General features: G+C 41.7%; 7 protein-coding genes across 19 annotated transcripts; 3 read left to right on the top strand and 4 right to left on the bottom strand.

Moving 5' to 3' along the window:
- The first annotated feature begins 1,282 nt into the window (after window positions 1–1,282).
- Window positions 1,283–52,657, top strand: kifc3 (kinesin family member C3). Of its 9 annotated transcripts, none has more exons than XM_065952617.1 (24): window positions 1,283–1,516; window positions 28,833–28,953; window positions 33,745–33,887; window positions 34,518–34,553; window positions 34,833–34,983; window positions 35,343–35,431; window positions 36,252–36,317; window positions 36,900–37,049; window positions 37,545–37,826; window positions 37,933–38,106; window positions 38,475–38,561; window positions 40,555–40,702; window positions 40,791–40,921; window positions 41,896–42,007; window positions 42,257–42,438; window positions 43,166–43,270; window positions 43,379–43,509; window positions 44,978–45,101; window positions 45,509–45,638; window positions 46,686–46,915; window positions 47,039–47,191; window positions 47,585–47,714; window positions 49,007–49,053; window positions 51,463–52,657. In XM_065952617.1, the coding sequence occupies exons 2-24, from the start codon at window positions 28,872–28,874 to the stop codon at window positions 51,469–51,471; spliced, it is 2,892 nt and encodes a 963-aa protein (XP_065808689.1). In that variant the 5' UTR covers window positions 1,283–1,516; window positions 28,833–28,871; the 3' UTR covers window positions 51,472–52,657. The 9 variants fall into 9 exon arrangements, with proteins under 9 accessions (XP_065808689.1, XP_065808682.1, XP_065808684.1 ...); XM_065952610.1 differs by lacking the exon at window positions 1,283–1,516 and adding an exon at window positions 18,300–19,242; XM_065952616.1 differs by lacking the exon at window positions 1,283–1,516 and adding an exon at window positions 21,558–21,727.
- Window positions 52,658–54,169: 1,512 nt separating this feature from the next.
- On the bottom strand, window positions 54,170–65,373 carry katnb1 (katanin p80 (WD repeat containing) subunit B 1). The gene is made up of 19 exons (XM_020640191.3): window positions 65,230–65,373; window positions 62,239–62,407; window positions 61,845–61,975; window positions 61,599–61,716; window positions 61,309–61,409; window positions 61,080–61,121; window positions 60,765–60,848; window positions 60,543–60,658; window positions 59,678–59,900; window positions 59,390–59,580; window positions 58,348–58,496; window positions 58,018–58,068; window positions 57,433–57,497; window positions 57,113–57,346; window positions 56,873–57,022; window positions 56,715–56,791; window positions 56,199–56,273; window positions 55,656–55,772; window positions 54,170–55,440 (listed from the first exon to the last, which is right to left on the bottom strand). The coding sequence occupies exons 2-19, from the start codon at window positions 62,276–62,278 to the stop codon at window positions 55,299–55,301; spliced, it is 2,106 nt and encodes a 701-aa protein (XP_020495847.1). The 5' UTR covers window positions 62,279–62,407; window positions 65,230–65,373; the 3' UTR covers window positions 54,170–55,298.
- Window positions 65,374–66,933: 1,560 nt separating this feature from the next.
- cog8 (component of oligomeric golgi complex 8) lies at window positions 66,934–73,834 on the top strand. 2 transcript variants are annotated; one of them, XM_065952607.1, is made up of 5 exons: window positions 66,934–67,471; window positions 69,419–69,626; window positions 69,746–70,570; window positions 71,397–71,565; window positions 72,019–73,834. In XM_065952607.1, the coding sequence occupies exons 1-5, from the start codon at window positions 67,143–67,145 to the stop codon at window positions 72,342–72,344; spliced, it is 1,857 nt and encodes a 618-aa protein (XP_065808679.1). In that variant the 5' UTR covers window positions 66,934–67,142; the 3' UTR covers window positions 72,345–73,834. The 2 variants fall into 2 exon arrangements, with proteins under 2 accessions (XP_065808679.1, XP_065808680.1); XM_065952608.1 differs by having other exon boundaries at window positions 67,403–67,491.
- An 846-nt stretch (window positions 73,835–74,680) lies between these two features.
- nob1 (NIN1 (RPN12) binding protein 1 homolog) lies at window positions 74,681–80,192 on the bottom strand. The gene is made up of 10 exons (XM_020640176.3): window positions 80,079–80,192; window positions 79,160–79,292; window positions 78,835–78,968; window positions 78,290–78,361; window positions 78,059–78,199; window positions 77,064–77,228; window positions 76,748–76,975; window positions 75,674–75,771; window positions 75,334–75,478; window positions 74,681–75,164 (listed from the first exon to the last, which is right to left on the bottom strand). Exons 1-10 carry the CDS (start codon window positions 80,145–80,147, stop codon window positions 74,895–74,897), a joined length of 1,455 nt encoding a protein of 484 aa, XP_020495832.2. The 5' UTR covers window positions 80,148–80,192; the 3' UTR covers window positions 74,681–74,894.
- Window positions 80,193–81,264: 1,072 nt separating this feature from the next.
- Window positions 81,265–97,441, top strand: wdr59 (WD repeat domain 59). 2 transcript variants are annotated; one of them, XM_065952605.1, is made up of 27 exons: window positions 81,265–81,367; window positions 82,986–83,035; window positions 83,428–83,563; window positions 83,677–83,762; window positions 83,935–84,015; window positions 84,147–84,184; window positions 84,902–84,990; window positions 85,086–85,202; window positions 85,416–85,493; window positions 85,863–86,019; window positions 86,438–86,517; window positions 86,613–86,739; window positions 87,769–87,878; window positions 88,034–88,198; window positions 88,350–88,445; window positions 89,082–89,186; window positions 89,297–89,418; window positions 89,576–89,729; window positions 91,075–91,131; window positions 92,732–92,865; window positions 93,276–93,357; window positions 93,547–93,659; window positions 93,877–94,027; window positions 94,810–94,891; window positions 94,996–95,116; window positions 95,201–95,343; window positions 95,938–97,441. In XM_065952605.1, the coding sequence occupies exons 1-27, from the start codon at window positions 81,314–81,316 to the stop codon at window positions 96,171–96,173; spliced, it is 2,964 nt and encodes a 987-aa protein (XP_065808677.1). In that variant the 5' UTR covers window positions 81,265–81,313; the 3' UTR covers window positions 96,174–97,441. The 2 variants fall into 2 exon arrangements, with proteins under 2 accessions (XP_065808677.1, XP_020495862.1); XM_020640206.3 differs by lacking the exon at window positions 91,075–91,131.
- On the bottom strand, window positions 97,312–103,423 carry LOC109988644 (WD repeat-containing protein 88). The gene is made up of 11 exons (XM_065952609.1): window positions 103,053–103,423; window positions 101,833–101,943; window positions 101,515–101,603; window positions 100,908–100,971; window positions 100,383–100,521; window positions 100,173–100,302; window positions 99,036–99,220; window positions 98,840–98,922; window positions 98,671–98,739; window positions 97,800–97,898; window positions 97,312–97,676 (listed from the first exon to the last, which is right to left on the bottom strand). The coding sequence occupies exons 1-11, from the start codon at window positions 103,173–103,175 to the stop codon at window positions 97,551–97,553; spliced, it is 1,218 nt and encodes a 405-aa protein (XP_065808681.1). The 5' UTR covers window positions 103,176–103,423; the 3' UTR covers window positions 97,312–97,550.
- A 19-nt stretch (window positions 103,424–103,442) lies between these two features.
- gpatch1 (G patch domain containing 1) lies at window positions 103,443–116,215 on the bottom strand. 3 transcript variants are annotated; one of them, XM_020640157.3, is made up of 20 exons: window positions 116,119–116,215; window positions 112,763–112,897; window positions 112,225–112,310; window positions 111,740–111,900; window positions 111,555–111,652; window positions 110,634–110,692; window positions 110,094–110,351; window positions 109,846–109,996; window positions 108,952–109,031; window positions 108,658–108,874; window positions 108,018–108,359; window positions 107,139–107,317; window positions 106,551–106,678; window positions 106,304–106,392; window positions 105,683–105,882; window positions 105,294–105,600; window positions 104,379–104,456; window positions 104,134–104,249; window positions 103,911–104,047; window positions 103,443–103,614 (listed from the first exon to the last, which is right to left on the bottom strand). In XM_020640157.3, exons 1-20 carry the CDS (start codon window positions 116,186–116,188, stop codon window positions 103,581–103,583), a joined length of 2,925 nt encoding a protein of 974 aa, XP_020495813.2. In that variant the 5' UTR covers window positions 116,189–116,215; the 3' UTR covers window positions 103,443–103,580. The 3 variants fall into 3 exon arrangements, with proteins under 3 accessions (XP_020495813.2, XP_020495814.2, XP_020495815.2); XM_020640158.3 differs by having other exon boundaries at window positions 104,379–104,453; XM_020640159.3 differs by having other exon boundaries at window positions 110,094–110,348.
- Between the last annotated feature and the right edge of the window lie 5,666 nt (window positions 116,216–121,881).

Raw genomic sequence — 121,881 nt, 5'->3', positions numbered from 1 at the left:
ATTGCAGCGTCACCTGACGTCATTGAGCCCAAAAAGACATTTCCATTAGCTGACATTGGGAAAGAGATGTCTATAAAGCAGAGGACAACATTTTTTGAGAGTTGTAGAAAGTTGTAAAATGAAATTAAAGCTGAATTCAGAGATAATTTTGCAAACATAATGAACGCAGATCAGAACCACGGGACTGTGACTCCATGTATATGGGCCCAGTAACGCGAAAGGTCAGAGTACTTTTACAAGGCAAAGTCCGCCTTCTTTTGATTCATGTGCCATTGAGCAGCTTTCAAAGGAATGAACGGGGTATTTATTCTATAATACATCCATTGTGAACACCTCTGGCCTATAGCCTAACTTGCAACCTAACTAAAAATGTAAACAACTGACAGTTGTCATCGTGAAATAAGCTATAGAGACCAAACCCATTATTCTGAAATGTTTTTAAATCTCCTGTTTAATTCAACATGTGGCTCCACAGGAATGGACTCATTTTTGGATCCTGCCTCGAGTGGCCATGTGAGGAACTACACCTTTTGGCACCTCTGCACCTTAGCTTTGAATATTGCCGCTCATGCAGGATGACAACACTTTGGATTGTTGTCATCACTAACTGCATCCAACTACCTTTCTCAACACATTTTGTAGGACTAGCTTTCTATCGTAAGGTTGTGGAAGTCTCTGCACATGTGCAATGAGTGCACAGGTAGAGTGTGCACAGGTATGAAGGTAGAGAGTAAGTGAGCCACCGATTCACAATATTCTGTTTGATTAAAATCAATGGTCCTGTTACAGTCCTGCATCTGCATATTTTTCCAGAGCATTTGAATTTAAACAAATATTTTAATAATAATAATAATTTTAAAGGTTATGCTCAACACAGGGTTTTATAACATTTCGATGCAGTAATACAAATCAAATTATATAAACTGGCCAAACTGTAAAATGACCTCCTTAAACTTTCTATTTTTCAGAGTATATCGATGCCAATTTAATTAAAAAGACAAAATGCAGTATGCCAACATTTTAGAATAGCAGTGTAAAACAGACAGCGATATTTATTTTACCACAACAATCTAGATGTTGAGTAACCGAATTATGAAAGTCATGTAAGAGAAATGTCAACAAATATTCCTTCATTTGAATCCTTGAAGAATATTTTTGACGATCCCACAAATCCCGCCCGCCCTTTTTCTCTATTTCTCTATTGCCCATGCGCGCTCAACCCACTGAACTGACACATGTCCGACAGTCCGTGAAGGCAGCACAGACAATCCAGCAGCAGTCTTGACTTTTTAGCGGCGGGGAGCAGCTGATCAGCGGAGCGACACACGGAGGAGCCTACACCGCTAGAAAACTGGAAACTACAGAGAGTAACAAGCGAGTTTCAACTTCTCATTCAAATTTAACACTTGGACACTTTCTGAGTGACAGTGGAGGGAATTAACTGCGAGGAAAAGGCGAAAAGAAGTGAAGGAAGAGGAGGGAGAGGAGGGAGAGGACTCGCTGCTTGGGACCAGAGGTAAGGAAAAGTTTGGTGTCTTGAAACTTTTTTGCAGTCCTCTCGACTCTTTTTGGTTCTGACTTTGGTGGTTTGCGGGTACGCGGGTTCACAGATGGCCCAGCTGTCCCCGTTGTGTTGTTTAGCTGTTGTCCTTTATATGAACCAGCATTTAAAAAGTGTCACACAGTGCAGATCTGATTCTCTTCGCTGTGTGTGTGACCCTGTGGCTCTTTTCATGCAGCACGTCCAGCAGTTTCCAGCGCTTCAAAGCTCTTTTCTCTCGGTGACAAAAGAGGCCTCACCTGGCCGCCACACACAAACACACAAACACACAATCACACACACACACACGTGTTTGTGCCTCTGATAGTTATGACTGCAGGGCTGGAAAATATCTATATTCATTGAACAATTGATTAAAGTAATGACGTATGCTCCAGTCTGTCCAGTAAAACCCAATAAAATTACATTTGCTAAAATTACAAGTCACTAAAAAGCAGAAAGAATATTACTTTTTTTTTTTTTTTTTTAAATGTATGCAACCAAGTTAATTTACTCATACCCTACTGAAGTATTACTTACTTTGCTAAACTGGGCTATTTATAGTTTATGATGCTGTAAACTTCCAGCTCACCACTTCTCAGTTGTATGCTTACAATAGTTATGATGCAAACAAAGACTCTCAACACTATGCCTCCCAAACCTATTTATTTTCTATGTGCATTATTGTTCCTTAATGCACATAGAAAATTAACAAGTATATCTTTGGGAGCCATAGTGTTGCGAGTCTTTGTTTGCATAGTGATTTTTTTTTTTTTTTAGACCCAGCAACTACACAAGTCGGTGCATAGGCCTACATATCTGAAAGTTACAGATTCAGATTATTTATAGGCTACAAAATAGTTCCAACCAGTCCTTAAAAATGATTTATGCATGAATGGGAGAAATATAACCAGGATAAAATCTTAGTGTACGACCGATATGGGATGTTTTGGACCGATATTGGGGAGACAAAAAAATGAGATGCCGATATGTTGTTCAATCTGTAGAGATAGATATAAACATTAATTGCTTTGATTCCTCACATGCAGTTATCAAACACTTGTGGAAAAGATATAAAACCAAGATTTGATGATCACTCAACTGGAAAGTAGCTGTGCATGAACGTGCATCAACGCTTGAGTGACGATAATCAATTTAGCGCCCTCTGCTGGTGAAAGAGAACTGCTTGGTTATATAATAAAACCCGAATTAAATGTTATTTGACTGGTGAATAAATCTAGTAATATCTGCGATAAAATTAGCCGATACGATAGTCACTTAGCCTTTTAATCCTGGCCTATTAATCGTTCGAACTCTAAAAATTTTTTTTTGCCATTTTGTAGAGTATCCTGAGAATATCCCTTTAATGATGTTAGCCTGAGGGTTAACTTGTTAAAATCAGTGTAGTTCATTTACGTGCACTAAAGTTTATTGCCTTCCACACATTCTTCAGGTGGCATTCAGATTTTCCTAAAAAATATAACATTTGTTCCAAGTTAATCAGTTTAGTATTGAAGTCATTGTCCCTCTGGTGCTCTTTATCAGAAACTAGAAGCCAATTCAGGATGTGAGCTGCGCTGCAATTTAAGTAACATTTGCTCCTTTTTAGCCAAGATTCCTTCAGTGTTGTCTTCAGAGGTGTTGACCCCAGTCCTAAACAACAGGAACCATGATTACAACCACAATCTACACTGTATTGAAATCGTAAAAGTCAATACACTGTAGACACCAAACATTAGGGGGGCTGTGAGCTGAGCTGTAATGGGTGTACACAGCTCTACCTCTACCTCTACCTCTACATGTATGTTATTGCAGAGGTTTTCTTTTCATTTTTTTTTCTGATTGTGTAATATTGGCTGGTTGGTGGGTGGCTAGGCTTGGGGGAGCATTAAGTGTGAGTGTGTGTGGTGTGGGTGTCTCTGTGTTTAAATGTTTAAACCTTTCATTTTGATTTTGTTTTAATGATGATTATATTTATGTTTTGTAAGGACCCCCTCGAAAATGAGATGATGCATCTCAAGGGGCTATCCTTGAAATAAATTACAAAATTACAAAACCACAACCTACACTGTATTGAAATCGTAAAAGTCAGTACACTGCAGACACCAAACATTAGGGGGGCTGTGAGCTGAGCTGCAAACATAAAGCGTGTTTCTTGAAGTTCCAAATGTCTAAAAGGATGTATCAGTAAAAGTTAAAAACCAATGAGGATCTTAAGTGACAGTGATGTAACTTGAAAAACAAAAAGTAGTCTGTCGGAAATGGTTTGACTTGCAGACCTTAAAGCTTAGTATAGACTCTTCTACTTTGTCGCCCCCCAGTGGTGGAACGAACTTCCAAACTCCATTTGATCTGCAGAGTGTCTTTAAGAAAAAGCTAAGGACCCAGCTCTTTCATGATTGCCTATGACCTTAATGATATTGATGATGATGGGCTTGTTTGATAATGACAATGTTAATTTATTTAGGATGGTTTCAATGCTGATTATAACTCTGAAGAACAGCCGTCGATGTTGTGCTTTGACTCTGGTCACTTCCTGTCAGCTCGTGTGTCCGATCAGAAGTGAATGTTTGTTTGCACTTACTGATGTTTCCTCTTTATTTGATCTTTGCTTGTGTTGTACATATGTCGCTTTGGATAAAACCGTCTGCTAAATGAGAATTAGGACTAATACTTTGATCATCTTTCATGCCTCTTGGTTCCTCCCTCTTGCACCTTTGCATAAGAACAGTCACTTTTTCACTGGTAGCTCAAACTATGCTTTTTGGTAGAAAAATGAGCACGTATGTTGACATGCAGACTCAAAACTGCAAACTGATCAGCTGTTGAAGCGTTTATTTCCGCTGTGTGATTTTTAAATCTATTGCTGCACTGATGACACTCTTTGTTAGTCTATCAGATGATTTATAAACTGTTAGTCAGTTTCCAGTCCAGCGCTACATTTTCAAATGTCTTTTTTCATCAGATAATCCCTGATCCAAAACGACAGACTGCAAATATTAATGGACGAAGCCTGAGTGACGTCACCCATCTGTTACTGCAGGGGGCTTTAAAAGGCCCATAGATGGCGGGTCGGCATGCTGGAAATACTGTCTCACACTAACTTTCAGTCAGCCTAATGACAGACTGAGAGCTGGAGCTGAGGCGGGTTTTAATCCTCTTGACTAACGGCTACACCGCGCCCTCCTGTCAATCATGTCAGCTATGTGCCTTATTGGGAACAACACTTATCTTTCATGAATCATAACGGATGAGTTATTAAAAAAATCCACCCCCGTACAGTGTGTGCTGATCGAGACATGAGCGAATCGAATATTGTGTTTTGTGTACTGTACCAGGCTATAAACATGTTAATTTCTGCAGTAAAAACAGTCTTTTTTTAAATGGGTGTGTATGTGACCTATGGTGCTTCTGCAGTCAGCCTCTAGTGGACTCTCGACGAACTGCAGGATTTTGCACTTCTACATCGGCTTCATTTTCCAACACCGGAGTTTGCTGCTCGTCTAGAACTAAAACAAAAATGCAAATTCTCACAGTGGAAAGCTGTAAAAAAAGACAGTTTGATGCTGATGCTTCATAAAGCAGCCCTCTTATTTTGCAGAGACCACCCACACAGAATTAGTATCAGTCTTTGTAGCTCCAAGGAGCCTTTTAGCCTCTTTTAGCTTGTCTTGTTTCACAACACAGCTCCTCTCTGTTTTCATGAGATTTGTGGTTCTCTCACTACAGCGAAGGGATTGGCTTGTAACTAAACTGTCAGATCCTGTTTAGTGGAAAAACACGTCTGTAAAAAAGCAGATGTTCAACATGTGAAGACTTTCCAGGAGCTCCTTTAATTGTGTACAAGATTAAAAACCCACTCCTTATTTTAAGCCTGGGCTTAAATTCCTAAACTTGGGATTAATTTTTTAACACACACAAAGAAGCTGCTCGACGTTCCCAGTCTGCAGGATTTATGTGTTTTTCCGGTCTTCATGAGAACGTTTGGGACACAGACACTCTCCCCAGTTTCCTGTTCATGCTGTGTGTGTGCGTGTGTCTCAGTGTGTGTGTGAGCGCTGTATTGTGGAGTTAAATCACTGCAGTGATGATGACAGTAACGTCAGTGTGTTTGGTTGAGGAGACGGCTGTCTTGCAGGGTGTGTCCGCAGAGACTGACCGCTGCAGCAGAGGAGTTTCTATAAATAAGTCTGGGTTTTGTCTGCAGGTTTTTGTCCAGAGGCCGAGCTGCAGCCACATCACTGATCTGATTCTTTACTGACGTGGAAGCAGCTCAAACTGAATTCCCTTATCTGGATCTTTAACTCATTTAAATAAGAGAGAAGTACCAACAAGTGAAGCTAAAAACGTGGAAGAGAAAACTTAGTGTTTGTTTTGTAAAACATTGAAAAGTACTGTTCTGAATTATTCAAAGTACACATACAACTGCACATAAAACACACACAGTGCTGTAAACGCCTCCCTCTCAAAGACAACATACATTTGTTAAAAAGAAGAGTGGACCAACGTCGATTGACAATCGTTACAGCCCGTTGTAGAGACAACTTTCGCTGTAAAATTAAACAGCCAGCCAATAATAGCGGCCAACATTTGCATATTAAGTAACAACCAGTATCGGGGCATTTTATCGCAGATATGCGTGGAAATTACTAGATTTATTCACCAGTTGAATAGCGTTTCATTGTATTAAATTAGCAGTTCTCTTTCTCCAGCAGAGGGCGCTTTATGGATGACGACAAGCATCATCTAACCATCCTGATTTAATTATATTTGGCATTGGCAGAGAAGATTTGGCAAGTTTTTCACAGGCACAACTCACATACTCGGCTCTGCTGCTTATCCCACAAAATGCATGTTCCTTACAAAAGGGAAATAAACAGGCTTTAACGGTACAAGATTTATTGCCAAGAAGCATTGTTACAACAAAGAAATAATCTACTTAACAGCCAATATCAATATCGGTATCAGGCTCAAGAATCCCATATCGGTCAGGCTCTAACAGAAACTGTCCAGCTGGGAGAAGCTACAAGGCTAATTACTGAGCTACTGTCACGTCCTCATGAGTGCCTCTCTTTGTGACATTTGTACTGATGCCAGTCGTGTTTAAATAGTTTGGCTTTATTTTGGAGAAGATATGATTCATACAGTAACCCTTATCACATGATGCGCTCTCTGGTATTTCATTGAAGTGGATAATCTGCCTCTCACTCTGTTTGGCTGTGTTTCCTGTGCTGCACATATTTCTGCTCGACATCGTAAGTGGACAAACGCATACCAGAAACAGTCGGTCTGTCCTCACAGAGACCAGCTCCATTCACTCCCACTGCTTCACTGAGCTGCAGACTCTCAGAGAACATTAACTGAGTGTTTGCTGAGATCAAGGTTAAAAATGCTAAAGTGTGTGTTAATAAACAAAGGGGGATTTGTGCTAAAACTGCAGGTTCTATTTCTATTAGGTTCTTTTTCTAATCTCCTTTAAACAAGCAGTCAGTGCTAGTTGTTGCCTTGCCAAACCTTTTATTCTTCACCACCACATCCCATTAACTGTTGTAATTATCCCACCACAGTGTTGTGTAACTCGCACAGCTGAGTGGGAGAAGCGTGAGGCAGTGTGTCACCGTTTGAGTCGCTGGAATAAATGAGTCGTGTTGCTTTTAGTTGCCTCTGACTCGAGACGAAACGTTACAGCGGAAAGTGTGTCGCTCGAGGCCAGATGCTGCAAAACAGAATCACTTCCAGACGAGCGAGGAGCCTTTTGGGGAAAGAACTGCTCGTATCATGCTGTGTGCCGTTTGCAAACAAAAGGAAAAGCTATTGTGTTTCTAAAACACCCAGATGTTGTACTGATTAGAGCCTGACCCGAGAGGATTCTTTAAACTGATATGATTTCAATGTTATGGGAGTCAAATTAGTCCTTCATCTTAAAGTCAACTTTTAACTTGAAATAAAAACAGACTTTTGTTTGTGTGTTTTTGCAAAGATAGGACTGTGCAAGGACAAAAAGCTCTGTACTCTGAACAAATGATCAAAGCATAATTGAGATTGTTTTGAACTGCCAACCAATCCAATTGCAAGCCACAGTAGTTAAGCTGTAAGGCCAGCAGACAGCGTTACTTTGAGCCGGCAGCGCCCGTTTTCAATACCAAACCGATGTTGTTAAGCGTTTTCAGCGCTCATCGCCCTGAGTGCTAAATCACCCTCTGCGTCTTCTGTTTTGTGTTGCTGTGCTCACAGCACTCGGTTGAAAGAAGTTCAACTTTAAGAACAGCACCACACTCATTAATGTCACTTCTCCCTCATCGGCTAATCAAAATCAAGAAGGGGCGGGGCTTCTGATATCAGAGAGACTTCTCTCCGCTGACTCCTCCGTGCAGTCCTGCATTATCTGTCATGTTCACTCGCTGTGCCTGGTCTGAGTCAAGGGTTTAATGGGCTGATTGGCGTCACGTGATGATTTCAGACAAATGCGTTTGTGTGATTAATAAAGGAACATGAATTTGTCTTTAGGGTTTTAAGTGCAAGCTGTAAACTTGATATTAAAAGTGCACAATGCAGGGGCGTGCTGGTGGCGCAATGGTTAGGGCGCGCGTCCCATGTGTTGAGACTCTCGCCTCGAGCGGTAGGCCCGGGTTCGCTTCCACCCGTGGCCCCTTTCCGCATGTCATTCCCCGCTCTCTCTCTCTCTGGTTTCCGACTCTATCCACTGTCCTCTCTCTGCATTAAAGGCACGAAAAGCCCAAAAATAAATTTAAAAAAATGCACGATGCAGGGCGCCGGGGGCCTAGTGGTCGGTGCGCACAGCGTGCCCCATGTGTGGAGGCTGCCAGACGGGTGGTATGGGTCGTTGCTCGCTCTCTCCCTCCCTGATTTCTCACTCAACTGTCCGACCCTTAAAGGCTTTCTATGCGATTTTTTTGATCCAGCAGATGTCGCCCTTGAGCACCAGCATGGAATCAAAACAACTCGCATAGTTGTGTTAGCATGCTAATGCTAGCGATCTTTATTATGCTGGTATCTTCACACTGCATGTAAATTTACCTGAAATGAGCGTGATCTAGAAACACAGTTAAGCAGTGAGTACAGTATGTTATTCTTCTTTTCTCTAGTCCCTCAATTAAACTACTTTTATACACGAGGGGAGGAGTCAGCCGGCTGTCCTGGCAATGTAAACAAACTGAAGATAGGACTCTGAAAACATCACAGACAGTGGGACTCGGGTGTTACACCCATTGTAGACAGTCATGACTCACAGAGTTATTTTCAGAGGATATACTTGATTTCTATTATATTTAAGTGTGAAAAATCACATATAAAGCCTTTAAGTAAAGTCTAAAAAATTCAACCTTTAAAAAAAGGTTTGAGAGACAGTTTCAGGGTACAGTAAAAGTACAGATGAGGCAGAGTAACGTAAGCAGAATAGTTTTGGCTGGTTTCCACATACCTGGGGCGGTCCAGCCACAGGAAGTAAACAAGGGGGGACGAGGTGAACTACAGGAACCCAAGAGGAGCTGTGGATTAAATTGAAAAAAAATGAAAATCAAGATTTTCCTCAAACCTGATGTACTGATAAAGTTGATTAATCTTCCAGCCCTACTACACAGTAAGACTAGCTATGTTTGTTTACTTCCTCTTTCCAAAAGTTTGAACTGGAAGAGCCTGGCCCACTACAGCATACATACTAGCATCCAATATGTAACATTTCACACTGCTGCATACTTCCATGGAAAGCTCCACGCATAGAGCTGTTGTTGGTAGAGCGTAGGAGGCGGTTCTGAATCGAGCCACTGTTTGTTTGTTTTTTTTTCCCGTCAGGGTCTATAAGATGTTTGTACGATGTAGAGAAGATCTGATTTGACCTCAAAGCAGCAGCACGAGGTTTAGTCTTATTTGAGGAAATGTGATTTACTGTGTCTTTATCAGATTTCACTCTTCAGTTTGTCGTGTTTCGTCTGTGAGGTTGTGGGAAAAGCTTCAGTTTGAGCAGCGTGAAGATTTGGTGTGAGATAAGAGTTTGTCTGAATGAAACAGGACAAATAATTATTTTTATTCTTTAATGACTAGAAATACTTTTTATAAATACTTTTATTGCTTTTAGTCTAAGCTGTAGCATTTTGTCTGACCTCTGCTTATTTAAAAAGAAACCTTAACTCACTCATAGAGACTACATATCTCTGACAGGAGTCCTAACAGTCGGTAAATAATGGATGTTTCTAAGAACCAAGGAACTAAGGATAGCAACATTTTTGATAGCTTGATACTTTTAGATACCATGTGTTTAATGATCGGTAGGTAGGCTTTAAAGAAAAAGTACAGATCTTCATTCATATATTTTTGGGCTTTGAGGCCTCTGTTTAGATAGGACACTGGATAGAGTTTAACATCAGAGATAGAGGGTATAAACTGCAGGTCAAAGTTGGAACCAGGGGCCTTCTTGGAGGACCACAGTCTCTGCACCAAGCGGTAACCTCCGATGTTGAAAAATTAAGAAAATGCTGAAGTGCAAACTCCTACAGTTCCTCAAGTGTCCACTTGAAGCACCAGAAGTCTCACCCCATTCAAAAAGTCTTTTTTTTTTTCACAGCAGTAATGAACATGTTTACATCCTGATTCAAAACACAAAATTTGATTAGCTCAGTGGCACACACTGTACGGGCGTGAATTATTTCCTAACTCATCCGTTTTGATTTTATGAAAGTGAAAAAACGGTATGCTAAGATGATGTCAAAGATTGAATGTCAAAAATGATTTTTGAATGAGAGATTTCTGACATGGCTGCTTACAAAAATGTTTTATCAACATGCTATCATCATTAGCGAAGTCCACTTTGAAATTCTTGCAGGCAGAGAAAGACAGAAAATGCACAAAATTGCACAAATACATAATTGCAAACCTGTGCAATGTGTGAAGGGGTTAACATTCAAAGAAATTAGTATTGATTTGGTGCTGCACAGTGGTCCAGTGGTTAGCGCTGTTGCCTCACAGTGAGAAGATTCTTGGTCTTATTTGACTAGTATGGTAACAAAGATTAAAATTCTTGTATTGTGACAAACTTATTGGGAACTTGTTCTCATGCGCTGTTACATCACATCAAATGGTCTTAATGAATATTACAAGAACTCGTAGAGTTTCCAGAAAATCAACGTGGAACTATTTTGATGATTCATTGTTTACCTGCTTTAGTCACTTTTCTTGAGCTAAAGAATGTTTGTGGTTATATCTGGTAAATGTTAGTGAAAATCTGTCTTTCAGATCTATTGGCTTCAGCTCTGTATTTGTGGAGTTTTTTTATGTGGCTTATATAAACAATGCTGCACTGTGTTCTTCTTCTGGTTGTTTCATCTCTACACGCTGCAGCACAGCTTTGACCAGTGTTTATTTGTAATGTAACATGTCCTTTTTGGGGGGTAGGATTGAGCTTGGTGCTCATGATGTAGCACATTGTTGGGTTGACTCTGGAATGTGTTTTTGAAAAAGGAAACACCTCTAATGACACAGGACTTCAAAGTGAAACAAAAAACAGATCCCTGACGTCAAATATTAGTGGAGCTTTTGTCGGGCGATATCAAAGTGTCTCCTGGTATAAAAGCCTGTCCTGATGCGGTTCATGTTCTGTGTCTGCGGTCCAGAATCGACTTGTTTGACTTGTCAGACGGACTCTTGAGTGAGCCTGCAGGATCTGCACTGTTCGGGTGTGGTGTGAGAAATGTAACGTCTTTTTATGATGACATCACAGCCTCTTCATCAACACTCTGAATGCAACATGACTGCAACTGTGCGTGGAAAAATACTGCAGCTGTAAAAATGTATTGTGTGTGTGTGTGTGTGTGTGGAGCTCAGCTGGGAAACTGTTATGTAACATGTGTTTGATTGAAACCAGACGGCATCAGACATGTCAGAACTGTTCAGTTGGAGTCCAGCAGGTGGAGCTGTTGAACCACATCTCCCATGATGCTGCGGGGTGTCTGATTGTTTGCTGCTCTACTGTACAGAAGCACATGAGCGTCTTCCTTTAGAGAGGGGACTTCACTGTTAAGAGGCTGACCCACTGTTTGATTAAAGATAACAAACATTTTCCAGAAAGGATATTTAATTATTGAAGTCATTACTTTAGGAATGTCCATACACGACCGCACATGACGCCCAAAGATCCTCAAAGTTTTCCAGAGCTCTCTGTGATTTTTTTTTTTCCTGTGAGACAGGAAGAAGCTGTTTGGAGAAACGTTTGGCCGGAGAACAGTCCGATTTTAAACACATTAATGATGTCATGTAATTATATCAGAGCGATCTCTATAAAGCCACAGACCACCAGACGGAGTGAGGCCTTTGCAGTCAGGGCTGATTTAGCAAAATCATGTCAACAGGAGAGGAAATACAGCTCGATGTATAAGTGAGAGATCCTTCTGGAAAGTTGGTTAGTGTGTTTGACTTGTGTGGTCTCTTTTGGGCTGCGATTTGGCCCCAAATCAAGTGAAAACAATATGTGTACAGTAAAGATGTTTGTCCACGGTAAAACAACCAGACAACCAGACAACATTGATACATTTCTTTTTGTTGTCTTTTTAGCCAGAAAATAAATATATCGATGTCGCTGCAAACATCTGCAGAGGAGAGAGATTCTCAGTTTTTCCAGAAACAAAAACAGAGGATATTTACACGATAGGCTTTACTCTTTAAAGTTTAAAAACCCAATCAATCTCACCCGTCCATCTTTCCATTATCTTTACTGCTTCTCCCATTTGTGGTCGCGGAGGGCTGGAGTCCATCCCAGCTGTCATTGGGTGAGAGGCGGGTTACACCCTGGACTGGTGCGCCCCCCTTAGCAAACTCTAAACATTAGAGTTCTTCCCTTTTTCTTGCAGAGTTTGGGAATTAGATTTCTGAGTTTGGGAATTTGAATTGCAACTGTTTTAAAATGGATCTCAGTGGTTTTTGTAATTGACTTGTTTGTTGTTGTTTTTGTTTGTTTTACTGAGCTGTGAGCTTTACCCACGGTGCAGCCCCAAAGCCCAATCATCTGTGGTGAATCGTGTAACTGAAAGATGATAGTAATTTGATGCATCTAGCGTGGAGAGCTGCGGGTATCTCACCGCCTGCGTCTCTCCACAAAACAAGCAGAGGGTGGAGTCTCCTTCATGTAGGTTTGTATTTCCTGAATTGCGCCCCCTGTTGGTTTTGCCACAACATAACTGTCTTCATGTACTGAGATCAAGCGTTAAATGCAATGTTCAGGTACTGCTGAGAGCGCCCTCTGCTGGATCAAACGGCTTCAGACAGTCTGATTGCTAGCATTAGCATGCTAACACAACAATGCAGCGCGAGTTGTTTTGGTTTCATGCTGGTGCTCAATGGCGACATGCACAAAAATCGCATTTTCTTCCTTTTAAAGTATGAATGTGAACCCCCCCGAATTTGTTGGCCTCAATCTAGTCTTGGAACAAATCTGCCATCATCCGATGATAAATATATATTCTCTGGGAGCAATCAGAAACCTTTGAGGCTTCCAGTGTAGCCAAAACTACAGCGCTGAAGGACTTCCAGCCAAGACTTCATGTTCCCTGTGTTGCCCTTGTTTACAGTCCAACTATCAACTTGAGTCTGAACACACCATAAAACCTGCAATCACTCTTCTCCTACTTTTTGTCAGCGCAGATAGCCCCATGAATTTAACCTCTATTTGTTGCCATTCAGCTGCATTTCAATTCAAAGGTCAACTGGACTTTGTTTTAGTTTTTGAAAATGATGGAAGTTTTGTGTCTCTTTTGGAGAAAACTTAAAACTGTCATACCCTGGATGAAGAAGAACCTTCACAGACACACTTTGTGAGACACCAGAAGCAGGTCTTTGTGCTAAACAAGGCTACATGTTGGCTCATGTGGGAAATCATCGACTGAGAGTCTGTGTTTGTTTTGAGAAAAAAGATGCAGAACAGATACAGGGAAAGGAGGAGATGAAGGCCTCCTCCTCCTCCTCCTCCTTTGGTTCTTTCCTTCACAGTCAGTTTTTTTCCTTTCTCCTCCTCCTCCCTCTTTTAGTCTCCTTTTCTTTTTTTTTTTCTCCAGATGACTGATGTCATGTTGGAGCCATGTTACATGGTTCAGTGTGTGTTTCCACCCTGCTGCTGCTTACTCTGTAATTTCCTCCTGAAATAGCTCAGATGTGGAGCTGAGACGGGTGTGTGCAATGCATTTTGGGAACCGCTAAAACCCAAACAACGCCTCCTTCTCTCCCTCTCTCCTTAAACAAAGCTGCAGTGAGTTCAGGTGCAGTCTGATAATCTGAAAACAGCGTTGTTACTTCTTTTTGTAATTTATGTTTAAAGATTTTAGAGTTAAACGTGTTCTGTCCAAAGACTGTTTCACTTTTTTAATGTTTGCAATTAATTCCCTTTTCAGCTTTTCTTCATGAGGAAGGGACAACAACAGACAAGTTTGCCTTTTGCGCTACATAAGACTAGGAAACACTCGGCTAGGACAGCTGTGGCTCAGTTGGTAGAGTCGGTCGTCTCTCAACCGGAAGGTCGAGGGTTCGATCCCCAGCTCCTGCAGCAACATGTACGATGTGTTCTTGGGCAAGACATTTAACCCCAAGTTGCTCCTGCTGCTTAGTTGGCGGTGTATGAATGGGATTAGTTACTTCTGATGGACACTTTGCACAGCAGTCTCTACCATCAGTGTGTCAATGTGTAGGTGTGACCTGCGGTGTAAAAGCGCTTTGAGTAGTCGGAAGACTAGAAAAGAAATATACAAGCTCAAGTCCATTTCCTCAGCTTTATAAAGAGACGCACAAATGGAGGATTAAAACAGTACATCGTCTTTGCTTTCTGGTTTTCTTGTTGCTTCTTTGTTCATGATCTGAAGCTGCAGACACACCTGGAGACAGAGCTGGAGCACACACACCGTGTGGATGCTCAGACTATTCTTGATATATTGCTCTCTGTGTGAAAAGCTCTAACGTTGATGTTTTACTTTTATGGATGGCCCAAACGTCTCCATAAAGCTTTATAAAATGGGTGCAGTATGAACAGTGGAGGTCTGTAAACCTGTGGGGATGTATTCAGTATTCAGCTGCAGAGAGAGTGCAGCGTCTCTGAGTCATTAAAAGCTCCTTAAATGAAGAGAGGAGCAAGTTTCCATTAATCTGCTTTAATCTGGAGCCTGTGAGCCTCTTACTGTCGCTAACACACCTGATACCCCCCTTCACTAACACACACACCCTGCAGCAGGACCCTCAGACGACCTCCAGTTTGTTTTATATTCCCCTCATTTCCTCTTTCTCAGCCTGCAGTCTGACTCTGACTGATAACTGACACACCTTCATCTCTCTGTGAGACATAAACTGAACTCAGCAGATTATTTTATTCTCTGGAACATTTTATTGTTTTGTTTTTGATTGGTTACTGTTTGGTAGAGTTTTGCAGCTTGTTTCTATGAGCGGTGACTGTTGAACCTAAATGAAATCTATTTGTGAAACATTTCTTTGAGACTGGAGAGACAAATGTTGAGTTTTTCAGCTCAGTTAGAAATCTTCAACAGTTGAGATCAACATTTCAATGTGAACATTTATTTGGATTAGGACCAGATACTTAGAGAAATATTGATTTTCTAATCAGCCTCAGCTCTATATTACAACTGCCAAAAAACCTATATAAATCAAGTTGGTGCATTAAATAGTTTTCATCGTCTCAGCATTCAGCTGTGTGTCTGAGACTCTACTGAGCTGCACATTGTTTACATTTTAATGTGGTTATGTTACATTGAACATGGCCATTTTATAGTTACGTGAAATAATGATGTCAACATACTCAATCTTCTTTATCTTGTTTATGTTCTTGTTGTTCCTCCTCTCCCCCTCTTTCCCCTCCGTCTTCTTTCTTCTGTGGCTCTGTGGTAGAATTGAAGTAAAAGCAGGTAGTCAAAAGCAAGTTTTGACCAGAGGTCTTCTTCAGGTGATTAAAAAAATACATAAATGAACACCTGAAGAAGACCTCTGATCGAAACATTGGCATCAATTACAGCTTGTTTTGGCATTTAAGCGAGTGTTCAGGCCTTTCTTCCTCCTCAGTATGTGGTAGTCGGCCACCTTTATGTATTTCATATTTTAGCTGCCCAATGGGGCCCCAACTTCTGCAGGGGAGAATGATTATTTTTCAGTAATTCACACGTTTTCTTCAATTGAGCACCATGTTCTCAGTCATTTTTCCTTACGTACCAATGTTGGAAATGCATTATTACATTTAAAATAACATGAGTGAGTATTGAAGAAAGAGAGTTGGGACACACTACACGTACAGCTGCTCCTTGGTTTAAATGATGTCTTAAAAAATTTGATGAATGACTGTGAAAAAGTAAATGTATTTCCATGTCACGTTTGGTTTACTATCTAGAGTGCCCCTTCTAGTAACTGTGATCCTGAGAGAGCTTCCTGCGAGTGTTTCCTGCTGTGACAACCCCCCCCCCCCCCCCCCTCATTAGGACCCTGAAAGTGGTCGGTGGACTGGAAATGTTCTCTTTTGTTCTTCCAGAGCATTTTTCAGAAATGGTCCAGTTTGAGGACGGGTCACTACTGGACGCAGCGAGTCCATAAACAGAAACATGCATCATAATTCACTGGCTGTGATTCAGACTGTCAGCTCCCACTGAGTCCAGTTCCCACGATCCAGAATCTGTCACTGTGTTCAGGACGGAGTGGAAGAGTTTTCCAGCACGGTTAGCAACGAGGGCGAGAAAGAGTCAAACCACTCGACCCAGAACCATGTTAAAAACATTTCTGATGTCCTGCTCTGACGTTCAGAACTTCAACATAACTGTAGCTTGTCTGTTAAGACACAAGTAGAGATCCATATGTTTACTTTATCGACAAAGGGAAAGGCAGCATATGTTTAAAACATCGCCAACTGGAGGAGAAAAGTGGCACTACCATTATGCTAACGTGCTAAAATTCAAGCATCAACGTTTACCCTTTAACAATCATAACGTGTCCTCACTCAGAAATAAGAATATGCTCTCCATGAGGCTGACAGGCTCTTTAAACATGGTGATATACATCCATTAAAAATTTAAATACATGCAGAAGAAATATTCAAAGGGGAAGTATTTTAATAGATTCATCTCCTCTCATCATCTCGTCTGCATTAGGGCGGCCATTTTTTATGCAAAGTTCGAGCATTCATTCGAACTTGGGGGAGAAAGTTCAAACTGTAATGAGCCGTTCAAATTCAGAATATTCAGTCCATCAGGGCGTCGTCTGAAGAGGTCTGCAGTTTGACCAAGGCAAAATCGCTTGAGTGTAACTTGACCAGCGCATGCACTCTTGACCTCAGTAAATGAAGACTGTAAAGTTGTGGCAGAAGAAACGGTGGTGCGAATCTGAAGATGCAAACTTCCATGAGGGAGGTTCGTGTCTCTGCAGACAGCAGCCCACTGCTTTGATAGATTCAAACAGTCCACTTCACATGGTAAGAAACCATATCAAGTTTAGTTTGTTCTGCTAAATTACTGAGTGAAAGTTTCCCATTTCTCCAAGACTATAAACTAAATTACAGCTTCAAATGTAAACCAAGTCCAATACAGTTTGTCCTGCTGCTGTACGGGAAAGTTTTGTTGTGCTCTTATTCTCACAATGAGAATAAATTCTCTATCTACAAAACAAACTAGTATTCAAGTTCAAACCCATGTGTGATAGCAAAGTGGTGAAATCTGAGGGTCGCTGATGGCCTAGCGGTTAGGTTGGGCCTAATGTACGGAGGCTTTACTCCTCCAAGCAAATGGCCAAGTTCTAGTCCGACCTGTAGCTCCTTTCCCGCATGTCATTCCCCACTTACTCTCCAATTTCCATTTTTTTAAATAACAAAAAATCTTGAAAAATTGGTGCAAACTTGAATTTTATGATGAAGCTAAAGCTTGTGAAGTCTGACCTGTTGATGGTGAACTTCTCCAGAAATGCATCATGAAGGGTCATCATGTGTTACATCATCGGCGAGTTTTATCCTGCAGCAACGACAGATGGCCCCAGGGGAGGGAGGGAGGGAGGGAGGGAGGGAGGGAGGGATGGGCGAGAGAGGTGCACACTGAGTGTAGGGCTCTCTCTCTCTCTCTCTCTCTCTGTCTCTCTGTCTCTCTCTCTCTCTCTCTGTTGGTTTGTCATCCCCTGATGGAGGTGAAGACCCGACCTGCCTCCGCTCTAATCTGTTTGAGCGTTATGGAGGATAATGGGAAGGAGAGATGAGTCGGACCGGTCTGTATGGGGTCGACACCCGGACCGACTTGGACCCGCTGATCGTCCAATGGAAAGGCAAACTGAACTAACGAAGCAGAAAACGTGAAAGAGACGACTCTCCAGTCGGGGAGCTCTGAAGGAAAGTGAAGTGAACTGTTAAAGAGGAGTTTGGACATTTATGTTTCCTGTCGCTCTGGATTATAAACCTCAAAATGTCTGCGGTGTCTCGTACCCTTGTTGTTGGATTTCTGGATCAAGTCGTAGAGAGTAGAAAGTAAGTTGAGTTGACAGAACAGCAAGTAGAGATTTTGAAAAGTTCCTGTAAGAGACTCAGTTTCCATTGGAACATTTGGCTAAAGATTCTGGTACAACTTCAAACTCATCTGGAGTCTGAATGTCTTTTGCAGATTTTTGTTTTGTTTTGTTTTTCCAACGAGTACGTCTTTTTCCTGCCATGCAGAGTGAGTTTAAACTCAGATGTATAGGTAATCTTTTTTAATTTCTTGTTTGCTTTAATCCTCACCATAAAAAGTTACTATCTGGAAGTTTTTGGTCCCAGTCTCTCACATTCAAACTTTATATTTGTTCCTTTGTGTGACAGATTTTAAACACAAAGCTGGTGATGAAATAAGCGTCCATTCTCTCTCTCTCTTTAAAAGCCAAAAAAAGGACCTTAGAGAAGTTTAGTGACTTTAATTTGACATCGAGTCTGCTGATAGTTGAGGTGTCGTGAAGGCGTTCGTACAGAGAGCGTGTCGAGTCGAGTGTCTTGAGTTACATTGAGAAACTGAAGCTGCCGCCCGCACACTCTGGTTACCAGTCGGCTGAATAATAACGTGGCTGTGACGGCGGCAGCAGAGAGGACGGGACAAGGTCCACCAGTGTTTATCACTTCTGTGGAAATGTGGTGTTGACTGTGACAGGGGCGGGATTCAGGACAGAGGTGAAACAAAAGCGAGGACAGAGAGTCGGAGGATCGGATAAATAAAACCAGACCTGATGAGCCGCGTTCACCTGGACGGGGAAACGTTTTGAAGACCACAGAGCCCCTTCTTCTCACAAACTTTGAGGATGTAATTGAGACACCCGTCGGCTCCCACCTGAACAGGACTGGACTTTTGTTTTTAACCGTTTTGGATTCAGAGACGATGAAGTAAAACATCCACCAAAAACCTCCTTCCTCCTGAGCTGAGCTGGATCTGTGGGACTGGGTCATGTACGTCCTGTGCACTTTGGCGGTCTTGACCCTCCACAGCCTCGTGAAGAGCTGGACCAACAAGGCGGTGGATTCTGATCGGAGCTCTGAGGCTGGGGGGCAGGAACGTCTTCCAGAGGGTGGAGGATGGGGCGCTTCCAGGTCTAAGGGGGTTGGAGGAGGTCGGATGAAGAGTGTGGACTGTGGAGGACAGAGGGGCTGCAGAGCTGAAGGGAAGCGGAGGCGAGGAGGGGGCGTGCGCAACATCCCAGACGGCAGGAAACGAGTTCAGGTGAGGAGATGGAGATCAGGTTCAGGCTGCAGAGGTAACAACCAACTAACAAGAATCATAAAAGAACAAGATGTACTACAGTGGAAAATACTTTGAAGTACATTCAAATACTCTGAGCTTGGATTCAGGTTTTCTCCGTTTTGTTCATTTCATTTCTTGTGTTGTGACCCTTTGATGAAACAGCCTTGAAGAGTTACAGATATGGGATGAGAAGAATAATGGGCGCCGATGGACGACTGTTTAGTTTGTTTGGCCCATGTACCGTCCAGCCCGGGTTAGAATCCGACCCGTTGCTCATTTTCCGCGTGTCATTCCCCTCTCTCCTTAACAAAGGCACATTAAAGCCCCCCCTAAAATCTGATTGAAGTCCGCTGCCGCAGTTGTTTTTCAAATGCAGACAACTGCATTGTAGCCGTACGCTGTAAACTAGCAAGCATCTGTCCATTATTTCAGAGCTCCGATTGGTGAGAATCTGCCGAAAGGATACTCATCACTGTACGGGAACTGGGTTGTGTGTACGGCTCTCAAACTTTAATTTTTTAATCATGATTAGTCGCTGACTTCCAATAGGTAATCACAATTATTCACATTAATTGAAAACGCAAAAATAATGGAAGTTAAAACATGCAAACGGTTTTAGTAATGCTTTTATTTTGACCTTAAGCTAAGGGTACTTCTTGTATGGATACAAACCTGCTTTTATTTTTGGAAGAAACTATGGGAAGTGAGAGGTAACAACATGAACTTAACTATGGAATAAGGAACATCATTGGATTAATGTTAGGTCTCTTAAATCAATACATTTATTATTACAGTCTAGAGGTCACATTTTTGTTCTGTCTGTGTCCTGAGATCACTTTTGTAGTGTTGGAGTACTCCAAATCGGTCTCAGCCTCATCTCGGAGTCAAAAGCATTTTGATTCGTTGCTGTATTGATAGACTGATTGATTGACTCCACTCTGATTAAAACTGAGCAGGTAATGTTACCATTTGAATACACTCAGACTGTGTTTATCAACGCCCCTTCATGTGCACATCCAGTTTAATCAATGCAGTGTGTATGAAGTCATGTCAAGTCATGAACAGACTTTAAAACCCAGGAAACAAAACACCACGAGTAGACCTTCCACAGTCAGGTCATTATCAGGACTTTATAGAGTCTTTTTAAAGGTCTTGTAAGAAACCTTTATGAGGCCTTTTTGTTGGTCCAGAGTGCAGGACAAGCCCTGACCAGCCTCTTTAGTCTCTCATGTCTTTTTAATGCCGACTTTTCTACCTTCTGAACGCCACCTGAAGCTTCATCACCTCCGTGCTGTGTTCAGGGACTTAATGTACATGTCAGTGTTGGTACATTCCAGTTAAATCTGGTGTGTCCGGTTCTCAGCGTGACATTCTTCGATCGTGTGACGCGTTGGAAGGCATGACGGGAAACTTTAATGGCTGAAATCCTGTTACATGTTGCAGCGCTCTGGGTCGAGCCTCTGTCAGTCAGATCAGGAGTTATATAACCACAGATTTATCATCATCTGACCACGATAATCTGACTGCTGAGCGCTGACGGGAGAATATAGGCTCTCCTCCTGCAGGTTTTATTGTCATGATGCGTCCCCTGTTTTTTTTTAATTAAAAAAACTGTTGGGATTGAAGTGGATTAAGAGAATTTTTGCTGATGATTGTATCTGAAATGTAAGTGGCTTGCTGTGAAAAAACAGGTCTAATTGTTTAAAGATGTTAAAGTCATTCAGATACGCCCTCCTCCCTGTCCTCCACATGCTGCCTCTGCTAACTGTCACAAAAGTGTCATTGCTGCTTCTAGAAACCTAAAGGTGCTAATCTGTCAATGTGTTTGTCTATCTCACACTGTGTGATGTTGCGGCTGATGGTGACGGGGTTAAGTTCCCCTTTAAGTTCAGTCCTGTGCATGTATTCATGAAAGATTATTAAGAAAGGACAGAAGCTGGTACTGTTTCAAAAGCCTCATTATGAAACTGATTGAAAAAAAATGATGAAATGGTTAACTTTAAAACATTTGTGGAGCAGAATTAATCAAAATAAACAGTATTACAGAGGGTTAAATAACTCAAACTGAAGCTATAGTTCATTCTAGTGATTATGTTTTTCCATTTTTCACTTTCCTAAAAACACACATGTGTGAACACACACACATTGGGCTGTTTAATATTTCAGCGGGGGGAGGAGCAGCTCCTCACGCTTCAGTTGAGGCTGAAATATTTATCCATGGATGGGATAGAGGGAGGGAGGGAGAGGGGGCGGGCTTCAGGAGGTGTGATGCTGCTGTGCTGTTGCTAGGGGAACAGAGAGGGAGGAAGCTGTTGGTGTGTGTGCTGAGGGGGTCGGCTGGTGGCTTTGACACTGATCCTGCTGTGTGTGTGTGTGTGCGTGTGTGTCGCTGTGTGTCGGCGTGAGGCTGCAGCAAGGAGCGAGATGCAGCAATGATGGGGACCTGGAGGCCGCAGGGAGGGAGGTAAGAGAACCGACCGGACGGACACAAAGATGGAGAGATGGAGGTCTGAGGGGAGAGACGCTGCACAGGGAACAGACATGTTGAATAGAGACGGAGGGTAATCCAGTGAGATGGAGGTCTGACTGTAACCTGATGCAGAGTGTCGTATTCCCTCTGATGACCTCGATATATTCTCCGTATGTTCAGAGGAGAGCAGCTTTCAGCTTCATTTTGTCTTTTATTTTCATCTGTTTGGATTCCCTCACCCACCCTGATAATCCTCCTTTTGTCTGGTAATGTTTTCTCTCTCCTACGTTTTTTTTTTTTCTGCCTCAGCGCGTTCCACATGTAATTTTTTTTTTTTTCCTGTGGTTCTCTAAAGCAGATTTTTGCTTTTATAATCACAAAATTACCTCTTTTTAATTTTTTTTAAAATTAAAAACGAAGCAGCCTGCTGAAAAACACTCTCTGCCAAGCCTCACACCAGGATAGTGTTCACACCCAACCGCAGGTGAGGGCCCAAAATCAGGAAGCAGAGGATAAGGGAGGTCGTCTGCACGCTAAAATTATGAAGTCATCGGGGTCTCTGTAAGGTAACGTGCCGGACAGCATGTGTAGGCCAAACTACAGGAGGATATTTTTAGCTCAGTGAGTGACTTCAAAGCTGCAGGATGCTTTCAATGACTTCAATTGTTTCATGTGTGTCTGGAAACGCTGATGCAGAAAGACAGATCTCTTAAACACATCGTTAATCTAATTGATGTCTGAGTATCTGGATTTAATTTTTATAACGGAGCTGTCCTGCAGAGTATCTGTAGTGTGGTGGTTCAGTTGTAAGAAAGGCTCTGTGTGTGTGTGTGTGAGCCAACATGGTTTGACTCTGAGCACATGGAGAAAACAGAAAGAGATGATTTGACCCAGTTTTAGGGGAGGAAGGGGGGGGGGGGGGGGGGGGGTGGGGGGTATCTTGGAGGGAGGTAAACAGAGGATGTGCTGCACATTTGGTGATTTTTTTTTTGTGTGATGTGTTTTAATATGGTGACTGCATATTTATGAATATTTCAACATTTTAAGATGGTTTCATGTAGGGATGTGCGTAACTAGCTGATTAAATGGTTAAATGTCACCGTCTCTGCATGAAGAATTACATGACGATTAAACATGTGTAACAGCCATATTCATGTTTTTGGGTCAAGCTGTAAACTCAGTGATTATTGTGTCGCTGTCCTATTGCTTAGTGTGCAGGTATATAGGTACATGACTTGTCAAAGGTACTGACCCCGGAAGGGCACGTGGTTTTTGACCGCTGTCCGTCAGGCGGCATGGAGAAACCACAGCTGTATTGTTTGTTTGTTTGCTCAATGAATGGAAACTGTTGGACGCTGAATTCACATTGCACATGATGCTACAATAACATGGATTGTGTTTTTCTGCAAACCAAAAGCACGCCTGCAGAAGTGTTATTGAAGCAACATATAGAGCAAACGGTATAGCGCATCAGCCAGGTCACTCCTGGGAGTCAGAACACATCTGCAGCTTGGACTAAGCTCCTGTAAAATTATAAATTTTTTATTTGTTGATCCACAACGTGGGTCTAACAAAGCCATACGTGGCTAATCTGCATTCTTCTGGCTCTGCTGCCGAGATGTAAACAAGAACAGAGAACGGTTGGCGTCTTGTGGGTGCAGCCCCTCTGGCAGTATTTTGGTCTATTGCATATCGACCACAGCAATAAGTAAACCACATTTAGCACCGGCATGCAGATCTGATCCGGCAAGGAGGAAGCTACAATTTTTTGCTTGCAGACCATTTCAAAGAAATAGTTCTCAATTTTGACTTTTTTCTGAGTGTTGTCTTCGCTTTAGACTAGTCGCGTAATGTGAATTTAAATTTCCTTTTAACACGCTAGAAAACAAGTCACCTGGAACACCCCTAGTTCCAATGTTGTTAAACTGGGGCTCTGACTTTAAAATGACAAAAAAAAAAATTCAGATTTATTTGGGGCTTTTTATGTCTTTTTTTTTCCGAGATGGACGGTGGATAGAGTCCGCAACCAGGGAGAGAGAGAGAGGTTAATGAAATGCGGGGAAAGGAGCCACAGGTCGATATTTGAACCCAGGCTGCCCGCTTGACGGACTTTAGCCTCTGTACATGGGGAATGTGGACTAACCAAACCAAAAGTTTTTAAATTACACCAGTGAATACCTTCAGACTGCTGATGTAAAGACTGTAATTTAATCCTTGGGGAGAAATACACCTGATCATTGTCGTCTCCTGAAAGCACAGGCTGCTCTTACTCTTAGCATCTGAAAGCATTACAGAAATGATCTGAAAAGATGAACCTTCATGTTCATTTAAGATCTTTTTTAAATGAATTGTTGCATCGCACTGCTTTGCAGGTCTTCTCCTGCCGCTTCAGTTTTATTTGTACTATGTTTTTACTTTTATTGTCTTGAATTTTAAATATTTTTTCAGGTCCAACTCTGCACAATATACTTTACACTCTAAAGTCCAGGCAGTGGGAGAAGAGCAGCTCCTGTGTTCTGCAGCTGACTTTGTTTATGGTGTGTCGTCATCATGGGCGTGGCTCAGTCTCTGCTCTCACACATGAATAATGCTGAATATAGCTATGAAGAAAAAAGGCCTTAAGCATCTTTAATACCAGTACTTAAGATTGGATAAGGACATTCATTTTATATCCTTTAGTGATTTTGACTTGCATTGAAGAACATACGAGTTAAAGGAGACGTTACTTTACAAGAAAACTCAATTAAAGGAACATTTCATGTTTAATTTCTTCATACAGATCTGAGTGTGTACTTCCACCTGTGAGCAGTAATGAGCCATCAGTAAATTGTGTGTCAGACTGATCCAGGGTCTGTGTGTTGAGGTGTGTGTAGACAATAGACTGTTAATATTAATGGACAAAGCCTGAGTGACGTCACCCATCTGTTACAGTGGTGGGCTCTAGAGTCCCATCAGTGGTGGTCTCCATGCTGGAAAAGCTGTCTCAGCCTAACTTTCATTCAACCTAATGACAGGCTGAGAGCTGGATGTGACTTCTGGTCCTTCTGCAGCCGGCCTCTAGTGGACACTCGATGAACTGCAGGATTTTGCGCTTCTGCGTCGGCTTCATTTTTCAACACTGGAGGTTGCCGCTTGGTGTGAACAGACGTGTGGACTGTGAAGGTGTCAGACTGCAGCACATGTCTCTCTGCCACTTTTTTACAGCCAGGAAACCTTAAACTGCTGGATGGAAACTGTAGATGGAAAATAACACAGCCTTCCACGTGTTCATCGTTTACTGCAGGAAGAAATGATCAACTGAACTGAACCTCAGTGCTTCAACATACAACCGGTCCTGCTAAAGACGTGTACAAAATCAGTCAGAGCTGTCCAAATAATGTATTCTGCATTTACCTGACCAGGGTAAAATCAGAGTGTGAATATGTGTATGTGTGTTTGGTTGTGTGTGTGTGTGTGTGTATGATAACAGGCAGTTTGAATGGTTAACCTGAGCTCTGCAGTCTGCAGGGAGAAATATGTCAGCAGCTGTCAACATTAATAATACTCTCATATACTGTATATGTGTGTGTGTCATTCAAGCATCTTACTCCATACTCTAAGCTTTAATCCACTTTCACAATGCATCTAGAGAGAGGGTGTGTGTGTGGGTGTGTGTGTGGGTGTGTGTGTGACCTTCCTCTGTTGAGGGTTTAAATATCAAAGGAATGCTGATGTGCTTGTTAGAATTGGTGCTGAAATATTGCTTGGAGCAGAAAACACAGTCTATTTTATATATTTTGGACTGCAAGTTTTAATATGTCGATGATTAGCATTGGGCTAAAATGAGTTTAGGAATGTCATATGTTCTGCGGGTATTAAATAATAATATACACTAGATGTTTAAAAGAAGACCTGATGATTGCATGAGAAGACATTTCACGGAATTAGATTATAGTTTCAGGGAGTGACGGCCTGGTTTTCAGGATTTCTGGAGCAGCCAGCAGTTTGCGATAAACCACGTCCAACCACTTTTTCTGTGCGTTGCCATCGTTTACTGACTGACTAACAATGTAGGAAGTGAGAATGGATTTGTTGTTGATTGGCAAAGTCTAAGAGCAGATTGTTAGCTGCGCCTGTTTGCACATTTGGACAATAATGAATGCTAAATCATTGTTAGATGAGTGTTGATAGGGTATAGGATTGCATTGTGGCATTACATAGACGGGCTGTGGACCAGTGGGCATTCTTCTGGCTCTACTACCTGGATGTAAACAAGTACAGAGAACAGTTAGCATCTTGTAGGAGCAGCGTGTCTGGCAGCAGTTTGATCTAAGAAAACTGAGATGAAGTTGTATGTAGGTTGTTTCAGGTTAAACTGGCTTATTGAGAAAAGCAATAGGTGTCCACATTTAGCCCGAGTGTTCAGACGTGAACCTGCAGACAGTCTAAATTGACTCTGTATTGTTCATTGTTCGTTGCTGTTACCCCATATTTTCCCAGTTTAAGATCTTTTAAGTATAGATATGTATCCATCTTTCTATGGACGGAAGTACTCTTGGAGGGAGCGAGAGTGGGGAATGACATGTGGCAAAGGAGCCACAGGTCGGACATGAACCTGGGCTGAATGTTTTTGAGGACTGTAGCCTTTGTACATGAGTAGCCATGTTGTGTTTGTTTTTACTACCAGGAGAGTGAGAGTTCCAGTCACTCATTAACCTCTTAGTCTGAACCTGCGGTCAGTCGAGGGGTTAACTAGACCATCTGCTCCGCGGATTAACAGATTACACTCGCTCTGAGTTCATCTTTACCCAGGAACGTCTCCCGTCAGCTGGTCTCAGATCAGATGTTGATAATCCTGACGTTATCCAGGATAGAGACTGCAGGCAGGTTAACTGACTCCAGGCTAGACGGAGTTATCGTAGCTCAGCGGCCGGTCAGTGGTTCTGTGTGACTGGACTGACTGGGACCAGTTCAGAGGATGTGAGGAATGAACGACAGCATGTTTGGCTGGGTGGGAACTCTGATCAACAAGAGCCTGCTGGACAGAGAGCGATACGTTCATCCGTCAGAGCTGACACCTCGCTGTGGACATGGACGGGTAAGAAGAGAGAGGGTCAGGGTCAGGTTTGGGAGGCTGTTGTTGGATTAGCGGGGTCCCACAGGTGAGACTGGACACTAGACTAATGAGGCCATTTCATTCAGACAGTGCTCGCTCTCTTTCGCTCACCGCAGTTGTTGATCAGAAATATGACTATGAAATATGATTCTGTCGCTTTATAAAATAACAGAGGTATCATTTTAGAACACACGCTAGTATAGACTCAGTAAAATAATGACAATCTTAGTTTGCACATATTTAGCCACCTTATGTCCCTACATGTGATTTATCTTACTCAGGATTTTTTTTTGTGTAAATCTGAATTTATTGTTGTTTTCACTGCATGATCACAGTGGAACTTGTTGCTAAAAGCTAGCATACACACGCTAACAAGCTCAATATCACAATGCTAACATTCAGGTAATTTTTTTTTTAACCAAATGTCACTTGTTGGTTACCACGTTCGTCGTCCTGGTTCAGTGTAACATGCTAACAATAAGAATTTCAACATGCTAATTTTTAGCAGGTTTGGGTTACATTAGTGTGTTAGCATGCTAACAATCTCACCATGGAAGTTCTACATCAGTGATGTTCATAAGATCATAAAGGCAGATCCTGACCTCCCACCTACATGCAGAGCGTTTAAACCCCTTACAGACTTACCTGAGGACAGGCGTGCAGTGTGAAAGTGTGTGAGGGCCGCATGTGAAGGGTCAAAGTAGAAAAGAGTCGAGGTCTGTCAGTGTGGACTGTGTGCTCAGATCGAAGCTGATTCGATCACTTCTACTCTCGGCCTGTTCTGTGTCTGGAGTCTTTGGTCTCCTCTGATCCTCTTGAGTCTCTGTGGTGAGTTTGATGGCTCTGTTTATGAACATGTTCTGGTTCTCTGTTGTGTTTACTTCTTAGAGTGCAGAGTCCTGAACGGAGGGCTTAATGCAGTAAGCAAACACTCACATAGACTGTGAAAAGACTTTTACAGGCTGAAGTCTGACCCCCTCTAAAGGTATTTTAATCACCATCTTCAACACTTTACAAAGTTTGGGGAGATTGCAGGGTCGCTAAATTTAAGACTTGATATCTTTGCAGTGGTAGAAAGTTTCCCAAGGTGTCGTAAGTGTACGAATACGATTGAGTTCTGTTGAGAATATCTGGTGTCTTGCTCCGGCAGGAATATTCCAAAAAGAGAAAAGAATTTCCCCTCTTCAAACTTTGTTTCATTCATTGGAGATAGAATCGAGCATACTCACAGAAATCTTTTTTGACGTACTTAAAAACACAATCTGTACACTCTGCAACAAAAGACTTACAGTAGAGGCTGGCGGGGAATCATGGGAGTTCTCTGTGCTACTCTCTGCTTTTAATGAAGATATTTTGATGTAAACGTCTTAAAATTCTACATCCTGTACGTTTAAAAATCAGAGTATTGATTGATGCTTAGATGGGCTCAGTAAATAATAAAGAATCATCTCTTTTAGGCAGTGGTGAAACAATCTTTGAATCTTGTGTTGGCTTCTAAAAGCTGAAAGCACCCTGACGATGGAGACAGTTTGACTAAATTAATGAAGGCTGAAAAGAATACGACTGAGGCTGTATCCCTGATTTGATCAAAGTGACACCTTGCTCTATGTTGTGTCAGATCAAATAGCTGATATGTGAGGGTTTTTTTGTGCAGAAACAATACCAGGGGGCTGGCAGGAGAAACTCCAGATTAACTCTGAGAGATAAACCGGGTTCACACATACAGCTCACCCTGAAAGACATCAGGACTTTTTCAAGAGTTTTGTGCAAGTGTGATTTGTTTTTTTTACGTGAATTATTTCAGAGCTTCTCTTCAGATTTTTACTCAGTTGATTTGTAGTTTCTTGATTTTTCTTTGTACAATGAACAAATCATCACAACATTTGATCTTTCCATCCTGAGCCTAATATCAGAGGAAAGTGGCAGCTCTCTGTGTTTCTCTGATTCTTTAAAAAAAAAAAAAAAAAAAAAGAGGTCCAACACTCTTCCTCCCTGTGTCTCCAGCCGGTCCAGCGGTCCAGCGCTCTGCTCAGCCCGGCGGTCATGTTCAGCACAAGAAAGACCTGGGACCTCGGCCACGCCCCCTGCCTGCAAGATCTTTGGAAAAAAGACATCTCATTGGACGGTGAGTCAGACGGAGGAGGGAGCTTTAAACAGAAAAAAAAAACCTCCAGCAGTGTGGCTGCATTTTTTGGCATGACAGCAGAGAGTGTGTGTGTGTGTGTGTGTGTGTGTGTTTGAGTGTGTAGGTGTGTGTGTGTACAGAGAGGTGAGTCAGACCTGTTAGTAATGAATGGAGCTGGATAGTGAGAGGCAGAGGAAACCTGAGTGTGTGAGTGAGGGGGACGAACAGGTGAGCTGAACATATTTATTTATTGATGTGTTTGTTATGTTATTGAGTGTTTCTCTCAGCTGATCGGTTTACAGTCCGAGTCCCCGGAGAGACCTTGGATCAGGTTTACAACACAGGAGCTTTTGTCAGACACAGAGAGAGAGAGAGAGAGAGAGAGAGAGAGAGAGAGTTTAAGTTTCTCTTTCTTTTCCTTCTCAGGCAGAGTTTCTTCTTCAGTTTTAAACTGTTCTGCATCCAAACATATTTATTTGTTAATGAATCTGTTAAAAAAAGTTTCTGACGTTCAGAGCTGCTCAGAATAATCAGCATCTACGTTTCCTGTGCTCAGGTCTTTACTTTATTTTGGGCGTCTGAGAATTCAATCAAAGACATTTGAGGTAAAAATCTCCAGCAATGTTTTCATTGTAAGTTTACTTAATTTACATCATGAAACTAAAAAGAGAATAGCATGCTGACAGCTTAAACTTTCACCTAACACGTTGCACTCAAATTTGAGTCATTTTTCTGAACCGATTGTCAAACACTTTAACAATCATTAATCGATTAATCGTTGATAATTAATGAGCTGAATGATGCACATCTTTTCTCAGTTTATGTTACATTGAAACTATTATAGAAGCACAAGAGTTACATGACACACGAATTCATTCAAAACTAGAGATGCACAGATCCACTCATTTTCAGATCCGATAACGATAGCCGACTGATTCCGATATTTTTATTATCATAACTAATGATGTTGTTGGTGTTGTCTGTGAGGCTACACGAAGCAGTAGTAAACCCAGAATTGCATTGTGTTGTCTTCTTACAGTTCAGTCTGAACGTCTTCAGAGTGAGACTGTGCGAGCTGAGGATGTTTAAAGTGAACAACCATCTTTCTTTATCAGTGAGGTGGATCGGCGCGGTCAGTACGATATCCGATTTGTGAATATCTTCAATATCAGACCCGATATAAGATCAGTCCCATCTCTATTCAAAACAAACAGTTTGAACTAATAAAACAACAACGCTCTCGCTTAAAATCAACGTATGACTGTCCCTATTTAACAGAGCTGCTAACAAAATGATGCCACACTAATGAAAAGCCTTTTTAAAACCAACATAAAGTTCTGTATGAAAGTGAAATAAAACCTTTTGAGCCTCTTCACAGTTCATTTAATTCTGATTTTTTTTGTCGGCTCCTTGAGAAATTTAACATCTACACGTTCAGGAGTGAGCTGAAAAATACTTTTCTCACCATGATACATGTAGCCTACGGACCAAGTGTTTTTTTTTGTTTTTTTTATTGCACACAACAGGAAGAGAGCGAGCAGGGAGGCGTGTGATTGGTTCATCAGATTGGTACCTCGTGGCAGACATTGGTCAACGTTTTTACAGGCTTACAACGGCTACTGATGATGGATTTTCTTTGTTCCTTTTTTCAGAGAACATGAGTTATTAATTTCTGTGAGGACCTAAAGACATCTTCAACCAAAATGTTAAAAAGTGTATCTGGAGAAAATGAAGAATCCTGCCTTTAAAGATCTGTATTCACTGTTAACAGAGTTGGAACAGAATTTTCCGTGTCTGAACCTCATTTCAGGATGTAAACTAACTTTAAAAGTGACGCAACGTTTCATTCACACCGCTAGTTTTTTTTTTTGTTTCTGCGGTCATTCAGGTAGCGTGCTCACAAACATCAGTTTGTTGCCAGCTAATTAGCGTTGCAGCTTGTTTGTACCTGCCGTCCCGACGCGACTCAAAGCTAATTTATGAATTAGGAAATGTTTTCCATGTCCTGACTAATTTCATAGCTTCACTCAGAAAAGTTATGCAACCTTATAAACATGCCTGAGTTGTGCATCACCGTCTCAGAGTAGCCATGGTAACGGTCTTTGTTTTCTATCCGTGATGTTTGACTACGTCTGTTAGCGGAGTTTCAGCATGTGAATCAAATGATTCTCATTGAAGCTAACATCAATAAACTCAAACTGCTGCTGGATATTTGAATCGGAGTGAAAGTCAGGATTATAGTTATCGTCTGCACAGACTCTTAGAGGTGCCTGTTGAAGAGACCCTTTATTCTTACTGTCAAAGGGTCGCTTGTGTTTTTAAACTCAGTCCCTTTTTATTTACATTTTGGGTTGTAGATGACTGATATTATTATTATTTTTGCTGAGACATCATTGGGAAAGAAAGTAGGTGCTGTTTTTTACAGTTGAAAGACATCATCCAAATGAGATTAAACTTTTTGTTTGAGAGTCAGATTCTGTTTTTAACATGATTCACGATGTTGCTCATCAAAGTTCAATTCCTTGTGTGTGTGTTAGCATACCTGGCTAATAAAGCTGATTCTGATTCTCACAAAACCAAAAACTCCATGGACAAAAATACCAAAAAAGTTCACCTCACAGAACACGAGCTGCTCCTGTCCACTCTGATCTGTTGTACAGTACAAAGTAGAGCTGGGTATTTCCCACAACCCCACAATACGATCACGATGCAGAGGCCACGATACGATATCGTGATAAAGATTTATTTTGGATAATGACCACGTCCTACACAGACTCCACTGCAACAGCTGTTCTTTATTGTTGAGAATAACAACAGAGGCGTATTAAGGATCCTACAACTTCAAACACTTCACTTCAGATCCTCAGAGATCCTAAAAACACATTCAAACATTTTAATCCCATGTCCACGTCAATCCTATGGCTACTGCACCCTCGGTCGATGGCCTTTCAAATCTGTCATCACAGCTCTGCAGCTAAACTCTGTAACATCTGCATCCATACATTAACAAGAAGCACATGACGATATCGATTTTCTTTTTAGAGCACAGTCCTTGTGCATAGCAAAATTCTTCAAACACTATTTCTTGTGCTTATTGCTTTAAAACGTATTTACCTTCCTTATTTTACTCATATTTCTCTGAATATTTCTACAGCTATGTTGTTTTTAAGAGTCACTGTGACAATTGAATTCCCCCCTGAGGACGAATGAAGTATTTCTGACTCTGATCTCTTGTTGTCTCCATGGGTTAGCTTGCTTGTTTTGGGTGTTTGAGCGATGTTTCCATGCAGTACAGCATTTGTTTTTAACAGAAACTGGCTTTAAAGAGAGTAATTTAAAGATGTTTACTGATTTAAAGAAAAGGTCTTACCTCCTACACATGTTGATAAATGTTTGTTTTCCACTGATTCAATCTTCTCTAATGTACATTTAAAAACGCTGCGATAGGAAACACACAGACGTTTCAGACTAGAAATCTCGACTTTATTTTCCAACCTTTTCAGCACAAACTGTCAGAAGTCATCATGACAAAGCAAACACAGGGTTTTCCAGCAGGAACGTGTGTGTGTGTGTGTGTGTGTGTGTGTGTGTGTGTGTGTGTGTGTGTGTGTGTGTGTGTGTGTGTGTGTGTGTGTGTGTGTGTGTGTGTGTGTGTGTGTGTGTGTGTGTGTGTGTGTGTGTGTGTGTGTGTGTGTGTGTGTGTGTGTGTGTGTGTGTGTGTGTGTGTGTGTGTGTGTGTGTGTGTGTGTGTGTGTGTGTGTGTGTGTGTGTGTGTGTGTGTGTGTGTGATCCTGTTTTCTAGTCAGTCACTGTGTCGGTTCAGCTCGGTGTTTAAAGTGTGTGTGTGTGTGTGTAAGTCTGTGTAATGCTCAGATTTCTCACACAGAGTGCAGATTGTTCTCAGGTTGATAAGATTGGAGGCCTTATAGAAAACTTGTGACTACACACATGCTCACACACACACACACTGTTACACTCATAGTTTCGAGCAGGTTAATGTATCGGAGCTGTTATCACCTGTTATCTGGTCGGACTGGTTTCCTGGTTTTCAGGACGAGTGCAGGTGTAGTCGGCAGCAGGCGGAGCGAGAACTTCTGAGCTGAGTCAGGACAAGAATTCAGGTTATTTCTCCTTTTGGTGCCAAACTTCAATAATCAGTCATCGCAAATCTGCTTACATGGACTCAGTTTATTTGGAGAACCCTTGTTCTCCTGAGGGACTTAGACTTTTCCCGTGTGCACACACACACACACACACAGAGAGGAAGGTATGTGGAGTTCTTACTCAAGAAGGTTTCAACATTGAGCTACAGGAGTGTGAGCAGAAACCTGCACTTAGCGCTTCATGTTTACTCTGCAAAGGTGTGAGTGTGTGCTGAGGTAGTGTTCACCCTTTAATTCAGACGTTGAGTCATTAAACTTTTATTTACATGAAAACTAGGGCCCGACTGATATGAGATTTTTGGGGCCGATATCGACACTGATATATATGACGATATCTTTGTTTAGATTTGTCTTCGACCTGAACAGATAGATATAGATATATACATTTATTGCATTGATTCCTCAAATGCAGTGTCCACACATGCTTCCCCCCCTAACAGTGGGATGAAGAGGCTCTGATCAGGCGCGGTCTCAAAAGAAAAGCCAGGCAGTGAAACATCAAACTGTAACTGTTCACTTTTTAATCAATTCATAGAACAGATGTTTAGCTGTTCTACTAAAAATGCTTTATAACCTCAAAAAGAAATAAAATGAAGACAAACTGTTTTTGTCCCTCCTGTGTCCGTAGCGAGCTCAGTGGACTTCCTGATGAGTGATGGTGAAGACGACGGCTCCTTCCTGTCTCTGCCAACCGCCGCCTTCTCACAGCGCCCCTCTCTGACCACAGAGCTGAACGAAACAAACGCACCCAGCCAGCAGCTGCTCATACAGGTGTGTGTGTGTGTGTGTGTGGGTGTGTGTGTGTGTGTGTGAGAGTGACAAGGCCAGCGCTGAGTCATCGCTGACCTCAGCACAAACTCTATCTCTGTCTACACCTCGGAGGAGACGTCCTGTCGACCCGCTCATCACATCTCTGACATTATTGTTGATCCAGTCTGATGTTTTTGTCACTCTGCATGATGCTTCACACACACACACACACACACACACACACACACACACACACACACACACGCTGCATCTGGTTAGCTCACAGCAAAATTGAAGGGAACATTTTTGCTGAATTCAGCTCAAATTAAATCCTCCTGAAGATGTCGGTCGGTGTTGAACTTCAGGTTTCATAATACCATTTGGTTTTAGAAAGAGGAATAAAGCAGATATTTAGCTGACAGATGACGTTAATAGATCGATACACTGACTTGTGTACTTGCCTGGACTTACTAGTTCTGATCTGTATGTGGGCCTTTAGATGATGATATCTGCATTGGAAAAAACATTGAATATTTTGCATGTGACACTTTGTGCTGATGTTTTATTGTCTGTCTTGTCTCAGCCTCTCTGTTCTCACGTCTCCTCTCATGCTGTGCTGTCCTTCATTTTCCACGCTGTTCATGTCTGCAGAATGTCACCTGGTCCTACTTGTGGACACCTGCTAACGTAAAGAACCTTCATTGACCTTCTCATGTCTCATAGTTTCTGTTTTGACTAAGAACTACTTTTCTTTTCCCTCCTCTTCCTCTTCATATTACCTTTAGCTTCCTCGTTGTTCTATCCCTTCCTGCATGGTTTCACTGCCTGACAGATGTGTTAGAGCTGTAGATGTGTAAAAGACAAATCTCAGTTTCTGCAGCTTTCTCTCCTTTGAATCAGCTCAAGATGACTACAAAGTTATGCTAACTCTATCAATATGTGACCTGTGTGTGTGTTTGGGTTCAGACTCTACAGGACAAAGTGAGCGAGTTTCAGGCTCGTCTTCGCTCTGAAGAAGTCACCCGTCATCTGCTGCTCCAGCAGCTGCAGCAGCAGAGCGTCTACGAGAAGACGGGCGTCAGTGTCGGAGGAGTTCAGACGTCTGCAGTGCCCAACGGTGAGAAACCCAGCTGTTTCCATCCAGCTGTTTCCATCCAGCTGTTTCCATCCAGCTGTGGAGCCAGTCTTTAACAGGCTGCATGTTCTGAAATGGTCCAGTAGTGTCCATTAGAGTCAAAGCTCCAGGAAATAAAGTTCTATATATCAAGTGAAACCAACAACACTCATTCTGCATAACGCTGCGCTCCTACAAATACTGTAGGTTTTTTTTAATCCTCTTCTTCACCACGTCTTCGGTGCGTCTCTGTGTGTCTCTCCTTCTAAGCCTTTTAGTGTCTTGTGATATATTCTTCATTAACATTTCTAAAAGGTCCTTGTTCTTATTCTTGTCATTAATCATGTGTGTGTTGTTCACAGGTGTGCGGGTGTTGCAGCCAGGTGAGCAGCCATCAGGTCGTCTCAGCTGTCCAGAAGAAGAGCAGCTCGTTACTCGGCTGCGCACACAGGTACGTGTGTGTGTGTGTGTGTGTGTCGGTGGGACACAACACACTGAACAGCTGCTGATAGGGAACAAATCACACGTGTGCAGTTCATCTTCAGGAAGTTTTTCCAGATATTGCAATGCTAATGTTTAGCACGTTAATGCGCTACATGAAGGCAGAGGAGTGGGATGTCCTTAGGTGTCATAAACTCCTCCTTAAGCTTTGTGTCACAGCTGCAGCGCCACCTGCTGACAAACACCAAACTCCTGCTGTAACATGCATGCACGAGTTCCTCCAAACCTCACTCAGTGTCTTTGCACCACATCTCTCTGTTTGTTAAACGTCTGACGTGTAAGATGAAGGTCGTCTTGTAGAGTCAAAGGACGCAGTCATCTGTGTTCACACACTCAGCTTTGACAAACTTTCCCTGACGTGCATAATCACACGTTAGCCGTCATCTGTCAGTCTGATCTGCATGTGTCAGCATCACCTGTGAAACCACTTTGACAGATTTATTATACGATTCAAACTGATCCTTCAGGCTGAGCAGCTGCCGTCATTCAGGTCTGAAGTCATGTTTTTTCTGCAGAGTTGAAGGAGAAGATCTGTGTTGAATTGCTTCTTCCTACCACATTAAATCCTACATGTACATTAGATTTTTTTTTTAAAACAGCAAATCCCACCCAGTAGGATCAGTAAATTAATTTTTTTCTTAACCTATTGTAGATATTTGGATTTTTTTTCACCTGGTTAAACAAATAGTATTCAAAAAATAAGTGTTTATAAATAAAAACGTGTTTAGTGAGTCATTCTTTTTTTCATGTGTCGTTGTGGTTTTTTTCAGGTGGTGGAGCTGGAGAAGAAGCTGTTGGATCAGACTCAGGAGGTGGAGAGACTCCGCTCTGAACTGGTGAGAATCTGTTGGATCACATTCCTGAGGGAACCCTGGGAAAAACCACACACACACTCAGACACTTAAGAACACGTACCTGTGTTTAGGTGAGAGAGTGAGGTCACACAGAGGAGCAGAGATAAAGTATCACTAAGACAAATAGTCGACATAATACCAGACAGGTTATCGCTCTGTTGTGTAACCTCGGTGTAAAATGTATTTACTCGGGCTGTCAGCGTTAACACATTAATTTCTCATAAAGTCTCATAAATCACCTGCTATTTTGTCCCTTTAGGCGCGCCGTAGGTAAGCCACTGCAGCTTCTCCCTGTAGTCATGGTGATGGAAAAGAACACAAGTGCACCTTTGAATGACTCCTTGATGGGTCAAAACTAATATCCACCTTATGACATCAAACATTTGACTTCATTCACGTTCTCTTTAGCTACTTTAACTCCCTAAAAAGTTCCTTTTTCCGTTTTAAGACAAGGCAATTCATCACAATTGTTTTTACCTATCCTTTGAAAGCCCTGTTATTTACCTTTACGTTTTTATTTTACAGTATTCAATTTAAAATGGCATGCCTCATTGTGTCCTGTAGGGGGCGACAGACCTGGAGAAGCAGCTGGAGCTGCTGGTGGTGGAGAACCAGCGTCTGAAGCAGGAGCTGAAGTCATGCAAGAGCTCCGAGCTGCTGAACCTCGACGCTGCTGCAGAGACCTGCAGCTGCAGCCACTGCCCTCACAGTCAGGTATATATACATACACACAGGTACATGAACACACCACCAGGTACATGAACACACCACCAGGTACATGAACACACCTCCAGGTACATGAACACACCACCAGGTACATGAACACACCTCCAGGTACATGAACACACCTCCAGGTACATGAACACACCACCAGGTACATGAACACACCACCAGGTACATGAACACACCACCAGGTACATGAAAAACACAGTCAGGTACATGAAAAACACAGTCAGGTACATGAACACACCACCAGGTACATGAACACACCACCAGGTACATGAACACACCACCAGGTGCATGAACACACCACCAGGTACATGAACACACAGCCATGTATATGAACACAGCAACCTAAAGGTTCCCACATGAGCTTATTTGGAAGTAATTCTAACACATCATAAATCTGACATTTTGCTAATCAGTGAATCTTTTAAAGCCAAAGTTCAAAATACTCAATTAGAATGAAACCTAACTTGTGTGGTGCAGGATGCAGAGTCTCTGCGGAGGGAGGTGTCTCGGTGGGAGGGCCAGGCCCGGCACAGGGAGCGGCGGCTGGCTGAGCTCGAGCGAGAGCTGCTGGAGAAAACCTCCAGAGTGGAGAGTCTCCGCCGGCAGCTGGACGAGTCGACCCGGCAGCTGGAGGACAGCAGGAGGCAGCTGGAGGAGTCGAGGAGGAGGCAGGGCGAGGCCGAGCATAAACTCACCCTCCGGCTGCAGGAGTGCGAGGACCAGCTGGCCAGGCAGGCAGCGTCGCCCCCTAGAGTCAAGGTGAGGAGGAGATGGTCACAGAAACGATTTAATAACCGGGTTGATCTACAATCTGACTGTGAAGTCGAATATGACGTCTAATTAGTGTGTATTTTGTTTTTTTCAGTATGTCACTCAGACGGTGGAGGTGGAGTCGGCCGACTCTCAGAAAGCTCTGGCTGAGCTGCAGGTGAAGAACGCCGGCCTGCAGGAGCAGCTGTCTGTGCAGAGGCAGCTGCTGAGAGAGCTGGAGACACAGCTGCACGAGTCCCAGAGGAGCTGCGCTCAGCTCAGGACGCAGGTAACGCCAACACCGACGATTGTCTGCTCCAGCAGGTAGTTTGCTGCTGTGTCTGCCTCCTGCGCATCCGTCTGTTGACCTTTCTGCTCTCTGTGTGGAGATTGTCTGTGTCTGCTGCTCTGACTGCTAATGCGTCTGTGTGCTAAGATCCATTTTCATTGAAACGTATTATATTCATGTTAACTGTCCCTTTTGATCCTGTAGTAGTTCTGTTGTTTTATTCAAACCTCAGTTGTGTTGAAGCAGCCGATGAGGTTTAAAGTGAGGATGTTAGATGGTGTCAGTGACACTTAAGTTAGTTTTAAACCCCCCCACCCCCTTCCACCTCCTCCGTTAACCTTCTTCTCTCTGCACGCATGCTGCTGCAGCTGCTCACCGATCAAAGCCGTCTGTGCGGCCTCCTCTCCAAGGCCTTCGGCAGGCGAAACAGCGAGTTGGTTCGCAGGTTGTCCAAGGTTGGCGCAGCACTCCCCCCCCCTCCCTCTTCTTTACATCACTGAAATTCAAAGATTTCACAGTCAGAGTGAACCTCTCTGCTGACCGAGAGTTCAGGCTCCAAAGCTGCCGAATAAAACCGCAAATACCTCCTAAAACTCCTTAAGAGCTAAATCTATTTATGTAAGAAGACCTTGATTGAATACGAGGGAGTGAGTATAACTTGAGGCCACGGTCAGGGGGTTGAGTCAGGAAAAAACTAAAAAGTTGATCCTGGAAAACATTTTTGATAGGCTGTTTTGTAGCCCTGAGAAGCGTCTGCAGGTAAAGCCTGAGAGGAACAACACAGGACAGAAAAATCTCAAAATGCTCCAGAGAAAGAGAGAAAGGTCGGCACAGTGTTCAGCTCCCAATGAGCTACTTTATTTCAAACAGGGCTACCATTCTTCAGGTCAGTGTGGCTCATTGGGAGCTGAACAGTGTGCCGACCTTTCTCTCTTTTTTTTTTTCTGCAGAGGAAACTTTAGTTTTGTCCTGCCCCTGTATGCATTTTGATTGGATGTGCACACACTAGTTGTCTCTTTTTCAAGTGATCCAGAGAGACTACAAAGAAATTTGAAATAAAACAATTAAAGAACAGTTTTTAAAAAATCCCAAATGTTGTGAGGCACCTTTACAGGATTAACTTCATGATGTCGGCACCAGGTGATGTGGTTTTACTGGGACCTTTGGACCCTGTGAGACTCTGTCAGATCTCCCAGTCCGTGATGTGAACCCAGTAAAAAAAATCAACCTCCCAGTGCACCCAGCTGTGTCCCTTAACACCATTAAGGAAACCTTGTGCTCCTGTGTGACCTGCTTACCTGTGTGTGGTGGTACCAGCTGGATTATTGTAGCTACAGCTGATGATGAGTTAGTGATGTAGATCAGAGGTTCCCGGTTGGATCGGGTTGGGAGCTTCTGATGTAGATGTTTCCTCAGGTTCTAGGCTGGATGTGTAGTCCTCCTTCTAAATAATGAATGAGTGTTTTGTAGTTTTTAGTAGAGATTAATAAGAACATGGCACATCAGAACATCAGTGAAGTTTTAGGTTTAGTAAAAATACACAAGATACAAACTTCTCTTAATGTTCTGATGTTTTATCTCTCAGATTAAATTCATGTTTTATCAGGAGTTTCTCATTTACTGCTGCTTAGCTCGGGTAGTTTCTTTATGTGAATCAGTTCAACACTCCAAAATCACAAAAGAAGCATGGACAGGGGAGGATGTCAGTAGCCTAGTGGATAGTGCGCAAGGCCCATTTACGGAGGCTGTAGTCCTCTAAGCGGGCGGCCCAGGTTCAAATCCGACCTGTGGCTCCTTTCCTGCATTTCATTCCCCGCTCTCTCTCTCTCCCTGATTCCTGTCTCTAGGATAAAGGCATAAAAAGCTCAAATAAATCTTTAAAATAAATTGATAATAATAACAATGGACGAGCGATCTGATCTTGACCAGCAGCTCCTTTACTGCAGGGTAGACTTCCTGTTTTTGACTCTGGTGGCTTTGAAGATAGCAATGAAAAGGCTAAAGGTTAAAAAAAAAATTAAAAAGTATATTGCTGCTCACACTAAGAATAACAATCTGAGCCTGTGAGCGGCAAAAACAAGAACTTTATAAAAATGGGAAATTTCTGTTTTTCAAGCTCTGTTGGGGCGCTGATAGCCTAGTGGTTATTTCATGTGCCTCATGAACAGAGGCTGTAGTCCTCATCACAGGGGTGGCAGGTTGGAATACGACCTCTCTTTGCTGCCTGTCATCCCCCCACTCTCTCTCCTCCCAACATTTCCTATCTCTCTTCAGCTTTCCTATCCACTAAAGGCAAAAAGCATCCTGTTAGTGTGTTAACACAATGGATCTGATCAGTAAACTCTAGACTCTAACATCTGAAGTGTAGATCTGGATCTCTAGTCCAGGTCGCAGCCGGTCTCTGTTTGAGTTCTTCCTCTCTGATCGTGTCTTTCTGCTCCCCTTCAGATCCTGGTCTATGAGGGAGAGATGGAGCGAGCTCAGGGTCAGCTGGAGGCCGAGATGCAGAACCTGGAGGAGGAGAAGAACCGCGTGATCGAGGAGGCGTTCATCAGAGCCGAGAGCGAGATGAAGGCGGTCCACGAGAACCTGGCAGGTCAGACGCTTGTTTGCTTTCTGGTGACTTCTGTCAGAGTGTGTTTGACTCCGCTGAATGTTTGTGTTTGTTGTTTTTGTTGTTCCAGGAGTGCGGATGAACCTGCTGAGCCTGCAGCCGGCCCTCAGGACTCTCACCTCCGACTACAACTGTCTGAAGAGGCAGGTGCAGGACTTCCCCTTCATGCTGGACAAAGCGATCACAGAGGCCAAGCGAGAGGTGAGTGAGCGTGCTCAGAAGACTTGGATGAATAAATGAGTCCCTGAGCTGAAGTACATGTCTCAAGAAAAAACAGATCCAATGTGTGACTCCTTTTCCCAGAAGTCACCTGCTGCAGAGTCTCAGTCCAAACTCAAAAATACAAACAAACAGTTATCTTCTGACAAAAACAAACAACCTGTCTCTAAAAGAAATGCTTCTTGATAGCTTGCTGAGTTGATAGTTATTTTATTGTGTCTGAGGCATAGAGGTGAGTTTGAAGGACAAGTTTAAAAGCAGGCAGTGTGGAGGACAGACTGACGTGTGGATGCAGACTGTCCAGATCTCTGCTGCTGCTGAAACAACTCAGTCAACGCTGAGCTTTAAACCTCGACCTTGTGACGGTCAGAAGCAAATGATCGGTGAAAATGAACGTCTGTGATGACAGATTGGGATTTAAAATGTCAGAGAGATAAGAAGGAGCCGGCATGTCTAAAGATTGATATCACTTATATAATCCTAAACTGCACAGGGAGCCGCTGAAGCTAAAACAAGATGTGCTCATGTTTGACAGTTAAAAGACGAGCTGCAACGTTCTGAATGTTGATTTAAAGCATTCCTGAAGATATGACATGCCGGTAGATGTCGATTTAGTGTTCATGACTCTTAGATATTATTAACCTGTCTGAGGATCTAATCCCATTAATGACATGCCCTGATACCAATGTTGTGTATGCACCATCTAAAAAATGCTGCATAAAAACAAACATGACTTCTTTTATATGAAACAGTTTTCTTATTTGACCTAGAGGACGTGTACATTTAAAAAAAACTGAATTAATTGTCTGCATCACTGTGAGTTTAAATTTCACTGTGGAAAACAATGTGAATATGCTTTATTTAGTTTGAACTTAATTTTAGGTCTTTATTAAGATGAATCCTTTATCATAGATCATATTTCTGTGTGTGTGTGTGTGTGTGTGTGTGTGTGTCAGATCTGTCAGGTGATCAGTGAGGTGAGCAGCACTAACCAGGAGCTTCTGCGGAAATACAAGCGAGAGATGAACCTGAGGAAGAAGTGTCACAACGAGCTGGTGCGACTCAAAGGTCTGAAACACATTCATGTCTTTTTATCTGATGTTTCCAAAACCAGTTCTCGTTTGTTCACACACTCTCTGTGGTGTTCTTAGAGCCAGGTTTGGATCATTCATTCCTTCGATCCACACACTTCAGTGTTAGTTTATTTTCCACTGTGAAGCGCTGCATGCTGTTTGCTTCTCCACGCCAGATAAACGGAGGTTGTGAAAGTCAAACGTAACGCTTGAAAACCATTAAAACCAGTTCTGTGTCCCTCAGGTAACATCCGTGTTTTCTGCCGTGTCCGGCCGGTCAGTCAGGAGGAGCAGGACTCCGCCGACTCCAAAACAATGCTGAGCTTTGACTCTGAAGACGACGCCATCCTCTACCTCTCCAACAAGGGCAAAACCATGACATTCGAGCTGGACAAAGTGTTCTCTCCTCAGGCCACTCAGGAAGAGGTGGGAACAGAAAACATGTGAAAGATAAAAACTGTGCAGACTGTGCAGCAATGTTTCAAATCCAGTTCTCCTCTTGTAGTTTTTCTTTATACCTGCATTACTTAATCACGCCCAGCTTGCTGTGTTTTTATTTAACTTAGAAAAGCTATGCATTGGTTTTACAGCTCACTGAATGTGTTCTTAATCGATGATGGCTTGTTCTGGCAGCCTGGAAAAGAAGGACAGAAGCAACATAATGTAACACAAACTTGCAGGAGATGATGTAAATTTGTCATGTAATCTGTGGTGAGAGAGTTTTATTAAAAGTGATGAGTATAAGGCTGTCAGGATGTTGAATAATCGCATTGAACGAGAATGGAAAAGAAAATAGAAATTAAATGAAACTCAAAGTAGCGTTGTGTACGTATCATACCTTGATCATCCTCTCCTGATTTTACTTGAATCCTAATTTATTTTTAAGATAGTTTCTTCTTTCTTTCCCTTCTGCCCTACACTGAGTTGTTACATTTCCTCCAAGCTGGTGATTTTATTTAATTTGTTTTAGTTTTAGTTTGTTTTTTTTTGCTTCCCTTACGAGGCAGGAATTATTTGTATGCGCGCTCCGTATGAAAATATAATGTAATCACACGTAGCTTTGTTTGTTTTTGTTCCTGTCACCAGCTCATACTTGGAGTTTTAAATATCTTAAAGGGACTAAATATTCTGTGTCCTCTGATTGGTCCTTCAGGTGTTTCAGGAGGTCCAGTCTCTAGTCACTTCCTGTATCGACGGCTTCAACGTCTGCATCTTCGCCTACGGACAGACCGGTTCGGGGAAAACGTACACCATGGAGGTGACAATAAAACAACTTTAACGTGTTTCCGCAACGCTGCTCAGGTTTAGTGTCCATAGTCTCCCATCCCTCATTTAGTATAACGATTATTCATATTTGTGTTTCCAGGGCGTGTTGGACGACCCCGGCATCAACCAGCGAGCGCTCCGCCTCCTCTTCTCTGAGGTGACGGAGAAAGCTCCAGACTGGGACTACAAGATCACCGTCAGCATGGTGGAGATCTACAACGAGACGCTGCGGTGAGACCGACACACACACACGATGATCCTGGTTGTCATGGTGATCAGAGGAGGAGTCCTCATGACTGCAGGGATGTTAGTCAGTTTAAACTCAGGGTTTGGATGAAAAGGTTAAAAATCTGAACTTTAGATAAAAGTGATTTAAATGAAGACAAGACAAAATCCATCTGTGGTTCGACCTTTTCACACCGGAGAGCTTCCATGAAAAGATTCATGAACTACTGTAGATCAACAAAATGAATTATTTATCATGTTCACTATAATCACAAAAAGTGATGGAGGGTGATTTTAACAACTTTGAAGTAAATGGGATCAGAATAAAAGACCACATTCCTTTATGATGGGCTGTGCATTGATTTTAATGTTAGCATAGCATGCTAATGTTTACACAAAACAACCTAAAATGGCGCGCTAAAAAGTTAGAGCTACATGTTAAATTCTGGCATGTAAAAAGGTTAAAAAGTGGGATGTCTTTGGTTCTGCAGCATCAATTTATCGTTTTTCTAAGTGGTTGCAGGAGTGTGATAATAAACCTGTGAGGAGATCATAAGCACTAATGATGGTTTGAAAATGTTTGCATGATATTGTAAGTAAAGGTGAGCCTCATAAATGTAACCTTGGCAGATGCAGTAAATGCAGAGTCCTGAAAGACCTTCATACAGAGGGTATGACATCATCAGGTCAAAATCCCCCGTTAGCCCCCTCCAGTGGTAAAGATAGAAGACGAGTTAAATTCTCTATTTTCATGAATGCCTTCCTCGTGTGTAGTGAAGATCACGTCCCGATGAGGACACTTAAGAAACATTGTGCCAGGTTTCCTGCAGTTTCTGAGAAGTTATATAAAGAGGATCATATTAAATGCCATCTGTTTATCTCCGCCGGTCCAGCTGTTGTGTAACAGAACATCTGTGCGCTGGAGGGACAGTTTTTGGCGAAAAGGTTCAGAATTCAGAGAACGTGTATCGGATTAAACACTCAGATTATCAGACAGATCAGGACAGTTTAAAGCAGTTTATTTTTGTACAGAAAGTATTTTTTTAAATCAGCAAATGTGGAAAATTAATCTCACTGCTTCAGCTCCTGCTGAGTATCATCATTTATTGAGATGTCTACCATCACTGGGAACAGGTTACGCTAAAGTTAGCTTCACAGGATGTTTTAAAGTGCTGTTTCTGTCTTGAACCCGTGTAAAATGTCCATGTTATACACTCTATGATATGTGCTAACACGCTAACGAACCAGGGCTAAAGCTGACAGAATCAAGGTTAAAGCGACCTGCATGTGGCTAAAATAAACAGAGCCAGGTTAAAACACTGACATACCTGCTGTCACACATTCCTATGCTGTAATATCACTGCTTGAGGGGAGGGGTTTAGTTAACTGTAGCTCTCTCTAGTTTGTGTTGTGAGGTGTTCTGTGAGCCCTGAGTCATAGTCTGCAGGTTGTAAACACATCTGTTGTTAATCAGGAACCTGCTGGGAGAGAATCCCACCGACAAGCTGGACATTAAGATGAACCCTGACGGCAGCGGACAGCTCTACGTCCCCGGACTGACCGAGTTCGTTGTGCAGAGCCCGGAGGACATCAATAAGGTGAGGATTTCCTGCTGCATTCATTCATTTACAGATAATAACTTCTTCCTGGCCTATAAACCCTGAAATATCAGAAAAGAAGCTCCTAGATGTTTGTCAATCTCCTGTTTTTCTTCAGATTTTGAGGGAATCAGCTGAAACAATAAGTGGATGAATTAATGGCTTGTGCTTCTTACATGTGACTATTTGCTGGCTTTGTTTTCCTTAAATGAGAAAACTGGAAATCTTTGAACCTTTGGTTAAAAAAGAAAATAATGATAATAAATAAAAATGATGGATTAATTACATTTCAGATGTCATGATGATGTAAATAATAGTTTGTTACAGCTCAACAGAAAGTATTTAAATAGTCCTCTACATTGACCTCTGATTTTGATCGTGTGTGTTTGTGTGTAACCTGCCCTCAGGTGTTTGAGTTGGGTCATATGAACAGAGCAACAGCGTGCACCAACCTAAACGAGCACAGCTCTCGCTCTCACGCTCTGCTCATCATCACCGTGTCTGGATTCAATGCTTCGACTGGAAACCGCACACAAGGTACCAACAACAAATGTATTTCGATGAATTGTGGTTCAGATATTCATGATCAACATTTGAATGTGCACACTACTTTGGTTCTTGACAAATGACCTGCAAAACTAATGAAGTTTTATCACAGTGCCATCACAGGCTACTCTAACCATGGTAAAATTATATCGGCTACACTATAGCAATTTATCACTGTTATTGTTATGCGTATACATGATAGTAGCTTTAAATTATGAATATTGGCCTTTGACATACAATATTGTATCATCTGAATAGAGGAGTATTTATCATACAACATTGTGTTGTCTGCATAGAGGAGTATTTATCATACAACATTGTGTTGTCTGCATAGAGGAGTATTTATCATACAACATTGTGTTGTCTGCATAGAGGAGTATTTATCATACAACATTGTGTTGTCTGCATAGAGGAGTATTTATCATACAACATTGTGTTGTCTGCATAGAGGAGTATTTCACATCAAACATTGTATTGTCTGCACAGAGGAGTATTTCACATACAACATTGTATCGTCTGCATAGAGGAGTATTTCACGTAAAACATTGTGTCATCTGCATAGAGGAATATTTTAAATACAACATTGTATCGTCTGCATAAAGGAGTATTTTACAAACAAGATTGTATCAATTGTGTGGCGGAATCATCAAAAATAAGATTGTATTATCTTCATTGAAGAGATATTTGCATAAAAGGATACATTTTAAGTCTATGCATGAGTGATAAAATATTTATATAGAGAATATAAATTGTCAATAAGTGTTTTTTTGCAGCTTGCATAAGTGTAGATTATAATTCTGTGTAGAGTATCAGGACCCAGCGCAGACACTTTTGGTACTTCCTCATTGCCAGAAATCAACTTCCTTTATTAAACATCAATGATGTGATGTCAAAATGAAACCACTGCTAATCACTATCTTCAAAACTAAGATCTTGATATGAGTTCAATGCAAAAATTGTGTATTGTGTATTAGGTATTTTGACCTTGCCTGTATCAGAGGAGTCAGTACTGAGGTTTTTGGTCTCTTTTGGTTGCAGGTAAGTTGAACCTGGTGGACCTGGCAGGCTCAGAGAGGATCGCTAAATCAGGGGCGGAGGGCAGTCGCCTCAGAGAAGCCCAGTGCATCAACAAATCTCTGTCGGCTCTTGGTGATGTCATCAACGCGCTGCGGGGCAAACACTCCCATGTCCCGTTTAGAAACTCCCGCCTCACCTACCTGCTGCAAGACTCTCTGAACGGAGACAGCAAGACCCTCATGATGGTGCAGGTGAGACCAGATCAGACATTATTAATTACTCTGATTTTTTCAATGTTAGCTTAAACAAACAAACTTTAATGGACTTTTGATCAAACTTGAAATAATGTAAAATAATACTTGTGTTGTGTTCAGGTGTCTCCCCTTCCTAACAACATGAGCGAGTCGGTCTGCTCGCTCAAGTTTGCTCAGCGTGTTCGAAGCGTCGAGTTGAGTCTCTCCTCCTCGTTCTCTAGAAGACACGAGAACTCGTCCACCTCGTCCTCGCCAACACACGATAGCGTTGAGGTAGCACACACACACACACACACACACACACACACAGCACAGTCGCTGAAGCATGAGTCCGCTACATCATTAGTCTTTCATAAACTGTTTATTTTTTATTTTGATTAGAATATGAAATAGTGATATTACATTTATTGTTGTTCATTTTTTTTTTGACATTTTATATTACATTATAATGAAATGAACAAAAAAAAGTATACCATACACAAGTATCACGTCTAATTTAAACTATGTACAATAAAGCTTCATTTATTTATATTATTGTATTATATTCAAATAAAGTTTGAAATTGTACAGAAGCTCACATTCAACACTTACAACAGAAATGTAACGAGACTTTACCCTTTAGTGTCAATGATCTTTAAGACTTTTCAAAATGTGTCCTCTGCTCAGCTGGACTCCCCCCCGGTGACCCCCGTCCCCCTCCCTATCTCTCGCGCAAGCAGCGCGGGCTCCACCCTCTCCTCCGCCTCCAGAACTCCCAGTATATCCCGGAGGAGGTCCCAGTCCCAGCTCTCCACAGGTATATAGAGTATGATTTATTTTATCTGATGTGTTGTTTTATCATTATGCTAACACACCCTCAAAATGAACAAGAATATAGTTATGATGCTTTCAATTCACTAAACTAATTTATAACATAATCATGCACAACATATACAGATGTGATGCCTTCAGGGACCTCCAGTAAACTGCAGAGAGAAGCAGGTTGTAGTTTGATATTAGAGAGCAACATTTCTGATTTCCTTTTTTAATTAACTGTTACAAACAAACTCCATGTTTACCTCAGTGTGTGTGAGTGTGTGTTTGTGTTTGTGTGTGTAATACTGATCTTTTCCAGCAGCCTTAACTTCATCACTACAACAGAGACATCTCATTGACATCTTCCTCGAGTTAACGATCACTGTTTTGACTCAGAGTTTCTCTGCCTCCTCTCTTCTTCACTGGTTTTAGTCTTAAACTCCCGTTAACGCTCTGGGTTTGTAATGTGACACACCTGCAGGACTACAGAGGTAGTTATGGTGTGTGGACTGTAGCTTGACTAGTTTCATTTTAGGTGATTACACGTGGAACAGCAACTTTTATCCGTTTCTGTTATCTCACCCACATAAGACGAAGAACACCAGAATATGTGTGACTACATTGGCCAAACAATTGTTTACATTTACTATTATTTAACTGTTTTATGTCTTACAAATATTACTGAACAGATCCCCTCAGAGAACGACACATTGCTTAAAGATTAAGACGTATTTCTTAAAAGTAATAGATCTTATATATCTTTAGAGCAGTGGTTCTCAACATGTCTAGCCTCAGGACCCCCACCAACTCCTCCATGAAAAATCTCGACCCTAATTTTAATTTCTGACATTTTTCAAGCAGTCAGATTCATTTAATGAAAGATGGTACCGTTTGGACCTCAGGCATTCAGAAACACGTGACAGAACAGGAAAACCTGTTGAAAAAGCACTTCTGGAATTTTTGACACCATTTTTTTTCCAGATACAACATTACAGCGTGTTCTGCTGCTGCTGGCTCAAGGGATTTTCTCAAAGAGATTTCAAGCACTGTTGAGCCATTTTTGTATTTTGACAGCAAATGTTTGTAAAATTAGGATGCAAAAATACCCAAATTCCACTGGAGACAAACCCACGAAATAGGAAATATAGGAAACAAGTAGCTGACACTAAAGCAGACAAATTCAAGCTCCTGAAAATCACACGTGTGAACTATGAGAGTGAGGCAGGACTTTTTACAGACCTTCTTCTTCCTCTTCTGTCTCCTCACTCTGTGATCTCATTGGTTGGTTCACAGACAGACAGGTAGACAGAGCCAGCCCATTGGTTGGGGACGGTGGGCAGGTAGGTTGGGGGAGTATGCTGATTGGTGGATAGCTTGGCATGGAAGCGCTCAGCATGGCATGGTGCCCCCCCCTCCCCCCTCCCCACATCCATCTAACACACCCCTACCTCTAACCACAGAGCTCCACCTGGCTTCTGTCTGTGCGCCTGCTGGGCCGTGAGCAGGGCCCACGCAGCCCACAGGCCTCCTGTGTGCAGCGGATCCTGTTGTTTGTGTCGCCTGTTTGAATGCTGGAGTCTTAATCTCGTTGAATCTAAACTTCTGTGCAGATTTGAGTTCATGTCACAAGGAAACTAATTCATTGTCTTAAGATCACAGCCTTAAAGAAAACAGAGGGAGCTTTTTTTTAAAGTTTTAGAGTAACAGTTTAATCTGTGTGTCCTAAATCGAGAGAGACAGAGGACGTTGTTAATCAAAGAGAAACTCAGAGAATGGAAGCAGAGGGGATGCTAGCCGAGCTTAAATCTGTCTGAAGATGTTTCGAGCACTGTACCAGTTCAGATGCTGCGTTCAATGACCGCTGACAGCAGAGTGTTTATCAGCTGCATTTGAGCTTGAATGAAAAGGAGCATTTCCACATGATTTTGCAGAATTAAGGGTTTATAAAAATGTCTCAAGGCCTTTGTCTAAGCCTATATATATATATATATATATATATAATTTTTTTTTTATTTTTATTTTTTTAATTACACTAGTCAGCTCTGATGTTCTTGTTATGCTCCTGTTCCTAAACCTGTTGAATACACAACAAACATTACAATTGAAAAGAGTTGGAGTTTGACATTTTTTTGTCTTATTTTTGGCGTTAAGTGTAGCTAGGCTAGCAGTTTCCCTCTGCTTCCATTCTTTATGCTAAGCTATGCTAAACAAAGCCTGGAGCTCTGTATTGGACACACAGGTTTAAACTGTGCCGGTGCTTTAATGTAACTTCTTATTGAAACCACGAGTCTGTTCCTTGTGACTTCAGTGTGTGCGGGTGTTACGAGTGAGTTGGTGTCCTTTGGTGTCCCCAGCCTCCCCCCCCCCCCCCCCCCCCCTCCCCTCCCCTCTCCCGCCTCTCTTGTTGCTGCTGCTCTGTGGCCTGGGCGACCTGCTGATGAGCTGAGGATTGTGGGATATATGGCTCCATGTCCACACTGATAAATCTGAAAACATCTGCTGGTCTTTGTTTGAATAGTTTTAACAGGACAAACTCGTTTTAACTGCTCGTCTAATGTCCAACACAGAGTGAGTTAAACTGCAGGTAACCATGACAACAGCGCTGACGCTTCAGATATGTAAACATAGAGGTGGCTGGAGGGGGGCGCTGCAGATCAACTAGTGATTATTATTATCATCATCAGTTCACTTCTGTAAGAGAATAGGTCTTCAACATCAAAATATGTCAGATACATCTTATAACAACCAAATGTAAGAATAAAAACTAATTCAACCCAATGAGGTTAAACTTAAAATGTCTGTTTTAACTCGTCGAGGGGCAGCAAGAAAAAAGAATATCAACCTTACACTTAATTTTAAAGTGTTTTTATCTGTTTAAATAACATATGTTGTTTAATTTAGAGAGGAGGGTCATTCTACAGATCACAGAAAAAAACTTGACAAATTGAAAACAGAAGGAATCCTAACCTGAATACAAGCCGAGCTCTTAAAAAGGAGCCCTTGTTTTTGATGTTGAACTCCTTCAGTCAGTGTTAATTTGCTTTACATGATCAGATAACTCCTAATAGTCTGTGAAAGGAAACAAGTGAGCCCTGCCTTCTTCATTCCTCTACGATGTTTTCAAGTCTCCACGAAGAGGGAAAATACACTCTCCAGGTTTTATACCTGGTGTTAAATGTTAAATTTGATATGCCAAATATATTTAAATAAAGCATGGTCTGAGTATTTTACATCTAAGTAACTGTATTTCCTCTTCCTGTGAAGAGTTTCAAATGTCTGATGACTCGTCCTGCACTAAGGAGAGCTCACTCACCTTTCTACCAATCAAATTCATCCAAACGTTGTGTCCCACCTCCTGTCTTGTGATTGGTTGAATCCCATATCAGTCAGAAATACATCACAACACGGCAGATACTCTCAGAGTTCATGTATCATCAGGACCAATCAGGAGCTTTTACAGACTTTAGTTCATGCATGCTGCAGGGTTAAGGCTCCGTGATGCTGATACATTTCACAGGTGAGGCAGGAGAGTAGCTTTGTTACAGGTGTTCTTTAAGACATATTAAGAACTATGTTGAACTGAATATGTCATCAGGAAAGATAAAGTCAGAGGATCCCCAAAGTTTGATGCTGGTCGGTCCCCCGCTGATAGAGTTTTCACATTTATGAGCAGCAGTGTGGACATGGTGTGACGGCTCACATGGCGGCTGACTGATGGGATGTTTTTTGTTTTTTCTTTCTTTCTGCAGGACGACTGAAGCTGACAGCCTGAGAGAGACGGAGACGCCCACAGGGTGCCTGCCAACACCCTGAGGCGTCTTCCTGCTGGGACATCAACGACTGCAATCTGCCCTCACTGGATTCATCCCGCTCCTCGACCTCCGACAGGAGCAGGATGAAGAAGAAGAAGCAAAGACTCATGGGAACTTAACAGGCGAATATCAGACTCTTATCTCTGCGGAGTGGCCAAACATTCTGATTTCTGAAGCTTTCTTTCTGAGGCCGATGACGGACTTTTAAAAGACTCGACCGCTGAAGCCCAAACGTTCACAAGCTCCTCCCACCTGGACAGAAATCCTCCTCGCAGAGTCTCTCTAACAGTATACACTTTCCAATCACAGTATTTCTTTTTATTGTTTCTTTGTAAAGTTGCACTTTAACCTTCTAGATTATTTTCTAACCCACAGCTCCAGATGTGGTCGATTCTAATATATGCATAAAATGGTTCTATATTTATGTTTGACATGCTTTAACTTTGTAGCACGTTTTATTTAGAGTTTACTCCTTTTTTTTTTCTTTTTTTTTGTCGAGGATGCACACCACCTGAACATTTCTTCTGACGTTTAATTGGATGATTTCTCGCTGAAATCTCGGTAGCTTCAGATTAAATTAATTCTATCCCCCCATGTTGTGTCATTTTCCAACCGAGGCTGTCTGTGTCCTCGCGGTCCCCCTTGAACCAATCAGGGTACGCCACTTGATACCAAGCTGTCCAATGAGACGCGAGCAATACGAGGAAACCTCCCGTGTACATGATTGTTGTTTTCCTCTCCTCTTCCTGTGGATTGTTTGTTTTTTCCGATGCTGATAGAGCGTCGTCTTTTCTTCAGAGACGCTCGTATCTTCTCCTCGGTGTTTCTCCTGCTGTCGTCCAGTCACCTCTGTGAAGAAAAAATAAACTGCTTTAAAAATACACCACAGGTGACCTCTGACCTCTGACAGAAGCGAAGACCTGTAGCTGATGACCTGGTGCTGAGTGTGACCTGAAGCAGGTGGAGCTGATAGTTAGCTGTAGTCGTAGTAACAGGAATGCTTAAAAGGCGATGAGCTGCTGTGTGTTGTTGACCTGATGATCAAATCGTCTGCTTGCTTCGTGTCGCTGTAGATTTCTACAGTTAGTTTTTTTTGTATTCCCTTTTTAATAAACAATCTGAAAGATAAAAACGTGTTACTGTGTGTCCATGTTTCACTCAGGAGAATCTAACATATTGGGAATTCCATCAACGTAGTTTAAGAAAGCCAGGATAACCTGAAAAAAGTCAGGCTGAAACTAACACCATCTCCCAATTAAAGGTGCATTCAAGTACTGTCAGACACATCGGGAAAACAACTTTGAGTTGTAAAATGCACATGAACGCCTGCTCAAGTCGGGACAACAACCCTGAAATAAAAAGATGGAGGCTGGGCATGAGGTGGTGGAATTTATAAACTTTATAGCTATTTATATGTTTATTTCAATTTGCTTCTTAGACTTCCCCTCAGTTTAGATCATTAACTCCAAAAATATGATTTTTTATTAAGTGTATTTGGTTATAAAAAAACACTTCTATAAAGTATGTTAATTGTAGACAGTTTTTTTTCATTATAGTTCATTGTTTATATCATTGCAAGTTTGAATCAATATAAATATTTTGTATCATACTTAAAGGTTTGCATACATTTAAAAAATGAAAACGTTTTTATCGAGATGGACAATATATTTTGTGCTAGTTCAGATCATAGATATTTCATAAATCTTACTGTTTATAATAACATGATTTAGTCAGATATAGATTAGTAGTTTGTACCATTTATAACATCGTTATAGAAATCATTTTTAAGACTTTAAATGATCAGTGATCTCACTGTTCTGGGTCATTTAGACCTTGTGTTGATCTCGTTGAGTGACCTCCTGTGGACGAAGCGCTAAAACTCATCACTCTGCTGATCCTGTAGTTCATATGTAAAAAGTCCTCTGGAATTTAAAGAGTCAAACGTACCACTAACTGTTCAAATGTAAACAAAGGCACTTTAGGTCAGCACACCGTAATTTAACAGTTTTATATCCTGTTCAGAAGATGGTTTAACTAACTTAAAGGGGACATATTATAAAAATCCACTTTCAGTGTTTTTGAACATATATTTGTGTAACCTGAGTGTCTACTGACCCACAACATGTGAAATAAAACCAATCCAGTTCTTTGTTTGTGGTCTGCATAAGTCTTACAACACAGAGAAAAATGCTCCATTTCAAATGTGCTCTCCTTGTGATGTCACAATGGGATTCTGGTAAAAAGAATACCATCCCGTCCCCTGGTATCTCCACCCATGGACTCCACCTCCAGCCTAGTGCAAAACTTTTGCACAGGTCCGCCATTTTTATTCTCTCTACAGAGGAGTGATGTCTACCATGAAAACTCAGGGGGGGGGGCTCATTGCATTTAAAGAGACACACACACCAAAACGGAGCGTTCTGAGAGAGCTGGTTTCTACAGGGTCACAAACCTCCTCTGGTGCTTGATTCATAATATATTTTGACCAAAGCACAGCACAGATGTTTAGACCACAGGGGGACTGTTTGAAAAGGTGGAAAAATGGATAATAAGCCCACTTTAACAATTATTATCAGAAAAGACTAGACAAATGATCCGTTCATGAAGATCATTTTGGTTTGTCTCAGAAAGTGAATTCTCTTCATTCTTCTTCCCAACATGAACACTTTATTTAAATAAACACAACTGTACATTTAAAACAGTCAAGAGTGGCTCTAACAGTGAGAAAAGTCGAGAAAGTAGAAAAGGACCGTGAAAACATTTGAACATCTTCAGTGTTTATGAACGTGGTTCTGTTCGGTTCTCCCCTCAGGTGAACTTCTCAGTTTGTTATGAAAGTCGGTCGATTATCTTCAGAACCTGAGAACCACAACGTCATCTCAGACAGTCCGTGTAAAAAAACAAACAAATCCACATCAGGTGGAACAAAGTGATCTGATTGTTAGAGCTCAAAGTGTAAAAACAACAAATCCACGTTCAGTGATTCTGTGTGTCGATCTATTTCAAAGCTGTGAGCTGAAGTCTGAATGACCTCGCGATGATGACACTAGTGTTCAACAACGGAATGTGTTCATTAGTGAAATGTGCGGGGGTAAAGACAGATTTTGGTCCACTAGATATTCCCGTTTCCAGTCATAATGCTAGGCTAAGCTAACCGACAGCTGGCTGTAACTTCTGTTGACCGGACAGACACCTCAGAAAAGTTTTGTATCGATCAATTATTGTAGGAAAATTTATTTCGATTAAATTTGGATTTTTTTCAGGAATAAATGTTGTTCACACTCAAATGTTTCTGATTGTCATTTTTCTCAGGGAGGAGAGCTGACTGACACTGAGCTCTATCAGCTTGTTGGGAGCTCAGGTGTTCATGATGCCTTTGTGTTTGGAGCTCTTCAACCTGTAGGAGATGCCGACTCTGTGGAGAAGTGTCTGCTCTACGGTCAGAGAGATTCAGACTGTAGCCTGCAGGCTGCTCATCAAACTGCAGCTCGTCTTCGTCTCTGATTGTGAGTGAGATATAGCTCAAACTGTCGGTGTGTTCCTTTGAGTTGAAGAGGATTAAATAACACTTTTCATCCACATAGTTCTTCTCCCTACACCGGGCGTGACAGAGGCTTCTGGAGGGTCGGTGTCCCAGGACCACGTTGAGACTCAAAGTGCAGAAATGTTCAACCAGGTGAAGCTGTTGATGAGCTCCTGAAGTGTCAGCTGACTCCTTGTTATCTCAGTCAGATCCGTAGTCTGGGAAAACGGAGGGTTGAGTTCAGTCACTCTCAGAGAGCGTCGTCGAGCGGCGCCATGAGCAGCTGCAGCTCTTTGAAGGCGCTGCCGTGACGACCGACCTGCGCCGCTTTGTTCTTCACCACGTTGCTCAGGTTCTTCAGCTGCCTGCAGCACGCTCGGCACTTCTGGTGTCTGAAACACAACACATCATCAGTTCAGTGTATGGTGAACAGGGAGATCACCTGAGCTATTAAATGTGTGCTGTTAATGTCATTTCTCTAGACGAGTCAAATATAAACAACTTCAACTCGAGCCATCTGAGTCTCCTGAGTCTTTTATTGTGTGAAGTGAAGTATCTTCACCCTGGACAACAGGATGACACAGATCCTCTGACTGCTGGGACTCACCGCTCTTCTCGTGTGATGTCGACTCCCACAGACGGCGTCGCCTTCAGCGTGTCGGAGATCAGCATCCAGAAGTGTTTCATGACCAGCTTCAGAGACGTGCAGCCGGTCTGCATGTAGCTGATCACACAAATACACAAACGCACACATTCAGACACACTTCTCTTTTAAATGTTTAAGCTACAAATTTGTCAAACTAGGATCAATATTGTTGATGCTTTTGAAAAATACATTAATGCAGAGCTGGCTAAACACTGAAGCTTCAGTGTCCACCACATGGAAACCTGCGTGAGCATCGAGTCTAGAGAGGAGGGGGGCGGGGGGAGACAGCTCTCTATAATGTTTTGAATTTGGACTGCAGTATTTTAAAAGTGTCAGAGTTACATATTGCTCCTTTAACACTTTTATGGCTAAAACTAAAAGTTGTCAGTTGTTTACCAAGTAGTTGACCTTTCTGACACTTCCCAGATTAAATTTAAATCAAGTCACTTAATTGTTGAGTCTAAAGAAGAGTAGAACGAGTGAAGTGTGATCAGGAACACTCACCTCTCATATTTACTCTGCAGCAGTTTGTCAATCTGAGGAAGAATGGTTGTACACAGGTCCAGCTTCCACAGAGACCTGAAATATGAATTGTTTGAAACATCATGTCAAACATGAGGTCAAAGAGTTTATTTTCCACAATTATTCACATACTGTGTTTTTCCATTACAATTAATAAGCATTCACCGGCAATTTAGAGTCACCAGTTAACCTAACGAGCATGTCTTTGGACTGTGGGAGGAAGCCAGAGAGAACCCACACATGCACAGGGAGAACATGCAAACTCCACACAGAGGCTCCGGTCAGACGGGACCAGGAACCTCCTCGCTCAGAGGCAGCAGCGCTAACCAGAGCACCACTGTGCAGCCCATATCAAGCGTTTCATTATATCATGAAATAAATCAAGTGTCATTTCTGGTATATCAACAACATTTCCGTTTATAGAAGTGTCATAAAGACGGCTCTAGAATGTGATGTCAGGTATCGTGAAATGATTAGTGGTACATTTGTGTCACTCACGGTTGGAGGTTAATAATGTTGAGGATGTCCACCACAATCGACAGGTCATTCATGGAGACGGCAGCATCCAGAGCGCTCTGCAAGAGAGGAAGAGCACCACATATCACAGCTGCTTTTTCATTGGTTTATAGAGTAATGCGTAGAGTCTCAGATCTCACCTTGATGTCCTCTCGGGCCCACACGGCTCGGACCGTCTGCAGGTTCTTGTGTCGGCTGCTCAGCATCACACACATAGTGTCGTGACCCTTCTTGATCTGAGACAGCGCCTCCTCATCGCTCAGAGCGACGGCTCGGTTGTTTGGAGGAGACTGAGGTAAATGTAGGTAGGACATCAGTATTTAAGTCATGAGTTAATGAAAGTCCAAAAAGTTTAGATATAAAATGTTTGAAGTTTTTACCGGCAGGAAGTCAGCCACGTTGAGTCCGATTGGCTCGTTCCTGGTGCTGAGGATGATTTTAGGTTGCTGTTTAGACTTCGCTGTGATGATTGGAGGCTGAGAGGGAGGAGGCGGGCCTAAAGAGGGGGGGTTTGAGGGTATTGGGATAACGGCTGAGGGGACAGGGCGCTTAGCACAGGAGACCACTGTAGGCTCCACCCTCTGGACCGGTGTGGAGGAGGCCAGTGGAGCAGCCTGCAACACATCAACACCTTTATTTAAAAACTATTACAAAACATATCAAATGATCCCACTGAAAAGAAGCTGCTGCGTCCACTGACCTGCTGCTTGTCAGGTAAAGGAGAGATCATGTCCTTCAGCTGACGGCCGATCGCTAATATCGTCTCTAAGAAGAAGGAAAATCAAACATTCATCAGTATCCTCCAATTATTACATGACACATAAGTATTATTACACAGAGTTTACCAAACTGTACCTTTAAAACGCCTTACTTCCCTTTAAGATGTTAAATTCTGTCCCCACAACAGAGCTTTAAAACTGAGCCTGGAGATAACATTCACAGTCTGTTGAAAACTAAAGACATCGAAGAACCTCAACAGACCAGCAGGTGGTGGAAGAATACTCACACACTATGAATAGCACCAAATGGTAATTAATACTTTGAGTAGTGCAATCACATTATCCTACCCGCCCTAACCACTGTTTTAGCATCTTTGGGGAAGTAGAACAAGCTGTGAACATGTTCGTTATAATCTCATAAAGATGTTACATTTCTGGAAAAACATGATCATTCATGTGGTGTCTTGTTATCGTGACTAATTCCTGCTGGTGTTTGTGTTTTACAGCGACACAATAGAAACCTTCAGTGTGAGATCCTGCTTGTGATGAACCTCTGATGGACTCACCGTCTTCTGGAGGAGCGGGGAAGGGCTCGGACATTTTGGGAGGAGTACGTGCTGGAAGTCAAGAAAAATGAGTCAGTAAATCAAACTGAGATAATCTAACAATTCAGCAGACCGTTAGTGAAATTAATTTAAAAAAAACATCCTGTAAGACTAATTAATCACTAGAACATGTCAGATATTTAAAGTTGTTTTTAAGTCCAACAAAAGTATTTTTTTTTTTACCAAAAATCAAAGAAACACAAATGGAAGTTATAATTTTGACATGTATATAATAGATCATTGTCCTAATTTAAGGTAATTCATTGATGGATCAGCTGATGGTTGACCTACAGATGGCGGTCTTTGGCTGGAAGATCTCTTTGTAATCTTCTGCATTGTGGATTTCGGCTGATGACAATTTCTCTTCCGCCTCGTCCTCACTGGGGCTCCGCCTCTCACCTTCAGGGCTCCGCCTATCAGCATCTGAACTCTGCTTTAACCTGATGACATCACCACAACATTTAACCGAGTGACATCACAGCATGACTGAGAAAACTGTTTTTACTGAAGCAAAGTTGTTGAGGAGCAGACATTTAGGGCGCACTCACACTAGGCAAAGTTATCCCGTACTGTGATTAAGCACAATTCCCCCCCCTCCTTTTTGAAAGCCCCTTTTACAGTTAAAGCTACTGACGTGACCAAACACTGCTGTCTCCAGGGGCCCGAATGGGGGTATGCATGACGTAAAGGTTGGTGGGGAAATGACGTTCCCCCTCAGATTTTAAGGTAAGGTATTCAATGTTTTGTATAAAGTGATTCATGTGGCTGTTTTCTGCCGTTCCTTCAGCATGTTTATTAAAACAAACACATTCCAATGTGCTGACAGTGGGAAACTTTATAACTAATAGGAAGACATGATATGGGGATCGTTTCCAAAGAAGTGTTTTCATCTCATAGCGGCTACAGGTATTCTGGATAACTTCCAGAAGCTGATTAATGTTTTTATGAATTACTCTCCACGCAGCTCAGTCCCTTTTTCAGCCTGGGCCACTGATTCAGGGTTATGGTCTGTGTAGTCTGTGTGTTTTTTCCTGCACACAGGAGGTTCAGCCAGCACCAGCTGAGTCAGATTCATACAATAAGTAAGTCATGATGTTATGAAATGATCCAGAATACATTTATGTTACAGTTATATTGAAAAAGAAATTGACATCTAGCGATTGTTTATTCTACAAGACACTTCAACTACAACCGAGAAATGTATGTAACTTCTTGTTGACATGATTAACAGGTTGGTAATCGTCGGGTAAAACTGATTATAAATAGCACCGTCTCTCTGTGTCTCATCCGTAGCAGGTAAGCTGTATAAAGTAAATGTGATGGTGGGTCAAACCTCTGTGAGCTGCAGGTGGTCGTGGGTCTCTCGTAGTTCTTGCGCAGTGCAGCTCCTTTGGGATCTTTCGGCTCTGCGAGCGGCTGGTTGTCCTTAATGATTCCCTGGATCACAGAGCCGCCGCTCTTCTTCACCCGCTTCAGATCCACAACGTAGGAGGACACACTGGAGAGCTCATGAGACACACCGATCTAACCAGACAAAGAGGTTTGAGGTGATATTTTTGAGTGGACAGTTTTCATGTTAGTTTGTTTTTTAAATAAATAATCTGTAGGAGGAGCTACACACCAGCTGCTGGTTGCAGACTGCCAGGTCAGCTACTTTTCCCCAGCCCACTGGCACCACGTCGAAGCAGCGGTCAGGCTCCCAGCCGAAAACCCGCAGAGAGTCTGTGGCACCGCTGTACAGACAGCTGCCGTCCGGGCTGAAACATATAGACCTGACGGGGGTCGTGTCCCCCTCCAACGAGCCGATCATCCTGAACTTCTCCAGATCCCACAGCTTGATAGTCCTGTGAACAGCATGAACAAACACAGAAACAAGAAAGATAAAAAACACACTCAGATCATACATACTGTATATACACATACGTTAAGATCCGGGACTAGGTTCAAAATAATGCAGCTTAAAACACTGGGATGGTCACATACAGTAACAGTACATGTTTAGTCAGAACTTGTAATTACACAGCTTCAACAAGGGGATAAATATTGATGCAGCGACTGTAAAAATCCTTTGTTTATAATAGCTATACTTGTTTGGTGTAAGACTCCTACAATGCCAACATTTTCTCTCATGTTTGAACATAAAAACAAGTCAGAGTGTTTCCAACAGGTGATTTCTTCTGCCTAATAAAAAACTATTCTCTGAATAAGTACTTAGGTGTACTAGACTACAGCATTAAGTTGCTACAACTCAAGAGACAAACATCAGCTGCTGACATTGGTTCATGCAACATTATTTCCCGAGCCAGTAAATTCTACCACAAACTGATTAACTTTCTGCGCTATAATTAATTTTCCAGTCAACATGTAAACCACTAAGTTCTTTTCAGTAGCAGTGTGGACTGTAGCTGAAACAAAGACCTGACTAAACAATGACAACAATCCCCCCTCAGGGGTTTGAAAAAGGTTCTCAGGTTGTGGTGTCGTACCTGTCAGAGCTGCCTGAAGCCAACAGGTACTCGTTAGGGTGAAACTGAACGATGTTGACGGCTGCAGTGTGAGACTTAAACTCTGTGATTGTCTTCCCCTGAGTGAGGTCCCACAGCTGAAAGAAAAAGGGAAGAGGAGAAACACGTTTGTCTATGAAAAACAGAGTAACTTTTAAAACCACGTGGTTTTAATGTATCAGCGCTATGAGGTCAGTTTGTTACCTTGACGGTGCAGTCGTCACTGGCTGAGGCCAACCACTTCCCATCTGGACTGAAGGCCAGACTCCTCACTGCCTGAGTGTGACCCTGCAACACAAACAGGTATTTCAGGTATTAAAAAGGCACTGTGCAAGATGCATCCTAAAACACACACTAGATCTTTGTGCTGCACATGAAGTTAACTTTAGATATGAAGAGAATCCACTAAAAGATGTGATTTCTTTGTGAGACAGAAGACACTCTGAGTAAACGCACTTTGAACAGTCTAATTTTACTAAAAATAAATGTTTGATTTCCAAAATCACACACACATCTCACCTTGTATCTGAACACGTATCCTTTCCTCCGCACGTCCCACAGCTGATAGAGGGACCGACAGAGACATTCAAAAAAGAGAAATCATGTTGTTAATGCAGATAGTGAGTATACACAGCCATATTCTCAAATGCATGGTTTTACTAAGAATGCAGAAGTCCTCACAATGTGGAAAAAAAAAACTCAGTTTTCATCCTGAAAAAATTGGATACCAATAAACCTCCACACTTACCTTGATGTTTGTGTCCATAGAGCTTGAGGCAAGAAAGTCTCCAAACGGATGGAAGCCCAAACTGGTGATGTTGGCTTTGTGTCCCATCAGAGTCCTTAAACCTGAAAACAACAGGAAGCTGATCATGATTGCTCACTGATATTACAACTCGGTGGAACATAAATTAACTTCTGAGAGTTTTTACAACAATGTTTCTATCATTTCATGTCAACCTGTGAGCAGAAGTCTCAGATTACAGAAGAAGTTATTTTCACCACACACACACACAAAGAGAACAAACTAGATCTCACTCTTGGCAGCCTCCAGGTCCCAGATTCGTACCGAACCAGACCTGGACCCGGCGACGACCTGCTCTTCTGACATGTTGAACAGGACACACTCCACTGGGTTCTTGTGACCAGTCAAACTCTGAGAGACAATTAAAAAAAACACACACACACAAAAGGTCAGGAAACAGACAGATTGTTGTCAAAGTAGAGCAGTAACAGGTATGTGCAGGTGATCAGGCAGAGGATGTTGCAGTGAGGATGTCTCACCATGATGCAGTTGGCCTTGCTGACAGCCCAGATGTTGACGGTGCAGTCCTCTCCTCCTGTGGCCAGCAGTCGGCCGGAGCTTTTGGCCAGAGCCAAACAGGAGACACTGCGGGAGTGAGCCTCGAACTCCTCTGTACAACAATACAGGAGGGACAAATTAAGTTTGGTTCTGTTTGTAAAGAGGCTGCTGGTGACGCTGGAGGAGCCGACTCAGGGCTTAATGGCCCTTCAAAGTCGAAGTCGATTCATGAAGACGAGTGGCAGCAAATGGTAATCACAAATTAACAAAGAATGTCAGGTTTAAAGAATCTGTATTAGTGTTGCACTGATGCAGGTGAAGTTCCATCAGTGTTTTCAGTCAATTACAAAGAAAACATTTAAAGGTTTGACTCACGTAGTCTCCATGAGATCTTGGTGGTGTTGGCAGCAGCCATACTGGTCACACTGGGACACCAGGTTGCTTTGTTTGAAATCCTCGACCACTGTGAGGTTAATTCATCAAGTTGAGTCAAGACCGCCAAGGACAGACATCAGCTTCTCAATCACTCGCTGCGCCGAGCGTCCTGCAACACAAGTACATAAGCCTGTTGTCACTCATTGATCTGCCGACTGTCCATGTAGCATCGTCTGTTAAATCAGGTTCTGAATCAGAATCTGTGGTTGTTTTGATACCACCTGAGTGCCGTCCTAGAGAATGTTCCCAAAATCAACAACCACTAAAATTACAGTAGTGGTATATAAAGTTACTGGCCAAACTTTTACCCTTGTTGGAACAGTGAAGTAGGAAAAAGGAAGAAGAAATTAGCTTTTCTATCAATTTTGACTCTCATAGTATTTGACAAGTCTTGATATCAACTTCAACTTGAACAAATCATTGATGTCTAAATATCAGATTACAAACTCAGACTCACAAAAAAGTAGACGTAATGTAATAATTTCCATGCTGTAAGAATTGACATATATCAGGTATGCATGATAATTAACAGTTTTCTGTTTTCACTACTTCATCTACAGTGTGAGAAAAATCTCATATTAAGAAGGGTATAATAGAAGCACCGCAAATACGCCTCACTGGCCTGTTGGCCTTAGGGAAGCTGTGTACTCTCCAAATCTATTATAATTAACTCTGATCGGTCTTCCGGGTCCTAATTATTGGACTGCAGTATTACAGGTACCTCTTAATGTAATGTAACGTACTACAACAAGAGACAAGTTGTCAAACACAGCAGGTTTGTAGAAAGGTGTATTCGCGATTCTGTGAAAATGCAACAACACAGGCAAAATAAACTCAACACATGCATATAAAAGCAACAACACAAAGCTTGGACAACAGCACTTCAGTAGAGTCCACAGTGGAGGAAGGGGGATGTGAATGGTCTCAGTGTGGTGCCTTTAAGAAGATAAAGAGGGGCTCTATAACATGTTGGGCTTGAGGTCGTACTCCAATACTAAAGCTGATTATTTTAGCTTTTACGTTGCATTCCTGGAGACTGAACTTTACAAAGAAGCACTTTATATCCCATCTCAATAACAGCATTTTAATGATGGCTACCTCGTGTTAAACATCTTAACAGTGTCTTTTGTATGAGGCCTTTTTTTTGTTGTTTTATTGTTGGTTCTAAACTGGGGAGAATTTGCCTATTAACGGTTAGATTTTTATTGATTGGTATTTTTAAAACAAGAAACACTTTTCTGCTCTTCATCTTTTTAAGTCAGTGCAGCTTAAAGAAGTTAATAATGATATGATGTCAAAGGTTGTCAAAGGATACACCTCAGCAGGTTTCACCTTCTCAAGAAGACTTGGGGAATACGGCCAAAAGGTCAGAAAATAGCTAATCAAGTGAACATCGTGTTTAGCAGAGTTTATTTTAAATGTTCAACATTTTATACTTCCAGAGCATTTCAGTAGATGACTGATATCCTTAAATGTACTTGACCTAGAGGTTAGGTCGCGCTTGGAAGCTGTAGTCCGCGGTTTCCTTCTCTATGCACTGTCCTATCTAATACAGGCAAAAGCCCCGACATTTTGAAAACAAAAGATAATTGAGATTAAATTATGACAGTGCCGCATTCTGTGCTGATGTGCTCATTTGGTTAGGGGGGGTTACTCCTATATATTTATATTTTTTGACTTCAGTTCACTTTTTATCTCATTGTTTTTAAAAATCATGATCTCAATATCAATTAAAACAATTGACGATTTTTTTCCCATAATCGACAACAATAATAACCTGTTTGTTTAATACGTTATATTTCTTTGTCCGTCAAAGCACTTTGTGATCATCTGTTTTTAAAGGTGTCGTATAAATAAAATGCTGATTACATTCAAATCACTGATCAAGACAAATGAGCTTTTAATGTATGATTGTGATGTGTTGTTTAGTTTATCTGTAGCTTTATCTTATATGTTGTTGTTTTTATGATTTGATGTTGCAATGTCTGTTAGTTTGTCCTTACTGTTCTGTTCCTTCTGTCTTTTCTAACACATGTAAAGTGTCTTTGAGTTTACAAAAGCACTTATAAATTAAATGTATTATTATTATCATCATCATCATCATTATTATTATTATTATTATTATTATCATTACTATTATTATTATAATTATTAGTATTATTATTATAATAATTATTATTATCATTATTATCATCATTATTATTATTATTATCATTATTATTATTATCATCATTATTATTATCATTATTATTATTATTATCATCATTATTATCATCATTATTATCATTATTATTATTATAATTATTAGTATTATTATTATCATTACTATTATTATTATAATTATTATTATTATTATTATAATAATTATTATTATCATTATTATCATCATTATTGTTATTATTATTATTATTATTATTATTATTATTATTATATACAGTCACAACTTCAAATCAAGAAACAGTTCAATCAAAACTCCCCCTCAGGTCACATCTCTACCACAGGGGGAACACCATAATCAGGTATCTAACTTCAGCTTTGTTCATGTTTAGTTAATGTTTAGTTAATGTTTAGTAAATGTCTAGTTAATGTTTAGTTAATGTTTAGTAATCTTATTAAGATACACATCTTAAGTAGTTTACCAAACCTCCTCTGATAAACACTGAAGATGAGCTAAAGAGAAGACACTAAAAGACTCAAGTGACTGAAAAGACATTGAAGACAGCTCACTTTGAATAAGATAACAATATATATAAATATTAAGGTTCCCTGGACACTTTAAAGTATTTCTTCAGCCCTCTTGTTTGGGGCCGACAGCTAACGTGAGCTAGCAGCGTAAGTACAGGGTTAGCTAATTAATGCTAGTTGTAATCTGAGCGGTTTCGGTGCAAAACAAAAACAAAACAAACAACAAACACGTCGCTGTCCGGTTACCTTGGTCTGTCCGCCGGTAATCATCTGAACGGGGGGGAGGGGGGGGTCAAAGTTTAAACGTGAAACCGTCGGCGGCTAAGCTGTTTTAGCAGCTCATGATGACAACTTGTTGACAGCCTGGTCTCTCCTCGGCTGCAGCTTAGCAACTGAGGGACAAACCGCGGACTTCCGCTGATGTCATCGACCCACTATTTTTTTCAAAACAACTTTATTTATTTTTTGGTAGTCCCTGTACATAAACTGATTCAGGCATATTTACATGGATGCTATTTGTTGATATGTTGATTAATGTTCACTATCCTAATTAAATACAAAAATAATAATAGAAAACAACAAATAGGAAAATTACAAATACACAATAAGTGGCATCCTTTTAATATTTTTTTTAGAAATAATTATGCAAATTTAAAATGTTAATCATATTTTAAATTCACGTCTTCCCTTTAATATATTTTCTGTAAATTTCCCCATTGTGGGATAAATAAAGGATTATCTTATCTTATCTTAATACTGTGTAAAAGAGTTTAGCAATAGCAATAACAATTTTATTTAAAAAGGATTTAACTACAGGTCAGCTCACTTTGCTTTACAAAAGAGTAATGTCTTTCACCTGCTCTTTAGTAACATGTAACTAAGAGTAATGTCTTTTACCTGCTCTTTAGTAACATGTAACTAAGAGTAATGTCTTTTACCTGCTCTTTAGTAACATGTAACTAAGAGTAATGTCTTTCACCTGCTCTTTAGTAACATGTAACTAAGAGTAATGTCTTTTACCTGCTCTTTAGTAACATATAACTAAGAGTAATGTCTTTTACCTGCTCTTTAGTAACATGTAACTAAGAGTAATGTCTTTTACCTGCTCTTTAGTAACATATAACTAAGAGTAATGTCTTTTACCTGCTCTTTAGTAACATGTAACTAAGAGTAATGTCTTTTACCTGCTCTTTAGTAACATGTAACTAAGAGTAATGTCTTTTACCTGCTCTTTAGTAACATGTAACTAAGAGTAATGTCTTTCACCTGCTCTTTAGTAACATATAACTAAGAGTAATGTCTTTTACCTGCTCTTTAGTAACATGTAACTAAGAGTAATGTCTTTCACCTGCTCTTTAGTAACATATAACTAAGAGTAATGTCTTTTACCTGCTCTTTGGTAACATATAACTAAGAGTAATGTCTTTTACCTGCTCTTTGGTAACATATAACTAAGAGTAATGTCTTTCACCTGCTCTTTAGTAACATATAACTAAGAGTAATGTCTTTTACCTGCTCTTTAGTAACATATAACTAAGAGTAATGTCTTTTACCTGCTCTTTAGTAACATATAACTAAGAGTAATGTCTTTTACCTGCTCTTTAGTAACATGTAACTAAGAGTAATGTCTTTTACCTGCTCTTTGGTAAGATATAACTAAGAGTAATGTCTTTCACCTGCTCTTTAGTAACATATAACTAAGAGTAATGTCTTTTACCTGCTCTTTAGTAACATATAACTAAGAGTAATGTCTTTTACCTGCTCTTTAGTAACATGTAACTAAGAGTAATGTCTTTTACCTGCTCTTTGGTAACATATAACTAAGAGTAATGTCTTTCACCTGCATTTTTGTGTCTTGAGATAACATTTATGAAGCTTGATAATTGAAACTCTACAAACTCACACTAGGTGGCGGTATATTACTTTATGAGTCATCACTTCAAATCCGCAAAGTGTGAGAGAAGAAGAAGAAGAAGATGCCAGAAGTGGTTGTCAACACTGAACTGTCAAGCTTGAATTCCTGTTTTGAGAACCCGGCTGACTTTACTAAGCAGCTTATGCATTAACAATCTTATTTCTGATCTTTTAAATGAGAGCATACCGCTGACACGTCGCCAGCAAGAAGCAGCGTTTACATTTGAAATCGCGGCGGTCACAACATGGCGGCGGTAGACGTGGAGGACGAGAGTATCCTGGCGTCGATCTTTAAGGACAGCTTCCCGGACAGCTGGAGGGACAACCCGGACTTCACGGCCTACCTGTCCGAGCTGAGCTCCTTCGGGGTGGAGAAGCTGAGCCGGGAGCCGGAGAGGCTGTCGGAGGAGCGGGCTCAGATCCTGCAGCAGACCCGAGAGCTGGCCTTCTCCAACTACCAGACCTTCATCCGGACCGCCGACTGCACCGAGCACATCTACCGGGACTTCGGCCGGGTGGAGAGCAGCGTGTCCCGGCTGCTGGACAAGCTGCCCAGCTTCGGGGAAAGATGCAGGTGAGTGCTGAAAGATGCAGGTGAGAGGGAGGGTTTTTTTTGTTGTGCAGCCAAATGAGTTGCAGGCAGAATAATTGGAAATGTGGCAATTCTTTGTCTTTTTAATGAGGTTATAGGATAGGATAATACTTTATTGATCCCCAGAGGTTATTAATGTTCATAAAAAAAAATCTTGAGCTTAAACATGACCTTTGACCCTTATTTGGGAAGTTAAGGCACTCTGCCTTTGCACTGCCTGTATAATAATAACGAGGTCAAGGCAAAAGGCATTAACTTCCATTTGTTACTGTGTTTCACTTTGTTAAAATAACACAACCAAACACTGTTTCTTTGCTACACTGTAGTCAAGCTGCCGTGTGTGTGTGTGTGTGTGTGTGTGTGTGTGTGTGTGTGTGTGTGTGTGTGTGTGTGTGTGTGTGTGTGTGTGTGTGTGTGTGTGTGTGTGTGTGTGTGTGTGTGTGTGTGTGTGTGTGTGTGTGTGTGTGTGTGTGTGTGTGTGTGTGTGTGTGTGTGTGTGTGTCAGAAGTGCTTGATGACAGATATTAAAACAAAGATATAACACCTGAACTCCACTGCAGTGAAACAGTGACTTCACTTTGATCTGCACGTAAAACAAAGACAGAAGACCTTCACTCAGTTTGAGGCAAAGACCCTGATGAGTGAAGTTACTGGACTCTGCCTTTGTTTCTTGAGGGCTTTTGGAAGTTAAGGCAAATACAACCTACTATTTTCTCAAAACAACAACAACAACAACAACAAACACACTATTGACTCAAGATATCTGTCCTCATGATAAAGCACATCTGTAATGTTCCAAAAATGACAAAAAACTCCTTTTTGAAAAAATTGAAGTTACTGCCTTTTGCCTTTGTAGGGCAGTGTAGAGGATTACATCACGATCATTTGATTTCTGACATATTTTCTGATTCACAAAGAAGGACAGAATTCAGATTATCATTGTCCGTTGAATTCAACAGCCTGGGATCGACATGAGACCATATCAAAAGTCTCACGTACGCTGAGTTTCATTGACATCAGCTCTCAAAAACTTCATCTGAACTCCTACAGACATTGAAAATCAAAACAACCCTTTATTGTCCATTAAGAACAACACCGTATTATAACAACTTTTAGTTTTCCTGAGTATCATGATAAAGTATTGCAGTGTTTGAGTGGTATAATTTGCAATATAAATGTGACAGTATCAATGCTAAACGATTGTCTGTCCATTGATGACATTTTGCAACATGATATGATGATAGATTTTGTATCGAAGTATGAAAAGTGTTGGATATGAAGACTGAAAACATAGAGGGACGCCACACAAGTTTGAAAATAAAATCCAGAGCTTTACTTAACATGCATTTCACCCCAAATGCTTAAAAGATAAAGAATAATCCAAAGAAAGCAAAAGGGACTGCAGACCCGTACTAAAAAGAACAAGAGATTGGAAGTTGCTGAGCCAATGATGTAATGGACCTCCGCTCTCAGAACCTCCTAAAAGTACCAAAGAAAAAATAAAAGACCGGAAAACAGGACGACAAATGACCTCCAGCACCAAACTGCAATAACAAAAAAACAAAGCAATCTAAACATGCGTAGGGGGAACAAATACTTGGATTGGGGAAAAGATGAAAATAGAGAAACAAAGCTCCTCACCACACGTTGACCGAAGTGTTTCTCAAAGTCTCTCCTCCCTGCTCCTCTAAATCCCCCTCCTCCTCCCTGAGTGGGCAGGTACAGAGGGAGGAGGGAGACCAGAGAACCAGAGAGGGAGAGGAACAGGGCCACATGTAACAGAGAGACAATTGTGGCCTTTTTTAAAACCCTCGAGACTAGACGTTCCCCGACATCTTCTAAATACTAAAATCCCGGATCAGGTCACTGGATAAACTGTCATTCATTGTGTGTGTGTGTGTGTGTGTGTGTGTGTGTTTTTGTTCATAGGGGGTTCATGAAGGAGGCGGAGGAGATCGGGGCCAGCCGACGGATGAACAGCCTCACTTTGAACCGTCACACAGAGATCCTGGAGATCCTGGAGATACCTCAGCTCATGGATACCTGCGTCCGAAACGGATACTACGAGGAAGCTCTGGAGCTGGCAGCTTACGTCAAGAGGCTGGAGAGGAAGCACTCGTCACTGCCGGTCATCCAGGTGAGTCCGGGTCAACCGGAAAATGTTATTAACCTTTTTTTTTTTTTTTTTCACACCTGAAAACCAACAACTGCATGTCGATTTAATCAAATAATCGTCTTCTACGTCTGTGTCTTCAGGGTATTGTACGTGAAGTACGTCAGTCCACTCAGCTGATGCTCAACCAGCTCCTGCAGCAGCTGCGCATCAACTCGCAGCTTCCCGTCTGCCTGCGAGTCATCGGCTACCTGCGCAGGATGGACGTGTTCACGGAGGCGGAGCTGCGGGTGAAGTTCCTGCAGGCCCGTGGCACCTGGCTGAACTCCATCCTCACCGCCATCCCTGAAGACGACCCCTACTTCCACATCACCAAAACCATCGAGGCCTGCAGAGTCCATCTGTTTGACATCATCACCCAGTACAGAGCCATCTTCTCCGATGAGGACCCTCTGCTGCCCCCTGCAGGTGGGCAGGTGGCGGTGAACGAGGCGGCCATCTTTCACGGCTGGGTGGTGCAGAAGGTGGCTGAGTTCCTGGATACTCTAGACAGGGACCTGCAGCGAGGTGTGGGCGGCCGCTTGGACTCCCTGCTGGGTCAGTGCATGTACTTTGGCCTCTCCTTCAGCAGGGTGGGGGCGGACTTCCGCGGGCAGCTGGCGCCCATGTTCCAGCGGGTGGCGGCGGAGACGTTTCGCGTTGCCGTGAAGGAGGCGGTGGAGAAGTTTCAGGAGGACATGAACCGGTACACGCTCATCTCTCTGCCTTCAGTGCTGGGAGGAACAATCCCCCCTGTGGCCCCCAGCACCCAGCCCGGATCCCTGCAGCCGCCCATGTCCCTGCTGGACTTTCAGCCGCTGGCGTGCTTCCTCAACAACATCCTGACCGCCTTCAATGACCTCCGGCTCTGCTGCCCCGTGGGACTGGCTCAGGACGTCACCAAATGCCTCGAAGACGCACTCAAGCTGGTACGCCGCCGTTCAAATGGTTTCTATCAGTTGCTTTAGGAGGCAGTTTCTATAAAGATAAATAATTAAATCCAAATTGGTATTTTTTCTACATCGGAATTAAGAAACAAATATCTTTTTAAAACAAATTATTGAAGCACATTAAAGGTCACATGTAATATTCACTCATTTTCCCTTCATGACATCACAAAGGGCAGTAACCCCTCCCCCAGGTGGGTGACACTCCCACAGCTAGGTGTTTGTTCTGCCCTCTGAGTCTGCCTTCTCACCGTAAACAATAGGACATGGAGCGAGAAAGACCGAGACACCCAAGCCCTTCCAGAGAGGGGGCGTGGTCAAACACAGCTGATTTACATATTTAAAGGTACAGACACAGAAACAGCCTGTTCTGAGCAGGGCTGAAATAGAGGGGTTTATAGGCATGATCAAATACAGGATCAGAGTGGATTTAGAACAAGAAACTTCACACACATGTTTTAGGGAGCTCTGAGACTTATTTAAACTGTTTGAAGAGGAGGAGAATATGTCACCTTTAAATGTATCTAGACTATAGAAGTACACATCTCATTTTAATATTAGGAGAAAATCTCTTGACCCTGGTCCAGTCATGATTTTTATTTACCACTCTGATTGTGATGTGGCTGTCTCCTTCAGGGTGGGAAGTTCAAATGCTGTAAATCCGTGCACAGTCTGTTTGAAAACAGGCTCAAAGAACTGTAGATTTCTCAGACCGCCCAGGAGTGAGCGTGTTAAATCCACGAGTAACGACACGATTCAGTCCGTGTTGGCAGGCGTATTGACTCCTTTGGTCTTGTTCCCCCGTTAGGTGACCCGTAACATTCTGGTGTTTCACCGGGCGGAGGAGTCGGCCTTCAGCAGCAGAGAGAAGGAGCTGTTTGTTCAGTTCTGCTGTGGGTACGCTGAAGACCTGCTGCCGTTCCTCAACCGCTGTCTGCAGGTCCTGTTTCCTCCGGCTCAGCTGGCTCTCATTCTGGGTGAGGACGACGACTTCTTCTTTCTCTTGCTCTCTCTCTGCTTTTTCTATTCATTAAAAATTGAGGCAGCAGTAGACCCCCACGTGTTGAGAGGGGTCAATTTAGAGTATTCATGTTATATTGTGTGTCACAGATACATTTTTTTAGATCAGAAGAAGAAAAAAACAAAGACACACTATAGCACAAACTAACCAATTGAGGCAGCTGTTGTTGTCAATGTAAGAATCATGTCCGACACTCACAAGTACAATATGAGCCTGTCAGTGGAAAGTCAGTATGGCACCGGCAGCTGTAACGATGACATTGCGACCATTAAAAGCCTCTTTCACATTTGTCAGCAAAAACAGATCTCCTGGAGCAGTTTCAAAATGTTTTGTTTATATCTAATTGTTAGGTTTGTACTTGGAGGTACAGTAACTTGATTTCTGATTTGGTTCCTTGCTGCTCCTGCAGGTGTTCCTGTGACTCAGCTGCACAAGTACGATGGTCTGGGCTGCATCGACCTCCCCGCCGTCCTCGAGCCGCTGGACTTTGTGCTCCCTGAGAGGATAACAATACCGGATGCAGCACCCGCGCCAGAGTTCGACATCTCCTCAGAACTGGGCAGCCTGTCGTTTGAGACCCAGCCGACAGACACAGTAACGGACCCTGACCTCAGAGTAGAGGCGGGACCTCCCGACCCAGCACCGAGCGGATCTGTAGAGTCTGAACTGACAGAGACGAAGACCGAGGAACAAGATGAAGAGACGATGCTGGACGAAGAGTTTTCTTTGGAGTGACGGGATGAAGAGCTGGTGGAGATTTATTGACTTGTTTCTGCAGTTTCAGGTTCCACTGCTGAATATTTTTTGGGGTTTTGTGGAACTGAATGAGAAGTTTGACGGATGATTTTGGGCTCTTGGGACAGGATTATATATCTTTGTGGACATTTAAATAATAAACTTTATGCTTCAAGGTACAGGATGACGGTAAACTTTGTCTAACTGAATCTTCAAAATGAATGAAATGGATCAAACCAAAGCAGCCCTGAGTTAAAGACATGAGTCGATTAGGAAACAATGACCAGATGTTTCACTGTCACATATTTCAACCTCTGTCTGAAAAGAGTTGAGAACTCAAAGTAATAAAAACACAACACTGTTTGGACTAATAATGAACCTGTGTTTACTCAGAGGAAGTATTTAGGTCCTTTACTGCAGTAAAATACCGTAAAACTTCAAATAAAAGCACATCCTAATTTAAGGCCCAGTCCATTTTACTAGCCTGGTGTTGACGTATGTTTTGACAAATAGAGGCGGGTTTCTGAGGTGCCTGTGCATTTAGTGTTGAAATAGTTGTACAGCACAACAGAAAATAAAGATGAACTTCGACATCTGTCCAAGAGAGACAGAATTGTGCTCGTATGGAGGCTGTGAAGCAGGTTTGCATGCTGCTTTACAGGCAAAACAAATCAGTGATATTCATTTTGTTTATTGAAATCCTAATTTTGTACATCGTTGAATATTCTTTCTGGTTTTTATCTACAATTTCATAGTCTTTACCATCTTTGCTGTGCACGAGTTTTGATTAAAAATAATTAAAGACCCGTCTCGTAGAGGTGGGAAAAAAAATTGATTTATGTAAAAATCAAGATTCTTATCTTCTGAGATTTTAAATAGATTCATAACTTCCAACAATTTTATTTTTATTTTGGCTTCAGTCACTCCCTGCTAAGTGCTAATGCTAGCTCTTTAACTCAGTAGAATGTTAAATGGAGCAGCAATAAATTCACAGATGACTGGAGGAGATCCTGAACTATGTACTCATTCAAAGAAATAGACTTTGAAACATGAAGCCAGAATCGATTGAATAGAAAATAGATTCTCAATCGAATCGAAATTTAATCGTGAGACACCCAAAGATTCCCAGCCCTACCGTCTCGTATTGATGCCTGTCACAAATAAAGGCCGCCCGGGCTATTAAAAGAAGTTTTACGGTAATTTATTACAGTGTGCACAGACACTGCAGTGTAAATGACCTGTGTTGAAAATATGACATCAGTAAAATGATCCAGGTGTATCAGGTGAATGAAGAGAAGGTATTAAACCATCTTTACAGCAAACTAAACAATTTGCATCTTTGACCTCTAAACTTCTTTTTAATGTATAACTTCAATTTTTCATTCTCATCTTTTCAAGTGCCTTCATGGATACAGCTGGGAGTTGTAGTCCTAACATGTATGTTGAATATTAAATATAATACAGTAAAGACAGACACGTCTGAAGGAGGATTCAGTCTGAATTGTCAGTGTTTGTTTAGCGCACACACACACACGCACGCACACACACACACACACACACACACACACGCACACACGCACACACGCACACACACACACACACACACACACACAGGATGTAAATACTTCAGCTGTTGGTTAAATCGACGGCTGTGACAGACTTGTTTAATCTCTGCAGGGAGAATTTGGTTCATCCTGCGGCCCCTCAAACATTCCTTCAAGCTTGGACAAACTTTGTGAAGGAGCTGCTGCCTAGCTTAGCACAAGGACTTAGCGCAGGAGGAAACTGCAAGCCTCCACCTTCCAACTAGTCAAAGGGCCTTTCTCAGACCACTCTCCATTTCACCCTCTCCCTACATACACACCCCCACTGCGTTCATGCTGGCTGACTGAACAGGTTTAACACCTTTCATTGTTCAGCATGGGAGACACTAATGCGCAGAAACGTTATCGCTTTAAATAAGATATAAATCATAGTATCATGGGCTTCCAGTAGTCTAGTGGCTGGATTCTGTAACGTCCTCATCGATACAAATGACAACATATTACCACATTGAATTTTTGAGCACAGCCGTAATGCATACTGCAGATTTTTCCTGAATCAGTACGACGTCCGGGTTTTTTTGGCATGCTGCCGATCTCGCAGTATCTTCATGCATTTGGTATTTTGGCCAAATCCAAATAAGTGTAGCAGGCGGTTTAGAAAACAGCCTGAGTGATTAGTATGATGCATTTCTTTAGAGGATCTAAATGAAGGGATGGTGAGAGAAACATAAATGTGCATCTTTATATTCAAACAAAGTGGAAGAAAATTAACTAAGTCGTTGATTCTGCAGATTAAGTTTAAAAATTTATTGTGATACATTACGTTGAAGAGTCAGATTAACATGACAGCTGGGGGGGGGGGGGGGGGGGGGCTGGGGGAGGGGGGTGCTGGTTTTGTATTTGAAGGACCAAGACTCCACCACTACACTCCTCCTATATGGTCGTTTAATTTAATGTCCAAAAAAGTCCACTGACGTCGTGTTCTTAAGTGTCCACATGTTCCCCTTCACTTCTTCTTCACAAACTTCTTGTGGACGGCGTTGGGGTTGGCTCGTCTCCTGCCCCCGCCACACTGGCCGTCCTTGATGTGCAGGTTGGCGGATCGGCTGTAGATGTCGTTCTCACTGAAGGGCGAAGATCCAGCCACGTAGTCCGGGTTGAAGACGTCGGTTTTCTGGCGAGCTTTGCGGGAGAGTCTCTGCTGGGGGAAACGCTGATCCTCCACCAGCTGGGGGTTGTTTCCGTGTTTCCCTCCCTGAGGCAGAGGCAGCGAGTGCTGCAACAAAACACACACAGAGGGGGGGGTCACTAATAATCATGTGAATACATCCCCTCATAGTTACACTCCACCTTCCTGTCCTGGGTGTCCTGTGTGTGTGTGTGTGTGTGTGTGTGTGTGTGTGTGTGTGTGTGTGTGTGTGTGTGTGTGTGTGTGTGTGTCTCACCCTCAGTCCCTTTGAGTTCAGCACTTTGGGGTTTTTGGAGAAGTGCATCTGCTTGCTGCCGTCCTCGTTGATGGTCACCGCCACCTTCTTCAGAGTTTTGTTTCCACAGTGAGGACAGAACACTCTGGTCATGTTGCTCGACGTCCTGAAAGTTCAAAACACTCGATTTTAAAAACAGCTAATTAAACACATTTAATTGAACCACTTTTTTTTAAAAAAGAAAACCTCTTTATCTGTATCTCCAGATCTTCACTCAAAGTACAAAGCTAGCGGCCTTTGGTTGTGTAGAGGGCAGTATCAGGGCTCGATGTGTTTGTATTCACAGACTGAAGTAACTCACTTGAAGCAGGCGTGACACCTCAGGATGTAGTTCCTCGCCTGTTTGATCAGCATCCCGTTCACCGAGAGAACATGGAGTCCGATCTGAATGAGAACGTTCTGCGAGGACAATAAACCAAAACATTCAAATCAATCAATAGATCATTTAGATGTTGATTTACAGAAACATAATCAGCACAGATTACCACAGCATTTTTAAAGGTTATGACATCATCTTTAAACTGAGAAAACACAAAAATTAAGATTTTGCTGCATAGAAACATTTCAGCAGTTTATAGACTTCATGTTTAAAGGAGCGATATGTAAATGACTATAAGATCAGACATTAAGGAAACATGCTGTGTTGAAGTGCTGACTTCTCTGACAACAATGCAGCAGACAGTATGTCCTCCTTCTAACTTCAGACTCTGGTTCTGAATGCTCTGGATTTGTTTGGACCAGAGAAGGTTGGCGGTTTTTAGGCGACCCCCCAAACCGCCGTTTTGGAGGCCCCTCGGTTTGCCAGATATGAGAGCAGTTATCAGGTCAAACCAACAGGTGCTGCAGCGATGGAAGCGGGTAAGAGAAAAGATTGTTTATTTCTATAAAAGTTATCTTTAATGCCCGCAGGTGTCAGATGAGTAGATTTACAGCATGCTGAAGAAACGGCCTTTCTTTGAATTTCCAGAGTAAATATTAACAATGAAGTGAGCATCTGAATGTCGATAAAGAGCAGTGTGAGAACACTAGCTACACATGTACAGGACAAGATCATCAGAGAGATGAGAAGCATCACTTTGTCCACAGTTGGTGCCGAAATCGAAACAACTGAAAGTTCCCTATAAGAGCTCTGATTGGTCGAACTTTGATCAAGCGGGTGTACACCACAGGATTATGTAGCATCCACCACTGCCTCTGTCCTGTTTGCTGTCTGAGGTTTCCTTCTGCAGGAGCTTCAAAGCTGTTTGTACCTCTCCGTCGTTTAGATCCTAAAATAACTAAAAACAGGGCCCATGTTTAAAGAGACCAGAAGTCGTCTTCAGGGTGCGTGTGCTCCATCAGGTCCAGGTGACCTTCCTGAGAGGTGTTCTGTTACCTGCATGGCGAAGTCGGTGGTCAGACATCCGACTTTGACATCAGCAGGAGCTGTCCAATCACCAGAGTCCATCTTCAGCTGTTTGATGTTACTGGGAGTGATCCAACCACCTCCATCATCATCATCATCCTCCTCCTCTTCTTTATCTTCATCCTCGTCGTCTGATTGGTCCTCCTGCTCGTTTGTCTGCAGTGACCCGCTCTCTGATGTGGACACTCGGTCCACTTTCTGCCAAATAAACAGAAAAACTTCATCACAGGCTCAAAACAACGACACACCAGTCGGTGAGTCTGAAAGGTTTTTTTTTTAAACTCACCAGTAAGTCCAGCAGGCTGTCCTCGATGGACTGCAGCGGCTCCCTCCAGAAGTGGAAGCTGTTGAACGTGTCGCTGTCAGAAGACGTCTGTGTGTCTGTTTGTTTTTCTGTTTGTGTTTCAGTCTGTTTCTGTATGTTGTTTGAATTCAAAGCATCGACGTTATCCTGAAAAATACACGGAAAACGGGAACATTAACAGGAAGCAGGACGTCATGAACTTGAGGGAGGTTGTGTCACACACATTTCTTTATCCTGTTTTATTTTGTAAATGTGGTGTGTGCAGCAATGCAGGTGAAACTTGTTCTTATTTTGTTTTTTAATTTGCGTATTTAATTTATACATTGACATTATTGTTATACCATAAATATTTGACAAATAACTTTTTTATTTTATTTGATTTTGTATTTTATGTTAATCTCCTTTCTTGATAACGGCTTTGCCTGTAAATTATAAACAGAAAAGGATTTAGCCCATCATTATCGTTATTAGTGACAACTTTCTGAGATGTGATGAAAAAGATCAAGAAACAGGAAAAATACCTCCCAACACACACACGTCACAGATTAAGAAAAAGTCAAAAACTATTAAGTGTTTAAAGGAACAAATACTCTGCCCTAAAAAGATTACATTTCCTACGGCAACAACTTGTTGGATAATGCCATTTAATCATTAGGACTATCAGTTAGAGGTGGGGGGGGTCTCCTCTACTCTTGTGTTTTCTTTTTTAATATTCATCAGGCACATTTTCAAACAATGATCTATTAGGCTGATGTTGTTGAAAAGAATGTCTGAGACTTTCTATCTTTGTGAACAAGAAAATGGGAAAAGGGATTTCTGCTCATGTGTACACAGAGTGCAAACTGCTTCTTTATGTACAAACCTCCTCCAGCACCACAACAAAACCCTTTCTGCCTCGGACACTTTCTCCTGCACAAACTGCAGGGATGGAAGCCACACGTGAAGCTCCCGGTTGTTTGATCTGAGTGAAGACTCACCAGTAACTCCAGCAGCTCGCTGTCGATGGACTGCAGTGGCGTTCTCCAGAAGTGAAAGGCGTTGTACTCGTCGCCGTCGGCAGGTTTGGGCCTCTCCGTTCTCGTTTCTCTTGGAGTCTGTTTGACGTTCAAACTGTTTGACTGGAAATCAAGATGTTTAGAGACTCACTGCACATCTGGACACTTGTTGGTTTATACTCTCCGGGGAGATGTTATCAAAGAGGGTTTTACCTTGGAGGGGAAGTGGAATCCTGCAACATTGATTGGAGTCTCTGGGTGGCGCTGTGTGCTCTGAATATTCACCTGAAATCAGAAACCATTCAGCTCTTACTCTGTGCTGACACGACAGTCAACAAGCTGAATAATGTGTCAAAGTGTTTTGAAAATTAATCTTGTCGTTAGCCTCTCAGGTCACTTTGCTAAAGAAGTGTGTTTACTGTCTCTCTTTACATTGTACTTTGATAAACACCCTTAACCTTTAATGTAAACAAAAGGAAAAAAAAACACAAAAAAACAACACACACCAACAAATATCTATATTGGACGTATTTACCCTGAAGAATCAAAATGTCAAAGTTTCCAATTTAGTTGAAATTTGAACTGAATTCCTAAAAAAACTATTCTTCAAAGAACATGTTACTGCTGCTGCTCTCCCTTCCCTCTTGTTGTAGATTTATAGATTTGATTGGCTGCTTGAGATAACAGCAGGTAAAGCTTATTCTCCAGTCTTTGGGGGTCACACACTTTAAAGTAGTGATCCGGGGTCTCTCAGGTACCTTGACCTCCGGCTCTTTCTTCAGGTGCTGGGAGCCGACGTGCTCCAGTTCCAGCTGGTAGGTCAGAGCCAGGACTTTGATGTCGGTGGCTGACAGACTCGGGTAATCTCCGGTCTTCTTGGAGAACTCGGTCACTGAGACGAGAGATAAAAGTTTCTTTAGAGGAAATCCACACGTTGGACACAACAAACCTCACCGAGCTGCCAACATGTCAGGTAAGATGCAGGTACCACACACACATGATCAAGTGGAAATATAACTCAATACTTATGAAGGCTATCAAACCCCGACCTGACTGATGGATTTAAGGTTAGGTGTAGTTTACCCAGTCTGATGTGTTCAGGATGTGGCTCTTTAAAGTTCAGCTGGTACGGCAGGAAGGACAGACTCCTCCTGGTGGGTTTGTCTCTGATCTCATCCACCACATCTTTCAGTGTGTAGATGGTCTTACCGATATCCTGCAACACAAACAAACACAAACAAAGTGTCAGAACGACCAAGTTAAGATCAGGGAAGAACCTTGTTTGTCTCTATAGCTCCTTTTCAGACTGCCATTCTGCTAAAGAATGAAGCTCCTCATCTTCACACCTTAAGACATTCATTGACTCCTCAAAGGTGAACTATCGGTGTCCCAGTCTGTCAGGGAATTCATTTGTCTTCAGCCTCAAGTCCTCATAAAAAAAGAGAAAATGGTATCTATTCTGTATCATATGTGAGCTGAGTGTGTGTTACATCCCTCTTCCCCCTCTGTAGAGTCATATTCTCTTAATTTAATACCCACAATGCAGTCAGATAATTTACTATTTAAATCCCTTCGTACGAGCTCAGTTTGTGTCAAAGTGGACAGAAGTGTAAAAGAAAATGAGAAAATTGTATATATTATAATTGTCACACTTATCTAAGGACTCCAACCAGAGAAATAAAAACAATATTGATTTAAATAATTGATTGTGTAATCAAACAGAGTAAATAGAGAAAATTTACCATCACTGACTAAAATGTAAACTTGGAATATAATATAAAAGACAGGTCTGTTAGTCTCAATATAAAAAGATTAGTTTTAGTTTTAGTTGCGCATCACGTCTCTAGGCTGGCTTTCTGTGTGCGCAGCTACGGGCCTGACAGTGTGATGAACTCTCCCCATACTCTGATTAACGGACGACCCTGAAGGCAACACGAGGACTGTCTGTTATTAGCTTTTCCTGAAAGCCTGTGCGTCCTTCAAAACTTGAGTAAAATCTCACCTGGAGAGGGGCTTTCTTTAAAAACGCTCCTGCATCTGCGACAACATGCTCCACTATGGTAGGCGCCATGTTGGATTGGAGACCAACATGTGAAGCGACCAATCAGAGGACTGGGGAAGAGTCTCGCGACATCTTTTTTTTTTGTAGTCGGAAATATGACAACTTCACATTAAAAACAATTAAATAAGATGCCTTAAACTGGCTTCAGACCTTGAGCATTTTGTTTAGTGTTGAACAAAAAAAGGGATAAACATTAAAGATTGAAATGTGTTCACTCTGTAAAGGCAAAGCAAGTTTATTTCTATAGCACATTTCAGCAACATCGCATTTCATAGTGCTGCACACAGGACATTAAACGCATCACGACAAGAGGAACAGAAGATAGAAAACTTAAAATCCTTTAAAAAACAATAAACAATCACAGAGATTAAATATGAAAATATTTTAAATAAATAAGATCCACAAAGGAATACAGAAATATGACATTAAGCGAAAATAACATCCTACACAGTCCAACTCTCACCAATTGCAACACGAAATGCCTAGAATTTGTTATAATAATTCATCAAAATAAATTTAAATAAAATAGGAAAAAAAGGTAGTTAAATAAGAAGTTAAAAGTCATGTTGTTGGGTTCTTGTGTTCCTGGGTTCTTATGATGGTTATTATAATGGTTCTTATGATGGTTGGGTTATATATGTCTGGTTGTGTATCGTGCACTTTGGGTTCTTTTCTGTTGAATTGTATTTAATTATTTTTGGTATTTTGCATCTGTTATATTCTTACTGTTGTTAATGTTTTTCTGTGTTTGGTTTAGTTTGCTTTGTTCTTGCTGTTTGTCAAAGCACTTTGTAAACCTGTGTTTTTAAAAGGTGCTATATAAATAAAGTTATTATTATTATTATTATTATTATTATTATTAATAAAATATTTACAGTGCAGAGTTATAGTTAGAAGTCGTATTAAAATTCTAATCAGAGAAAATATATTTAAAAAAATAAATAGATAAATAAGATCCAAAAGAAATACAGAGATAAGATATAAAGTAAACAGAAATACAAATGTCTTAATGCCAAGAAAGCATTTTAGTTTGGACCACAATGTAGCTGTAGCAGTGATTGATACAGAATCCTCGGGGGAAAATCTGTGTTCTCCCACCGTTTCAGTATTCATGAACGCAGCGTCGTCTCATTCAGGTCACGTGATGTTTTGTTGACGGTAGGAGACGGAGAAAGATGGCGGCCCGCTGGAGCAGTGAGAATGTGGTGGTTGAGTTTCGGGATGCTCAGGTGAGACAGTGAGACAGCTCAGGTGTGAAACGAGAGGCCGTCAGCTCAGGTGGACGGTTAAAAACTTTCAGGAAAAGTTGAACGGAGGGAAACAGCGCCGGGAAAAGAAACACACAGTCAAATTTAACACAAAAAACCTTCTATTTACTTTCTTTAATTTCTGTGATAAGATGATTAAATGGAGTTTACAGCTGCTTCACAAAGGATTCACACATCAGGAACACTTTCTACAAAGAATCAGCGTCTTAAAATCAGTAAAGTCAGACAAAAGTTAATAAATTGCTCAAACCTCCAACAATCAGCTGGTTGACTTTAACTTTTCTTTGTTGACAAACTAAAAAGTTTTCAGTTTTTGACTGCTGGTCAGACAAACATGACTTTAAAAGAGGTGTAAACATGGAAAATATAAAGGCTATTTATAAAACAGGACAGTTACTGTAGATGAGCTCTTCAAATTGATAAATCACATTTCTTTTGTCTTTGAAAAAGTTAAATTCTTAATTAGTTTCTTAATTAATTCTTAGTTAAGTTCATAAAATTGGAGTACTTATAAATATTGCTGTTAAATAAGGCTTAAAAAATGAGATTATTTTATGGGTTGTGAATGTACAGCTACAGCGAGCAGTGACGTAATGAAACACCCAATTCACAATACAAGACACGTCAAGATACTTAGTTTACGATACGATTTTATCATGAATTATACATTTTAACAAAGAAATTAGATTTATAGTTAAATAAGGTTCTATTATTTAAATGATCTGATGATTAAAATATTTCTTTATCCATGCTACTGACCTTGAACGAGAGAAGCCAAAAAATGGCGCCCTCTGCTGGTTTAAAAAGAGTATTGCAACATATCTTTCTGTCAAATCGTTTTAAATTGTCCATATTTGTATCAATTTTTTTATTGAATTGCAAAGCAGTGTTAAACTTCTAGTGAGTAATAATCAAATAGAGGCAGCGTATATCCTTTGAGGCATCACATACAGAGTAGAGGGAAATATTTTCAATCATAGACCAAAACTTTTACAGGAAATATTCAAATCCCAGTAAAAGTATCCTTGAAATGTTATTACGTCGAACATAGTTTGTCCTCTCTGGTGGGTTGAAAATAAAATAATTAAATGGTTACTCCTGAAGTCATTGGTGCCTTTCATTGTATGTATGAGCTAAGTGAGGATAAATTAAATTGAATAGTTTGGTAGTGTTGTATCGCAAAGATGCTCTTTAAAATTATCTTCTTTTTTATTGATTTATTTTTGGGCTATTTGCCTTTATCTGATTGGCCAGTGGAAAGAGTAGGAAACCGGGTAGAGTGAGAGTGGGGAATGACGTGCGGAAGGTCGGACTCGAACTCGAACTCGGGCCACTTGGCTGGAGGACTACAACCTCCGTACATGGGGCACCAACTCAACCGCTAGACCATCTGCGCCCCAAAATGATCATGTTCAAAACAAAGTTTCTCTAATAAATCACTTTCAAACTCCTAAAACTATTATTATTAGGAGTACTGATATCACAAAGTCCAGTTTTTGTCAGACTATAGACTCTTAAAAAGAAAAGCTAGAAAGATACCATCACCTGTTAGATTATCAACCTCTCCTTCTTCTTTCAGGCCACCGCCATGTCAGTGGACTGTCTGGGCTCACACGCCGTGCTGTCCGGGTAAGTTCAAATCCCCTGAACTCACAGCGGGACAGAAATACAGTTTTTTATTTGAGTTAAGAACAAAAATCATTTGGACACAGTGAAGTTCTTTGAGTTGAAGTAGGAGATTTTGAGCTCTCTAAAGAAGAAGAAGAAGAAGAAGAAGAAGATGATATCCTTTATGATTCCCATGAGGGGAAATTACATTTGCACTCTGTTACTGAGACACGCTGCACACACTGGCTGAATATTTACACTATGCAGACCCACGTTCATGAGCATCATGTGGCAGAGACGATGTTGTTTGATTAATTATGTCTGGTTGGTCTTCTTCATCAGGCTGTCAGCACTCATCAGACGACTAAAATGTAAAACATCACAAACTGTTTTCTTCCTTAAATGTTTTCCAGGAGACGTTTCCTCTACATGGTGAACCTCGAGGCTCCGTCTGAGCCTCCAAGGAAAATTGGTCGACAGAGTAAATGGGACGTGGGAACGGTCCAGTGGAATCCTCACCGCTCAGAGTCTCACATCTTCGCTGCCTCAGTGAGTTCTTTATTTATTTAATATTTATTTATAAAGAAAAACATGTATGAAGAAAATCTGCTCTGGAAATAAACAAACCCACCTGTGTCACTGAGAGTTTGTGTCGTCTGCAGAGTAACCAGCGTGTGGATCTGTACTCGTGGAAGGAAGGCTGTGGAGAAGTTCACACCTCCCTGCAGGCTCACACCCGAGTCATCAGGTAACAGCAGACGACCCGCCGGGACGTGTTCATGTGAACTTTCTGTGATGTGTTCATGGACTCTCTGTGAGGTGTTCCTGGTCCGAATGTGGTGCATTTAAAGACTTGTCATATTTACTCAGACTCTGTGATGTGTTCAAGGACTCTGTGTTTGATCTGGTTTTGTCCCCAGTGATCTGGACTGGTCCTGGTTTGAACCTGAGTTCCTGGTCACCAGCTCGGTGGACACTTACATCTACATCTGGGACACCAGGTGAGAGGAGACAGTTGTCTTTAAGTCTCATCAGCAGATCGCTCTGATCAACACAATGAGAATAATCTTTGGGATGTCATTCAGTTTGACATTTGAACTCATCATCAGTGTTTCTGTGTTCGACTCTACAGAGACACTCGGAAACCCACTGTGGCGCTGTCTGCTGTCGGTGAGTGTTTAAAGGCGTTTCTCAGTTTGTTGGTTGATCTTCCTTCTTTGAGTGTCAGTTGAAAATCAACTTAAATTGAGAGTTTAACCTTTACTGTTAAAGTTACTCTGTCTGTGAGCTTCTGTGTCAGTCCATCAAAGAACATGTATCTGGATGTTTTTTAGAGTTTCCTACATTCAGGTATTTTTCTGCCTTTATTGTCAGTGGATAGAGTCGAAAATTGGGGGGAGAGAGAGTGGGGACAGACATGCAGGAAAGGAGCCACAGGTCGGATTCGAGCCCGGGCCGCCTGCTTAAAGGACTTCAGCCTCCGTACATGGGCTGCTGGCACACCTGAGTTTCCTACATTTGATTATAATTTATAAAGTAAAAAACTTAATGCACACAAGATGAATGACTTAAATTTAAGAGTGTATTTGGAAGTATACCCAAAGAGAATCACTAAGAAATGCAACATGTATGCCTACTTTAGTGTCCATTAAACAGAGCTTGTTAGTTGGAGGGTCCTTGAATGCACCGCGATGAAGTGTTGTTTCTTCATAGTTTTTGGTTTTGGTTAAATGTGTCTGCCTGAGGAAATTTCATAAAAATAAAATGAAGAAGACTTGTGTATTTTCAGGAGGGAACATAACTAAATAGTAACTAATAACTTAACTTAACAATTTAACTAATAACCAGCGTCCTCACCCCTTTACACATCTTGTCTCTCGTCTCCAGCTGGAGCGTCTCAGGTGAAGTGGAACAGGAAGAACCAGTACCTGCTGGCGTCCAGTCATGATGGAGACGTTCGAATCTGGGATAAAAGAGTAAGCAGAGTCCATGTGTGGTACCTTCGATGCACAGTGAGCTGTTTGTGTCTCTGAGCGGAATACAAGTGTACCCTCTGATTCTCTCTGAGCAGAAGCCAAACACGGCGGTGGAGTACGTGGCGGCTCACCTTTCTAAGATCCACGGCCTCGACTGGCATCCGGAAAACGAGTTCATCTTTGCCACGTCGAGCCAGGACAACTCAGTGAGGGTGAGAGAAACAAGCAGCCTTAAACGCAACAGTTATAGTGGAATTATTATAACAGTTTAAATCAGGGAGTCAAAGATCCAACCAGAATCCACAAAGAGAAAAAGGAAAGAGGTCATCTGACTACGACTGGTCACTCAAAATACAGGAATATCACTTGAAACCCTCCGCTTAGGAATATCCTTAAATAAAAAGTGTGTGTGTGTGTGTGTTTAGTTTTGGGATTACAGACAGCCCAGGAAGTATCTGAACATCCTGTCCTGCCAGGTGCCGGTGTGGAAGGCCCGGTACACGGTGAGTATCAAAGATTTTATTAAACTTAATTTATCCTGAGAGGGAATTTAAAGTTTACACTGACACAAGAGCATGTCTGTACAGAGAAGAATATTCACTGGGATTAAATACATGTTACAAAAACTAACCATGATTTGCTATTTCCCTTTTTTTGGTTAATATATATACGACAATGTTGTTAAAAAAATAAACAAATCATTTTTCATTTTCCTGAGCTGATTATGAAAAGAACATCTGACACACAGATTATCTTCTAATGTCAGATTTATAAAATACTAAATAAGTGAATGAAAACAGAAAAAACACAGCTGTATAAAAATGACCTGGAGTAACCATTAAAATGGTATTTCATGTGTGTGTGTGTCACAGCCGTTCTCAAACGGTCTGGTCACAGTGATGGTTCCTCAGCTGAGGAGAGAGAACAGTCTGTTACTTTGGAGCACGCTCGACCTCAACAATCCCGTCCACGCCTTTGTCGGACACGATGACGTGGTGCTAGAGTTCCAGTGGAGGCCGCAGAAAGAAGGTGACCAGTGACACGTTGAGAAGTTCACACACTTATTCTTCAAGTAACTTTTAAATCCCCTCAAGCAACTTCAGTTAAAAGTCCCAGAAAACAATAAAAAAAAAGTGGTCGTCCGATCGTTCAAATGGTTTGAATCCCCATCATACTTGTGCTACTAAAACTGCTTTTTTATGCTGACGGTGTCATTTCTAACAATATCCACAAAGACCACGTTTCAGACTGACTGTCAGAGACTCTTATCAGACAATTTATTTTGTACTGACTCAAACATATTCAGTGTAACTAGTAATGACGTATTCTGTTTCCTGATCTCTCTAGCTCAAACGTTGTACATAATCACTTTAATTATTTTGTAAACACATGTAAAGTGTTGTTGTTGTTGTTTACAGTGTTTTCATGTTGTTTGTGGACTCTATAGGCTCAAAGGATTACCAGCTGGTCACCTGGTCCAGAGACCAGACTCTGAGGATCTGGAGGGTGGATCCTCAGCTGCAGAAGGTCAGTGTGAAACCTCAGAGAGAGAGATGCCTGTCGTTGTTTGTCCGCCTTCCTCTGGTCCAGCCTGATGTCTGTGTGTTGCTGTCGTTGTGTAGCTGTGTGTCAGTGACGTGGACGACCTGATGGAGGGGATGTCGCTCACCGTTGAGTCGGAGAAGTCTCTGTCGTCTCATGAGCCGGAGAGCCAGCACGGCATCGGCCTCGCCGCTGAAAACCTGCACGGTGAGAAAAGTGTCAACGAGACATTCAGTCACAAATTAAACTTTACAAACTTTTATTTTTAGGTCTTCTGTTGATTATTTATAATAAAATTAACACAATTAGACAAGCTGTGAGCTGATTGGAAATACATACTCAATTTTATTAAGATAACTTGAAAGTTTTGAATCTAATTGGCTGTACCGGTGTCTCCTCCTTACTGTTAAAGGAAAACCGTTAAATACTTCCAGTGAAGCTAACTGTTCACTTTTCAAAATAAAGTATACTGGCTACTTATTTAGCCTGCACTAAATTTAGAGGCCATAGGAAAAGGATGCGGTCAAAAGTGTTTGTTAACAATGTTTTGTAACTTGTTCCCAAGCTAAATGATAAATATGAAGATTTTTACTTCATTTTCTACATCCATGTGGCAGGAGAACTCACATGTCACATTGTTAAACATCTCGTGAATGCAGTGTGTTTTTGAGTTTGAACCTTACAAGCATACAGTTCTCTGACTGATTAAAATGTGTAACAGTTTTCCTAAAGGGGTTCAAACCCTCATCTTGCATTACTGTCCTGATATGCAGAATTATTCCTGGCCTAAATGTTGACCTCTTTGTACTTGAAGGCTTTTTCACCCAGGAATATGTGAGACCTTTTTGTGTTTAGTTCACAATGAACTATTTTCTTAACCCAAGCCACTGTCTTTTCTTAAACCTTATTGGGTAATGACGGTGCCTTAAAGGTGGAGTCAGTAGAAATGTTTTCTGCAGCTTTTGAACACTACATTCAATCTGGGCCCCTCCTTCTGGGCACAACGCTCCTAGAGGCGCGCACTCACTGCAGGACATAGTGTGTACATTTCCTGCTATACCTACACTGCAAGCTACTGCATGTCCAACAGGAAGCAGACCAACTCTCCGACAGATAGACAACCATAATACTGTCAGTTTTAAAAATCAAATTAACGTTGTCCGTTGGAGTCTTTGCATCATGTTTCTCCTCCTGGTTAAAGCTGCACCTGTTGTTTCCTGCTCTGTCATCTTTCAGATCCGGACTCTGGAGGTCGTCACGACTCAGCGGGGGGTTCAGGTGTCCCTCAGACTCTGCAGCAGGAGTTTTCTTTGGTCAACCTGCAGATCAGAAACGTCAACGTGGAGGTGAGAATGTGACATTTACTGTCAATTTAACCTTTGCATATATGTATCTATAATATAATGATTTATTATAAAGGAGACCTTATTTAAATATTCAGCAGTCAGTGTGTGTATCTCTCTTAATGAGGTGACATCAGACTGAGATGTTTTCTGTGCAGATGGACGCAGTGAACCGCAGCTGTGTGGTGTCAGCTCACTTCGGCAGCCATCAGGTTCACCTGGTTGTGAAGTTTCCTGCTCAGTATCCCAACAACGCCGCGCCAACCTTCCAGTTTGTCTCCCCAACAACCATCCCGTCTGTCATGAAGATAAAGATCCAGAAGGTACGGATGCTCCTGAACGCACCACAACACCCTGTTTAGTTCATCTAGTTTTTACCTGTAATTTAAACTTTTAAAAACAACTATACATGATTTTTTTATCTTCTCAAAATAAAGGGGGATCTTTATTCTTTGTTTTTTTCTTTGCATTCAGATTCTGACTGACACATCCCTGCAGAAAGTGAAAAGGAACCAGAACTGTCTAGAGCCGTGCGTACGACAGCTGGTTTCCTGTCTGGAGTCGGACATGGTGGGTCACTCCTTTTCCCCTCCCTATCTTCTCCCACTTCTCAGCTGCTGCCTCTTCTTCTCCTTTTCAAAGTTAGAGACCAAACAAAACTTTTAAATATTTCCCAACTCTTAAGAAATTGTTTTATTGCTGCAGCTTTAGTTTTTTTTAGTAAGTCGCACAATCTGTGTGGAAACAACCTATTGTTTCCTCCATGATCACCCAGTGAAATTAGCACATTTGTTTTGCTCCTGTGTGCAAGTGAGTAACTCTCCATACCAACAGGTGTCAGTAGTCTGAATTCATCATTCAAAGAGTGATGCAGCTGATATCGCTGATGCATGCCTATTGGGCCAACTATTTCCAAAGGCTTGAAACACATAATGAAAAACAAAGCTCTTTCCCTGTCAAAGGCTGACTGTCAGATTTGTGTGTCAGGACCGATGGAACAATGGAAGATTGTTGTTGGTTTTGTTCAACATTTAATACTGTGTCTGTAATGAAGTTTGCCAGCCTTTAAGGAAACAAGCAGGCCTCATGCTAACATTTATTCTAATTATTTTTTAATGCTACTTTCATTGACTTCATTGCTGTAGGACCAGAGGTCAAAGTTTACTCTTACAGGTCCGTCCTCATGATGTGTATTTTCTCCCACAGATTCAGGAGGATGGTCCGACCTCCAGCCCCTTTGTGCTGTCCAACCCCGTCACTCCGGCCCTGCAGGCGTTCCCCCGAGTCACCAACACATACGGCTCCTATCAGGTAACAAAACACATCGACTCTGCTGCATGCTGAGACGTTTAACAGAAAGCAGGAGAGAAGTTTTATCTCGATCAAACTGTGCATTCAGAGAATAATCCTCTTCTTTCCAGGATGCAAACATCCCGTTCCCTCGGACCTCTGGAGCTCGTTTCTGTGGTACCGGCTGCCTTGTTTACTTCACCCGACCAATCACGATGCACCGCTCTGTCCCACCCACTGAACCCACTCCCAGGTAAAAACACACACAGGTGTTTGCCTTTTACATGGATGTCACAAAAAAAGGGGGAGGGTTCCCACAGTTCCTGCAATCCGAAAATGCCATTGTAGCTTTCCTATTTGATAAATAATGAATTGACATCGCCTGTGTGTGTGTGTGTTTGTGTGTTCAGGTCGCTGTCAGCTCTGTCGGCCTATCACAGCGGAGTGCTGACTCCGATGAAGATGCGTTCAGAGTCTCAGAGCACTCTGCGCTTGTACAGTGGCAGCCCGACCCGCTCCGACAAAGACACCGTCTCCATCTCCTCCTTCTACTACAAAGAACGGGTAAGACACACACTCGATGACACACAAATGCTCAGCTGAAGTTGTGTGTCTGTCTAAATTAATGGGCACTAAAGATGTTTTTTTTGTGAGCATTGTCTTTGTAGAGGCCATTTTAATCATGTTAACTTTAGTTTCAGAAGTATGATTTAAGTTTGTGTTAATAGAGTAAATTTTTTGTGTTGTTAGAAATAAGTATTAATTTATGAGAAGCACTTGATTTGACATGGAAACCTTTATGGTGAATAATGGATTTATTTGGGCATATTTTGGCAGGTATTTGTGTTATGGGTGGAGCCCAGTTAGTTAATTTGGGTGCGATGCACAGGTGGTGAGACAAAAAAAAAGATTGTTTTGTTTGTGGACTGTGGTGGAGGTCTAGGAGCCACGCAGCAAATGTTTTTTGATCGGGACCTTTTGTTATGAGTTTTGATATATTCGTTTTGGATCTGTTCTGGAAACAAGTGGAATTACGAATAAAATAAGAAATCAAGTGAAACAACAGATCTGTGAGTATATTTAAGTGGACACGCATCAGGAACGAACAGGTTGGCTCCTATGACACAAGTGACAATTTTTATATTACACACAAGAAGAAATTGCCACTACAGTCTTATTAACCCTTTCTCTACATATAAAGAGATGTATGAAAGTTTATTCAAGCCAAATCGGTTGAGTCAGCACAAAACAGACCTGACCCCAGATCAGTCATAATTCATGGGATGTGGAAGGAAACTGTTGCCATATTAGCATGCTAGCTTGACTCATAGTGTCATGGTTACTGCCTGAATGTACAACAAAGACCCCGGGAGTTTTCAAACTGAAAAAGGGTCACAAGTCTCTCTAAAATATCTCAAAGTCTATGGTTCTAAAATACCAGAGTAGTGTGGGTTATGGTTAAAGACATGTTGCACAACACAAATGTATTTATGTGAACTTGGCCTGAACAGTTCTGAATACTGAGATAATTCAAGTCACTCTTGTCCTTGGCTTGTATTTTTTGTGATTAGGAGTCCAGATCAAATGAACAACCATCTCTTATGACTTCAACATGCTTGCATTCTACTTGGTGGTTTTGCCTCGTTACTGACCACAGTCTCTGCAAATACACTGAGCCTGTGGGTATTGTTTCAGCAGCCAATGAGGTTGCAGCAGAGGCTTACATCTGAGGACTTCACTTATGTTACTTTTTTCAAACAAAGTCAGCCCCCCCCCTCTGGCTGTCTCCCTGATGGGTTACTATGTGTTTTTTTTTCTTCGTTATTTTCCCTTTATTTATTTTCTCTGGCCAATCACCTGCCCCCATGCTGCTGTGGGCCACGCCTTCTTCCTATTCTCCTCCAATCAGAAGCTCCCAATCTCTGCCTCCCGTCGCTGGTCTGTCCAAACCCTTCATGATTGGCCGGTATTGAGCTCTGTCCTTCATGAAACCATCCATCACCTCCTTCATTTCCTTCTCTCTCGCTCTTCTCAGTTTCCCGTTATGAAATGTTAACCTTTTCTTTGCACATCGCTGCTAACGTCCTTACAGCTGAGCCACTGACAAAGTGAAATAACGTTGTTTGTTCCAAATTTGAATTTTGATGCAAGTCTGTCAGCAACGGTAACAAGTCATAAGACGGTAACAAGGAAGTCAATTGAAGCAAACTGGAACTGGAAACATTTCCTCATCTCTGTGTGTGTTAGATTAAACAAACCTTAAAACACATCTCTTCTAGTGATAATGATGAATGGAAATGCTAAATGGACTTGAGCTTGCACAACACTTTTCAAGTCTTCTGACTACTCAACGTGCGTTTTACCCACGCAGCTCACCCTTACATTTACTCACAACACATTCAAACACTGATGGTAGAGGCTGCTATGTAAAGTGTCCATCAGTATTAATTAATCCCATTTATGCACATTCATACCCAACTGACGCAGCAACAACAGCAACTTGGGGTTCAGTCTCTTGCTCGACATGTGTCTTCAGGAGCTGGGGATCAAATCCCTGACCTTCCAGTTGGGTGACATCTGACTCTACCACTGAGCCACAGCCGCCTCTAAATAGTGCTACACTGAGCTAACTTCATCCTGACTGCAGCTCTGTAGATAAATCAATCAATCAGAAATCCATATTCTCTCTTCAACTGTGAATAAAGAAACAAAACAGGTCCCGTTGTATCATTAACTCAGAGTGTTTGCAGAAAGCCGTACATTTCCCACCCGTCTCCAGTCGACCATTGAAGCTGTTAGTGCTGCAGCATTTAGCACAGCTGATTAGCATGGCATCTTAAAGCCGACAAAGTGTCAACCAGTGGAGGCAAAATTCAAACTCAGAACATATAACCACGCTTTTTGACTTCTTGTCTGCTCTTTAACTGAGTCTAAAGCTTTTAACGTTCACTAACATTTAACGATAACAACAACAGGAGCGTTTCTGTGATCACCAGAAGAATTCATGTCTGTGTTTTTACCCTTAATTTAAACCATTTTTAACGTAATTTGGCTTTTCAGGCTACATATGAGTTAGTTCATAATAATCTGTACACTAACTGTGTGTTCACTCTGCGAGAAACACAGAGTCAAGTGGAGGTTTTCTGGAACCCCAACTAGTATGAGATCCAGAACTCTTCAGATATCCTGAGAGCGCCTCTGTATCCCTTCATAGGAGAGGGGCGTCTGAAATATCTCACTGAAGAATCTTAAATTGGTCAAAGAAATCCCAAACATTCAGCCTATTCTTTGAGTAACAGACATACACAACACACATTTGATAACTCCATGAAGTCTCTGACCCTCTTAAAGGGACAGTAACAGCAGCCCTATGTTGCAGAAACAGTCGGCTCTAAGGCCTCGTCCACCATCAGTCAGTGTCTCGCAGTGTGAACCGTCTCTAACAGTAATTTGTCATCGAGACCACTTTTAATTAAGTGGTGCTTTTTTTGTCTCCTCTGGGTTTGCCGTCTCCCCCCTCCTCCCGTCTGTGTGTCTGTCTGTCTGTCTGTTTGTCCGTCTGTCAGAAATCTCGGCGGTTCAAGACGAAGCGAGAGGGGACAGACTACGGGAACCGTCCCATCAAACTGGCAGGAAAGGTCATCATCCAGGAGATCTCCTGTCTGCTGCCCGTCCACAAGGCTCTGGGAGAGAGCTACATGTGAGAACTCCAAACTATCTGTATAAAAACCTCACCTTGGAATGGGAGGGTCAAAGGAGGGTTCTGAACTGAAAAACTGTTAGATCTCACAAAAAGTTGCAAGTTAATCGATTGAATTAGGGGGACTTTTTTTTCCCCAAAAAGGGGGGAATTTGGGAAAAGATATTGCAAAATGACATTTTAGCAGTCTGAATTAGGGTAAATACTGAATCATTAATTTATCTTTAGTTCCCTGTGTGAACATTCAGCTGCTTCCTATTGCATAAAAAAACAATCCATTAGTGGTTTAACCTTAAGACTTTGTTTTCTTGGATAGTGCACTAAAGTCAGTTGTATAAAATTATACTTTTTTTGTACCGCATTTAAATGAAGTCATTTTAATAACTGCTGTTTTTTTCTGTCTTGTTCAGTCTGAACATGAATGACATCCAGGAAACGTGTCAGAAGAACGCAGCAGCGGCGCTGACAGTTGGACGCAGAGACGTAGCAAAGGTAAAAAGTGTTGCTGATTAAATGTATGTTTTCTTTTGAAGTTACCTTCCTTTCCTTAAAGAAAACAGCTATAGCAAGAACACATATTTATATGACTTTTTTCTAAATGCTCAGGCTGAAGCTTCTCAGTTGTCCCGTGTCTGATAAACAGTAACTCTGTCATATTTGTTTGTGTGTGTGATTTTGCAGGTGTGGGCTCTGGCATCTGCAGCAACCAATCAGGATTTGAGTCCAGACTCAGACCCCGACACAGAGACCCCCTGGGCCAGACACCCGTTTGGACGCCAGCTGCTGGAGACCCTGTGAGTTTATTTGTTTCCTCCAGTCAAAGTTTCATCAGGAACAAAGCTCTAAATGTTTGCTTTGTAGAGAAGAGAATAGTGTAAGGAGGGACGATGTTAGCCGAGGCAGGATAGAAATATCTGGACAGAAAAATCAATGTGGGAGAACAGGATCAAACTGAGGATCCATGTGTGACTAAAAGCTGTGTATGTTTGTGTTTGATGAAACATCCGACAGTTTGGATCACTACAGTCAGATGAGCGACGTTCAGACTCTGGCCATGCTGTGCAGCGTGTTCAGAGCTCAGGCTGCTCCTGCAGACTCTTACTCTCTGTACGGACACCACCCATCACGCTCCTCCATGTTCCCCCCACACCACTCAAGATATGTAAGTCCCTGCTCACCCAAAATACAAAAAAAATACACATTTCACAAACTTTCTTCAGCAGCAATTATTCCAATGGAAGTACTCAGCTTCATGTTTGTATTAATTCTGTAGTCATTCATGAACTGTTGGTCGAACAACACAAGATTTTTTACAATCTAATGTTTGTGATTTCTCATGAATCTTGTATACATTTAGACTATCAACTGGCTACTCAAATATTAATTATTGGAACATATTGTCCATTGCAGCTCTGATAAAATGAATTTCTGGCTTGTTGTCTGATTGGTTCAGAGTTCATTCTGACTTCACTACACTTGGTGTATTTCAGAGTCCAGCTCCAATAAGTCAGTCTAATTCAAATGTATTCACTCTTAGCTATTTTTCAAACATGCAGCTATAAGTCTGTATTCTCATGTTGTCAGTTTTTCAAGAACAAAGCAGCTAATGAACCAAAAGGACAAGAGAAATAAACAGGACCTATAAAAAGCAAGTATCGAAAATATGTAGTCAGTAAATGTGGACAAATATTATAATAGAACAGTTTAAGTCTAAGAAAAGTAATTATTTTGTTATTTATACATACACAAACACAAACAAAAAAGAAATCTGAGATACAGTTGTTTCAGTTTCACCAAAGCATCCATGCTGCCTTCAGTTCTCTTGATTCTGTTTAATGTGTAATGAAAAGTAAGGTTAATTCCTGATGTTTTAATAAAGGTATGCTAGGGGCTTTTAGGCTGCAGGAAGTGATGTACTAATAAAGTGATGTACTAATGTTTCAGCCGAGCTTCACATCCAGCTCCGTCACCTCGGGCTCATGCTCCAGTACCTCTGACTCCATCACAACCACCAACTGGAACACAGGTGAGACTCCACAGCGCCGCCTACAGGCCAGCTGCTGTACTACTTCATCACTCTCTTTACCTTCTATAGATTTATACATGCATTTGTTTTCTTGTTGTTAACAGGTAGAGAGCCTGAACACCCTAACCCCTGGGGTGAGTCCTCCCCTGATGATTATCGCTATAGTAACCAGGGTTACAGTGATCCACGGGAACGGGAGCGGGAGCAGCACGATATGAACAAGAGGTGATGTAGAAAGACAGATGACCGTTGGTAGGATGTTGTGACATGCTTTCTGTTTCTATAACACAACCCCCCTCCCCCCTGCAGGCTGCTGGACCCGGCCAACATGCTGCAGTTTGATGACTTTAAGATATGTTACGGTGAAATTCTGTACCGCTGGGGACTGAGGGAGAAAAGAGCCGATGTTCTCAAGTTTGCCTCCTGCCCGCCTGAACCTCACAAAGGCATCGGTACGTACATTTATCTCCAAACTTTCCCTCCTGTTTGATGTCAAGATGTTCTCATACCATCCCTGCCTGTTTAGCAGAGTTTTTAGCCAATAAGGAAGCTTCTTTTTATCCAGCTTTATTACAAATGTTATCTCGAGACACTTTACAAGGAGCAGCTAAAAGCAGGCGCCCCATGTACAGGCTACAGTTGCACTGGTCACAGGTTTGACCCCCTATCCTGACCTTGTTTGGTGCATGTAATCCCCACTCTCTCGCCCCCTATCTTCTTTAAAGAATAGTTAATACTTTAACTGAAAAGGGGATATTCCTCTATTTTTTATCTTGGACTCTATGTTTGCATCTTTATGTTTTTGTACAATCATGTAACTAAACCAGGCAGCTGCAGACCAGTAACTCCTAGTTTTATCTCAAGCCCCCTGTGTTTGTTTGTTTCTGCTACCAAAACATCCAAAACATTTCACACACACCGCTGCCTCTCTTAGTTAGTTCACTTAAACATAACTATCAGCCAACAGATCAACCTGAGTGTCACTGATTGTTCTAATACACACTGTGTTGCTAATGCTAACCCTGTTTCTCTCTGTCTGTCTGCAGAGTTTGGAGTGTACTGCTGTCACTGTCGCAGTCAGGCCAGGGGAACTCAGTGTGCCGTCTGCAAGCGTCTCACTTTCCAGTGCGCCATCTGTCACGTGGCTGTGCGCGGCTCCTCCAACTTCTGCCTGAGCTGTGGTCACGGAGGACACACCAGTCACATGATGGACTGGTTCCGCCGACAGGACGAGTGCCCGGCTGGCTGCGGCTGCCACTGTCTGCTGCAGAGCACCTTCTGATGCAGCGTAGGCCCCATGCTGAATAAAACCTAGGCATCTCCAGAGAACGGAGGGGTCTGATCAGCAAGATTTAAGGGGGCTGATGCACAGCTCGGACTCCTCGTGGTCGCAGAGGATCCGCTCCACTGACAGATGGTGACAGGACAACAGAGTCCATCCAACAGTTTGCCCCACAACACAAAACACTGCTCAGACTGAAGGACAATCATGGTCCCTTGACCCTCCAGACTCTGTCCTCTGGACTGCATTTAAACTAGGACACTAGAAATGCCAAAACCCAAAGGCTAGATAGTCGTGAATTTCATGCTGCCTTCATGAAGAACTTAATCTGTTGTAGAGACTTTTTCCTTTCCTCTAGGATCATCCTAAATGTAAAGGTTGCAGGGTGTGCACCTGTGTCTCTCAGGCAGGACGTAGTTTGTCACTGAACAATAAGCAGGTCTTTAAACAGTGGTGTGTTTCAACTGTCAGTGGTGTCGACATATTTTCATCACTGCTCAGGTTAAAATTTCCAGCAGTCTGTAAGGACTCCATCTCAAATCTGACACCGAATTTAACCAACACTAACAATCATTTTACTTACAAATAATCCATCTTTTTTGATTGTTTAATCATTGAGTGTCTAAGATAGGGGAAAAACTGCCAAAGTGACTTTCTGTCAGACGGAGCAGGTCACCATACAGATCAGATAAAACCAACAATCTCACATTTGAGAAGCTTGACCCAGAGAATCTGCTGATGTCTTGCATGAGCAAAGAAATTAAAAGCTTGTTGAACACCTTTTTCCCAGCTTTCCCAAAAGGCTTCTTTGAGGGGGAGAAGGAGGGGGGGGGGGGGGTTGTAGTGCCTGAATAATGTATTCATATGAACAATCCTTTTTAATGCTGTAACACCTCGACATAATACAGTTACTGCAAAAAGCAAAAAAAAAAAAAAAACAGTGATGTGAATCTCAGGTCATATCGCCCAGCACAAGTTCAGAGGCCGTAATAAAAACAGAAGAAGTGAGTGTTTGCATTTAGTTCACTGCCTGTTATGAGCGTGGGATAGGGCAGTGTCTGTGCAGTCAGTTAATTCAGTGTTTGTTATGAAATCAGGTGAGTCTGTGCTTCGTTCACTGTCCCTCCATATTCACAGAGGTCTTACAGGACTCAATGCTGGATCTAGACTGTTTTTTTTTTTAATGTGAAACTCTGAATGAAGAATGTGTGAATAGTTAACAAATGTACTTGATGTAAAATAGAAATAAAATTAAGTTTGAATTCAAATGTCTTTTTCAGTATTATATGGACGTAATTCTTACAATCGTCTTTGGCAAGATGTTGCATCCCTACCAGCTGCTGCTCTGTGGCTGACGACCGTCTTCCCTGGCAGGAGTCACAGGAGAGGTGGAGGCTGTGGTCGGTATCTGGAGGGGGATTTCAGTCGGCAGAAGACGCACTGTGTCAGCAGATCTGAGGTCTGTAGTCTGGACACAGGAAACGGCTTTCCACACTGCTCACACTGGGAAAAAAGTACTTAAAAGTCAAAGTCTGAGCGTCTTATGAATCTTAGAGTTTTAGTATCTGATACAATTAAACAAAAGTGGAACCAAAAGAAACACATGATGTTGAGATATTTTCTCACTTTGAGGATTTGAACTCCTGTTCCCTCAGCTGCAATCTTCTCCAGGACTTCTGGGATTTCCTCCATGTTCTCTAAGTTCCACAATCTGACAGTTTTGTCCTGTAGAGAACAAAAAAAGGCAGACAGAGGAACAGAGTTTTTGAGAATCTGTATGTAGAGGCACGTAGGACTGTAGAGCCTACAGAAGAAAGTTTTTCAAAACAAGCTAACTCCAGGTAAAGATGTTTAAAGATGTAAGCCTCTGTGATGACACCTAAGTGATGTCATAACCAGGCAGAGACTTGATCTGAAAACATATATTAGTCTTTAAAGATTGACTTGATTGAAAAACTGTCCAACAAATCCAGAGAAGACCTGGTTTGAATAAGCCAGGAAACTGTGGGGTTTTCTGTTTCAGAAAGAGAGGTCACTCTCACTTACTATGGTAACTGAGTCTGTGAACCTTAGCTGGTCACGAGCATGTTTTCTTCAACAAACCCCAAGTTTCTCTGGGCCTCCTCCCTCTTTCAGAGCCAGAAACACCGTTTATAAAAATAAGCATAACTGAGAACAAACCGAACAATGTCGGAGACTAAAGCCGAGAGGAAGTTCACCCCAAATATGCTCTAACTTGTCTGATTGACATGTTACAGAGACACTTTTTTTCAGGAGCATAGATGTCAGGACAAGGGATATTTCCTGGTCCTAAATAGATCCCATAGCTAAATGTCAGCCCCACAAGAGGATGTGAAAACCCTACAGAAAGTTGAACAGGTTAGCATTAGAAGAACCAACTGAAAATGTTTTTAAACTTAAAATGAAAACAGTTGAATCATCACAGCAGAGTAGCTGACTTTAACATGATATATATTTGATTATAAAAATGAGGTACCTTGGAGGCAGAGGCCACCAACTTCCTGTCAGCCGAGACCGACACGTCTGTTACCCAATCACTGTGGCCCTGTGATGAAGGCAACAAACACAATACAAAAATAAACAAGAAGCCTTAAATTTAAGAATGATTAAAAACACAGCGAGTACAGCTCATAGTGTTTAAACACCTTCAGAATGAGAGTCTGGCAGAGGGTGGACATATCCCAGAGTGCAACAGTCCGGTCGTAGGAGCCAGACACAAGCAGGTGTGCTGTGGATAAACGTGTACATCATGTTCAGAGATGATCAGTTTATAAATATAAGAGTTAATAATAAAGCCGCTCACACAGTCAACCCAAACATCACAGCAGCTGCCCTGCTCACCGTCAACAGAGAAGCTGCAGGAGCTCACGCTGCCTTCGTGGCCGCTCTGCAGCAGAGTCCCGCCGTGAGAGCGAAATCCTCCCGCTTGGAGGTCCCACAGCTTCAAGCTTTTATCCCATGATGCAGTGCACAGAAAGTGTCCGTTGTTGGTGAAGCAGCAGTCAGAAACAACGTTGTTGTGGTTACTGAGAGAGACGGGAAAACAAAGACAAAATATCAACAAATGAAGACAGAATGAGAAAAACAATCAAATGATGATTTAGCTTTTTTAAAATCTTTTTCTCAGATACTTAATCATCATCATCGTCCTTATCGTCATTCTTATGATCATCAAGCCTGATCAGCAAATACCCACACATCTGTCAGTAACGGTCTAGACCTGCTCTGTTTGTAAAGTGTATCGAGATAATATTTGTTTTTATAAATAAAGATTGATTGATAATTACATCAATAAAAACAATGATGAAGACCGTATGACCTGCTGAGTAAAAATAACCTTTATCATCTTGTGTTTACATTGTGCATTTCACTGAGTTTGTTTCTGCTTTAAGTAGTTCCAACATTTAGAGAAATATAGTAATAACCTTTAGTTTGTTACAGTTTCTTGAACAGGTAGATTTTCCTCAAGAAATGTTTTTTACCTGACTGACAAGACGCCCCATCTAACACCCCAAATAAACAAATAGACAGTTTAACAGTTTGGTAACAGAACAAACTACAGTATGAACATATTGAACAATCAGCTCAAGGTGCATTTTAAACTTTGGACAGAGGTGGGCTTTCTGTTTTCCCCTTTCCCTAGCCTTTATGCTAAGCTAAACTAAGCTAAGCTAAGATAAGAAGGTGCTAGCTGGAGCTTCTCATTCAGCAAATAGAAAAGAGAGTGGGGCTGGTTTGAACTCTCAGAGATAATGTGAATATGCTCATTTCTTAAATCAAGATTTGCCAGATGTCTGTACAGAATTATCAGTGTCATTGGGGTTCAGTGGGTTCCAGGGGTCCTCTGGTGTGCTAAAGTTACCCAGATCGCAGTGATTGACTCAATTTTAATGTTGACTATGACCAGCAGAAGCAGGCGGTAATAACAGAAGAGAAAAGAGTTTTGTGGAGGTTCTTTGAGCCTGGAGTGTTGGTCACCTGTTGATTGAAACGGTGGTTCCCCGGGTCTTCATGTCCCACAGTTTGATGCCCCGGTCTGCAGACACTGTGGCCACCCGTTGGCTCTGAGGGTCAAACCGACACCGCGTGATGGTAGAGCGGTGATGATCTGTGAGAGCAAAACAAACGCACCTTAAAAACAGTGTTAAGAATCCAGACAATGTGTTACCAGGCTGTGTGGTGTCGCACCGCTGATGTGGTGCAGTATCTTTCCGTCCTCTGAGTCGATGATGGAAACGCTGCTCTTTGGATCTGCTGTACAGACGAGCAGCCGGCCATCAGACGAAGAGCTGCAGGAGGTCAGCAGGCCGCCCAGTTTGCACTGCCACTGCAAATCAAATTGTTCATATGTAGAAGAGTACATTTACCCAAAGGTACAAATACTTTTACTTAAAGCTCCTGTGAGGAGATAATTTAAATGTCTGAGGAGTTATTTTAAATATCTTAAACTTCTGCGGTGGGGTAAATGTGTCAGGGGAAGAGATAAAAAAGACACTGCTGAAAGGTTCTTTTTGAGTGTTTTACTTGACTCTTAAAAAAAGAGCAGGATGAGATATGGTTAAAAAAACTGCTTACACAAGAACAAAATCCGCACAGAGTATGAGAGGTACCGGTTTGTCCACAGGAGGGCGCCAAAGTCAACACAAAAATATCCTCTCAGGAGCTTTAAGGAAGATGTGTGCATTACAAAAGAAGAGGAAGAAGAAGAGTTACCAGAGTCTGTCCAGTCTCCAGATCTGTGACCACCATCTTTTTATCCCAGGAGACTGTAACCATCCTGACAGACACACACACAGTACGGTCACTTTACTGTCTGACCAAACACTTGACACAACAATTAATTATCCTAAACATCATTATTCTTTCTCCTCCAAACTGTCAATTCAATTATTGGCAGAAAACGATCCTCTTCCCTCCCCTGGTATCTCTGTCATTTTTATTCTCCCTACAGAGGAGTGATGTCTACCAGGAAAACTCAGGGGGGGGGGCTCATTGCATTTAAAGAGACACACACACCAAAACAGAGCGTTCTGAGAGAGCTGCTTTATACAGGGTCACAAACCTCCTCTGGTGCTTGATTCATGCTATATTTTGACCAAAGCACAGCACAGATGTTTCATTTAGACCACAGGGGACTGTTTGAAAAGGTGGACAAGGGGGATAATATGTTCTCTTGAAGAGTTTGTTTCTCATGTTGGATTTAGTTATGTATATCAATGATAGTAAAATGAGTTTACTTTAGAAATGCTATGTACAGTAGAGTGTCAAGATTGAACTTTTTGCATTGATTTGGTTATTGTTTTTGTCTTACAGGACCCACCTGTTGCTGTTTGGGATGAGAGTGCACTCAGAGATGGTCCTACCATGAAGTCCATCGAAAACCTTCAGAGGTCTGCAGCTCTCAACATCCTGCACAGGTCAAAGATGTCAACAGGACATGCTACAGCTTACCGTCATTAAAATATTTTATAATCACTTTGCAACCAACATCTGCTGAACTCATCCACATGGAGAACAGACAACTACTGAGGTGTTAAAGAGCTGTTATTTAATCACCTACTTAACACAGCCAGAGAGGATTGAGACAGCGTTTTCAGACTAGAGGACTGCAGAGACAAAGTATGAATCCATAGTTTACCCAGAGGATGGCACTGCGGTCTGAGGAGCAGCTCAGGACGCGGCTGTTGTCGAAGCAGAGTCGAGCTGCGGTGACAGTGTCGCTGTGACCTCGTAACATCTTTACTGGAACCTGCACACACATGAAAACAACAACAAGGAGAGGAGGGGGAATATTACAGAATAAAAATGAAACACTTTGTGTTAGCATTGTGAATGAACACCAATCAGATTTTTAATTATTTGAATAGCCAAAATAATATTACAAATAAATAAAGCTTGATCTTTAACAATGAAAAAAAGTACTAGTAAAGGAAGGGGCTAAATATCTTATTGCAGTTGACACTTATTTTTGCAGGTGAAATATCATTCGCTGTAGTTTTCTTTTCTGCAGTAAGTAAAATGTTTTTGATGTATTCATAATATATATAAATATATATATATATTTTTGCATTTAGTAAAATGTTTTTGCAATCATTAAATGTCTGTGCAGTTGACCTTCAGGGCCACCGTAGTGAGGGAATTCTCAAAGTACTTTTGCTTATGTAGCACTAATATTAACAGTCTATATCAGGGGTGGGCAACTGGCAGCCCGGGGGCCACATGCGGCCCCCATCAACCCTCAACGTGGCCCTCAGGTCAATTTTTACATATCAATTAACTGGGAACATGAAGAAAACATGACTAAATATGCCATGAAATCATGAAAACCAGAAATATGTCCATAATAATAATTGATCACTGGCATATGTTGAGCTAATTGGAGATATAATTGACTGTAATCATTTTTGTATTCTACAATTTGGCCCCCTGGCAGTCAGAATTAAATGAATGTGGCCCCTTGCTGTGACCTAAGCTGCCCATCCCTGATCTACATGGTAGCAACTGTATTAAATTACATATCTGAAGTATTAAACTTCAATGTGAAATGTTGTACTTCTTCCTTCACTGCATTAATTTGACAACATTACTTATGTAACAGACTGTTGTGTGTTTGTTATTCGTAGTTAATTGACAATTTGACAAATTTTGAGTTTTTTTTTTTTTTAAACCTTTTTTCTGATGCTACATTATGTCTTAATTAAATTAAAATGTTTGGACGCATACTTGTTATGGATTATCTATTTTTACAGTTTTGGTGTTAATATTTTTTTTTAAGAAGAACTTGAATATTAAAGACAGACCGTGAACTTTAGCCACCGAGCTAACCTTTGAGCTAACCGTACTCCTGACTTTGTTTACCTGGGACTCCTGGCTCCACTCTCCTCCACCTGCGGCTCTTTTCTCCTCCTCAGGCTTCTCCGCCTCTTCTCCTCCATGTGTAGGTTCCTCCACTGACAAAGGGTCGAGTTTCTTGGTCGTCATTTCAGAAATTAATAGTAAAAAGTTTGTTAGCCGATGAAGAGACTTTTTAGGTCTCCGTCGCGACAGTTACCATAGCAACACCCCCGTTATGGTGCCTTCGGGTCATGTGGGACAACAGACAATCTAAACGCGTCATAGGATGGTTCTCTGATACAAACGAACTATGGTTCCTCCTACATGCTCCAACGAGTCAAATACATAGGCTGTAAAAATAACATATAACTCAACAGATCAGTAAAATAGTCAACAGAAACAAACAAATAATAATAACAGTAAATCATTTTATTATTTAAAACAAAAATCAACAGAAAATCTGTTGTGTCAAATGAGCTGAATGCAGGGTGAACTCTGAGGTGTTTCTTCTTTATGTTGGTCGTCCTCGTGGAGGAGACTCTTCCAGCTCGTTCACCAGGTCTCATGTGACTTCATGCTTTTCAGTCTGGAACGAGAGGACACACACAAAGAGATATTAAGACATGTAGACACTCTGAGGTGTATTTATTTTAAACACACAACAGTTGAGCTGTGTTTTTGGAGGCAGGGAATTTATAATCGGATAACTTTGTCTAAACTTATCCTTTGTTAGCTGACAACAGTCATTATGAACTATTTCTCTGCACTCAATTAATTACTGTTTATTCAAGGAACCCACAAACTGCAGCAGCATGAGTGGTAAAAACACTTCACCTCTCTCATGAGTTTTAATATAACGTCAATGTTTGAAAACTCTATTACCTTTTGAGCAGCTCTTCTGTGGAAACCTGCTCTGGTTCTCCACCGTCACTGTCCTCCTCTGAGCTGCTGTCCGACGTCTCCTTCTTGCTCTTCTTTTGCTGCTTCCCTTTGTGTTTGTGCTTCTTGTGTTTCTTCTTCTGTAAATAAATGATGGTAAATTCAGCAGAGAAAACAATAAGCAGTCAGGTGAAAGAGTCACTCTATTTTTGTTTGGTTTTTCTACCTTTTTCTCCTTTTTGTGTTTGTGCTGCTTCTTGTTCTTGTGTTTCTTGTCTTTGCTCCTCTTGCTAAGTTTCTCCTCCTCAGCTGGGGAGCGGATAGAGGTGGCGCCTCCTCTGGCTGAACAAGGGAACAACAGGCACAGCTGAGTCAACATAGTTATTTTTGCATTATACACACTATACATATATATATATATATATATATATATATATATATATTTGAATGTTTAGATGTTGCTGGACTCACAAAGAGCAGCTGAAGGAGGCGGCAGCTTCGGACCAAACTCCTCTTCTACTTGTGTCGAGTTCTGAGTTGAAACCACTGCTTTAAAGAAACACAAACAACAAGAAAAGTTAGAATGGAAATGGAATTTGACGTGGATTAATCTAACAGCATATCACGCAGCAGAAATAAAAAGGACAACAGCCAGTCAGTCTGAAAGCTTTTGCCTTCCAAGCGTGTCAAAGAGCAGACCCATAAAGACAACAACAAACTAAAAAACAATACACCAGAAACTTCTCTGTTCTTCTGGATAAGTTCTGGTTTCAATGGATTCCAGTGACTTTGAAGAAACAGATGTTTTGGCTGTTTTTTATGCAAACAGGCCAATTTACAGGTAACATAAGTGTTCTCTTTGGCAATCCTTTCTGTAATGTTAGCATACCTGCTGCAGAGGTTAATCCTGCAACCATTACAACCTGTTATAGAGCTGCCTGCCGAGGAAACCAAGTTGAGCAATTCTTAAACGTTTGAGAGTGATTAAATATCTTTACTATAACAGACAGTTTTCCTTAAAACAACAGCCTGGCAGTTTGCTGCAGGAATGATGCTGAAGCTTTGACTAAACCACTGGACTTTTCAATTCTGAGGTTTCCATAAGTGAGCATGTCGATGAAACACCAGACTATGTTCAAATTCAAACAAAACCCCAACCTAAAAAATAACCTTTAAAACTAAATATATTCCAAACATCAAGACCTTTAAGACCTTAGGGAGACAATAACATGCAAACACATTATATGAGAGTTCCTGAAACATCAGAACGATTCCTCCTGCATCTGTGAATTGATTTGTTGAAGGAGGCTGCGGGTTGTGGTTGAAAACTCCTGAACATATCTTTTGGACCTCTGATGTGTTTCTGTATCGTTTGTGTGTTCCTACCTGTGTGCCGGCTAGACGTAGTGTTGGGTGTGGTTGTGGAGGAGGTGACGGAGGAGGAAGAGGAGGAAGAGGGGACTTTGAAGAGGTTAATCAGCTGTGGCTCCCCCTGGACCTCTTCCTTCTTAATGTCTCCTACCTCCTCCTCCTCATCCTCACTCTCTCCCTCTGATGAAGATGATGATTTCTCATCAGAGGAGCCGGCAAAGATAGCCTTGAACAGATCCATGGGAGGCCTGTTCTCCTCCTCTTCCACCTCCTCTTCTTCTTGATCATCTTTGTTCCCCTTCTCCTGATCGGCCGACTTTGCCTGAAGGAAGAGAACACAAGCTCAGATTTCCAATATGTCCTTCAGCTTCACAGTGAGTTTGGTCACAAGGTTCAGGACTCACCTCCTTTGTTCTGCTGTCTGGTGTTTGATGGTTGGTGCTGGTGGAGGCGGGTAAGGTTTTTTCAGGTTTGGTCTCAGTTTGGTTTCGTGCAGCACTGAGGAGCTCACTCAGTGGGTCCTCCTCCTTCTTCTTCTCTTCTGCTTTTTGGCCCGAGACGTCCCATCGAGATCTCTTCCCAGACTCTGGAGGCTTTGGAGGAGCTGAGGAGGAGGAGAAGGAGGATGAGAGGAGAGAAGAGGAGAGGAGGAGGAGGAGGAGGAGAGGAGGAGAGGAGAGGAGAGGAGAGGACAGGAGGAGGAGAGGGGAGGAGAAGGAAGAGGAGGAGAGGAGGAGGAGGACGATGTGAGTACAGACAGAATGTCAACCAGACTGAAATAATTATGCCACGTTTCAATGAAAGGCTAAATATGACAGACATTTGTCAGTCAGGTAATTATGAGAACTGAAATGTCATTTTGAGGATCTTTGAAATGTGTTAGCTCGGAGTCTCTTCAATTGACATCAGAGTCATTAACTTTCTGAAGGCAGCATAACTCCAATGTCTAAAAACATAAATCACGTTAGAAAGGGACATTTACAAAACAGATTATTTGGTGAAACTTGAAGTTAGAAAAAAGTTACCTGGAGGCTCTCTGCTCTCGGTCACAGTGAGAAAGTTGAAGACTGAAAACTTGTCTCTCTTCACCTTTGGCAGACCGACAATACCACACCTGTGGGACCAACAACAGTCGGTTACTCCTTTCAGACGTCTAACAAGTCTCATACATTCAGATGAACATAAAAAAAGTCTCCCAGTCGGGATCAGAGTTTCTGTTTGATCACAGCATTCACTGACAGGAGTCTGATATCTGATGTCTGTGAGATTTACCCAGGATACGGGTCGGGGACGTTGAACCTCTTGCAGAGCAGTTTGTCAGGATACCACTCGAACGTCTCTCTGGTCAGTTTTCCAAACATCTTCATGTTTACTGCAGCCTGTTTGTCGTCCACGTCGCCCTGACACACACACATAAAATAAGAAACTCAGACTCTGAACATAACTTGACCTTTCAAGCTGAGAAACTCCTGAAAAAAAATATCTAATGAAGTATCTCAGAAATCATGTTCATTCGGAGGTTCTTGTGTTTAATTTTCCTCTGTGTTTCTGGAGAAGAGAAGGACCCTGATGATGTCACTGTGATGTCATCAGGGCTTCCTCTCATGCTGTCTCACTCTGCTTCTTATATTCGTACTCATCTCTTTTGTGCTGTGTTGTTTATTTTTACATGCACCTGTTTGAACTGCAGATAGGCTCTAATTAAATACTTTATTCAGGTGCATTATGGGAAGGGATATCTCAACCTCTGATTTTAGGGTTTAGACCATTCTGCCAACTTCTTTACAAAAGAGAAGTCAAATGGTGGACCATCCCTTTAAATGTCTCCCTGTGTAAAAACTCAAAGTATCCCTGTCTTACCTCCTCGTCCCGGCTGACCTCCACGCTGTTGTCGTCCTCCTCTTTTTTGGCCCGGGTGAAGCGGGAGGAGAGCGAAGACGAGCTGGGTCTGTACAGGATGGAGGCCCGCACAAACTCATCCCTCTCCCGGCTTCGTTCCCACTCTGTCACCCCCGAGTCCAGACTCTGCTCCAGGGCGTCTTAAGAACACAGACAGAGGAGGGGTTTAAATCTGGTATTTCAATGACAGTTTTTAGGAAAGTATTTTTCCAGTTTCTGACTTTTCAACATCTTCAAAGAGAAATACTGGTAATTTTTTTGATTAATTTGTTCTGTTTAACATCAAATGTAATTCCATGACATCATAGAGGAGCGAATGGTGGATGTAGCTTTAATAGTTTTTATATTACATTAATTTAAAGAGGATTATGCTAAAAACAATCCTTTGTGAGCAACCTGGTGAGGTATATGTTCAACTAGTAAGATTTCAACATCTCAATACAGGGTCCAAATATTGGGCAGGAGCAGCCTGCAGGAGTCTGTAGGGACTTGGGTTGGGAACCGGAGGGTCACTGGTTCAAGTCCCAGAGCAGACCAAGTCTGAAATTGATCTAGTAGCTGGAGAGGTACCGGTTCCCTTCCTGAGCACTGCCAAGGTACCCTTGAGCAGGGCGCCGAACCCCCAACTGCTTGGGCGCTCTTTGATGTGCAGCCCCTCTCTCTGACATATCTCCATTAGTGCATGTCCACAGGATTCTGTTTGTGCATGTGTGTGTAGCATGTCTCAATAACAGAGTGTAAAAGTAATTTCCCCTGTTTTTGAAAGTCTAAACTGAAGGAAATTGTCTGAAGAACAGACTGCAGACTGCAGAATGTGGGATGTAAGACCCAGTTTCTGACCTTTGTCTCCCTGTTTCAGGCGGTTCAGGTACATCTCATAGCGCGCCTGTTTACTGGGGTTCTTCTCAAACGGCCTGAAGGTCTGTGAAGTGGTCTGGATTCCCTTCCACGCTGCCAGAGCCTCCTGCTGCCGCCCGTGGTCGTGACCTCGGTCGTGACCGTGGTCGGCGGAGCCAGCGGCCCTCGCTGCCAGTGACCCCGCCAAAGTCACTGCCGACTTCAAGGCGTCCTGGGAGAGTGGGGTCGGGGCTGCTTTGGTGGCGGGAACGTTGGAGGAGTTGCGGAGGTTTTTCAGTCGCTCTCTGTCTTCAGGCCTCAGCAGCTCCATGACTGAACTGGGACCTGATCCAGATTTAGGATAAAGAGGACAGAGTTGATCTGATTTTGGCTTCTTTGGATCAAATACAAACATCAGTATAGATTTATTTAGGATATAGACTCCCAGTGTTTCTGCCTCACTGGACTTCATATCAAGTTAGAGTTACTGCACAACTAAATATCTTTCTTCTTCCAACAAAGTAGAGAAAATTGTTGATGTTATTTTTCTAGTCTTGGTCTTATCGACATCAACTTCTACAACTCTTAAACTGAAGTCTGTCCATATTTTTATCATCCATTTATTTGCTGACTGTGACACTACCTTGCAGTGTGTCTTCTCCCAGCAGCGCCCTCCTCTGGCCAGAGTCCAGCTGGTGACGCCCTCCTTGTTCCGGCTCCTCTTTGACCATGTGGCCCCTGGAGGTCTTCAGAGCCTCGGCCAGAGCGGGGCTGACCCCCGACAGACTCTTAACGTCGACTGCCGGTCGAAAACGATGGACAGGGCGATAGTCTCGGGGCAGATCAGGGGGAGGGAAGATCTACAGATGGAGAGAATAACGTCAGTAACACAGTTCATTTGTCAGAGGAGGATGAGTAGATATTTTAAGTCGCTCACAGTTTTGTCCCTGACTGGTTTCTGGGCCAGAGTGAAACCCTCCAGGATTTTGCCGAGATACGATGCATCTTTACTTTTCTCTGTGAACAGAAACAATCAAAGTGAGTATTCTCTTCTTCAGAACATTTTTAAAAAGGTGAATGAAAAGAAGTTTCCCCTAAAAGAGCAACAACATTGAGTTGTATTTAAAGTCCAGCATGAAGCTTCTGTGTTGTGACATTTGTCTGACTTGAACAAAACCAATCAAAAGATAGAAGGCGGGACGTAACGTCGGGATGAATATGATTGGATAGTTAGCTTCACCAAAGTTTTTTAATTGGTAGAAAATGAGTTAACGCTTCAGAGTGCAGGATGAGCAATGGGACATTTGAGATGTTTCACATGAGGAGAAAATAAAAGTTATTATGATGTAAAAATACTCAGATCATGCTTTATTGGTATATATAAGACAGATATATGAACATTAAACACGCTGGATTAAGAAAATTAATTTCTCATTTCATGAAGACTTTAAGAATAAATGCCTTAAAAATGTAAAACATATTATGTCTAAAAATAAAGCCAAGACTGCCTCAAGAAGAATGTCTCCTGTAAGCTCATTTTTCATCCTCTACAGCTCCACATTGTTCTTTTCTGTGTTTCCTCTTATACCTCTGATCGAAACGTTGTGATCAATTAAAACTTTTTGTGGCATTTGAGCACGTGTTCTTAACCTTAAAGATCGCTGTCCAGTTTTCATTACTTTGTTTACAAGATTAGTTTTGTTTATCAGTTCGTTTAGGGAGAGGTGCTGGGAGCAACGGTCCACTGTGTCGTTCGAATAATCAGAGAGTTTTTTGTCCTGCTGGTGATCTGAAATCGACTTTCCAGAACTCTTTCCCCAGGCTCTGTTACCTGCTTTCTTCTTGTACTGCTGTGGAGCCGTCCAGCCGTACAGGCCGTCTCCAGGCTCCTCTCCTCCCAGCACCGTGTCGTATCGAGACATGGAGTCTCTGTGGTAAACCTCTTCATCATCGTCATCCTCCAGAGCCCCTACTCCAAACGCCTGCAGTTTAAAGATGACCAGCAGCAACAGAAAATTACAACAGAAACTTTTCTTCTTCTTTCATCAAAACTTGGATTTAAAGCAGATTCAAGCCCACCTGCCCGGCCACACCTCCTCCTCTCCGCGAGCCCCGCTGTGCTCCTCCAAACAGCCGACTCCTCGTGTCAGACTGCGGTCTGAACAGGTCGATGTGTTCTGCAGCTCCTCCGCCCAGCAGAGCCAGGCCCGGGTCCAGACCGCGGTACCCCAGACCCTGAACCCCCACCTTAGGGTTGAAGTCCACCGGAGTCACGTCCTTTGGTGCAAAGGTGACGTTCTCTGGAGCAAACTCTTCATCATCATCATCCTCCTCCTGCTGGTGGGCAGAGAAAGAGAGTAACATGACATTATCTGAAGAAGAAGCTTCATACGTCTTCAAAGTTTGCATGAATGATTGTTTTTGACTATTTAAAAAAATCTCTCTCATCATCTCTCAACTTCCATCTAAAGATTAGAGTCAGACAAAATGATGACCAGCACATGGAGGAGGAAGTCTTGGAACCAGAAACCATATGTTGATGGCCAAGTTTTTATCTCGCTAGACCAAAAGCCCTGAAACCATTTTAGCGAACGACTGGTGACAAGATGGTCCACTGACCTCTGAGTCCTCCGATCCTGCAGGGGGCAGCACAACGCCGTGAACTCTGGAACTTCCTTCTGTCAGGAGGAGAGAGAAAACTAATGTTGCAAAGTTACAGGACTCATGATACATCAAGAAAACATCTCTGTCAATGTATTTTAAAAAAGGTTGTTTCAATTAATTGACAGTGAGAGGGCAAAAAAATGGAAGACTTTTGTTTTTAAAGAAATTCAAAATACATTTTTAGCTCCAAACCCTTTTCAGTTTGGTTTTAAACATGGATGACTCCTGTGGATTAAATGGGAGCTCTTATATTTGCTGATCTTGCGCACACATTTTCTGTACTTGTATTAATAGTAACTATTCCTTACAGTAAAGGATTCAGACATAAAAAAGACTATATAAATTCAAACTTGTTGCTTATGGTTTATTAAAGAGGTTTTTATATTAAGACTGTATCATAACAGATTTGCACTATTATTGCACATTTGCACAACCCCCACATTGCACTTTACTTGGGAGAAGTTTTTCCACTTTGGTATGAGCTCCTAACTGATTTTATTGTTGCTGTTTTTATATTGTGCCATCTCTATGTGTCTGACTTTAAATTGAGCTTTCATCGAGTCTGATGTGATTGGTGATGTCGCCTTTGTATTTGCTGCCTTGTGTTTGCTCCTGCTGCAAAACTCATTTCCCCTTGTAGGACAATAACGAGAATCTGAAATCTGGAAGCCTAAAACTCCTCGCTTTAAAATTGCCCTTTATAAACACCAACAAATTCTCATCATTAAATTATATCTAAAGGTGCAAAATCTTTTCAGACTCATTTAAAATGACAAATAAACACAGAGGTAGTGGAAGATGATAACACAACATGTATTTTCCAGCCCCTTATAAATCTGCACGAAGTCAAACTGTGAAGGGAAGTCAAAGACGTACTGGTCTGTTGTCGGCGAGCTTTTCTCTTCACACGAGGCCCGACACCCTGACCCTCCTTCCAGCCCATCTTCCTCAGCAGCTCCACCCCGATGGACAACCTGAGACGCAAAACAAAGACACCTCAGAAGAGACTCGGCGAGGTGCTCCGACTCTGGATCGATTCAGTGTGGGGTGTCTGCAGTTACCTGGCAGGTGAGATTAGCTCCTCCAGCAGAGTGTCTCCGGGGATCAGTGCCGCCTGAGCGTTGACCGCTCGCGCCTTCTCTCTGACGGCGTCTTTGCGACCGGATGAGAACTCCTGACTTGTGGTGATCTCTCGGGGAGCGATGCCGTGCTCACTGAAGTCCTGATGCACACATTTAAAAAAAATCATCAATACTCAGGAACAGTACAGACTCACAAAGTACATTAACGTTACTGCAGATCAGTGAAGCTAATCAACACGGGGCCTTAGAGGCTCTGATGACATCATGTAAACTCAAACTTTAGCTGGAAAACAAAGTCCGCCTCTCAGGGGTAAAATAAATGTTAAAGAATTGGCGAGACTCATTCGAGTTTCGAGAGAACTGGTGCAAAACTTTCATAACTTTCAACTTATATAGCAATAGTCATTTAAACATGCACTACATGAAAAGTTTTAAGAGATTTTGATCTGACAGGGCAGCTGTACCTCGTCATCCATGAAATCTTCTGGTCGGACATGTTGTTTCTCAGCTTTCTGTTGTCGTGAGGAAACAAAAGTCGATGGGGCCCAGCCTGAAGACGGACACAACAACACAACAATCACAGGATGAAAGTCGGTGTCTCTACAATATATATAAGAAGAACAGTATGAGCTGAATGCTGGGCTGGTTCGGAGTCAAAGCTAGATGATACAATCACATCTACAATAAAAACACTAAACAAAGTGGGGCGCTGTTAGCCTAGTGGTTAAGGTGCACGCCCTATGTACAGAGGCTGTAGTCCCGGGTTCAAATCTGACCTGTGGCTCCATTCCTGCATGTCATTCCTCACTCTCTCTCTCCTGTTTCCGACTCTATCCTCTGTCCTGACTCTAAAATAAAGGTTAGTTTTAAAGGGCAAGTCTCTAAAATGTGTCTCCTTTCCAGGAGTTGTTTAAAGTACATAAGAGCGTTGGAACACCACTGATCCAGCCAGAATAGGTGAGCAGGTGAGCAGGTACCGTGTGATGATTTGTCAGTACTGACCTTCTTTAGTGCCGACTGTGTTAAAATAACCGGCTGAGAACCCTCCAGTGAACGCGCCGTGGAACCTCTGATACCGTCCCTTCTCATCCTTCACCGTCTGCTCGTGCAGCGGGACGGGTTTCTTCAGCGGCTCGTCTACAACAAACACAAATGAAAGAAATACACAAATAAAGATCCACATGTTCAGTACACATCCTGTAGTGTCCACATTTCTTATCTTGCCTTTAGTCACTTGCATAGGTGTATGGAAAGTTCTTGACGCGTAAAAAATAAACAAATGTCCAAAATAAAAGTACTTTCTGATGTTCCAGTTTATTGTCACATATGAAGTAGAGACAAACCGTGATGATGATATGATGAGTTGTTATTTCTGAGATTATACTGTTTGTTGTTGTTCTTTTGTTATGTTAAATAGCCTACTTGCCTTATGTTGTGTTATGATAAGAACCGTATGTTCCCACCACCTATGCCCTCGTTTCCTGTTCACCTGTGACATATAAACACTCAACCAACCACCTGACCAATTAACCCAAATGATCAATTATCACCACCTAGTGTCCAAATTGAGTAAATAAATAAACAAAAGCTATTGAAATACAATACATAAACACACACACTAAATTGGCTCCTACACATACTATTTCACATTTTCACTGCAGAACTAATTAGAAACCGTAATCATACATGAGAAAATAGTTTGTTAAAGGTTCTGCATTTGAAGAATATGTATTGGTAAGCTTACCACCTTGTTATAAATGTAAATATGAGGAGATGGTGATGAATCGTTAGTCTGTGAGGGATCACACTACATGACAAAAACCTGTGCAGCTCCTAAAGGTTTAGTATACACTTATACAACCTGTTCAGCTCCTACAGGTTTAGTATACACTTATATAACCTGTGCAGCTCCTACAGGTTTAGTATACACTTATATAACCTGTTCAGCTCCTACAGGTTTAGTATACACTTATATAACCTGTTCAGCTCCTACAGGTTTAGTATACACTTATATAACCTGTTCAGCTCCTACAGGTTTAGTATACACTTATACAATCTGTGCAGCTCCTACAGGTTTAGTATACACTTATACAACCTGTTCAGCTCCTAAAGGTTTAGTATACACTTATACAACCTGTTCAGCTCCTACAGGTTTAGTATACACTTATACAATCTGTGCAGCTCCTACAGGTTTAGTATACACTTATACAACCTGTGCAGCTCCTACAGGTTTAGTATACACTTATACAACCTGTTCAGCTCCTACAGGTTTAGTATACACTTATACAACCTGTGCAGCTCCTACAGGTTTAGTATACACTTATACAACCTGTTCAGCTCCTACAGGTTTAGTATACACTTATACAATCTGTGCAGCTCCTACAGGTTTAGTATACACTTATACAACCTGTGCAGCTCCTACAGGTTTAGTATACACTTATACAACCTGTGCAGCTCCTACAGGTTTAGTATACACTTATATAACCTGTTCAGCTCCTACAGGTTTAGTATACACTTATATAACCTGTTCAGATCCTACAGGTTTAGTATACACTTATATAACCTGTTCAGATCCTACAGGTTTAGTATACACTTATATAACCTGTTCAGATCCTAAAGGTTTAGTATACACTTATATAACCTGTTCAGATCCTACAGGTTTAGTATACACTTATATAACCTGTTCAGATCCTACAGGTTTAGTATACACTTATATAACCTGTTCAGATCCTACAGGTTTAGTATACACTTATATAACCTGTGCAGCTCCTACAGGTTTAGTATACACTTATACAACCTGTTCAGCTCCTAAAGGTTTAGTATACACTTATACAATCTGTGCAGCTCCTACAGGTTTAGTATACACTTATACAACCTGTGCAGCTCCTACAGGTTTAGTATACACTTATACAACCTGTTCAGCTCCTACAGGTTTAGTATACACTTATATAACCTGTGCAGCTCCTACAGGTTTAGTATACACTTATACAATCTGTGCAGCTCCTACAGGTTTAGTATACACTTATACAACCTGTGCAGCTCCTACAGGTTTAGTATACACTTATACAACCTGTGCAGCTCCTACAGGTTTAGTATACACTTATACAACCTGTTCAGCTCCTACAGGTTTAGTATACACTTATACAACCTGTGCAGCTCCTACAGGTTTAGTATACACTTATACAACCTGTTCAGCTCCTAAAGGTTTAGTATACACTTATATAACCTGTTCAGATCCTACAGGTTTAGTATACACTTATATAACCTGTTCAGATCCTAAAGGTTTAGTATACACTTATATAACCTGTTCAGATCCTACAGGTTTAGTATACACTTATATAACCTGTTCAGATCCTAAAGGTTTAGTATACACTTATATAACCTGTTCAGATCCTACAGGTTTAGTATACACTTATATAACCTGTTCAGATCCTAAAGGTTTAGTATACACTTATACAACCTGTGCAGCTCCTACAGGTTTAGTATACACTTATATAACCTGTTCAGATAGGAAACCCACGTTGATCATTTGCGCTCTCGTTTACAGCAAAGACTTTGTTTTTGATGTAGTCTCAGGGTGTTTGTGGTGGATCAGATAATAATGTTTTCATTTTATCAGGCCGTATTGGAGAGTATCCTGAGCAGCGGCGGTTCTAGACCACTTTCACTGAGGGGGCCAAACTGGGGCCAGTTGTTCTGTCAGAGGGGAACATAAAACCCAGGTGAAAAATAGACAAAGATGATCGCTTTAAAAAAAAAAAATATATATATTATGCCAAATTATAGCGCCCATGATTTATATTTATTTCAGTAACAGTATTTAATACTTGTGAGTCCTGTTGTTGAGTTACTGTGTATGTGTTTTGAGGGGGGGGCTCTTCCTTTTGGAGGGGTGGCCACAGGGGGGCTCAGTGTTACAGGGACACTGGCCCCTGTTGGCCCCTGTTGGCCCCTGTTGGCCCCTGCCTAGAACCGCCCATGATCCTGGATGTCAGCGTGGACACAAACATCTAATATAAACATTTTAACTTAACTATTTAGATGCAGAGAAAAAAAGACAATTTGAATGAAATCATAAACTGGTTTGAGAATCTCTCTGCAGTGCGAAGTGTAGCTTCATTACAGCTCTGAAAAAGAAACACACTCAGACTTCTCCTCAGTCGCTGTGCAGAATAAATAAATAAACACAAAATGTTAAAGTCTGGTTCACAAACTGGAGGGTTGATGATAGCTACCTAGCTGCTCGTTAGCTAAGCAGCCTAAATCGACCTTTATGGTTTTTATTCACCCCAAGAAACAACTGTGTGGTTAAAAGGAAAGGGGGCAGATAAAAAGGGAGGGTTTAAAATGATCTTAACCTTCTTCAAGGGGCTCCAACGGAGTCCCATAAGTCACAAAATCCTCGTCGCTGTCACTGTCGGACGCCATGTTGATACTCTAACTACGGTGGCCGCTGAAGATAAAACCTCAGAATGGAAAGCGAATGTTTTTGTTTTCGTTGGATTGAACAACAGGAAGAGAAAAGGCGACACCCTGTGGCGGTGACGCTGCACTGTGAGTTATTGGTACTTTTCTTAGGTAGTTAAATTGTACTGCTGGTCTCCACCATAGACTGTAAATATGTTTGTAATATAATATTATGTTTACACGTATACCAAAGGATTCATTTCAAAGTATTTGTACTTTGGTGAGTTTGAGCTTCTGCATTCAGGCAGGAGATACAGATTGTCAAAAGCCAAATCCAAAAGGTTATAAAATTATTGTGTTACTCAAGCCATCAAGTTTCTGAACTCCAATGATGACCCTGATGACTGATAATGGGTTTATATTCTGGTTTTATAGACGTTTTAAGACATTCTCAGTTACCTGATGAACTTAGTTGTTTCTGTTGTCTGAGTCTATGTGCCTGTGTTTCTATATGTGTTGAATTTTTTTTTCATATTGTTCTCTCCTGGCTGCGAAACAAATTTCCCCTCGGGCACAATAAAGTTGAAAGTTGAAGTTGAGGTCTCGCTTTTTTTTTTGTGTCTTTGTCTGTAACTTTTGCTTTTTGATTGTCATGGCCACGTGTCCTTTGGAGATGACGCTCTTAATCTAAAACTCAATGGGACAAACCTGGTTTTAATTTAATTTAAAAATGTATCTACAATTATTTAGTGGTTTTCAGTTTGGTTTAGTGTTTACAAGACTTTAGCCGAATAAAGAGAGAGATAATTAAACAACATGTTACAGTTTTTTGGGGCTTTTTATGCTCGTATATTAGAGACAGGACAGTGGATAGGGTCAGAATGAAGGAGAGAGAAAGTGGGGGAATGAGATGCAGGTCAGATTCAAACCCATGCCAGCCGCTTGGAGGACTACAGCCTCCACACATGGAGCATGCACACTAACCACTAGGATATAGATAGATAGATAGATAGATAGATAGATAGATAGATAAATAGATAGATAAATAGATAGATAGATAAATAGATAGATAGATAGATAGATAGATAAATAGATAGATAGACCCCTGCAGCCTGTGTCCATCCAAAGTACACATCGGTTTGTCATTTGTTTTCTTTGAGCCTGCAATCACTCATAATCCCCCTCAGTGATCCATAAAAACGTATCCTGCTCGACACTGACCAAACGCCCAGCTCTGCAGAAAGCTGAGGCTCGCTGCAGATCCAAATCTGAGACCCCCTGGACCACACAGAAAACACAGACCCTCCATTCTCTTTGTAACACGATCGAGTGCTACACTTCAGGGGGTTTAAACTAACTGAACTCGGACAGAGCTGGAGGGAGCTGAAGTAGGGGAACGAAGGGGAACGAAGGGTCACTTTGATAGTGTAACACAGCGGAGAAGAGTCAGACTGGAGGAAGACGATGCAGAGACTGATGCAGAAAATAAAGGAAGAAAACCAGGACAAGGCCAGAGATAATCGAGAATTAGAAAATGACACAGACAGAGGATAGTGGCCAAGATTGAATTACTTAAGAGCCAGAAAATAGCCAACACGAAGAAGAGAAAGAACTATAGCTATAACTATGAATTTATATCCAGGGTTTAAGCCAGTAAAGAGCAAGAATGTAGAAACAGATAATAGTCTGGAATGATCCATAAAAAAAACCATAAGCCAGAAAAGAGCAAGATGATTTCTGGGACGGACCAGATCAGAGTCAGAAGGTAGCAAGGCCAAAAGATAGCTGGAAAGACCCGTCAAAGTTATCAGCCACAGAAAAGTGCCAGAGAATAGCCAGAAGAGAGCTGGGCCCCGTGCAGGCCAGTACTTTACAAACCTGAAACCACAGCAGTGGCTCAAAATGAGGAAATTGTACAATGACTGTAGGAAACATCCCTAAGGAGGCCCCATCTGACGGCACTCACTCTCCAAGCTCTGCTAAAAATTGCATGCATTTTTGCTATGAAAAATTAAGTTTGTCAATGACATTGAAGGAAAATGAAGAGGAATTTCCTTTGAGGGAGAAGAAAAAAAAATAGGAAGACGATAAAAAGGCTGTCGGTCGGCTGTCTGTCCTAGTTAGACCGTAGGTGAGCAGTCGTCGCCCTAGTTTTTGGCAGTTTGTCCAGCTCTGTCGCTTCCTGTCGGCCACCCGTTTTTTGGCCGATTCGACATGTTGATTCGGCGTCGGTGGTTTAACCGAAGCTTAACACTTCATCAGTTTAGCAATTCATTTGACAATAGTGTGGTAGTGAGTTTCATTTGTGTGTCAGAAAGAGTCAGAAAACAAGGATCGACCAATGTGCCAGCAGAAAGCAGGGACAGGGTGGGGACCGCAGCAGCTCTGCAGGGGGCCGCAGCAGGACTCTGCAGGAGGTCTACCTCAGGGGAAAGATGATCCGGGCCTGATGAAGCCCATTTGGCTCAGAGCGAAAGCAGAACTCTCTTTTAACAGCTAAAAAAAAAATACTCTTTGGACCAAGTACGTTCGAGTCATATTGAACTAGTTTGGGCTTCAGGCAGCCTGAACTTCATCTGTCACCACAGTTTGAAAAGAAAACGTGTCAAGCACTGACAAACATTTGTGTGGGTCAGTTCAGTGTTTGCTCACAGCAGCCGCTGAGTGGATGACATCATCATGACATCAGCAGGGTGCGTTTTGAACTGTGCTGAAGGTCCCCCTGAGGGTTGAGAGAAAGTGCTAAAGAAACACAATAAAAGGAAGCTGACAAAAGTAAACATGTGAAATAATAAATATGAGGTCATTTTATATTAAATCAGCATGTTAGAAACACACAGGGGTGAATGGAATAACACAAATACCTGCACAGGGAAACACAAACAAACACAACAGCTCCAGAGAGAAAGGGAAAGATACACACGAAGAACAAACAAGTGTAACTGGATCACACTAACTCAAATGTTTGAACAACACAACGCTCAGTATGTTTTATTGTGAAACATTTAAACTTTATGCCTAAATCTGAGCTCTGAATCCATCTTAAGAGCCTGACCTCAAGTAAAATCAGCAATGTGTCTCCCAGCACGCTAAATATGTTGCAAGAATATAGCTTTAAACATGTGAAAAGTTTTTTTTAATCTAAATCGGGTCTCAATTACGTAATTGGGCCCTTCATCTCAACGTTCAATTATATTTTTCTGGTGTAACTACAATATTTCATATAGTCTTCCCTATCCTTGCCGTGCACAAGTTTAGTTTGAAAATAAATAATGGCTTTTCTCAGATCGAAGCCTGTCACAAATAAAGGCAGGCTCACTAAAGTAAATAAAAGTCTGGGCTTTTAATAGAAGTTTCACAGTGCATCAAAGTTTATTTTAAAACAACTTGTAAGAAGGACAAACAAAAGAAAGGTGTACAATAAAATAAAAACAAAAGAGGACAGTTTATTTTGGATTGTGGAGAGCAGGGGTTTGCAACAGTCAGTGTGTGTTCATGATCTGTGTTTCATATGTGTATTTTGTATCGCTGAATGGCATCTCTGGAAAAGAGTCTCAGTGGGTTCTCCTGGTCAAAGAAAATATCAACGATAGCTTTCAGTGTGAGGAGAAATATTAGACTGCACTACTGCTTTTGACCACCAGGTGTCATTCTCGGCTCACAGATTCAAAGTTCTGCATGTCAGAATAGTTTGCAGGGAATTATGCACCTTTAACTACACGGCTGTCTCTCCACATTGATCACATGTTTACAGCTACACTTAACTTGATTCTGATAAATATAGCTGTTGTCAGGGACTTTACTTCCATCAAACCTTTTTTTGTATTTGAGCTGAATGATACATTGAGTTTGTTATCAGCATAGACTTTAATAAAGAGGATTCTCTCAGCGTGTTATTGATCCATTAGCTGATCTAAGAGCAGGAAATCCACCAACAAGAGGCAGTGAGTTTAAAAACCCCAACAGTGTGATGCTGCACACTGATGCAACATCCTACTTAACATGCAGAACTAACGTTACAGACGTTCTTTGCACTGAAAACTTTGACTTTTTTTTACGCCTGAGTTTGGTTCAAGTTTGTGTCTAAAGTTTTTTTGAAAAAGAAATCCAAGCACACGTTTTCTTTATCTGCAAACACTATAGAAAAAACATCTTCAACTGGAGGAAAAGAAGCAGAGATACAGCTGGTAGAAAAGTTAGAGGAGCGTTGATAAGATGTAAAATTACATTATTATTATTTATTAAAAGGAAAGAAAGTAGGAGGAGAGAAAGAAGGGGAATGGAAAAGAGGAAGTGGGGTACAAAAAGGAGGAGGAAGGGAAGGAGGTGTGCAGGTGTTTGGAAAGGAAGTGAAATGGTAGAAAGGGTTAGGAGAAGGAAGTGCAATAGGCAGTTTAAGTGAAGGAAATAAAAAGTAGGAAAGGAATGAGGAGGTAAGGAAGGAAAGCTCACGCTAGAGTTGATGTTGGGAACAAAACAAGGAGGTAAAGGATAAAAGAATAGAAGGACAAGGCAATGAAAGCTATAGAGGAGGCTTCCAAAGGAAATAAGAAAACTGTAAAGGAAAGTGAGAGGAAGAAAAAGAAAAAGGGAGCCTGCAAGAGAAGAGAAGACTCAAGGCCTCAGAAACATTAAATATTTTATTAGCACGTTTTAACAGTGACTTTATTTTGTTGTTTCCTGCAGAGATTGTGGAACATTAGTGTCTGTAACAGAAACGATAATTAAAACAGATTAAATTTATCCTCCGCTGGACGGGCCACTTAAAGAAAAACATTTGGCGGGAAAATTAAGAGTACACCCACTTCTTCAGGCACCACTACACCACTGCTCATATCCACTTATGATTATGAATGTGACTGGTGTCCGTAGATCCGTTGATATACAGATGACGCCTCCTAGCGTCCAATGCATGGAAGTGCATTTCTTTACGCATGGATAGAAACCTAATAAAACTACTCGAAGCCATGAGGGAGAGGCTCGTTTTTGTCCGTTTTCTCAAACTGATGAAGACGATGACTGTGTTTCATATCCAAACAGTTTCAGTTTCGGCAGACGGCTGTTCATCTTCAGTCTGGTTCTGCTCGAGGAATCTGCCTCTTTAAGGAAGTGTTTCCTCGCTACTGTAACTTTGCTAAATGTTGCTTTGTGCTCATGATAGATTCATGTTGGGTCTTTGTAGATAATATAACAAAGAGTAATCTCTTTTACCTGCCCCTTTGAAATGTGTCTTTAGATAACATAAGGTTATAAATTGGCTCTATACAAATAAAGATTAAGAGTGAGTGACTGGATCTTACGGAGGGGATAAGGTTTGCAGACACATCTGACATCACAGAGATTCCCATAGGAATGGATGGACTTTCTGATGACTCGCCTCCATACAAATACGATTTCGCAATGCACCTGTTTTCAAAGACAATCCCTGATCATGGCGGGCCTGCAGAGCAGTAGGTCTAATTATTTTTGCTTGCCTGAGTCATGCCACCTGATATATGGTGTGAGCCTTCCAGGGTTTCCTCTTCTGTGCAAGATGCTGCAGTTCATAGTTACTTATGGAGGGTTTATCACTTTAAGTTGAGATCCTGCCCTGGAAGCAATTTCAAATTTGGCTCATTAATCTGGCATTGATAGGAGACCCTGGGACAGAACATGCTGTAAACAAAGATCCCCCAAGAGGGCCAGGAAAATGTTATTAGGGCAGAGGGACATCT

Source organism: Labrus bergylta, chromosome 3 (genome assembly GCF_963930695.1).
Source record: "Labrus bergylta chromosome 3, fLabBer1.1, whole genome shotgun sequence".
Lineage (NCBI taxonomy): Eukaryota > Metazoa > Chordata > Actinopteri > Labriformes > Labridae > Labrus > Labrus bergylta.
Note: the sequence above shows the minus strand (reverse complement) of the source record. Positions and strands in the feature narration are given on the sequence as shown.

What these genes read in the sequence shown, in the direction of transcription:
- katnb1 (XM_020640191.3), bottom strand. Translation starts at nt 62,278, where the DNA reads ATGGCTGCTGCCAACACCACCAAGATCTCATGGAGACTAC. An exon ending in CTTTACCTGACAAGCAGCAG is followed by an intron (nt 57,347 to 57,432) that starts GTCAGTGGACGC and finishes GATGTGTTGCAG; the next exon opens with GCTGCTCCACTGGCCTCCTC. An exon ending in GGGCCCGAGAGGACATCAAG is followed by an intron (nt 56,792 to 56,872) that starts GTGAGATCTGAG and finishes CCTCTCTTGCAG; the next exon opens with AGCGCTCTGGATGCTGCCGT.
- gpatch1 (XM_020640157.3), bottom strand. Translation starts at nt 116,188, where the DNA reads ATGGCGTCCGACAGTGACAGCGACGAGGATTTTGTGACTTATGGGACT. An exon ending in AAGATTTCATGGATGACGAG is followed by an intron (nt 111,901 to 112,224) that starts GTACAGCTGCCC and finishes TGTGTGCATCAG; the next exon opens with GACTTCAGTGAGCACGGCAT. An exon ending in GTCCCCGACCCGTATCCTGG is followed by an intron (nt 106,393 to 106,550) that starts GTAAATCTCACA and finishes TTGGTCCCACAG; the next exon opens with GTGTGGTATTGTCGGTCTGC.
- cog8 (XM_065952607.1), top strand. Translation starts at nt 67,143, where the DNA reads ATGGCGGCGGTAGACGTGGAGGACGAGAGTATCCTGGCGTCGATCTTT. An exon ending in AGCTTCGGGGAAAGATGCAG is followed by an intron (nt 67,472 to 69,418) that starts GTGAGTGCTGAA and finishes TTTTGTTCATAG; the next exon opens with GGGGTTCATGAAGGAGGCGG. An exon ending in TCGAAGACGCACTCAAGCTG is followed by an intron (nt 70,571 to 71,396) that starts GTACGCCGCCGT and finishes TTCCCCCGTTAG; the next exon opens with GTGACCCGTAACATTCTGGT.
- kifc3 (XM_065952610.1), top strand. Translation starts at nt 18,970, where the DNA reads ATGTACGTCCTGTGCACTTTGGCGGTCTTGACCCTCCACAGCCTCGTG. An exon ending in GCCAGCAGCTGCTCATACAG is followed by an intron (nt 33,888 to 34,517) that starts GTGTGTGTGTGT and finishes TCATGTCTGCAG; the next exon opens with AATGTCACCTGGTCCTACTT. An exon ending in GCCCGGAGGACATCAATAAG is followed by an intron (nt 45,102 to 45,508) that starts GTGAGGATTTCC and finishes ACCTGCCCTCAG; the next exon opens with GTGTTTGAGTTGGGTCATAT.
- wdr59 (XM_065952605.1), top strand. Translation starts at nt 81,314, where the DNA reads ATGGCGGCCCGCTGGAGCAGTGAGAATGTGGTGGTTGAGTTTCGGGAT. An exon ending in TGTGGAAGGCCCGGTACACG is followed by an intron (nt 85,494 to 85,862) that starts GTGAGTATCAAA and finishes TGTGTGTCACAG; the next exon opens with CCGTTCTCAAACGGTCTGGT. An exon ending in AAACCCTTCATGATTGGCCG is followed by an intron (nt 91,132 to 92,731) that starts GTATTGAGCTCT and finishes TCCGTCTGTCAG; the next exon opens with AAATCTCGGCGGTTCAAGAC.
- nob1 (XM_020640176.3), bottom strand. Translation starts at nt 80,147, where the DNA reads ATGGCGCCTACCATAGTGGAGCATGTTGTCGCAGATGCAGGAGCGTTT. An exon ending in TAAAGAAAGCCCCTCTCCAG is followed by an intron (nt 79,293 to 80,078) that starts GTGAGATTTTAC and finishes TTTGTGTTGCAG; the next exon opens with GATATCGGTAAGACCATCTA. An exon ending in GCGAGCTGCTGGAGTTACTG is followed by an intron (nt 77,229 to 78,058) that starts GTGAGTCTTCAC and finishes TGTATTTTTCAG; the next exon opens with GATAACGTCGATGCTTTGAA.
- LOC109988644 (XM_065952609.1), bottom strand. Translation starts at nt 103,175, where the DNA reads ATGACGACCAAGAAACTCGACCCTTTGTCAGTGGAGGAACCTACACAT. An exon ending in AGTGGAGCCAGGAGTCCCAG is followed by an intron (nt 101,944 to 103,052) that starts GTAAACAAAGTC and finishes ATGTGTGTGCAG; the next exon opens with GTTCCAGTAAAGATGTTACG. An exon ending in CAGGAGTTCAAATCCTCAAA is followed by an intron (nt 97,677 to 97,799) that starts GTGAGAAAATAT and finishes CTTTTTTCCCAG; the next exon opens with TGTGAGCAGTGTGGAAAGCC.